Below are 144,179 nucleotides of genomic sequence, written 5' to 3' on the forward strand. Positions count from 1 at the left end.
CCCTTTCCAGTAAGTAACCCTACCCAAGGTACCCGCCTCAACACAAGGAGCTTTAAAAGAAAATCTCGCTCCTTACACACCACAGAAAACATGCTCGTTTGGGCCGCCATTCTCTCATCCAATAACCATCACACCTGTTAACCATTCATGGTGCATGGAATTCTTCAAGACACCAGTCCAAAGCTGAACTCGTCACCTTCCCCTTAGCCCTCTCTGATTCCAGCTCATATTTTCATATCTCCTTACCTAGATTGATTTCCTTGATATCCAAGATTTAAAAAAAAAAAAAAAAAAAAAAGCCTGTTGGTTGAAGAGGAAAAAAAAAATCTCATTTTGTGAGCAACTTTAGGGTCTTCTGAAGTTCAAAGACAGGAGAAGTTATGACTTTACAGTTAAGTTCCCCCAAGGCTCATGTTTGAACACTTCGTGTTCAAGGACTGATAGATTTGGATTTTATTGCGGAGATCTTGGCTAGTACTTGGCAGATGATGAATATCTAGGAAGGCCAGGGTAGAAGTCCACAGATACACTAACTTCTGAATTTTCCAGTGTAATGTTGGTTGTCCTGTGGATGACAATGCTCATCGAAGCAAAAGTTTCTGCTGGATGTTCTAAGAACCTGATGTGATTCTGCCTACCATTTTGTTTGTTTGTTTGACTTTGGCTGGTTATATACTTAATAAATTCACTCATTCAAAATCAAAAGTCCATATGGCTACTGTACATCCTTCTCCAGAGCATACAGAACAAATGTCTCCCATGTGTCCTCAGCTGGCGGCACCGTTTCTGGAAGGCTGTTGAACATTTAAGAGCTGGAGCCTTACTGGAGGAAGTGGATTACTGAGTGAGCCCCGCCCTATTTCCTACCCATGTTCTTCATCCTGCTCCATCGAGATGTAAGGAATCGAGGTGTTCAGCTGCACACGCTTGCCATCATGGAGTCATGTGTTGTGGCGATCGACCACCGCCCTTTAAGCCTCAGGCCAAAACAAATCATTCCTCATTTAAATGCTTCTTTTCAGCCAGGCGGTGGTGGCACACGCCTTTAATCCCAGCACTTGGAAGGGAGAGGCAGGTTGTATCTGTGAGTTCGAGGCCAGCCTGGTCTACAGAGCAAGATCCAGGACAGGCACCAAAACTACATGGAGAAACCCTGTCTCAAAAAACCGAATATATATATCCACAAATTTATCTTACACTTTGGCTGGAGTGTTGAAGGCAAAAGCCCAAGGAATACATATTACAGAAGGGGAAAGCAGGTAAAGGTAAATTTTACAGACGAATTGTGCAGATATCAGGGTGTTGCTCGAATCCTAAATGGTCTTATAACAAAAACCGGGCCCAGATATCAAGTGAAAGAAAGCTTAAAGATCAGAGAAACAGAACAAGTCACAGCCACCACCTCTTACCTCACCAACTCCGCAGCCTGAAAGAGCTTCTGTCTCCTCCTGCCTTATATTGCTTTCTCTGTCCAGCCATATCACTTCCTGTTTCAACCTTCCTAGTGCTGGGATTAAAGATATGTGATCCCAAGAGCTGGAATTAAAGGTGTGTGCCACCACTGCCTGGCCTCTGTTTAATTTAGCAGCTTGTTCTTTCCCCTGATCTTCAGGCAAATTTTATTCAAAATATTATCACATCAGGGGAAGCTAGGATAAGGGAAAAGTTTGTATGAAAGTGAGAGAAGTGTGCTCACTTGTTTGCTAAAGCAAAAACAAAATAGATCCTGTATGAGTCCTTTCTTGTTCTTTTAATTTTTTTAATTATTAATCTCTGTGTGTGTGTGTGTGTACAGGCACACTCACGCCACAGCAAATAGAGGAGGGCAGTTGCCACAGTCAGCTCCCTCCTCCTGGGGAGTGAATCAAGAGGACATTAAAGCAGTGTCATCTGCCAGTCTTTTCCTGCACACGATCTCCATCTCCTGCACTCCACGCTGGCCTCACCTTGATACGTAGTTGTCTGATCCTCCTCCCTCCACCTCCCACCTGCAACCAGCATATGTGCTTTTAGTTCATTTCTTGTTGCTGTGACCAAATCTTTGACAAGGAACAACATTTCTTATTTATTTATTTTTTGTTTGCTCTGGTTTGGTTTTTCAAGACGGGATCTCTGTGTATCCTTAACTGCCTTGGAACTTGCTCTGTAGACCACACTGGCCTCGAACTCACAGAGATCCGCCTGGCTCTGCCTCCCGAGTGCTGGGATTAAAGGTGTATGCCACTGTTGCCTGGCAATTTGTGAATATTTTAAACCAACATTCTCAGCACTTTCCAGTGATTTAATTTTTAATTGATGTGTAATAATTAGACATATTTACTGGGTACAGTGAGGAACAGAAGGTGCACGTATACAGAGTAATGGTTAGCTCAGGGTAAACAGCACAGCCATTAAAGCAGACTTATTATTATTATTTTGGTTTTTCTTTTTTGAGGGAGACAAGGTTTCTTTTCTTTGTGTAGCCTTGGCTGTCCTGGAACTAGCTCTAAAGACTAGGCTGGCCTTGAAATCACTCACAGAAATCTGCCTGCCTCCTGAGTGCTGGAATTAAAGGTGTGTGTCACCACCACCAGACAACCAGGCTTTACTTTGGTTTTTCAAGACAGGGTTTCTCTGTGTAGAATATGCTGGCCTCAAATTTACAAAAAAAATCCACCTGCCTCTGCCTCCAGAACACTTGGATTAAAGGCATGTGCCACCATTTTACTTCTTTGTGTGGGGGATATATTCAGAATCCTCTTTAATGGCTCTTTTGTTAAATACAACTATCCTCCTGAGGTATTGTCCAACTCTTGCCCTGCTGGACTAGAACCTTCCTCCCTGGCTAGGGCTGATCACTCTCCAGAGGTGTTTTTTTTTTTTTTTCCTCCCAACCTCTTGTTCTTAAACACCTGGGCTCCTTGTCTGTCCGCCCTGTCAGCTGCCTCCAGCTGTGCAGTACAGCTGCTTCCAGCTGTGCAGTATTGACTCCCAGATCTCAACCTCCTCAGCTATTTTTCCTGACTCTCCACTATATCCGAGAAACCCTCACTCACTATCTCAGGGGCAACTCAAATGGCACGAGCCCCCAAAAGAAAAATCGTCCAGCTGTGTGACCTTGGGCATGTCGGTGTGGCCGGTAACCGAACTGGGCCTCGCTCTCTCAATTGTAAGATGAGTGTGCTGCTGATAGGCACTGGCACAGAACCTTGGCACGGAGATTAAATAACAGCCTCGCATGTCTTGTAGACCCTGGCACATGGAAAGTTAATCATCACTCCTTCAAGCTCATTCCCTTCTGTAACTACCAAGTTGACCCAAACCCACCACCCATGCATGCCCTTCAAGGACCATTGTGCATCCTCCTTGATACCATCCCTCCTGAACACCATTCTGGCCCCGCCCCCACTTCCTAAGTATGTCCTTCCCCCACTGCCTGAGACCTTCAACCTCATCATCCCCAGGGCCTGAAGCCATGCTGCCCCTGACCCCACTCTTTCACGCCCTTCTGAGCGCATACTTTGCACGCTGCCAACCTCCTCTTAAAAGACTCATTAGGGACAAAATCCTAACTCTGTTAGGACCGAGTCTGAGTAGCGCCGGCAGCTTTCCCTAAGTTCCTGTAGGTGTTCCTCCAGGGAGAAGTGAACAGCGCAATGCGCGTGGCCCAGAGGGTCCCTTCTTTCTCTAATCCTTCTTTTAGCTTGATCGTCATTTTCTCCGGGAAGTCTTCCAGAACTTCCAGTCCGACGACTCAGGTCCTCTTACTGTTACCATCAGGCGCTCAAGTGCTTGCCCTCTCCACTCAAGAAAGTGAGGTCTCTGCAGCAGAAAAAAACTTTCATTTTTCACACACGCTGCCAACAACGGCAGTAGCAGCGTGCGGCAGGTAGTGAGAACTCTAGGAAAGTGGACCAGAGCGGCGCTTCCACCGAGAACGAAAACAACCGGGTTTAGGAACATTAGCGTCAGGGTTCGGAAGCCCAGTCCTCGGAGGCTGCTCAGGGCTCCTCCAGGTCCGCATGGGTGTCCTTGCCGGCGTACAGGCGTAACCCATGCAGTTGGGCGGGCGCAGGTCCGCCTGCGGTGGGGGGGGGGGGTGAGGTCGCAGCAGGGAGCTTAGGCGCCTGCACGCGCTCGCTCGCCCGACTCCGCGCTTTGTTTGCCGTAGCAGTGGGGGGCGAAGTCCTGCCTGGGGCACGATGGCAGCACAACGCACCCCGGGAGTCCGCGTCGTCTGGACCGTGCACCCTCGAGACCGGCGGCTCCACCACCACCGGCGGCGGCGGCGGCGGGAAAGCTCCCGGCGTAGCCCCGTCGCACGCGGCGTGGGCGGGGCTCGGGGGCGGGGCCGAGCGCGCGCGGGGGGCGGGGCCGGGCGCAGGAAGCGCTCGGAGGCCCGAGCTGTCCCAGGGTGCCCCGCGCGGCGTGCACTCCGGTCGCTGCCGCCATCCTGCTGGCGAAGGAGAGGCGAGCGACAGAGAGGCCCGCCCGCTAGCCGGCCCGGCCAGTGCGGGCCAGTGCGTGAGGGCGCGGGGGCCGTGTCAGCGCGACGCAGAGCGCAGCCGCCACCGCCAAACGGACATGTTGGAGCCCCGCGCCGCCGCCGCCGCCGCCCGTCCCTCCGCCAGCGCACGGGACTGAGCCGGGGGCCCCGCCGCCTCTCGACTGCGCTCGACCGGCCCAGCCGCGCCGCCGCCTCGGCCGCAGCCCCTTCCTGCTCGGCCCCGGCCTCCGCCGCTCGTTCGCCTCCCGTCTTCCTTCTCTTCCCTCACCCCCCACCCACCCCCACCCCACGCCCCAGGCCCTGCCGGTTCCCGGCCCTGCTCCGCCGCGGCGCGAGGTCTATGTGACCGGCGGGCCCGGAGCAGCCGCCGCCGCCGCCGCAACGCGAACATGGACGCCGTCAACGCCTTCAACCAGGAGGTGAGGGGTGCTCGGGGCAGGGCTTTGCCGCGGGGCCAGCCGGGCCGCTTCTCCCCGCGGGCCCGAGGGCTTTTCGGGCACCGAGTCGGGGCGGGGACGCTTCCTGTCCCGGGTTCCGGGGCGGCGGGCCTGAAGCCGGGGAGAGGTCGCGGCCACCGCCGGGGGGGGGGGCTGACCCCCTCGCCCCTCCCCCGCCGTGCCCCCTTCGCCCCCTTCCGGCCTGCGCCGGCTCCGGCTCCTCCAACGTGGCCCTTGTGCTCCCCGGGCCGTTTATCGGCTTGGCGGGGCCCGAGATCCCGCCAGGGGTTGCAGCGGAGCGCGGGCGGGCGGGCGGGCGGGCGGACTGACTTAGGGGCGGGAGTTCCCGCGGGTCGGGGGGCCGGCGCGGCCGCCGCCTGGGCTCTCCTGTTGCTCAGGCCGGCGGCGTGTCGGCCGCTGGACTCTGATCCCGGTTGGCGGAGAGTTAGGTAGAGAGGGTGTCTGCCCTCCTCCTGCCTCCTGGATTGACACGCTCACGCGTAAACACAGAGAAGTAGTTCCTTGGCCTTTCGAGTGTGGAACGTACCCTTTCCTAACAACGTGACACCTAAAAAGTTGAATGGGAGAGCAGAGTATTTGCCCCGCCTTAGTCTGATAGAAAGACTGCGAGAGTCTCCACTTGCTCACTCTCCCCGCACCCTCCTCCCCGAGTACTTAGTTAATCCTCAGCTCCCTTCCTCAGGAGCATTTACATGTGAAAACCTCCCCAAACCGGGAACAAAGCTGCCTGCCGCCTTAAAGCTCTCTAGTTGTATCTCTGATCGTTCCAGGTGCTGCTTTTGGAGCATAAAGTCCATACCATCTTATTTATCTGAATGGATTTGGGAGGAGGAGACGACCATTGATGCTTTAAAACGCAGTTACAGACTGGAAGTTATTGTGGATTGAGTTGGATTATGTTTCCCCTTTTAAATATTAAAGATAAACCAGCACTGAAGAAATCTGATGTCATAGTTTGACATGTGTTGATGTGGTGTCAGAACTTGCTCCATCTCACGATAAGATTTCTGTGGCTCAACTTGCAGTAGGATTAGGGTGTTACTACCCTTTCTATTTGTAGTGCCATGATAGGGGACCCTCCAGTTCATCCTGCAGTTGAGACTATTTATTGCTGTACAGACCACCCTTCCCCTTCCCGCAGTACTTCAGCTGATCAGTACATGTCTTCACAGACTGCCAGTTGTACCTGTAGTAGAAAGTGAAGTGAAAAAGTTCACTAGGGGTGATTTTCAAAATAGGAAAACAATATTCCAGAATTTGGGCTCCCAGAAAATTGGTAATAATGCTCCAGATATTCCTTCCAGAGTTCAACGTTGATTTTGTAGAATTGCCTGAGATGTTTGACTCTTGGAGGGCAGCGTTTGGGTCTTTTCCCTAGCCCCTCCCCCATCGTAGCAGGTGCCTGGCAAAGCGTTCTTGAATAGATGGAGCTTACACAAATGTCACAGTCGTTAAGATTTCAGGCACACCTCTCAAGATGGAAACTAACTTGGGTGTTCTTAATGGACAAGGAGGATCTTTAGTGTACTTTTGAAGGCCAGGAATATTTAACCTGATTTAAGTTATTGTGGAAGGTGATATCAAGGACTTTGTTAACGTATTCAGTATTAACCTCTCCACTTAGTTAGGCTTTGTAAGGCCACCAAACATTGTAAGGATAATAGAATTTGAAGCTTAGAATGGATAAGGAAATAGTCTGATACTGCAATCAGTCATTGCTTTGAAATACCAAACTTAGGGATGCTTAACTCTTTGAGAAGGGGAAATAGTATTCTGACCTTTTAAATGGCACAGTGAGCATTTTCTCATGTTCATTTTCCTTTTATTCCTTGTCTTTATGAACTTGAAGTTAAATTTGTTAGGCGAATGTTTCCATTGCCAACTCTTTCTGCTAAATTGCAAATTAAAGCCTATGTTCTTGTGCCTTCTTGATTGTGGTGCTTATTCTCTTATTTCTCCCTCTTCAGGAAACATTGCCGTTAGGTCCTTGGAACATTGGAGTGCCCAAATCTAGTGTTGTTATAAAAATACTTGACTGTTCGGGTGTTCAGCTGTGTCCTTAATCCTGGGGAAAACCTTTGTCACTTAGGGGTCTATCTGTTAGAACTTCAACCAATGGGAAAAAACCTTTTCCTTTGAACTCTGTGTGTTTGGTGCCCATGAGGTGTCACTTTGGATTTCAGAGAAGGTAAGAGATGGTAGTTGGAGAGGCAGCAGGATGAGAAGTGAATAGTGGTTTGACTCTGGGAGCTGTTGGGAAGTGAGGACGGTAGTTTGGAGGCTGGTGTTTCATGTGTAATGTATTTGAATTTCATTTTTAGGCTGGGGGAAACATTGAAGGCTTTAAGCAAGTAGTACAATAGCAAGATTGTGTTTAGCTTGTTGTGGTGTGGTCTGGGAGAGGCAGGTAGAGTTCAGGAGAGGCATGGAAGGATGTGGGCAAAGGAATTCATGGACCTTGGTGTCTGGTAGTTCTATAAACACCTTTTGACATTGTATTCTGTAGGCCAAGATAGTGATGGTGCTGTCAATACAAGTCAGTCTTCAAAAGTATGTTTAGTGGAGTAGAAAATGTATTTGGTTTTGAAATAGGTTAAGTTGCTGTTGTGTGGAATAGTCATGTGGATATTTTTGGCAAGCAATCGGGCATGTAGTATCTAGAAGTAGCCAAAACAGGGACAGAGTCACTCTCATATGGGTGCTGGTGAAATTTCCAGGGTGCAGGGGAGAGAAAGAAAATACCTACTATAGCATATTTGGTTTGTCAGGCACTTTTTATATATGTCTAGTTTAACAGATACATATTCCTACAGACTTCCAGTTACATAGAAAGAGGCTGATTTTTTTTCTTCCTTCCTCCCTCCCTCCCTCCTTCCCTCCCTTCCTTCCTAATTTCTCTGTGTAATAGCCCTGAGTGTCCTAGAACTTGCTTTGTAGACCAGGCTGGCCTCAGAGCGGCTGATTTTCAAAGAATAATAATTGGCCCAAGGGCACATTTCTAAACTAATGGCAGAGCCAGGGCTTGAATGTAGATCTCGATGCTTAATTGATATGCTTTGTAGAATACCAAGGGAGTGGCCAACAGATTAAAAACTTATGGCTACTGAACCTTTTAAGGGTCATAGAATTTGAAGTTTAGGGTTGAATGGATAAGGAAATAAGAGATCAAATGTGGGCCAGGCGGTGGTGGCGCACGCGTTTAATCCCAGCACTCGGGAGGCAGAGCCAGGCGCATCTCTGTGAGTTCAAGGCCAGCCTGGGCTACCAAGTGAGTTCCAGGAAAGGCGCAAAGCTACACAGAGAAACCCTGTCTCGAAAAACCAAAAAAAAAAAAAAGAGATCAAATGTGATGCTTGGTTTGGTTTTGAGTGACTAGAGGGAACAGCTGCTTTGTGGGTGATGAGAAAGGAGAGAGGCTAACAGTGTACTAGAACTGCTGAATGGCAGGGTGTGTGTTTATGCATGCTACACCATAAGATTTTAGTCTTGGTAAGAGGTGGGCTCTGTCAGATGAGATTGGGCACTTGGAATAGTATGTCATAGACCCTAGTCTCTATTAGATAAAAGGAGGGCCTTCAGGGCTGGCTACTCTTCCGGAGGACCCTAGTTGGGTTCCCAGGACCCACTAGAGCCCAGTAACAGGGAATCTGATGCCCTCCTCTGGTGCCTGACAGACAGAGTGTCAATCAATATACATGAAGTCAACTTTAAAGGAGGATTGAGCCTATTCAGGGAAGGGCTAGGCAAGGGTGAGTTTAAGTAGCAAGGGAAGGAAGATGGGCAATGAAAGGAAAAGGACAGATTGAGAATGATGTTGGGAAGTCTCTCTTGACATGGAGGACGGTACAGAAGGAAAGTGAAGTTACTCAGGCACTCGTTAACTTGGGATTTTCGTGCTTTAGTCTCTTAAAGACGCACTGATAAGTCTTGAAACAGATGGAGTGAGGCAGGCCCCTATGTCCAGTACTTTGTGCTCTGCTATCTGGTTTTCCTCAGGGTGAAAATTAAAAAATGTTGCTGAAGTTTGTGGAATGAATAAAAGTTACAGAAATTTTAGCCAGGCGATGGTGGTGCACACCTTTGATCTCAACACTTGGGAAGTGGAAAGTTGCAAAATTTTTTATCCTTTAATTATATTCTTAGGGTTTAAAAGAACATATTCTGACCTTCCCATTTATCTATAGCTTTAAGATCTTTAAAGTATGAAAATAACTTAGAAAACAATTTTTAGCAGGGCAGTGGTGGCACATGCCTTTAATCCCAGCACTTGGGAGGCATATGCAGACAGATCTTTGTGAGTTCAAGGCCAACCTGGTCTACAGAGTGAGATCCAGGAAAGGTGCAAAGCTACACAGAGAAACCTTGTCTCGAAAAGCCAAAAAAAAGAAAAGAAAAAAAAAAGAAAGGAAACAGTTTGTAAATGAAAATACGAGTTATTTTTCATTTTAAAAAGTCCCTTTGTCTTCACCCAAGCTATTACTTCCAGCAAAGACATTCAAATGATGATGGAATCTGAGACCTGTAAACAATAAAGACGGAGTCTATGTTTGTATATAACATTGCTTATTGTGCATTTTGTTAACCATGCTCACAAATTCATTCTACAGAGAATTCATTTTTGCTGATAAACTGCAATAAACTTTGTCAAATGTGTTCCTGTGCACATCCACTCTGACAGCTGTGCTCACTTTTTGTTTTGACACCTTTAGCCTCATAAATGTTAAGGACACAGCAAACCATTTCTGTATGTATAGAAATTTAAACTGAAACTGTATTATGGAGGAAAACCTTTCATGCAGCAACAGCCTCTGGAAAGCACTGTTGGGTGCTTGTGAGTAATGGGTGAAAAGGAATGTGGGTTTGAACTCAGACCATGAAAAGGGCTTTCTGAGAGTTTTAGCACTGTATGCAGTGCTGCTCTGCAGTGAAGCGAAGATATGAATAGTTTAATACTCTTTAAAATGAGACGATTTCAGCTGCGACTGGTTGTCGTGAACTGATGTTCTATTGTCAGTCTTCACTAAGCACTTCCCTTTTGAAGTAGGGAGCTTGCTGCCCGCCTCTCCTCACCAGTCATGATTGGTCAGTGGAATTTAGATCTCAGACGAGGCTGTTCCTGTATTTTAACCTGCAGTGGTCATCATTTTTTGTTGTTGTTTTTTAAATCATTCTTTTCTGAGAGATCTGAGTGGAAAGGGGACTCAAACTGTTATTGTATGGAAGGGATACATGCTCTTCTGTTAGCGGTTTGTTATTGCACTTGACTGTGGGATGCTGTTATCCAGGAGGGTTTGGGTCCTATTAGTTACAGTCTTGTTCTCTCCCCAACTCTCATTCTCTTTATACAGTAACTGAAGGAAAGGTACTTTTCAGAGCATTCTGAAAGCACTTAACTCTAATGGTTTTGGTAAAAATACGTTACTCTTTAACATTTTTGTCAAGTATTTTGCTGTAGAAAAAGTTACCTACATAAGTAATAAATTAATTTAGAGATAAATTTAAGAGTAATAGAAATGTTTGGTTTCTAAAGATGAAACAGAATTGGGGATAATCTATATCTAATCATAGAAAGATGGCAAAATGGTGGTTTTGTTTGTTGAAAGCCAGAAACAAATTGTGGGTCTGTACACATCTAAATCTCAATCTTAAATATACCTTGATAACGGTTTATTATATGCCCTGACTGTGCTCGTTGTGTTCAACATTCATGTGGCTTGTCACATTACATTCCTTGCTTTATAGTTACAGCTCTTACTGGTATGTGTATTTACCTTACCATGTAGCACTAATTAATCTGAAAACCAGTGAAACTCAGGGAAGCAGTTAAGAATTAGAAACTAGGGTGTTTTTTTTTTTTTTTTTTTTTTAAAATCAGGGATGAGTAGACTCAATAAAAATGGACAGCCATCCAGTTAACCTGTCAAAAGTTCTCAATTGTGTTTGGATAATTGGAGTTATCATGGTAGAAATCCATGTGATCAGTAATCCCAACTGGAACAGACCCTAGATGGGAAGAATAGTTGACACTCAGTGCAGTTTTTTTCCCCATTTCCACAAAATCATTTTCAGACATAATAGATAATTGGGTAAAAAGGGCCAGAGAAGAAATTTGGCTGGGCAGTAGTGGCGCACGCCTGTAATTCCAGCACTTGGTCAGGAGGCAGAGGCAGGTGGATCTTGAGTCCGAGACCAGCCTGGTCTACAAAGTGAGTTCCAGGACAACTAGGGCTACACAGAGAAACCCTGTCTCGAAGAGAAAAAGAAATAAAATTTGGACTTTATACACATATATAGAATCATACCAGTTACAGGTAAGTATCAGTGGAAAGTGATTGGGTAGTGCCTAACAAGTCTTTTTAGAGTAGTAACACTTGGTGTGTTAATTGTCACAATGATAGATAATAGTTTAGTAGTATGCTAATCTCTTCAGTTGTAAGCTTGTTTTATCAGTGGCTACTAAACTTAAATCTTCACATATTCTTGTTCGGTAGACAAATGACTAGATTTACCTATACTCTTTTTTTTTTTTTTTAGAGATTTATTTATTTGTTATGTATACAACATTCTGCCTCCATGTATGTCTGCAGGCCAGAAGAGGGCACCAGATCTCATTATAGATGGCTATGAGCCATCATGTGGTTGCTGGGAATTGAACTCAGGACCTCTGGAAGAACAGCCAGTGTTCTTAACCTCTGAGCCATCTCTCCAGCCCCTACTCTTAATTAAAGAAAAAAATTGTTCCTTTTAATTACAAAGTTGTATGTGAAACACAGGAAGTCCTGGTTGTTTGGTAGAAATTTGTAAAAAGCCTACTTGACAATAAGATTGAATAGTTCTAACATGGTTTATGTGTGCAGCATTGATTTTAGTGTCAGTTGTCATCTTAGTCAAAAAGTGACCCTGACTGGCGTCTGTGGGATCGCCGATCAAGTGGAAGGACTTGCACTGAGTGTCTGGTCGCCTGGTTGAATTCCCAGAGCCTATGTAAAGGTGAAAAGAGTTTTTGTCTGGCCTCCACCTATGCTCCCACATATCATACACATTGATTTTCACCCCAAAAGCCGATGTCTGTTTCTACTGTGTTTATTAACCACTATAAACTTCTATATAAATTTCTGCTTACTGTTTGTCATTTAATAATGACATTCTGCATAATTTTTGTTCATGAGCCTTTAGTTTTAAAGCTTCATATTCACTCAATATACATTTGTTCAAAGCTAAATCTGGCTCTTTGAAAATATATTAGAAACATAATCTTGGCCGGGAGGAGACAGAACCGGCATAGTTTGAATATATTGTTCAAGTACATGAAAATACACAGGTGTATCACAAGACTAGAGACACTGAACCCGAGGAAACCTCAATTCTCTACCCTCTTACTTTGAACATGAGTGCATATATTCGAACTGGCAGCTTGAGGTGGGGAAGTGGGTATTTGCTGATGAATTTGCACTCAGTGGATTCTTACTGTAGGCATTGAAGTATTGGTTAATCTCAGCAGTAGCCACTGCACTAGTCTGTAAGATTTAGAAGTCTCCATGAACAAGATACTAGGGTGAGGGGGGGCGTATTTTATTCCTGATACTTATTATTGCAGTGCTTAATGGCACAAAAAGAACAAGCAAAGCTTTATTGTGTTTAGACCTGATCCAGTATATCCCTTCCTGTTCTATTGGTGTCTTTGCCCCTCTCTAAAGTATGCTATCGTGTTAGAGCAGGAATTGACGAACTTTGTAGTCTGTCCTCGCCCTCTGAAAGACAGACCTCAAGTGTCTTCCTGTGCTTTATCATGAGGTTTCTATTTTGTCTTTTTCTTGTTCTTGGTCAGCATTTTTAGCTGAAGCAAAATTATAAAATCCTACCTATATAGAGTATAGCTATATAATTACTGTAACATGTCTTTAAGGAAGGCTTTTGTAGATTTTATTTTATATGTATAAGTATTTGGCCTGCATGTATATATGTGCACCATGTGCACAGTACTGGCAGAGGCCTGAAAAGGATGTTAAATTTCCTAGACTTGGAGTTACGGATGGCTGTGAGCCGCCATGTACATACTGGGAACTGACCCTGGTTCCTCTTTATCATTTAGCCATACAACTCTTTAAAAAATTAGTGTCTGGGCTGAAGAGATGGCGGACTTGGTAAATTGTTTGCTAAATAAGCATAAGGACCTGAATGTGGATCCCAGGACCCATACAAAAAACTGGATTTGGCAGTACATGCCTGTAACCCTAACACTGCGGAGATGGGGGCATAAGGATTTCTGAAGTTTTCTAGATAGCTTGCCTTGCTGAATGGGTGTGCTCCAGGTTCAGTGAGAGGCACGGACAACGGTCTCCAGAAGTAAGGGGGAAGGCAATAGAGGAAGACAGGAAATGTTGACCTCTGACCTCCACATATATGCCCACCGTGCTTCATTTGTTGGTTGGTTGGTGTGAGTGATTGCCGGCTGCATGCAGTGCTGCAGCGTATGTGGAAGACCAAAGAAGTGTCAGATCCCCTGGGACTGGAGTTACAGACAGCGGGAGCCACCTTGTGGGCACTGAGAATTGAACTTGGGTCCTCTGCAAGAACAGCCAGTGCTCTGAACTGCTGAGCCATCTCTTCAGGCCATCCCACACACTTTTTAAAAGGTGTGTGTATGTCACCTGATTCCTAGGAGTTGCCAAGTAGTAGTGAGTCCACTTTAGAAATGATAGCTACGCTGTGGAAGTTTGTTGATATGCACACATCTTTTTCCCCTTTCCTGAGACAGGCTCTTTGCAGTTCTGGCTGGCATGTAACACTGTGGCCTAGACTGTTTCTGAGCTTGCAGCAATACAGGCTCTGCCCTGAAGTGCTGGGGAACCAGGAGTGCACCACCGTTGCGGCTGTCGAATTTGTAGAAGGGCCCACAGTTAGTTGTCCAGTATGCTAAACACCAGTGGATTGTACGTTTTTAGAATGCAGTTTTAGTCTATAAATTATATTTGAAAACTTTAAAAACTCAAAAGTATAACATTATAACATTCCATTTCACTGTTTTCTTGCTTGATCTGGTTTTCTGTCAGGTTGAAAACAGTATCAGTTAGCTGACCACAGGGCTTTGTAAATTATTTGTTGATTCTGAATCTAAAGTTTGTTCAAAAGGTGTCTTTTTTTTTTTTTTTTTTTTTTTTTTTTTTTTTTTTTTTGTGACAATTATAAGAAGTTACCGGAGGAGACAATTCAAGGAAAAACAGGAGTGTTTGCTCCTTAAATAACAGCCAGGTGCTATAGCCAGTGTTATATATCTGTCTGAATGCTTAAAAAAAAAAACTTAAAATTTTATTTTCTTCCAATAAAATGCTTTTATATCCTTGAACCAAGTTTTTTCTTTTCTCTATTGAAGTCTAGGAGGAAATATTTATTTTATGAAAATATTTCTTCGTAGGTAATTTCATTAAGATACTAATTTGAGTTCACTAGTGAAGCTAATAAAACTGATCTTGAAACATGGCTACGTGTTAGTGAAGTAGAGCAATGGCTAAAACATGGATATTCTAAGAAATTATTACTCTGTTGGTGGGTGTGCACAGGTATCACAGTGTTCATGTGGAGGCCAGAACACCTTTACCCACTTAACCAACCTGCCAGCCCCGTACATACTAGAATCACCTTCTGGCCCATTTCTTGAGCAAGTGAAAAGGAGTTTGGGGTTGGCTGCAGTTCGGTGAATCAAAATGGAGGTAAGGAATAGAAAAGGCCTGGTATTGGAAACTGGAGCTGATTGCTTAAAAGACCCTGGTGAGGGAAGTGGCCGTTGGTTCTGAAGTGAAAAAACTGAATGCGGGGTAGAATTTTGGAAATTGTAGGGTAGGTTCTCCAAAATGAAGCCTACTAAGTTGGGGTATAGTTTAGGACAAATCATCAGAAATTACTTTGAAAATTTCTTCTTTCAGCAGTAAGTAACGGAATTTTGAGTTGGTAATGATTTAGAGAGTAGGAATAAAGCAAATGAACATTGCTTGTTATATTACTATAATGTTAATGCATGTAGAAATACATGTAGTTAGGCTAAAATGGTTTTTAATATTAACTGATTGTTACATTTACATGAGTTTTTTTGTAAAATGTTTCTCTAAGGTCTGGAATTAGAAAATGTAAAACATTTGCGGGAAAATGTGATAAGTGGAAAGAAATTTAGGGAAGAGAGTTTCTTGACACTTGAATTTAAGAATATTATGTGTAACTTTGCTTGTAAAAGTACCTGGTTTGAAACTTGGAGAAATCTGAGGAGTAGGCTTTATGAAGAAGTAGGTGGGGAAATGTGCTGTTTACAGCACGCTGAGGAGCTTGTGTTGGGGGGGATCCCGCGTGAGAGCACTTGACAAACGTGGAGACCCAGCGTGGTCCCCAGTGCCAAGAATAGAGAGAAGGGAGGAAGAGAAGAACTCAGGACATTATGGCTCATGGAAACTATGAAGGAGCAGTTTAAACACTTACCCTTTTTGTAGTTTAACTGTTTTTCTGTTTATGATAGGCTTGTCTACATACCTTGTTCTAAGCAATTGGGAAAGGTTTGGTTTAAACATTTAGGCTTCAAAGTTTTTGACACCAGAAAATAGAATTTACGTGAAAATAAGTTATTAGTAATCAAAATAATCCTTCCTTTAATGGGCAGATGTCAATAAAAAAGACTATTTTATATCTACAAAGCCCTGGTGAAAATTCAAGAGGAACTTTTTTTGTAATTTAAATGTTTTATTAAAGATTTTTCAAGTATAGCTGGCGATATATACTAAGTTCAGTATCCCGGCACTACTACCTTCCAAAATTTGCAAGCAATATAGACTGTTAACTTCAATCAAATAAAGTTTATTCCATGGACAAGTCATACCCGATACTAATGACTCTCTATAGTTGGCCTTTGATTGGTTGATTGAGTTTAGTTTTTCAAGACAGGGTCTCTGTACATAGCCCTATTTGTCCTGGAACTCTTTATTTGTAGACTAGGCTGGCCTTGAATTCACAGAGATCAGCCTGCCTCTGCTGGGATTAAAGGTGTGCACCACCACACTCAGCTTACAGTTGGCTTTTTCTTATCATTTAATTACATTTATAATAATTTGAGAACAGACATGATGGCACATATCTTAACTCCAGCACTCAGACTGAAGCAGACAGAACTCCTGAGACTCTCTTCAAAGCGAAACCTTGTCTCAAAAAGAGAGAAGGGAAATAAAATAATTGCACTAAATGCTATACCTGTTCATTTTAAGTAAAGTGTTTTAGTATTTCTTTCCCTTCTGCGTACACTGGGATTTTTTCTGTTTGAAGACATGGTCTCACTGTTTCCCCATGTACCAGGAAATTATTTATTTTTCTGGATAGTAATTGTGAGGATTTTGACAGCATCCCATTATTGCCTTAGGGTAGAAGTTTTTGTTTTGTTGTTTAGTTGTTGCTATTATAACTTCCATTTCTCTGAGGAGTTGAAATGCATCAGCTGTGTCTCACCAGCTTTTGGCTTTATGCTGGACTCAGCACCGTGGATATATGAAGAAGTGTAGTTCATTTTAATTTAGACTTTGAGTTTTGCTTGGTAAAGTTGCTCATTGGTTTACTATTTATTGATATTTCCTTTGTTAATTGAGTTCACTGTAGTATTTCAATTTCACTGTCTCTTGGATTTTTTGAGTTGTATTTATGGAGAGAAGGGGCATTACCACTGCACATGTGGAGGCCAGAGGACGTCCCTGCAGGACCTAAGTTCCAGGCTTAACAGCAGGCACTGGGGAGCCATCTCACAGGGCCTCGCTTGCTGTCTGTACCTGCTCTTGATAGCTCTATACAGGATTGTCTTTCACCCAGAACAGCATGTCTTACTGTGCTTGCCTTCCCCAGTCTCTGGTCCCCCAGTATTAGGAAGAGCACTTTCTCAAACATAGCATTGGTGAATGACATACTTAAGCCCTAAGATGAAATGCTGTCTCAGAGGTACTCTACACTACCCTTCACCTAATTGTCCTAGCAATAAGTTTCAGGAAGTTCTCTTTGGGCTATAGTTAGCTGGATAAGCATTTTTTTTCCAGAAATGATTGTTATCTTTTGTTAAGAAATGTATGTGTCATTTTATGTTTACATTATTAAACATGACAGTTGTGTTGGCTTTAGCTTTTGATTTGGTATAAACTAATGATCTGATAGATGCAATCAAATGTACAAGAGGAGGAAGAGGGTAAATGATGCCTTGGATACCATGTCTCACTGGAAGACCAGCACTGTCACTGGCTGTTTCTATGACTGTCGCAAGCATTCTCCCCTTCCTTGTATCATGTGCACAGGTGGGGCTTAAAGGGCGCTTTCCAGGAGTGAGTTCTCCTCCACGTGGGTTCTGGGGATCCAACAGTCCTCCGTGACGCTTGCCTGGGTGGTGGTGGTTTGGGGGTGGAGCTTTTGTTTGCTTTCTTTAAACTTAGTACTTAAATAGAAATAACAGGACTTGAGGGGGAAAGTGCTTTGCCATCTTGAAGTTTATATAATAGCAAAGGAAAGAATGGTAGGTATACTTAAAATCCATTTGAAGTAAATTTGAGAAAAACAAAATTTTCAGGTTTAAGGGGAAGAAAGGTTGGGCCTCTTGAAAGAAACTCAGAAAGGAAAAAGTACTTAAGGAATTTAAGAATTAAGACATATTTAAGGTGCTGGGGAGATGGCCCAGTGCTTAAAGTGCTTGCTGTGGCAGCACATCCGGAAACCAGTGCTGGGAGGGTAGAGAAGTCCTAGTCAGCTGCTCCGGACAGTTGATGCCCTCCACATTCAGTGAAAGCCTGTTCCAAACAGGCAGGAGAGGACATTTGACTTTGACCTCTGGCCTCAGTGGCGTACACACACATACATAAACATGTACTGTACATACCTTTCTTTTTTGGTTTGTTTGTTTGTTTCTCTGTAGCTTTGGTGCCTGTCCTGAATCTCTGTAGCCCAGGCTGGCCTTGGACTCACAGAGATCCGCCTGGCTCTGTCTCCCAGTGCTGGGATTAGAGGCGTGTGTCACCACCACCCAGCACATACCTTTCTTTTAAAAATTAAGATGGGCTGGAGAGGTGGTTCAGTGGTTAAAAGCATTTATTCTTTCCAAGATCCTGGGTTAGAGTCACAGCACTCACGTGGTTGTTCACAGTTTTTCATAACTCTGGTTTTAGGACACACATGATACGTACAAATGATACTCCTAACATATAAATATTTTAAAAATTAAGACTGCTATGTGATTTCTTAATTATTTTCATTTCCTTAATAGTTTAATTTCAAGAATTTATAGAGTCTATACCAGTTCATTTTTATTTTTTCCAGTTCTGTTTCTCTTATGAATATCTAGCCATTGCTAGTTACCAACAGTCAGAACATTTTCACTAACCATTTATAACAGAGAAAAAATTGTTTTGTCAAGTGAAGACTACTTAAGAATTTTTTCAGAAAGATGTTGGCTGTGACTTCATCTGAATCAGTTAGAAAAATAGAGGTTAGATGAGAATATCAAGTTGTTTTAATAAATAGCATTAGGACTATCAGTTGAGTTCATCCTAGAAATAAGCCCCCCCCCTTTTTAATTCAAAACCACTGAATGACTTAGTTTAAGGCATCCAAAGTAAGTGTATAAAGTGAAATGAAAGTTGGTTTAAGTAAAGTGATTTCCAAACTACCTAAATAGATTGGAAATACTACTAAAAATCCAGCCTGTCACCGTGAAGATGGAGTTTTGTTAGAGGTGTCGGTGAAAAACAGAGTTGAAGTTGATCACAGATGTTAATAGAGTGAATGAGCACTGTTTACACCTCTCTTGCATGGGTATCAACAGTGTGATTCCTTAAACCTGAGACTGTTATCTTATGTACCAAAAAATTGGGGGTTTAATTGTCTCCATGTGGAGTGATTATCCTGGATTATCTGAGAAGACCCTGTATAATCACTAAGGGTCCTTATCCAAGAATGGCAGCAGACAGAAGGAAGACAAGGTAAGCAGAGGTCAGAGAGGGAGAGGCCATGTACCATAGGCATGTGGTCAGCCAGCAGAGCTGAAATAGCAAGAAATGGATTCTGCTCCAGAGTCCCCAGGAGTGCGGCCCTTCTACCGTGTTGATGTTGACTAATGAAAGTCTGCTCTTCAGAATACAGGGTGTGCTGCTTCAGGCCTTTGTAGGGTACATTGTAAACTTATTGCATCAGTAGAAAAGCAGTCAAGCTAATTCACTCTTAAAGGTATGTTAATTTGGGAATACATCTGAACTCTGGAATTTTAGGGTGTCACCCTTAAATAAGCTGGGAGATTTAGATCTCAGAATCATATCATTTGGCATTATTGTAGTTAAGGTAAGGGGAAGGCATGGTGGTCCACTTCAAATATTTTGTCTTGTGAGGGACCCCCTTGGGCTGAATTGTGGGTTAGTACAAGCAATGCTGGTGGAACCATTGGTACTGACTGACTGGGAGTTACTAAGGTCTTGGTACTCCTGGTTTTTCACCAGAAAGCTTTCTCCTAGTGTAGCATTTGCGCAGCACCACATCAGTATAAAAATAAAAGCACTTAGCTGTACAAGCTTGAGGACCATGTAAAAAACTGGTGGGGTTGTATGATTATGCTAGTAATGCTGTTGCTGTGGTGAGTGGAGACTGGAGCATCGCTGGATGCCAAAGTTCACTGAGGGATCCTGTTTCAGGGGAATAAGGTAGAGTGACAACAGTATTCTATGACCTTTGTGCTCTACACACACACACACACACACACACACACACACACACACACCACACACACACACACACACACACACACACACACACACACACACACACAAGTACACAGACTGGAGAGATGGCTCAGCGGTTAAGATCACTTGTTCTTCCAGAGGTCCCCAGTTTAATTCTGAGCAACCGCGTGATGACTCACAACCATCTGTAATGAGATCTGGTGCCCTCTTCTGGCGAGAAGAACACTGTATACATAATAAATCTTTATTTAAAAAAACAACCAAGATTCTCAGGGCATTATATTGCTCATTTACTGAGTGCTTATATGCCAGGTATTAGGCTTGAGATATATGTACGTTGCCTTATTTAATTTTAACAACCTTATGAAACAAGATAACTATTAACATGCTTTTTTCAAATTAAAAAAAAAAATCTTGTGGTTTGGAATGGTTAGCTAGAATGACATGTATGAATGATTAAGTTTGTGTATGGAATTGTGTTTATGCTGTTTGTGCAAGTGTGTTAGGAGATGAGACCCAATCAGAGATGGTTGGGTTACCAGGAAACTTATGCTGTCATCGTGAAAGCAGGTTATTAAGAATCGAGCTTGGGCCTTGTCTACAAAGTGAGTTCCAGGACAGCTAAGACTGGTAACACAGAGAAACCCTATCTCGAAGAATCAACAACAACAAAAAGAAGCAAGCTTGGTCCCTTGCTCTCTTCTCCTCTCCTGTGTTCTCTTACCATCTGTCCTTTGCCATGAGATGCCATGGTGACAAATGCTTTCACCAAAGAGGGGATACCTTGGACTGACCAGCTTCTGGAACTGTAAGGAATTTCCTGCGGCATGTGGGAGACTGCAACATGAGAATTGTCTTCAATTTGAGAGAGACTCTGCTTAAAAAAAAAATAAGTAAACATTCTTTAGAAATTGCATAGTGGGCTGAGAATGTAGTTGCCCAGCACACCTTTTAAAATTGTCTAGTGTGTAGTATTTCTTACAGTTACACAAAATTGAGACATTTGCCCAGGTTTGTGTAGTTAGTAAAATGCCATTTTGTCTGATTCCCAAATGTGAATGAATTCCAAAAGAACCACAGTCTAAATCATCATGTTCCGTGTCCTAGGTATGTTTACCGGAGGAAGGGATGATGACAAGGAGAGGCTCTTTGTGTTTAAAGTACTTGTCTCCGGCAAGCATGAAAGGACAATGTCACGGGAGACTTTCTTCAAAGTTGTCCTACTGATAGATCACAGAGCTCACTCGGGCTGGTTAGTGCAAATGGGTGTTAGAAAAAAGAGCCACTCCTCATCCTTGGGCTTTTGAGATGGGCTGTTTCTGAGGGCGAGGAGCTCATGGCTCCGCCCTCACACTGCTTCCTGATGGACTCTTCCCATTGACAAAGGAATGGAAATGCAGGCTGGTGGGGGTGGGGTGGGGCCGCAGCAAACCATACTTAGGAACACTCAGCGTCCACAGGTAGGTGGTAGGTAGTACAGACTGTGCAGGTGGGGGGCTGTGGCCTGGAAAGGCTAATCTGCCCAGATCTAGAGTCCAGTCTTCTAACTCTAAGTGCCTCAGTGTCTGGTGGGGTTCCATATTAGACGGTGTTGGAATAGCAGTTTCATGGTTTTCACACTTTGTGTTTAAATTGGTTCTTTTTTGTCTCTCCCTTGAGGTTTGTTGGCTGAGATTGGATGTTGGTTAGAAATAACCAATCTTGAGTTTCCTTTCTCCCCCTCCATTTTAGCTGTTCAGGCTTTATTTTTCTCATTTCTAAAATGACACCACCCCTCCCCCCAATCAGTGCTTTCCTATTTTCTAACCACAATCCACAGGAAGACTTATAATTTACACTTAAATTCAGGTACTTATGTGTTAAGTGCCCACAAACAAAACTTGAAAGTTTTGTGAAACAGTATAGTTGACCCAGTCCTACCCTCAAAGTCAACTAGTCTTGCCTTAAAAATATTGTGGTTAGCCAGGCGGTGGTGGCGCACGCCTTTAATCCCAGCACTCGGGAGGCAGAGCCAGGTGGATCTGTGAGTTCAAGGCCAGCCTGGGCTACCAAGTGAGTCCCAGGAAAGGCGCAAAGCTACACAGAGAAACCCTGTCTCGAAAAACCAAAAAAAAAAAAAAAAAAAAAAAATTGTGGTTAAAAACTGTAGAAAGTTCCAAAGGATAAGGCTTCAATTTGCAGTGTATAAGCAGTACTTGGAATCTTGTGAGTGATGATGTACAGACATACCCTGCTCAGGCTGCCCATTGGTTCAGAATCTCCTGTCCCACCGACACGTGCCTAACAATTATTGATCTCTTACCTCATTTGTAATGCAGGCTTTTTTTTCTTGTCATTATTCCCTAAGTAGTACATCATAACACTTATTTTTACATAGTACTTGCTATGTATTAGATAAGTAGTCTAGAGATGATTGAAATTATACCAGAGAATATGCATATTCTATGCCATTTTCTATAAGGGACATTAGTGGGGAGCCAGTGCCACAGGACAAGTAAATTAAAAGTCTCTTAGTTGTGACTTCAGCCTCTAGTTTGGAAAGCACTGCTTTGAACTGTTTCCAGGGTGTACCTGGAAACAAGCTGACCTCTTGAGCACCTACTCTCCGCTAGGTGCTGCATCAGTGCTTTGATATTTGTACTCCACGCTTAACTTTCTTAGGTAAGTAGAGTCTGGCATGGTTTGCATTCTCAGCATTAGCCAGTGGCAGAGCCAAACTTCGTGGACAGTTAGTTGATTATTGGGTTTGTGTTCTGACCAAGAATAACAAATTATGAAAACTCAGTAGCTGTAATCAAAGTCATGGATTGTCACAAAGCTGGCCTTTATAAATCTGAGAGATTCCTCAGGCAATACTGGTGACCTTGACAAATTTTTTTTGTTTACGATTATTAAATTGCAGCTTGACTCTTGAGGAGAAGGACTAAGTAGTAAGCTGTATACTTTAGATGTGATAAACTGCTTGTAAATAGAGACACGATCCTATAAATTGTCCAGGCTGGCAGTGAACTTGTAACCTCTGCCATAACTCCTCAAGTATCAGGTGTCATGAACTTTTGTGTTGGGCTTAACATAATTGATTTTAATTAAAACAAAATTGGGGTTGGTACATGTGAGGAAGGGTAGCCATAGATACCAGGAAAAGAAAACAGAAAACTATTAAGGACTGTTTCAGATAAGTCCATTTGAGAGATGAATTAATAATTCGTAAGACAGTAATACAGTGTTGTTTTTAAAGACCTGGGATCAAATTCAGAAGCAGTTGCTGTGGGGGCCTTGTCTTGCCTGGACGTGCTTGCATGAGTGTTTACAAAGTAGAATCTCACCGTACACAACAGAGCCTGCCTACTGATAGTTCTTCTATGCTCAAAGACACAGTTGAGATCTCAAAACCAGTGTTTGGTCATCCATCTTGTGACATTAAGCACAGTTCTGAATAGCCTTCTATTCTGATCACCTGAATGTGGGTAGGTTTCTGGGGTTTGTTTTTCTTTCTTTTTTAGTGTAGGAATCTAACCTAGGGCCTTGTACATGTGAACCAAACGCCCTAACTTTGAGCAGCATTCAGCCCCTCTGGATTGGCTTGTTTTCTTGTCACTGTGACAGAGTACTTGACAAGTGAAAGGAAGAAAGACTTGTCTGGGCTCAGATTTTAGAGGATTTTATTTAGTCCACAGAGGCAGCAAAGGCAGGAAGCCGTTTGTAGCAGCTGAGACATGTTACATCACAGTGGAGCAGGGGGTAATATCAGGTGCAAATTCCAACGGTTACAGCATTGGATACACCATTCAGAAGTGTCAACTTTGGAATAGGCTAGATTTGACATTTTTTAGTTCAGATTCATTTCTTGGGTGTCATGTAAAACGAGAACCTTTCTAAGAGTGACATGAAAACATCTGAGAGGCGATGAGGTCATGCTGCTACCTTATGCATGCAAGTTATGGAAGCAACTCCTTTCTTCTTTATGCGCCTCTTGTTACTCTTTTGCCCGAATATTGACTGTTGCTATATGATTGTGCTTTAATTTTTAGAATGACTGTGATGGTTTGTTTTTGCTTAGAAGCAGTGGCAGTCTTGTATGCTCATTGGACTTTAAAAATAAACAGTGACTTGCTTACTGTTGACATGACTTAATATGTGCAATCTGAGGAATAGTAAACGTGTGCTGTATGTTTATGAATCAGTTTTAGGGTTTTTAAGTTGAAATAGTTAAATTTGTCTTAGTTCACTGATTTGCATAGCTTTACCCATTACTATGTCCTTTCTACTTTTCCATTAGTGTTTTTTTCAAGGTGAACCTTTTTAAAGGGGGGGAGGGAGGGAGGGAAGGAGGGGGAGAGAGAGAGAGAGAGAGAGAGAGAGAGAGAGAGAGAGAGAGAGAGAGAGAGAGAGAGAGAGAGAGAATATGAATTTATTTGTATGTGCACATGAATGTAGGTGCCCAAAGAAGCCAGAAGAGGGGATTAGATCTCCTGGAGCTAGAGTTATAGACTGGTGAGCCACCCACCCTGGGTGCTGGGAACCAAACTCAGATCTCCTCTAAGAGCAATGTGCCTCTTACTGCTCGGGAAATAATAAAGAATTGGTGTCTTTTAGAATCTCCTCAGAAAATGAATTTGTTTATAATACCTTAAGTAGTTTCTCCAATTTTCTTAACATTTATAGACAATTTTGAGCTTTTTCTGCTTAGAGTATCTGGTTCCTACATTGTTGCACCCCCGCATCCCATGCCTTTTGTATGTGTAGATGCACACAGTCCCTAGTTCTAAAGAGCTATGAAATTGTAACTTTTTAGGCTATGCTGCCAGGTAGGGCTGCTTTCCCTAGGAAGAGACTCGTTTTTTTAGACATGCTGTATTATCTAGTCATGGTACACTTGAGAGACATTAGTTAGCTGGGAGGAAATGGAGATGGCTCAGAAACCCCTGAAATGTGCTTGACAGTTACTAGAGTTCTTCAGGTGAGCGTTGCCTAAAAGTTGAGTGCATTGTGCATGCATGAGCGTGCGTGTGTGTGTGCGCGCGCGCATGTGTGTAGAGAACAACCTGTGTGTGTGTGTGTGTGTGTGTGTGTGTGTGTGTGTGTGTGCGCGCGCACGCGTGTAGAGAACAACCTCAAGTGTCATGCACCTCTGGTCTGCCCGGCTTTTTCCAGCCTGAGGTTACAAGGACAAGCCACCCACCATACAGCACCTTCTGCCCTTGTGCTGACGAACCATCTCCCCAGGGACAGGGACCCTCCGTATCCCTGGCTGACCTGGAGCTCAGAAAGATCTGTCTGCCTCTGCCTTCGAAGTACCAGGGAGATTAAAGGTTCACTGTCACATCCAGTCCTAATCTCCTCAGTGCTTAATTTCAGGATTTTATATTTATAATCTTCTCGGCTCTGATTATTATCTTAGTTGGACTTATTTTTGAGGGAAAGAATATTGCGTGTTTTGGCATCAAGAGATTACCTGATTGCTTGCTGTAAAGATTCATTAAACTTAGGTCTGACTGTGAGTTGTGGGCTGGGTTTTAAATGAAGAAATTTTGAACATTAGCATCACAGATATTTGGATCTTTCTTCATAATGGCATTTTAAATCTGTTGCTTGACTTTTTTACATATTTATCTAAATGACCTTAAGGTTATTGAAAGTCCTTCAAAGCCTCAGTAAGATTTGGAACTGAAATTAAACATTGATAAAATCACACTATTGCCACAGTCCGTCCAGGAGGAGCTGTGTTGTTTCTCCTCACAGTTTTTAGTTTTGTGAAAGACTGATTTTGTTGGTTTTGTAACTTTTTAAATGTTTTTGCCTCTGTATTCATACTTTTTTCTTTTTAATGTGATCCTCTCAATTGATTTTTCTACGTGATGATATAGGTGTATAGAAAAGTTGATGTTGGATATGTAGCCAAATTGACAAATTTAGTTATAAAGATTTGTTGTTCTCTTGGCCAATGGATATAAATATCTTTGTAAAACAAGGAGAATTGACCCCTGAATTTACCTTTATTTCTTGTTTTGTTTTCTTAAGCTTTTTTCACTTATGGATATGAAACCTCCCATCTCTAGAGCCAAGATGATTCTGATTACTAAAGCTGCTATCAAAGCTATTAAGGTGAGAATAAATCTTTAACTATTATTGATGGGTGAGGGGTGTGCCATGTGGAGTCAGTTCTCGTCTTCACCTTGATGTGGGTTCTGTGGATCCAGTTCAGATGGCCAGGCTTCTGTAAGAAACACCTTAACCCACTCAGCCATCTTGCCAGCTCTGCTTTTGAATCATCTAAAATTTTATTTATTTATTTATTGTTTTTTTGTTTTTGTTTTTGTTTTGTTTTTTTTTTTTTTTTTGAGGCAGGGTTCTCCATGTAGTTTTGGTGCCTGTCCTGGATCTCTGTAGACCAGGCTGGCCTCGAACTCACAGGCCTGGCTATTTAAAATACTATTAACATCAGAATTTATCTTGTGAATTAAGTTTTGCTGAAGGTTTGTGACAATACTATGTCAATCCTTATAAACCAGCTGTGAGATATTGTCTTCTTATGAGAAAAAAAAAGTCAAAACTTGGGCTTGGAGAACTCAGCTGTGTTACCCAGGATCACATTGTAGTTAATGGCACAATTTAGGAATGTTATGACTTCGTTTTGGCTCTACCATGTCATGATAGCCTGATACCTTGTTTCATGAAGGTTGGTTAAGGAAGCACATTCTCCTTGGAAAGGAGTGTGCAGTTTTTGTTTTGATTAATCCCTTTCTCAAGATTTCTTTGCATTTGTTGATTTTGAACTGTTTCTTTCTGACTGCTCTTTGAGTTAATTGCCGGCTAAAACTGTCAAGGCTTTGAGTGCTTTCACTGATTGTAAGGAGTGTAGAAATGTATAAACTGGCTGTAACTTTCTGTTCTTTTTCAGCTCTATAAGCATGTTGTTCAGATTGTAGAGAAGTTCATCAAAAAGGTAACTGTTTCATTATTACTGTGTTTACTTATGCTATGTATTTACGTGTGTGAACTGGAATTGGGTCTATGCTTCTAAAAACGCTCTAGAAAAAAGTAGTTTCTGGGGTTGGAGCCATTGCTCAACAAGGTAAGAACACTGAAAGCTCTTCCAGAAGACCTAGGTTCACTCCCTAACACCCATGTGGTGCTCACACTCTTCCGAAACTCCAGTTTCAGGGAATCCTAGGCATTCTTTTGGCCTCTTTGGGTACCAGACATGCACATGGTACACATACAGACATGTAGCCAGATCACTCTTACACAAAAAAATAAAGGTTTTAAAAATCAGTTACTGACCTGGGTGGTGGTGGTGCACCCCTTTAATCCCAGCACTGGGGAGTCAGAGCCAGGCGGATCTCTGTGAGTTCGAGGCCAGCCTGGTCGACAGCGTGAGATCCAGAACAGGCTCCAAACCTACAGAGAAACCGTCTCTAAAGAAAAAAGTTACTGAGTTCTTTTAAACACGGAAGTTTTACAAGGTAACTTTTCATGTACTGCCATTCATTGAATATTGGCGGAAAGTTGGGCGCTCAGCTTCTGCCCTAGCTGACAACAGTTTGTTGTCTTTGTGTTGGACCTTTCCCCAAGCCTAAGGGCCTGCCTGGGCCATGCCCTTTGCCCCGTCCACTCTGTTGGCATTAGTTCTCCTGTGAGGTTTTCAGGTGAACTTACTGACTCTTCCCTGTTGCTGTCGTGAGCTGTTTTCAGGTGTACGGTGGTGTGTTGTCTTAACACGTGTAATTAGCATGCCTTTCTCACTAGAGAGCTGAGAGGGATCGGAGACATCTTAATCCACTGACTGCCTTTGGGCCAGGATGGAAGTCTGTAGTAGTTTTGTCAGTCAGAAGCTTCTTGTAGCAGCAGATCAAAAGGCAGAGAAGTCAATGGGGAGAACATGGAGTGTGTGTGTGCTTCTGCCTCCTGTTACCATGCATGTGCTCTGAATTTACTGAGGTTTCTTTTTTTTTTTTTTTTTGTTTTTGAGACAGGGTTTCTCTGTGTAGCTTTGCGCCTTTCCTGGGACTCACTTGGTAGCCCAGGCTGGCCTCGAACTCACAGAGATCCACCTGGCTCTGCCTCCTGAGTGCTGGGATTAAAGGCGTGCGCCACCACCGCCCGGCCTGAGGTTTCTTTCTAAGGAAAATGGACACAGTGCCTGTTGTTGGCTTGCCTTCCTACTGAATATATTACAAACATCTACAAAAGAACCCTTGGTGTGGTTGTTACTATGATTTCCTTAACCACTCTGTAGCTACTGCTCATTGAAGGTGCTAACCTTAAAGGAAAATGTCCATGAATATTGTTTTCCTTAGCATAAACTCTTAAGGTCAAAGAAGGCTTTGTTTTTGTTGCTGAATTGTCTTCTGTGAAGGGTTAGGCCTTTTCCTACAGAAATGCCTATTTCACTAGTGTTTTGTTTGTCCTTCGCCCAGTTTATAGACTCAGATGGCCTTTCCTCTTACACTTTATTTCTCTGGTAAAACCTAGCATGTTTAAAAGTATTTTTTAGTAATTTCAAAAGGTGGAAATGATTTAATCAGAGACTCATAACAACTGAATTTGTAGGAACGTGGGTTGGTAATGGCCTCTGGAAAGTTTCAGAGGAAGTCAAGGATCTGGGGGAAAGTCTTTGGAGACTGAGATATCAAAGAATGTAAGTGTTCACAGACTTGAGAAGTTTGACGGCCAGTTAGGTGGTGGTTTGTACAGAGTGGACAATGGCTGTGTAGAGCTGCATACTCATGAGGTAATGGGTGTCAGATTTACTTGGGATTTCCCGGTTGGGGGTCGGGAGCCTCAGCACTTTGTGGTGTAGCCCCGGATGGCCTGGAACTCACTCGACAGAGCAAACTGGGATTCACAGAGATCCACCTGTCTCTGCGGCCTCCGGGACGCTGGGTTAAAGGTGTGCACCACCACTCATGGGTTACTTTCCTTATATTAACAGTATGTCTTTACCCTTGCAGTGTAAACCAGAATACAAGGTTCCAGGATTATATGTCATCGATTCCATTGTGAGACAGTCTCGTCACCAGTTTGGAACTGATAAAGATGTTTTTGGGCCAAGATTCTCTAAAAATATAACTGCTACATTCCAATATTTGTATCTTTGTCCATCTGAAGATAAGGTATAGTTAATAACTTGTAAAGTTTTGTGGTCTTGTTGTGTGTGTATTTTTATGTGTTTAGATTCATGTTATTAAATCCTATCTTCATGTAGTAAGCTCTCTAGCCTTTAGATTCTCTGCAGTGGTCGCTTCTAGTCTGGCTTCCTTGTGAAATGCAGATTCACCTGGCGTCTGCACAAGGACTTTTCTAATGTTGGATTGTAGAAGGAACCAGAGTTACAGAATCTCAGCAGAGCAGTGAGTGCTGGGGAGGAGTGGGGTGTGAGGAGGTGCGTAGTGGTGGGTCCAAAGTTTCAGTTAGGCGAGGTCAAGTTCTGAGATCTGCCAATCATGGTACTTCAAATGAACAGCTCTGGTTTCTAGAGATTTCTAGAGAAGGTATGGTTCGTGTTAAATGTTCTTACCCCAGTTAAAAGAAGCCAAAGGGTTTGTAGAGGAGGCATTATTATCTTTAAAAAAATATATGAGTCGGTGGGCATGGTGGCCTCTCAGCACGGAGCGGTATCTGCAGGAAGATAGCTAGTGACAGCAAGCCTGAGCTACAAAGATGCACTTGGACGATGAGCAGCTCTGTGTAGAGAAAATACTGTCTCAGTTTGTTGCTTATTTTAGAAGGCCCAGAATTGTTCTTCCCACCATGCAGGAATGTAAGTGATACTAATCTGCAATAAGACTGCAACACACACACACACACACACACACACACACACACACACACACACACACACACACACACACACACACACGGTTTCACAGTGAACTGTAGAAAGAAAGGAGGAACCTGACAGTCACACATAGTACTCTCTCGGTAGGTGGGAACTGCACAGCAGTATTAATGAATGAATACTCACATCACCTGCTGCTTTGGTTTCCCTGGCTTCCTCAAGAAATGATGAAACAGAAGGAAACTTGGGTTTATTTGCAGTTTGACCGCATCAGAGAGAAAGGATGCTTATTTCTCCTCCCGTGTTGCTGTGTTAGAATTAAGATTCAAAGAAAACCCTAAGGTAAAGGCCAGCAGATATGTAGGTTTAGTTGTGGGACAGTTTACCAGCCCTTTCCAAGGTGTGAAGGGTTAAGTTGCCCCCTTTACAGTTTAGATGGTCTCTTCCATCTACTGTAACTCTGGCCCATTCTCTCGGCATGGACTCATGGATACAATACTCAGTAATGAGAATGGAGACAGTTGACATTCAGAGGAACGCTATGGCATTCCTGAGTCTGTGTATATATTCTTAGACTCTTGAAGCATAATTTTATAGAATAAAATCCCTGGACCCATGAATAACACAATTTTGTTTGGCTCTCCTTCATACTTACTTGGCCACAAAACATCTTTTTCCTGTTATCAGACAATTTCTTAAAAAAAACTGGTTTCTTTTCATTTGTATTTTGTGCTAGGGCCTCATATTTGCAGTCTTCCTTTTTTGAGTGCTGGTGTTACAAGCATGTGCCACCACATGCAGATAGTGGTTAACTGCCTTAATCATCCCGAAGAAATTCTTAATTAACTCTTCTAAGATAATTGAGTTTCGTCAGTGTTTTTCTTTGTAACTCTTAGTAAAGAACAGTGATAATCAAATAATAACTTTTTTTTATTTGCTAGGTATATAGTCTGTCTGTGTTCCTTTTATTAGATTATACCACTGAGGAAAGGTTAATTTGAGTTGTTAAACTAGGTAATGATTTTGATGGATTTTTTTCCCCCCGATGAAACAGTAATGGTTTCTCTTTAAAATCAGATATGATAAGCTATTTCTGTAAATATTTATTGTATGTTCATTTTCTTGCATATAACAGAGTAAAATAGTTCGTGTGCTAAATCTTTGGCAAAAAAATGGAGTATTCAAAATTGAAATTATTCAACCTCTTTTGGACATGGCAGCAGGAACCAGTAATGCTGTTCCAGTAGCAGAAAATGTCACCAACAATGAAGGTACAGTGGCATGTCTGATCACAAGACAGGTTCCTGAGAGCGCACTGGCGTCTCTGGCTCGCTCTTCTGTTTGTTTGTTTGTCCTGTTCTGGTTGGTTGGTTTTTGTCTTTATCATGTTCTATTTTTATTCTTTATATGCCTGTTTGTTTTCTAATGAGAGACAGAAAGAAAGGGTGTCGATTCAGAGAGGGGAGGGAGGGAGGGAGGGAGGACCTTGGAGGAGTTGGTAGGGAAACCATAGTCAGACTATATTGAATGAGAAAAACTTGATTTTCTTCCTCCCTCCCTCCCTCCTTCCCTCCTTCCCTCCTTCCTTCCAGAAAAGTTTAAAGAGAGTTGAGTTTGTCTACATGAAAGGTTTTGTTTCTGTGTTGGTAGAACTTTCCCATAGGAAGGAAACTTGAGTGTGCATTTGGAAGGCAGCTTTTCTTCCTGTGATTCTTACTTCAAATGGGAATGTGCCCTTTGTCACTTCCTATATAGTATATATCTTACAAGTTAAACTGGACAGAATTTTGTTTTAGCAGCAAAACTTGAAGGTGTTTTAAACGGGTGGGGGTCGGGGGGTATGTTGACTTTTTTTGAGGCCTAATGCCCTTTGCTTTTTAGGCTCACCTCCACCCCCAGTAAAAGCCTCTTCTGAACTTGCACAAGCTCCCACAAACTCCATGCCTACCATGCCACAGTTGCCCAGCTCTGACGCCTTTGCTGCTGTGGCTCAACTGTTTCAGACAACTCAAGGCCAACAGGTAAGCTGCTGAATGAGCAAATGGTTTGCAGAGCTAGGTTCTGTTGGTGTTGTTTCCCATTTCTTCTTCCTACGCTCCTTGATGGGAGAAAATGTCTTCTTTTCCACCAGAGTAGCCTTCACTAGGAAGCAAATGTAAGGAGTTAGAGCTAACGAGGGAAATGTGAATGTGGAAATAAGGCAATGATAAGGTGGCAGGCGTTGTTGCTCACATTTCTAGTAGTTCTGACTGACTCAGATTATATGGAGTGAAATGTTCTGTATTTCTAGAAAACTTGCTGTTACAATTCCATGTGTTTTCTCTTTTCTTTGAGCTTGTTTGTATCTTTGGGATTGTCAGCATACATTTTTAACTGTAATCGGTACACTGTAATGTTCATTCACAAATGTAGCCATGATGAAAGGTGGACTCTGACCAGTGTACTTTCTGCCTATGCTATTTCAGTCACTCTGAGATTCTTTTCTTTTTAGTAAAGTAACTTTGATGATGATGCTTTGTTGTGTGGTTTATCCGTTTTCCCATTCTTTAAGCTTCAGCAGATCCTTCAGACTTTTCAACAACCTCCAAAACCACAGTCTCCCGCACTTGACAATGCTGTGATGGCTCAGGTTCAGGCTATCACAGCTCAGTTAAAGACAGCTCCTACACAACCACCTGAGCAAAACGCTGCTTTCCCCCCACCTGAACAAAAAACTGCATTTGACAAGGTACGCTTCTCTCACATCGCCCCACTGTCTGTCTTTCCCATATGCATTGTGGGCTCTGCATCTGCAGCTTCTCTGATTGTTCATTTGTGGTTTGAGTTTTTCTCCTCAATGTCAAAATGTGTTTTTCCTGGTTATACGTGTCATGCAGACTTGCTATAAACAAGTTTACAGAATAAAGAAAAGTGAAGAGAAGGAAATTCTTCACTAGCCGACTCGTACCTAGCGAGGATGCTGTCGTGTTTTGGTGTATGTTTTCCAGAAGTAATATATTACGGGTCTGAGCTTTTGTTCTGATCTTTATTGTTAGGTCTGTGTCCATTCAGTGTGAATGGTTATTAAGATTCCAGTAGATGGAGACCTCAGGTTATCTATTTTGCTACTGATAGACATTTGCTGATGCTGTGATAACTGTAGTTATCATGTCTAGGACGGGAGTCCTGGGGTGACCCCAGCATCTCTCTGCTTACTCATTGGGCCTTGCCATCCTTAGGAGCTCTGTTTCTGTGTGGCTGTGACCAAATACCCAAGAGAACAATTGAAACAGGGAAGGTGAATTTTGGTTCCTGGTGTCTGAGAGTTGAATCCATGATTGCAGCACGACCACGTGGCAGATGAACCTCTACAGTTTAAAGTGGACAGGAAGCAAGGGGAGGGGAAAGACCCCTGGGAGCATCTCAGAGTGGAACTTAACAGGCATGGCTTAGATACTGCTACCAGGGTGTGGGTGTGCTGTGGGCTTCAACCCAGACAGCTCTACTTTGGTCTCTTGTGTTTTGTTAGGGTTAGGACTGTTTAAAATTTCCTTTTCCAGTTTTATAATTTAAAAAAAAAAAAGATTTTGATTCGTAGCATTAAATGACATGTTTGATATCATGATCTCTAAAATTTGATTCTAACGTAAGATATAAAAATTTTATCACCAATAATCAGTGTGGTAGGTAAATGCCAGTTTTCATTATTTTAGCTTAATGATTAATAAGTCGCTACTGATTTTAAGAAAGACTGGATTAGATTTTGAGTAAAAAAGGAATGAACAGGGCTGGAGAGATGGTGTAGTCAGTAAAGTGCTGGCTGTTCAGGAGCGATGAGCTGGGGTCACATCCCCGGCCGGGGCCATGGAAAGCTGCGTGGCGCGTGCCGGTCACCCAGCATACACACACACACACACACACACACACACACACACACACACACACACACACACACACACACAAGGAATATATATTTGTAGGGGAAAGAGAATACAGAGTTATAAGGCAAAAAGAAGCATTCCACAGTGCTTTGAAAAGAAGTGTTTGTATGTGTGCTTACAGGTCTATTTCCATGTACAAGTGAACATAAGTTCTTGTGTGCTTTTCATTTGGAAATCTCCCTGTTTTTTATTACCCACCTGCTCCCACCCCCACCCCCCAAAAAAGGCTCTGTATTCTTCAAATAGTTGTCTACTTCTGTGTCCAGTGTTCGTCTCTCTGGTCCTTCTGTTTTGGTTTTTAAGTGGGTTTTTGTTTGACATTGTCTTGTCACACCAATTTCTGCATCTTAACAGGTAAAGAGCTATATATCTGGTGCTAGGAATTGAACTCAGGGTCTTAGCCCATGCAAGTACCTGACCACCCATACATACTTTACTTCCAAATGTCCCTCTGCTTAATTCTTTCTCAGGCTTACTTGGGCTCCTCATGGTCTTATGTATAGGTTCTTCAGATAAGCCCTAAGTGGCATCTGTGATCAGTGGATGATTGGATGGGAAGATTTTTCTTAGATTTATTTTATGTGTATAAATGTTTTGCCTGAATGTATGATGTGAACCATGTGCATGTCTGATGCCTGTGGAGGTCAGAGAAGGCATCCAATTCCCTGGAACTGGAGTTACAGAGGGCTGTGAGCCAACATGTGATGTGGGTGCTGGGAACTGAACTGGGTCCTCTGGAAGAACAGCCAGTGCTCTCAACTGCTGAGCTAGCTGTCCCTGCAGCCATGTGGAGTTTTGCTTGAGTTAGTTTGTGTACTATAGAAAGTCAGCAAATTTTGAAGTTTTTTTCAGGCAGATGAGTAGACTGTAAATCCTTGTAAAAATTAACAATGTAGATCTGCCTGAGAATATTCCGAGGAGTAGTGTAGTAGAAATTCAGCTAGAGTTTCTATGCTGTGGCATCCCAGAAGCTTCTTCAGGACATCCCAGTTCTTGTTGGGAAGGTCGAGTCCAGACAGAGCCCACTTACTTGTCAAGGATGATAACCTGCTATACTCCAGGCCTGCTGATTAAGTGACAATGTGATAAATAATATTTCACCTTCACAGTAACATCCATACTACATTGGACCTTACAACTGGTCCCTATATTAGTTACCCAAGTTAACATACATTACCTATCAAAACATGCTTGTTGGGTGGACAGTAACCATAAATGCATCTTGGGTTTACTGCTACAGAATCTCCACAGTAAGCTAAAATGTTTTGGTGGTTTTCTTTTCTATAGGCCTTACATACTTCCTTGTTTCATTGATCCTTGGATTTTCCTAGTCTTTTTTAAAGTTTCTTAGCACTTTTGATTTGGTTGATAATGCCATGAAGAAAAGGCTGACATTTATCTCACATTGTAACTGGTTACAGTATTGGGGGCTCAGTTTTCTAGGTGGTTCTCTTGGGATTTCTAGGTAGTACTGAATGTGACACTCTTCAGCATCTGCACCTGTTACTTTTCTTCCTACCCCAGTGGTAGGAAACACTGAATGAAGACCGTAGCGGTGGGCATCCTTATCTTGCTGGTTACCGAAGTAGTTGTTAGTTCCATCAAGTTTGCAAAAGGAATTTTCTGCTGGGGGCTGGAGGTATGGGCGTGTGTGTGTGTGTGTGTGTGTGTGTGTGTGTGTGTGTGTGTGTTCTGTACTCTTTCATTTGACTAAAATCTGTCTTCAGCTAGGCACTGGGAGCACTTTTATTGAGATCTTCCTACATCTTCCTATTTCCTCTAAACCATCGAAAATTAATTTTTTTGATAAACTAGAGATCCTATAATTTATTCAAGTCTTTTTCCAGATCAATATGTATGAATATTAAAACTTAAATGTATCTTGTACTATAAGTTAGTATATGCCAAACTGTAAAGTACCTGAAGTATAGATTATGTTCAGAAAACACTTGTTCTTTTATAAAGAAATTTGCTATGTCCAATACTCTTCCCACTTGGGTTAGTTCTGTGTACCATGTTGTCTCAGGAAAGCCCTTACGTTCGTTCCTTAGAAGTCTGTTCATAAAATACACCAGTGTGTGGAGGCAGAACAGAACAGGAAACATGAGTTAGGAACCTGCGGAGACCGTGAGCACAGGAGGCAGAGCTGGAGAGAAACGTGTGCACATTGGAGGCTGAGCACAGGCATTTAAAGTACAAAAGACCAGTTTCCACCCATGATTCAGCGTTCACCAACTGTAGTTTGCTTTATGTTTCTTAACCTCCTTGAGCCTTGAGTTCCTTGTCTATATCAAAAAATAGATCTATATTGCAGGTTTTTTTATGATTACAAGATATAACTAACTGTTGAGTGTATTGCATTTCCTCTTTTTAATAAGGTTAATTTCTTTGTAAGTTACAGTGTGTGGGAGTGATGTATGTATGCCATGATATACATGTGGATGGAGGTCAGAGGACAGTTTCATGGAGTCCCCCCTCCCCCCACTTTGGGTGGGTTCCAAGGATGGCTCTCAAAGGTGTTGACAGGCCGTTTACCTGCCTGACCATCGCCCTGGCCTAATAAGGTTTATTTTAAATGTAAACTTAGTTTAATTTTACTGTTTTTAACTTTTTATCTTAAAATACTATTATTTTGGGCCGGGCGGTGGTGGCGCATGCCTTTAATCCCAGCACTCGGGAGGCAGAGCCAGGAGGATCTCTGTGAGTTCGAGGCCAGCCTGGGCTACCAAGTGAGTTCCAGGAAAGGCGCAAAGCTACACAGAGAAACCCTGTCTCGAAAAAACCAAAAAAAAAAAAAAAATACTATTATTTTTATTTTTTTAATTTTTATTCTAGAACTTGTAGATTATTTGGATATTTTATTTTTAAATTATTTATTTTTATTTTATGTGCATTGATGTTTTGCTTGCATGTATGTATGTCTGTGTGAGGGTGTCAGATCTTGGAGTAACAGACTCCATGTGGGTGCTGAGACTTGAACCTGGGCCTCTGGAAGAGCAGTCAGTAGTGCTCTTATCCACTGAGCCATCTCTCCAGCCTTTGTTTCTTGTTTTTAATGAAAGTTTCTGGTAATTGGTGTAAGCTGTGAAGTTTTGAGAAGGAAGCTACTCAAGTAAACAGCTGACGAAACTTCCCTTGTTCCTGTCCTGCCCCATATTTTTTTCTTTCATTATGTTAGCATATTCTTGGCCAGGCAGCCTATGGAGATACATGGCTAGCTGCCTGGAAGCACACACCTGTTTGCATGTACACAGAGCCCTAGAAGCTTCAGTCTAAGCAAGTGAATAGTTTAGATACATAAGTGTACTGCTAAATTTATGATGAAATAAGTAGATAATATTCAGAAAGAAAATACAGCTTTTGTAATTGAAGAAAGAAAGTAGAATTTAAAGTTGTGTCTTTTCTAACGTGGTATTTATGTCAAAATTGTCTATCTTTGGACCAAGCTCCCCAGGACATGCAGGAGGAAAAGAAAGGTGTGCACAACATGGTAGGGTTGTAGCTGATGTAATGTTTCTGGTTTGGTGAGTGTCTGTATTTAAGTGGAGCATTGCTGTACACGTTACAGAAGCTGCTCGATAGATTCGATTATGATGATGAGCCTGAAGCTTTGGAAGACGCAAAGAAAGAGGATGTGACTGTCACTGCTGCAGCCCCTGCTGCTGCCCCTCCTGCACCCGCTGTGGTGGCCGCACCTTCTGTTGCTCCTGCTGGGCCCGCACCCTCTGCCACCTCTCCCCCTCCTCCGCAGGTGCCATTGTGAGTTCCTTCTTCATTCACTCTTGGATAGTCGTAACAGTTACAGAGCATACCCTAAGCGACAATCAGGACTAAAACACATTGCTGTGTGGTCTTTCTTTTGTGAAATTATATTAAGAGAATTTGTATCCTTTTCAGAATTTAGAATTTTAAGTGTGGCTTTTATGTTGGATTAATATTTGTTAATTACCTGCCACTCCTGAGTGGCAATCTGCAATGTAAATGTGACTAAGAGTCTTAAGTGCTTTTGAATGAGTAATAAAAGTGCTCACCTTGTTTTAGTGGCTATCCTGGGGACAGCTTGCAGCAGCCAGCCTACACACAGCATCCAAATATGGATCAGTTTCCACCTCGGATGATGGGGATGCAGCAGGATACAGTGCACCATCAGGTACAGACATTTTTCTTGTCTTGCGTTTTGTGTTCTCAGAGACCTGTTTGTACCTCTGAGCACTGTCACTGTGTAATTTGCTAAGAGAACTGCAGCTCCAATGAGAGCTGTGGAATGACAACTGTTTTGAGTTGCTTTTTATCTTAATTACAAGTTTATAAATATAACATGTTCATCTAATAACAATAGATATTTTAGTGAGAATAGTTTAGTGATATTGCAGTTCTATTTATTTAAAGACACTCCTTAGTCATACAGCTATTTCCTCTGCTGGAAGGTCACTTTCCTGTGTGCTGTGATGATTGGCTGCTGTAAAGGGCTTTCAAGCTTGGTGTGGGTAATACAGATAGTTTGAATTGTGTGACAAAATATATACAGCATACTGGAGAGTTACAGAGAATAGGGGTTGGGCCATCAGGTTTACTTTGCTACATACTCTGAGCTCACTTTGCTGTGAGTCTAAATTAGGGGTGGGGGTGGGGCCTTTAAAGACACAGCCTGCGGCCTCCCCTCCCCCTACTATAATCATTCCAGATAATCTGTGGAGTTTTGTTTGATACACACACACACACACACACACACACACACACACACACACAAACACACACACACACACAGGGTTTCTCTGTGTAGCTTTCGCCTTTCCTGGAACTCATTTTGTAGACCAGGCTGGTTTTGAACTCAGAAATCCGCCTGCCTGTGCCTCCTGAGTGCTGGGATTAAAGGCATGCGCCACCACTGCCCGGCTTGTTTGATTTTTTAATACTACAATGATTTTCATATGTAACCAACCTTGGGAAACATTGCTTTATAGCCTATGAAAAGGGTGTCCAGATATATCCTTAGACTGCGAGTTTTTTGTCTGTATTATTTCCAGGTCATTCTTTCATTTGATGACATATAGTTGGTACTGTGATTTTAATGGCTTATTGAGGAGGCCTGTTTAAATAATGAAAACACATGAACATACCGCCAGATATTAGACATATATTACCACCAATTTCTTTTTGTTGGTTGGTTAATTTTTCGAGACAGTATTTCTTTGTGTAACATCCCTGACTGTCCTGCAATTCACTGTGTAGTCAAAGCTGGCCCCAGACAGAGATTTACCTGCCTCTGCCTCCCAAGTGCTGGGATTAAAGGCGTGCGCCACTATGGCCCAGCTCTACCGACAATTTCTAAATACTTACAGAAAGCTATTTTGGGACATGATTAGTTGTATTGGTGTTGGCATTGTACATGCAGAAATGGTAGATTGTGCTTTGCTCTTACATTGTGACTGTTATTTAGTTTTGTTTTGTTTTGTTTTTAAATTTCACACATAGTTAGGTATGGTGTTAACACACAGTCCCAGGATTGGAGGAACTGAGACAGGAGGATTGTGTGTTTCAGGCCAGCCTGGGTTATACTTAATTAAAAGACCATTTTAATTTTTGCTTGTTGTTTTGAGCTTGTTTCTGAGATAAGGTCTTACTGTGTATAGTTTTGTCTGTTCTAGAATTCCGTTTGTTTTCCAGAAATCTAGAAATGGCAGCCATTTTCCCTTTTGGTATAAAAGCTTAATTACTGTTAAAAAGTTGAAGGAAGATGATTTGTGATCAAGTACCTCTTTGGCTAAGGCTACACTGTCATATGCTACCTTGAGTACATAAAGCTGGGTCTTGAATCATTGTGGAAAACCGAATGAGTTGGTAAACCACCTGCCATCTGAGTCACACTTGAATATGTGATGATGATTTGGAGAAAAGTTACACATACAGAAATCAGTAGCTTTTCTTTCTTATATAAAATAACTTTTCAAAATTATTTTTGACTACTGTTTCTTAACATAGATTTAATTCTTCTTTAAAATGAAAGGTTCCACTTCCTCCTAATGGACAGATGCCAGGGTTTGGGCTTCTCTCTGCACCTCCATTTCCTCCCATGCCTCAACCTGGGATGGCCCAACCTGGGATGCCTCAGCCTGGAATGGCCCAACCTGGGATGCCTCAGCCTGGAATGGCTCAACCTGGGATGCCTCAGCCTGGAATGGCTCAACCTGGGATGCCTCAGCCTGTGATGGCCCAACCTGGGATGCCTCAGCCTGGAATGGCTCAACCTGGGATGCCTCAGCCTGGGATTCCTCCAACTCCACCAGTACAACCAACTTTCCAATCTACTTTTCAACCACAAAATGAGCCTCTTTCACAAAAGCCACATCAGCAGGTAATAGTTTCTTGGGTTGATTTGTATGCACATTCCTTCTTCTCTGCCTGCTATTTCAATTTTTCAATATGTTGAAGATCTTTGGGCACTCTTTAATTCTTTGTTCTAAGAATTGTGTGGATGGTCCATACAATACTATCAACTGTGAGGATTAAAGCTAGTGTGTATAGATTCAACCAGAGCCTATTTTACTGTGTTTTATGGTGCTTTGTTAAAAATGTAATTTATACAGAGTGACTTCCAGAAGTAGAACCCTTCCCCTGGGTTTGCATACCATATGAAAGATTTTATTTTTCTTCCAGTGGTGGCTAGTCATTGTTTGGTCCACCCAGAAAATCAGTATTTCTAAGATTTTGGCCTCTTGTCCTTATGATTTCCAGAGTCCTCGTTTTCTGATCTTTTTTTGTTTATTTATTTTTCTTTTTTTAAGGAAATGGAAGTAGAACAACAGCCTTGTATCCCAGAGGTTAAGCGGCATGCGCCTGAGAGCAGAAAGTCAAGATCTAGGTCAGCATCCAGGTAACTTACAGGAAGGCTGCAGCGCTGTGTCTGAGGAAGACAGAAGGGTCGATTGCTCTGGTTTTGTTTTTTGTTTTGAGATAGAGTCTCACTGTGTAGCCCTGACTGGCATGGAACTTGGTATGTAGACCAGGCTGGCCTTGAACTCAGAACAGTCCACCTGCCCCTGCCTTCTGGGTCCTGGGATTAAAGATATGTCCACCACACCCAGCTTTAGGTTTTTCTGATATTCGCAGTGTTAACAATAACACTTGGTACATGAGGAGAAGGCATCAAAAGTAATGTTTTTTAGTCCCGTCTGGTGCTGTAGTTAGTTGGTAGAGTGCTTGCCTAGTGTGCCTAAAGCCCTGGGCTCAGTCATTAAGTACTGCATGGTCTGGCGATGTGTGCCAGACCCCAGTGTTCGGGTATCAGAAGTTTGACGCCAGCTTGGGATACATGAGACTCTGTCTTAAAAAAGACTCAAAAAAGTAAAAATGTTTTCAATTCCAAAGCACCTTCCCTGCATTTCATGTGAGTTGGGTTAGTACCTGTGAGTATGTGGTTTTGTGGGAGTTGTGTGTTGAGCATTTCCGACAGACGTGGAGGTATCATAGCTGTGTCACAGTTCAGGTGTGTGTTCTTCATTGCCGAAGAGGACTTTCTTAGGAGAAGGTAGAGTAGCAACCGTATTTCCAGCCCTGAGGACCAGCTGCTTAACCACGCAGATGGAATTGTTGGGGGTAGTGTTAGAGATGTTAAACAGAGTGTACAGTTGTAAGTGGTCCAGCCATATTATTTTGTTTAAATTATATCCATGCATTCCCTGTTACTGAGTTCTTACAGATCCAAACATTCATTCGCCTGGTTATGTTTCTTTTTTTCAACTTACTGTGTGCATCTTTCCCTTTTTTCTTTGTACTACCCATCTCCTTAATGAAAATTTATTAGGTCACCAAAAAGGAGAAGATCTAGATCTGGCTCTAGGTCTCGGAGATCCCGCCACAGACGTTCTCGGTCCCGATCCAGGGACAGGCGCCGACACTCACCTCGGTCTCGATCTCAAGAAAGACGAGATCGAGAAAAAGAGAGGGAACGGCGACAAAAAGGCCTCCCTCAGATGAAGGCAGAAACGGCAAGTGGTAAGTAGTGAGCCTTTCTTCACACCTGTTTACTGCATTTTCATGTTGTGGGCTTAAGATGTTGTATGACTGTTAGCAAAGCCATAAGTGAAACACTGTTGTCATGGTTATGTTTTATTCTGAATAGTGATGCACAGACTTGGTGCTTCTCTATACGAGAAGGTGTCTTTCCGTCGGCATAACTATGTCCCTCTGACAGAGATTTAGCAGTTTATAGACTAGGTTAGCTTGTGTTACCTCTGGATTTTCATCATTTTTAGAACATGTATAGTAGAAATATTCTTGTAAATCAGTAACTATTACAATTTAATTCATAATAGTGACCAGGATGTATTTAAAATGAGGCTCATACATAGGAGACACCATAAAGAAAGTCGAGTTAGAAGTGGGTGGCTGAGCAGATTAAAGGCTGGGTTGGTTGGTAACAGAGACTTCGGTTCAAGTCCTTGTTCTGTGCTTTGCCAGCAGATAGTGATAGGCAAGACACTGCTGTGGGGGCCTGGGTGTTCGTGGGCATTTTTAGGTCTAGTCACAAAGACCATTGTTTTTTCAATTTCTGTGTCCTAGTTTAATTTCTAAATACCTAATTTTCTATGTAATTTATAAATAGAATTTCCTATTTAAACTTTGGGCATTGTAATGTCATGCAGTAATGACTTGTCATTATGTCTTGTGCTACTATGGTTGAAATGAGTGTTTTCATCACTGATTTGTTTTCAGTTTGTAGTACCACACTGTGGGTGGGACAGCTAGACAAAAGGACTACCCAGCAGGATGTTGCCAGTCTCTTAGAGGAGTTTGGTCCAATTGAATCAATTAATGTGAGTACTTATTCCCCTAAGGGTGCTGCTGAGCTAGATGTGCCCAGTCATTTTTGAGAGGCAGAATGTACATGGGTGTGTGGAAGGCAGTTCCAGGCTGTGCTGCTCCCGGTCACCTTAACATTCTCTAGTTGACGTTTCTTGAACAGCCATGTTTAAGTTAAAATATCTTTCTAGAAAAGTCTGTAGCAAAATTTGCACAACTTAATCAAAACCAAACTTGAATGCCAACTTCAGTGAGTTTAATCCTACAGGTCTGTCTTTTCGGTAGTAGTGTTGGGGGCCAAAGCTTTGTGCATGCTTGGCAAGTGCTCGGCCGCTTGCTGGGCTCTAAAGCACTGATGAGAAGGGGCTCCAGCTGCTGCTGAAATCTGTATTGTCTTCTTTGTTATTGTCATTGCCTTTTGTAACACGGAAATATTTTGGACAGATGATTCCTCCCAGAGGTTGTGCCTATATTGTTATGGTTCATAGGCAAGATGCATACCGTGCCCTGCAGAAACTGAGCCGGGGAAACTATAAAGTGAACCAGAAATCCATAAAGGTACATTTTTACCATTTATAAAAGGGTTTAATGTAGTGTTATATTTATAAAAGGGTTTAATGTGGAATTACATCGGGGTTTTGTTTTGTCTTTGTTTTTGTTTTAACTATAATTTTGCTGTTTGGGAATAGCTTGAGACATAAAAGCCTCCTGAAAAACAATCACATGTTATGTGACAATTTCCTTAGTGTCTTTTTAATTAAGAAAGTTTTTCATGCAGTGTATTCTGATCAATCTTTCCTCCTCCGAGACCCTACCCCACCATCAATTCCATATCCTCTGTCTCTCTTTCAAAAATAAGCAACAACCCAAAGGGGGAAGCATAGAAAATATCGCACACTCCACAGATGCAGAAACCAAAACACACAAGCAAAAGATCAGTGAGACAGAAATGGCCAACAAAGACCAAGTCTGTCCCACCACCCCCAAAAAAAGAAAGAAAGAAAAATAAACTTGAGTCTAATGTGTACAACGTCCACTGGCATGGGGCCTACCTGGAAATTACTGTCCCCAGGAAGGCTCTCCTGGAAAAGGATTTTCCTTTGTAAGACGATGTCAATTACAGATGAGTTCTTGGTTAGAGGTGGAAGCCAATGTCCACTTCCCACCCTCAGTGCTGGCACCCTATCTGGCTTGAACCGGTGCAAACCCTGTACACGCCCCCACGTCTCTGATTTTATATGTGCACCAGTCCTGTTGCCTTGGAGTTATCCATCCCCTCTGGCTCTTACAGTCTTCCACATAGTTCCCTGAACCCCGAGGGGCGTCTGATGACTGTTCCCATTTAGGACTCTGGGTCTCTGTTATCTATCTCCCATCAGTTGCAAGAAACAGCTTCTCTGGTGGTGGCTAAGCAAGGTACCGATCTGTGGATATAGCAGAATCAAGCTAATGTAAAATTCTTAATGATAAGATTTTTTTTTAATAAAGTGCTGAATTTAACCAGGCTAGGTAAGCACTCTGTCACTTAGCCATGCCTCTAGCCAGCTTATTTATTTACTTAAACATTTGTTTAGAAATAGGTCTCAATAAACCAGGCTGGCTTGAACTCCTGATCCTCCTCCATCCACCTTCTAAGTACTGGGGTTATAGCATGCAATACCACATCTATCTAGCTTTAACTGGAGCTTTAAAGATAATGTTTTCTAGTAAAATACTTTCTTATATAAGATATCTTCAACTTATTCCTCAACTTAAGGGTTGCTATCTCTTCTTAGATTTAACTGGTAAAACTATCAACAGACATAAAGAAAAATAGGAGCACACAGACAACCATCCTTTGAGGAGTCCAACTCAGTGTTACCCTGCACTAGCACCTTGTTCTGCCCTGATGTGTGCTGTAAAACGATGTTGCCATATCTGTAAACTCTGAAAAGTGGGACCCAGTGTGCCTGGCTTCTCTCTCAGTGAACCTGTTCTGTTCTATCTCTGGCTGTGGAGAGGTTTGCCTCAGATTTCTGTCTTGAGGCAAAGTGGGAAGACAGGATAACCACTAATCAATCCCATGTCGAGGAGAGTCTTAACTATCCAGGTTGCTCCCTGGCAGCCTTGTCCTGATGAATAGAGTGATGGGAAATGGTGAGCTCTGAAGATTTATGACCCACTTTTCCTTTCTTTGTGTGGTTTTCACTGGTTATAGATTGCCTGGGCCTTAAACAAAGGAATAAAGGCAGATTATAAACAGTATTGGGATGTTGAACTGGGTGTTACTTATGTTCCGTGGGACAAAGTCAAACCCGAGGAGCTGGAAAGTTTCTGTGAAGGAGGAATGTTGGACAGTGACACACTTAACCCAGGTAACACAGTGTTTAACTTCTTTCACAGTTGGTAGTTATGTGACAAATCAATGTAAGTTTCTTCTTTGCACTGGGAAGAACTTTGGGGTGATCTTAAAGTTGTAAATTGAAGTTACAACATGGTTCGAGGGAGAAATACAGACACTAGTAAATCACTGATTCAGACTCTTCATTAGTTAGAACTTGGCACTGGAAACAGACTACTTAGTCTCCAGTTGCCTGTCATTGGTACAGACCAAGCATCAGGAAATGCCCCAAATCCAGAACACTTTCAGCACCAGGAGCATCTCAGGGTTTGGGCTCTTTGATTATAGATGCTGTACCAGTAATATATGAGTGTTTAAAGCCTCACTTTGTGGTGATATTCAACTCTGTATTATGTTTTAATTCATGCTTCATAATAATTTCTTTTGAGAAATTTAAACATCCAGAGAAGACACATACACATGCATTAGGAAGTTGAGCTGTTTGTGGATACGAATATTGTGAGTGTCGAGTTGTGGTAGGAATAAAGGATGTTTAAGAAGTGTTGACTTGGGCTGGAGAGATGGCTCAGTGGTTAAGAGCACTGGCTGCTCTTCCAGAGGAAGAGGGTTCAGTTCCCAGCACCCACATGGCAGCTCACAACTGTCTGTAACTCCAATTCCAGGAGATCTGACACCTTCACACCAATGCACATAAAATAAAGTTAAATAAATTACTAAAAAGGAAAATGTTGACTTGACAACCAAAAGAGGGAAAGTGATGTGGTGCTGCTGAGGTGCCCCACCCCCTTGTATAGTGCATGTTTTCACAGAGAGCTGGGTTTCACTTCAGGCAGGTGAGCCTCCCAAGCCCAGGTGTGCACCAGGGTAAGAAGAAGGTGGGATCCTGGAAGTGTAGAGGTCCTAGGAGGTTTCATGGATGAGACAGAAAGTTACTAATCAGTTAAGCCCAAGATTCCAAAATGGTTTGACTTGCCTTGAAGATACTAAAGAGGTGGAAGGGTATCTACATTACTTTCAAGTGTTAGGGAGGGGCTGAGCATATAGGTGTCAGAGCTGGACATGTCTGGTTGGAACCATCCATTCTGCTCACGGATTTCTGTTGTTATTTGTTAATTTAAACAGTTGCTAAAAATTAGCATAGAAGTTTCTTTAATGAAGCTAATATTTCCTAATCTTCAATTTTCATTGCTGTATTTAAAGTTGAAGTTGAAAATAGTAGTAAACATTTCTTGTTGTGTTTCTGTAATTCATAGATTGGAAAGGAATCACCAAGAAGCCTGAAAATGAAGTTGCCCAAAATGGAGGTGCAGAAGCCTCCCACACAGAACCAGTGTCACCCGTACCTAAGCCTTTGCCTGTACCCGTCCCTCCTATTCCTGTTCCTGCGCCCATAACAGTGCCACCTCCACAGGTAGGAATATCGAGGGCATGATTGAAACCTTTAAGGGTCTGAAAGATTGCTTTTTAAATCTTCCTGTTCTGTCTAAAATATGAATCAGAGGCCGTACTAATTTTTCATATTTTGGTATATTGCATCTATTTTTGAACTCCCAGTTTTTTTCATAAATGTTAATAAAACCAGAATAAATTTAGATTGTTTCACAAGTATGTGAATTACTCAGTGCCCTGACTTATAATGTCTTTGATATGAAATCTAAAACCACAAGTAATTTATGTTATTTTTGCTTCTGATTAGGCTTTCTTCAGGGAGTTATTATGTTCTGAACTCAGATACACATACCCGAGTCCCAGCTGCTTTGTGAAAAAGGAATCATTTCTTTTTTTTCTTTTTTTCTGTTTGTTTGTTGTTGTTGTTGATTAGTTGGTTGCTTGGTTTTTCAAGACATTGTCTTGCCATGTAGCCCAGGCTGCCCTCAAACTTGCATTGCTTTGCCTCAGTTTCCCAAGTGCTAGGGCTACATGAGCCACTGTACCTGGCTTACTGATAATTTTTAAACTACAGTTCACATTTGTTAGGTGTTCAGTAAGTGTCATTGAATGTGTATTAACTCATTCAACCTCATACTTAGTTTAAGTTGTTGTATTACCACCTTCGAAAGCCTAAATAGCCAGTACAGACAATTTGACTGGAGGATTGTTGATCTTAGCCTACTACATAAATTGCCAGCTATCCTTTCTTAGACCTGTATCTCCCCATTTTTCAAAAATTCAGTCTTGGATTTTTTTTTTTTTTTTTTTTTTTTTCAAGACAGAGTTTCTCTGTGTAGCTTTGTGCCTTTTTCCTGGAACTCACTTGGTAGCCCAGGCTGGCCTCGAACTCACAGAGATCCGCCTGCCTCTGCCTCCCGAATGCTGGGATTAAAGACGTGCGCCACTGCCACCCGGCTAGTCTTGGAATATTTTTAAATATTTCATGCTGTCAGAACACCAATGGGTGCCAGTGAAATAGAGTGTGAATGGCCATCTTACAGGAGAAAGCAGAGCTTAGATTTATAGCATTTAGGTAGTCACAGGTTACCTACCATCTTTTTAATCTAATAAACGTAGTGGTATAATAAAATTTTCAAAGCGCCTGCTTTTATTTTCTTGATGTACTACACTGTAGTTGAGGGCTGCTAGATGTGTCTTGTGTTTGTCTTTCCAGGTCCCACCTCATCAGCCGGGTCCTCCTGTAGTTGGTGCTCTCCAGCCACCTGCTTTCACACCTCCCCTAGGGATCCCCCCTCCAGGCTTTGGCCCTGGTGTTCCTCCTCCTCCTCCTCCACCACCGTTTCTGCGCCCAGGATTCAACCCAATGCATTTACCACCAGGTACACGAACTCAGTGAGAATACTGTTTTAGGCTCTGAGATGAAATGATACAGCAGGAGTTGACCTGGTCTTTCTTGTTCTAGGTTTTCTTCCTCCCGGACCCCCACCTCCTATAACTCCACCAGTATCCATTCCTCCTCCTCACACTCCACCAATAAGCATCCCAAACTGTAAGCATGTCTTTCCTGTATGTTGGCTTGATGTCTTGGAGTTGGGGTAGGAGGGAAGTGAGCACATGGTAGGGTCTGTAGTCTGGTTAAAGATGGTTGACCGGGAGCATAACTAATTACTCAGCTTTACATGTCAATGTAATTATATTCCTTAGCTACTATCGCTGGTATAAGTGAAGACACTACAAAAGACTTATCTATTGGAAATCCCATTCCAACAGTGGTGTCTGGGGCTAGAGGAAACGCCGAGTCTGGTGACAGTGCGAAAATGTATGGCTCTGCTGTGCCACCTGCTGCACCCACGAATCTGCCCACCCCTCCTGTAACCCAGCCCGTTTCGCTTCTTGGTAAGTTCATTTTTTTTTTATTGTTGGTTTTTTTTTCCCCTTCAAGTTTGGCTTTTTAAAAATAATGTGAATTTTTGCAAAGGAATCCCCAAGGCAATGTTCCTTTGATCTTAAATGGTTTGTGCAGTTGCTGTTTACCAGGAGACATCTTTATAGATGGCATTATGGCCTAGTTGTCTTCAGTAAAACATTTCCATCTGCACATGTTAATTGGATATAGAAATTTGATTAGAGTAATTTCTATGAAAGGAATTGTTACATGTTCTTAACATGATTCCAGACTTCCAGCTGTAGCAACTGGTTCCTCATAGATGTTTCTCTGTCTTTATCCATCTGAAACTCCTGGACTTTGAAAGCTTTTTTTAGTATGTAGACTGTCAAGTACATCATCTCTGATGATCCTAACAGAATGGCATTGTTTCCTGTGTGAGGAGGGTTGTACAGTTGAGGTATAGCTGAGCCCATTCTCACCGGCTCCTGGGTTTTCTTCTACTGGAGCCGCTCCTGCCCACAGCCTCATCGCTGCAGTCAAGGGAGGTGCAGCCTAGAGGCTTCTTCGCAGCCCTCCTTAGGAGGGTGTCCTCTAGTGGGCTTCAGTCGCCTTGAGTACCTCACATCATTTTTATAATAGCCTGTCTTTTAATTACAAAGTCATATTGGATTGATATCACCAAGAATAACTAATATTTGATTCTCCTGATGGGAAGTGAGTATGAGTCCATTTTGTTTTCAGAGGTATGTGTGTATGTACATTTGCTTTCAGAATCTTACTACTTCAGGAAAGAATCTGTTGCTGACATGAGATGTAGAATTGTGGGACACTGGTTTCAGGTAGAACACTTTACACCAAAATCTTCTGGATTGAAGTTTTTTACTTTGTGTGTATGTGCCCCATAAATAGTAAAAATGCCAGTCTCTTTAAAGGTGAAGTTAGGGCTACACCTTAGTGAATATAATGAATTTACTTTAAATTTCCTTAGTACACAGAGGAAGGACTATTTGTTAGAGGAAGATCTGGGGAGATGATTTATTAAACGAAGGGTTGCTTCAACAGTTACACGGGATGGGATGGCATGGGAGCACCTTTGGACTGGGAAACAAGGCCACCAATCAATGTGCCAGACCTCACTAGGCTGTAGCTTCTTGTGTATGTCTAATGTAGCTGCACAAGAATCTGAGAATCTGAATCAGATGCAGCTTTCTAATCAGCCCATTCCTCCGCATCCTTTTCACTTGTGCACAGCTCTGGCTTGGAACAAAATCTTATCTCTAAGGTCCATAGTTATTAGGCTACCTGAAACTTACAAAATTGTGTGCATTTGCCATTTTCTTTGGACTTCATAACTTCACTGAGTGAGTAGAAAGATTTTGTGATCTCCAAGAGTTTGCTAGCCATTGGAGTGAGTACCTGCCTCTACTTACCCCAGAAGGTCCTGCCCTTTATTTCTTAACATCACCAGACAATTTAACCTATGCAATCAACATGAAACAAATGAAACAAATCAAAAGTTGATAAACTTAAAAAAGTGATTTGGCATGCACAGCACTGTTGAACACCGACTCTTACTCCAACATACTCATTATCTTATACACCTTTCCGTGTGTCCTTCCTGTCACAGGATGGAAGGTCAGGAGAGGTCATTGGTTCCAGTGAGGTGGGATGGGTAAAGGAGTGACTTAATGCTGGGCTCTTCGCTCTTGGTTATCTGTCTATACCTTTTAAAGCAAAATTTGAAGATGGAAGGTTCTTCAAATCCTGGAAGTTTTACAGTTTGATATAAGATAAAAATGGAAGCTATTTTATTAAAATAAATACTTTAAACTAACATGGAATAGTCTAGTTCCAGTTGACAGAAGGAAAATCTTGGGTGTGACTTCAGTCAGACATCGGGAGACATGCTGGCTTGTGGCACTGTATTCTCAGAACTCGGGAGGCTGAGGTCCAGGAGCTGGAGTTGGAAGCCAGCCTGAGCTACGTAGCAAGCCCCTGTCTCTAAGAAAGAAATCTTGAAAAAAGATGGTCACATAAATCTTGACCTTTCAGAGAAATGAGTTTTGGTTTTATTATTTTTACAACAATATTATGAAAATATTCTTGACCTGATTTTTGCATTGTAGTAAAGCAAGCCCTCTGAGGAGGTGGATGGGTTTCTCCCCTGAAGTGCCATTGTGCTCATTCCAAGGCTTCTGGCATGGTGGTACTATTCCCTCCCATCCCCACATTCCAGCATTCTTCTCTTGCCCTTAGTTACCATCTCACACTGCCACCTGTCACACAGAATTCAAAAGGAGTCCAATCTCTGCAGGATTCCTTGGACATAGCTGTAACCAGTAAAATCAGTAAGTGCTCACCCATACTTCTGTCTGCCTGAGAGGGGTGAGCTTTTTTGAAGTGAGGTGTTTTCTTTTTTGTTGTTGTTGTTGTTTTGTTTGTGTGTATGTGCAAATAAAGGAGAATTTATTTAAAAGAATCACAGTTCCACCACTTTGATTGAGGAACGCAAGAATCCCACTACCGTATCGCAGTGGACCCGGAGCCGGGGTTGTTAGTCTTCCTGTGGGAGCACGGAGGCTAGGTGCTCCCTCTCCTCTTGGTGCTCTCATGTTTTCTATGAGTCTGTAGAAGGAGATGCTGTGTTGACCAGAACACCTTAAACCTAGAGGCTAATGCTGAAGTCCCATTTCTTCATCTGTAAGGGGACGCAGATGGCATCGACCCGCCAGGGTGTGGTGGTGCTCAGTGGCTAACATACAGAACTGCCACGTGGGAGGCCTTTAGTGAACAGTGGGTGCTGTCACAGGTAAGAAGTGCCATGGATGTGCTTAGGACATCTAGAAAAGCCTGTTTGTACTCCATGGTCTGTGCTGACACTGCTGGGCTCTGACTCATTGTAAGCTTTTGTTTGCCCTCAAGGAGAAAGCAAGTTTTTTGGAACAACTGTCTTTGTATAGTTGCTTGTGCATTTTAAGGAGGGTGAGACCAGATCACAAGCAATCAAGTTCCATTATTTGACTTACTCAGAAAATAATGTTAAATCATAACAGCATTTTACTTGGTATTGAAGATCTTTCCATAGTAGATACTGAATAATTTTCTTGGAATGTATCATTGCCGCATTATTTCCAATGTGCACCCATATTTTGAAGCAGCAGAAGCCTGTCACATGTTAACAGATCAAAATTTCACATTGAGCACTAATTGTAATGGGAAAGGCAGTGGGGTGCCTTGGTGCTACTGACGTTTTTCTGTCATCAGACTGGAGTTTGGGTGTTAGTTTGTAGGTAACTTCCTGTTTCTAGAGCTGAGCTGTGGTGCCCCCCCTACACACACACACACACACACACACACACACACACACACACACACACACACAACCAACTGATTTTGGAAGGACATAAGCTTCCATCATATTTTTAAAAATATTTTGATTCTTTCAATAATACTGATCATTTGAAAATATAAATGACTAGACATACAACAATTACTCATTATTACTTGATTTTAAAGAACACTGTTTAGCATCTCATGGGCCAAAGTAGCTGAAACCTATAGTGGTTTTGTCAAAGCTAAAGATGACATCTACAATTGTCAGTCCTCTAGGCGAGAAGATGGTGACAATCCAGTTCATCCTTTTGATTGTATGAGCATTTATGTTTCCTTTCAAATCCGTTGTATGATATGTATTGCTAATACTATGTACAGCGTATTGATTAAAAAAAGTTAATTGTAAATGTAAAGTTTGGGTTACTTTGGTGTTCCAAACAATAAAAAAGTACACAAAACCTGTTTGTTTGTGTTACCTATCTGTCCTATGTTACAAGGATATCCAGAGTACGTTTCAGGTACAAACTGCCAGGTGGAATGAATTCCTCTGTGGGAGGTGAAGCCGCTCCCTGACACATGCACTTACTTGTTAATTATTGATACCAAGAGGTTGTCACCTTCTCACCTTCCTGCCTTTGTCACACTACTGCAGATGGTAAAGCTTATAAATAAAATTTTATTTCTGAGAATACTCTGACAAGTGGAAGGTTACCCTTTTTTTTTTTGCTGTAAGTCACAGGTGGTTTTAAAGACTCACACCTTGCTGTGGCCTATTAGTGGAGTTGCTGGTCCATGGGTTGGTGGTACACTTTAGTCTACATAGCTGCAGCAGGCATTTGAGTTCATCTCTGACTAGGGCACCTCAAGAACAACTGAAGACACAATTGCTTTGTAAATTATATTAAAGTGCCTTTGAGTTTATATTATTATTATTGTTGTTGTTATTATTATTATTATTATTAAGTTAGGAGCCCAGAAACGTGCCTAGAAGATAAATAATCTTACCTACATTCCGGCAGTTGTTTCAACATGGGTATTTGATTTCCGATGGTTTAGCTTTGAATTTTTCTGCTCAATCTCTGTCTTGAACTTTGTAATTTTTATAGCTAGTAATTTAAACAGCATTTAAGTTACAACATTAGAGCACCAATCTGCTAGTTGCATACTAGTCATGATATTAAATCTCAGAGAAAATTAGAGGGTTTTTTTTTTTTTTTAAGTGTAGTGCCTAGTTTTTAAAAACAGTGCATTTTAATACTTTTATACTGAACTTTAGTATGGTTATGTTAAATTACAAGTAGAAGGTTATACGGAAAGCCTCTTGACATTGTCATATAAGAGTTCTTTTGAAAGTTTTAAAAGTACCTAAATTGGTTGCAATGTTGTTCCACTAGTCACTAGTGTCTCATCGAAATGGCTTTGCAATATTCCTTACAGTGCCTTCTGCTTAAGAGATACAATGTTGTTCCGTGGTTGGAGTGGAAGGCCCAAAGGAATGGTTCATTGTTGGTGGGTGGAGTGGATAGTGCAAAAGAATGGTTAACCTGAGCAGATTTGCCTAGGATAAGAATTGATCCTGAGTGCAATATGTTAATCACTTCCAATGGGACCTGAGGGAATACTAAGTGGAACATCCAAGTGCTTGCACATTGTCCCCATGTACCGAGGCTGTCCCTAGGTGGTGTTCACTAGCCTGCAGAGAGTCTTTTAGCTTGTGTCTGAGGGACATCTTGAGTAGAGTCGGAGGGCAGAAACGTGGGATTCTAGATAGGTTTTGGTAGACACAGATAATGCTGTGAAGAATTTCAGGTAAGGCTCTTATAGCTAACACTAAAAATGAAACTGTCTACAGAAAATTACGGTGAATAATAGAAGTTAGCTGTGTGTTGTATCAAGTTTACTAGCCAGTACTAGAACTCTCCATTCTAAGTCATAGTTGTGTCTCTTGATTACCATAAAGTACTTAGCAAGTAACACACAAATGATTTTCAAAAGTAGTTATAAATGGTGTAGGCTTGCCGGGCAGCGGCAGCGCACGCCTTTAATCCCAGCACTCGGGAGGCAGAGCCAGGCGGATCTCTGTGAGTTCGAGGCCAGCCTGGGCTACCAAGTGAGTTCCAGGAAAGGCGCAAAGCTACACAGAGAAACTCTGTCTCGAAAAACCAAAAAAAAAAAAAAAAAAAGTGTAGGCTAATTAGCTATATAAAGTATTATATATTATTTTGTTAAAAAAATTCCAAGGCATCTTTAAAAGATGGCTGATGATCAGATTTTATTAAAATTCTTGAATCAGTATATGGTATGCCTTTTGCTAAAAGCAGATGAGCCATCTCAGAATATATACCCTCTTCCTTAGATACTATTAAAGACCAGTTTCTCTGAAAGATTCCATGGTGACGTGTAAGGTTCTGTTTGTAACAGTGAATGAATGGAATGTGCTTTCTCTCACTCTTGACAATGAGCTCCTTGAGTTTTCACCAGCTTCCAACATAGTTCATTGTGAGCATTGCCTGGGAGTGTTTTCAAAGTAAATGTTCATAAATATTATGAATTGGTGAATGTAGGGGCAGGAAATCCAAATGTTGATTGTATTGTGTCAGTTTTCTGAAGGTAGTATATCAAAAACAGAAAATGCCTTTTGTTGATTGATTAAATACATATTTGTGTATTTGCCCGCAGATCAGAAGGCACTGGTTGAGAAGTTAAGGGTTGTTGGTAGTGGGCTGGAGGGGATGTAGTTCAATACACTTGACTTGTGTGTACTAGTTCCTTGGTTGGATTCCCAGCAGTACAAATAAAGAAGAAATGAGTGGCTGATAGATATTTTCCTCGTGTATAAGAATCTCCTCCCCATGGAAAATACTACTGTGACCATTCTGTTGACTATTTCAATTAAGAAAAAGAAATTAAAAAAAAAAATGCAGTGGTTTTTCAAAGTTCAGGATCTCCCAGGTTTATACTGAAAAGATTCTCACCACTTTGGGACCCATAGCCTCTGCTGTCATCGGAGGAGATGCCTTCTTGATGAGATTGCTCATCGCCTCTGCGAGCACCATTCAGTGTCAGTGTTCCTCATGGGCCCATGTCTACTGAGAACCACTCTGTACCAAGTATCCTTTTAGGTACTAAAGGTAGCAGCATGAACAAAGTGCGAGCTGTCTCTATGGTGTCTGTTCCTGTGGTAATAAGTAAGCTAATATATCGCATGGAGCCCTTCCGATGAAGAGAAGACAGTAGAGGTGCATGGGAGGTGAAGACACTCAAGATACTGAATGTGCCGTTCACTATCAATAAGATGACCAGGGTAGGTGTTGGGAGGAAGTAGCAGGAGACAGGAAAATACGCCACGTAAGTACTGAGGTTTGGCGTTTCAGACATGCCAACAAGAGAACCTGGACTAAGAAGCAACTTTACCTTGAGGAACCACAAGAGACTGGTAGAGCTGGAGCAGAGCAATCTCAAAGAGACTGATGGATGAATGTAGAGGAAATTATGGAAGTCGGGGGGTACGCAGAGGGAAGTAGTGCTAGGTTTTAAAACAGGCTCTTTTCTAAGGAAGAGACTGAGAGCTGGTAAGAGAACAGCAGCCCCATTTGGATGGTACAGCAGTTTGAGATCTGAATGCATTTGAAGGTAGGCCCTTGAGGACTGCCCCACTCTTAAGTATGTGCGATGAAAAGCATCAGATGTATACATTTGTCACATACATGAGCAGTTGGCGCAGTGACTTAGTCATTCCTGAGATGTACAAATCTTCAGGGGTGCTGGCCATTGTGGAGTGTGGTGGCCACATTTAAGTGCTCAGTATTTTAATTTTGATGTCCAGGTGCAAATGCCAAGTACACTGGATAAATTCTAGAGAGATACACTCAATATGCCATTAGATAAGGATAACATGTAATGTCATAGAGGCCTGTAGAGTTACAGAAACGAGAGTTGGTAAATGGGCATAGCCCTAGAATCCTTAAAACATTTCACAGTTGAGAATAAGATGCTCACTGCTAAAGGACATGTGTTTGTATCTGGCAGGATCTCTAAGCAGTTGGTGTACATTAATCAGTTGCTGGAGAAACTGAAACAAAGGAAGATGTAAGCTCCCATGGTCTCATGGCTACAATCGATAGGGTTAAAGTCAGAGTAACCTTGCTTGGGAGCCTAGCATTTAGCCACTCATGTACTATTCTGCCAGGCAGAGGGTAGAGAAAAGATGTAGCCAGTGGACTAGAACACGGGGAGATACAGTGGAGGCCATGCAAGGGCAAAGGGGGAAGAGATGAACTCTGAAATGCCCTAGTTGGCTCAAAACTCCTAAGTCTTGGTATGGTGGTTCATGACTGGAATCCCCAAACACGGGAAGTAGAAGAAGAAAGGATCCTAAATTGGAGTAAAACCTGGAGTGTGGAACGTGATGCTGTCTCGGAAACTAAGTGCTTGTTTGGGATCCTGGTGTAGGGACAGGAGAAAATGGGGGTAAAGAAATGGATATAGATGTGATTTTTTTTTTCCCTTAAATCCCTGGGGAGAGTTGCTTCATGGAGACACATGGGGGTGGATACTGGAAGAAGATGGCAGAGAAAGGGAGTTGCTTTGTTTTTATGCCTAAATAGTAGGTGATTCTGGAAAACCTAATGCAAGAAAGAAGGGGAGGATAGTGTATAGTAGCTTAATAGAAAGGGAAGAGCAGGTCCAGCATAGGGGCTTTGATATGGCCACAGACGCAGAAAACCAACACAGCTGCAAGTATCTTCTAAAGGTTGGGGGGTTGCGTGGGAAAGTAACAGAAGGTGGTTTTGCAAAGAAAAAAAAGATACAATAAAACAGAAAATGGCGTGTTCGTGTAATGGAAGATTATTTGATAATAAGTACTTGTTCATGCTACACGACTTGGATGAGCCTTGGAAAAATGCCAAGTGGAAGGAGCCACTCACAGGACTACGTATTGTATGATTCTTTTCTTTTTTCTTTTTTTTTAAATGTTGGTAAACAGGCAAGTTCACAGAAATAAAAAAATAGCTGGGTGGGCTGGACTGGGAGGGAGGGAGCTGATTAATAGAACAGACTTTCTTCTAAGGATAATGAAGGTATTCTGAATGTGCAAGAACCATTGGCTTGAAATTTCTATATGAGCACATTATAGGATATGGGAACGTTATCATAAAGCAAACCAGCTATAAGTAAGCTGAGGAGGGACATTAACCCATGAAATAGATACCCTTGATGTGGAGTGGGAATCGACTGGGAAAATGGGGGGTTAATGGTCAGAGGGAAACGTGTTCTGTAGTTAAGAAATTTCTTAAGGGGTTTGGGCTTGGAGGGACTGGCAGCCATGCTTAGACCCAGATTTCAAATGGATACTGGGGTGAAGGTGTAGCTCAGTGTAAGGCCCTGTGATCAATCCCGAGTGCCACATGTTTGATATTTTAAAAATATCAAACCGGTGTTGGGACTTTTCCATGACTCTGATGAGAGAAAATCGGGGACTAAGAGGAAGGAGCTTGTTGAGGACTTCTCCGAGAGGAGCATGGGCAGGCTAGTTGGGATTTGAATTGAGGGGAAGTTACTAGTGATAAAGCCTCCGTTTCCCACTAGAGGCGAGGCAGTGGCTGCGGCAGAGTGGACAGAAGGCCAGGCGGGCCAGGGACAGACAGAGGGACAGAGTCTTTGCCTTCTGCTCTTGTGCTTCTGGCCCTCGCCTCTCTCGCACACAGGAGATCCCTGCTGTTCTTTAAAGATCCATTTATGTTTCATGCCCTCAGTGGGCCTCAGCTGAAAGCCCTTGTGTTTATATGTATCCTCTTCACATTGGTGTCAGAGCAACCTCCTGACATCCCCCCTTACCCTTCTCATAGATCTGTTCTGCCATGGCGGTGTCTCTTTGTAATTTAATTGTGAAGCAGCCATTTTGGGGATCATTGGGAAATGGGCCAATTTGGTTTTTTTTTTAGTTAAACTTAAGTGTAACTGTTTTGTTTTGTTGTCTCCCTCACCGCCACCTCACCCTGGACTTGCTCTAGAACCCTGGCTAGCCTGGTACCCATCATCCTTCTGCCTCCACATTCAGAGTTCTGGGGTTACAGGCAGGCATTGGATTTTTTTCCCCCCAGCCTGCTTTTCCTAGAAATTCTTAAGTATATGTGATATGTTAGTTCCCCGGGTCTGAGCTCTTTGTGTTTAGTATTGGCCAGTATTAGTGCTGTGACTCTGCTCTGCTGAGCATTGTGTGTGTACATGACCTGCTGCTTACACACATCTAGCAAGGCTGTCCAAGAGCTCTGTTAAAAAAGGACAAATCTCATTCATCTCCTAAAATAGTTACTGTTGCAGTCTTGATCTTGCATTGACCCCTTCATCCAGACAGTGATCTGAGTTTCTAAATCCCAGAACTCAGTCCTGCCCACTGGCTGTCCTCAGTCTCTCCTACACTAGTTCCTGTCTTAAAGAGTTCACCCTTCTGTTGATTCTTGGGGGTAAGAACCTAACAGTCCAACCCTCTTTGCTTTCTGTACACCACTTAGCAGAAAGTTCTTTCAAAACAAACAGGATCATTCATCTGCTCAGGATCCCACTCTGGTTTCCTCCATTAATTAGGGAAAGACCAGATTCTTTATCATGGCATTCAAGACCCCTGTATTGCCTTGGCCCTCCTCCTCAGCTTCAGAAGTCTTGTCTGTAGCTAGGGTCTCCTCTTTGCATTCCAGGTCGTCCTACTGCAGTTCACTTGAATGGTACACCCACTGCCTCACTGAAGTACTAAGCTGTTTTTAAATCTCCCAACCCCCCTCCCTCCATCACACCTTTCCCTACTCATGCTGGTTTGTATTTCTCTGATTGCTGTTGAGGTCCACACATTCTGTCAGTCTAACCCTCTTCCTGTTACCTGGCTGCACCATCTGTAGCATTTGAAATTGAAAGGAAAACTTTTTTTTTTAATCCTCAAATGAGTTAATAGTAAAGTTTTGGTGTGTTAGTTTTTTGGGTTTAATTATAATTACAAAACTTAGCTTACTCTAGATAAACCTAATTGTGGCCAGCACATCTTTTTTACTTCATGTATCTTTTCTGTATCCCACTGCTGTGTAATGCCAACCTAAAGATTCCCTAGCAAAAGTTAACATCACCTCTGTTGCCTATTACAGGATTCACCATATACATTTTAGTTACATCCTTTATTACAGAGGTAGTGTATTTTTACTGCAAAAATAGCAAAAGGAGCTGCAGTTATCCATTGTCTGAGGGCCGCAGTATATGTGATCTATAAATGTTACTGCTTCTCCACACTCCAAGAGGACATCCCATCTGACACATCTTCCCAGTTGACAATATGAGAAGGATTTGGTCTGATATTTAGAGCAAATGCCAAATAGAAACATCCATATGTATAAAGTAGATTGGGCAGGTGTGTGTGTGTGTGTGTGTGTGTGTGTGTGTGTGTGTGTGTGTGTTTGTGTTTAAATTGTACTTTATGGGAGGTTTATATACATGATTATTGACCCAGTTTATCCCTGTACATCTTCATATCCACTCTGTTAAGGATTAATAAGTCCTAGGGACTGTGGAGTATGTTTAATAAAGATTCTCATTTTATCCTCTGTGATGTGGATTTGGCCTTGCATCTTCCATCCGTAGTCAGTTTGGCTGTTAAGGACTCCCCGTTGCCTGGCATGAGGCTGACTTTTGATTTCTCAGGCTTGTATGAGTTCTTAGAGTGTTTTGAGATGGTTCCTATGAGCCTATAGATGAGCACTGGAAGATGCCACGCCCACCTAACAGTACACATCAGTTCTCTTAGTCCTGAGAACAAACTTCCTAGTAACTTGGTGCACAAAAGGCACTTGCTGGGTTTGCTGCTTGAGTATTTTGGTCTTGGTCTAGCTGATAGTCTGTTGTGTTTTTGTTGTCTAGGATTTTCTGGTCATATTCGGAAAGTCCTTGCCACATTTACCCATTTCATAGGGCTTCTCAACTTACAACCTTACATTGGGAGTTTCATTGGCTTTAAATTTTCAGCTACTGAGGTTGATTTTAAAGCATAATTGATAATGGAAGAACATGAATTTAAAATGTTCTGCTTAGTCCTAGAATATCACCTTACTAAACAAAATGTGTGGAATAATGGTGTCCGAGTTACCTCAGTAGGCACTGAACTCTGTCATATTTTAAGTGACAGGTACTACTGTCCCCGTTTTGGAACACTTAAGTGTGTATCAAAAGTAATTCCAGGCAGTGGTGGTGGCACACCTTTAATCCCAACACTTGGGAGGCAGAGGCAGGTGGATCTCTGAGTGAGGACAGCCAGGGCTACACAGAGAAACCCTGTCTTGAAACACACACACACCCTAAAATTAAAAGTAACTCCTGACTAATGTTCATCTTTGTGTACTTGGAGGACTTTCTCAAAGATTTTTATTTTGGTTTTTTTTTTTGTTGTTGTTGTTTTGTTTTTGTTTTTGTTTTTCTCGAGACAGGGCTTCTCTGTGTAGCTTTGCGCCTTCCCTGGGACTCACTTGGTAGCCCAGGCTGGCCTCGAACTCACAGAGATCTGCCTGCCTCTGCCTCCCGAGTGCTGGGATTAAAGGCGTGCGCCACCACCGCCCGTTCTCAAAGATTTTTATGTGGTACATGGGCAAACGATGTGACTTATTACCCACTACTGTATTTCCTGTTACTACCTGGAGCGTTTTCTGTTATCAGAATAGCTTTTTTATCATAGTGACTTTTGCTCTTTGTATTTGGAAAGAAATAGATGTGATACCTGTTTTTCAGGACTAAAACAAATCCTTATTTTTCCCTACTGCTGTACATGCTGGGTTGAACTTACATGATTCTTGGGCCAGAATGAGCAGGCTCTCCTACACATCAGAAACAGGCAATGAGCAGGACTTTACAGAGCTCCAGCTTTGCCAGTCTTACTGCCTGTGGGAGAAGAGTAGAAGGTGTGTAGTTGAGGATACCACAGGATCCAGCCCTCAGGTTGACCTAACAGATGACACTTTGAACAATGCTTAGAAAAAATGAAAAAGAAGCTGTGTGTGTGTGTGTGTGTGTGTGTGTGTGGTGTCTTCATCGTAGATCCTAGACCGATGATGAACACTGTATAATAGCTACAGGAAGTAGTAGAACATGAAATCTTGACTAGATGCTTGAAGCCCTTGGCCTCTCCAGAGTGGGCACATTAGGACATGGGATCTGATTGTAAACTTTGAGAACACATCCTGCTGTCTTGACGAGCCGACAGTGAATACATACATGCCTTTATGTCCTGAGTGTTAGTAGGAGACTGAGAACTGCAGTGTACAGTTCCTCTTGCAGCGTTGTTTGGCCTCTGCCTGTATTGGGTAACTAAACAATGAGTCTACCATTGCTTACCTGGGTTGTCACTGGCTAACGTGGCCTTAGTTCAGTATGAATTCAGAGTGAAACTGATTTAGAGACAACTGAAAATAGACATTTACATTTTCCTTTGTGTTATCTTTCAGGTACTCAAGGAGTTGCACCTGGTCCCGTAATTGGGCTCCAGGCACCATCTACTGGTCTTCTTGGTGCCAGACCTGGCCTGATCCCACTCCAGCGCCCCCCAGGGATGCCTCCACCTCACTTGCAGCGGTTTCCTATGATGCCACCTCGCCCCATGCCACCTCACATGATGCACAGAGGTCCGCCTCCAGGACCAGGGGGCTTTGCTATGCCCCCACCTCATGGAATGAAAGGGCCCTTTCCACCACATGGCCCCTTCGTTAGGCCTGGTGGAATGCCAGGGCTTGGGGGCCCAGGGCCAGGCCCAGGAGGACCAGAAGACAGAGATGGAAGGCAGCAACAACCACAGCAGCAGCAGCAGCAGCCGCAGCCACCACCACAACAGTCACAGCCACAGCAGCCACCACCATCCCAGCAGCCAGCGCCAGCTCAGCAGCAGCAGCCACAGCAGTTTAGAAATGATAGCAGGCAGCAGTTCAATTCAGGTAGAGACCAAGAAAGGTTTGGAAGAAGATCTTTTGGAAATAGGGTGGAAAATGACCGGGAACGGTATGGGAACCGTAATGATGATAGAGATAATAATAGTAACCGTGAAAGGAGAGAGTGGGGGAGGAGGAGCCCTGACCGGGACAGACACAGAGACTTGGAAGAGAGAAATAGACGCTCTGGTGGGCATCGGGACAGAGACAGGGATTCCAGAGATAGAGAGTCCCGTAGAGAGAAGGAAGAGAATCGGAAGGAGAAGCACGAGCTCCCAGACGGGGCAGGTGGTAGCAAAGCCAGTGAACCTCCCCTTAGCCAAGTGGGAAACGTAGACACTGTTTCTGAACTTGATCAGGGGGAGGCCGTGGCCACAGTGGTAAAACCTCAAGAGTCACCTGCTGAGGCTACCTCATCCGTTGAACCTGAGAAGGATTCTGGCTCAGCAGCAGAGGCTCCTCGCTAGAGACTGGATTTGACAGACTCTGACAGGACACTTGGGTCGTAGAGCTGAGGTGTACAGATGCTGTATAATATTTGCTCCTGCTACATCACCTCACAGTAGTTGGTGGGGTCTGTAAGCAATTTGATTGCTTCCCTTCTATTTAAAAATAGCCACAAAATAACAAAAAATACTGAAGATATATTGCCCTTTTTTGCTGTAACTTTTTAAAAGTTTTGACTTTTAAAAGTTTACAAATCCTAATTAGAAGTGCTCTCTATTTTTTTTTTTTTTAATTTAAGACAAGGTAACGGTGAAAGCTCCTCAAAAAATAGGGATGTTTTTAATAAACTCTATTTTCGTAACAAACTTTAATGTGTGCTATTCTTCATACACTGCATTAAGGTGGAAAAAGATGTTAACCATTGAAATTTGAGCTGTTGATGTATTAGTCTAAGTTAGACTTCTTTGATAAGAAAGAAGACGTAGTATTTGCCAACATGAGTTTTATTCTTCTGACTTTTAATATTTTGATCATAAGGTAAAGATTAGTGGTCTTATTGTTAAACTAAGATCTTTTTCCCCATTGGGTTTGTGGTAATGTTGCCGTAATTAATTTGTAAAGAGATTTGCTAGGGTAAATAATTGGATTCTCAATATTATACTACAAATTACCTGATTGCCTGGGCATTACTTATTTAGAACGTTGAGTATGTTGTTTATAGTCATCCCATTAAAATTTCCAAGATGTAAAGTGAGGTCAAGGTTAATGTATGGAACCAGAAAGCTTTTTATAGACTAGGTACAGTGTAACATTTCTTGTAAGCTTTGCCTGTTTCCTGTACCATCTCCAATAGCCCAAGAGGTACACTGAACTTTTTGCTACATCTGAAGCCAAACTAAGGCTATAATAGTGAAAAGCACTGGCATACAAGTGAGTTGTCAGGAATTTATTTATTTACAGCAGCAGCTCTCAACCTTCCTCATGCTGTGCTGACCCCCAACCATGAAACTGTTTCATTGCTACTTCATAGCTGTAACTTGGCTGTTAGGAATCATAAATATCTGATAAGGGACCGACCCCCAAGGGGATTGTGATCCACAGGTTGAGAACCACTGATTTAGTATGAAAGTTATTTTTTCCTAAAATTACATGAAGAGCAAGCAAGATGACTCAGCCAGTAAAGACACTCTCTGCCAACCTTGATGGCCTCGGTTTGATTCCTGGGACCCAAGTGGTGGAAGAACTCCTTTTCCTCTCATGCACATAACCCTAAACATAAGTAAATGTGATTTTAAAACCACAAGATGCTAAGTTAAGCAAAAAAATTTCCTAAACTGGCTTAGCGTTAGGGTACTTGGAAGTTCCTTTTTGTGTGGTCTCACTGGAGTTTTAAATGCAAGGTCTTTGTGGTGATGGGGAAACCTGTCTGTAGCTGTTGCACGTTTGAGTTTTATGCTGACCCTACTTAAATTTTTAAGTTCTTGCTCTAGTATACTTCCGGGAAGGAAAAAAACACACCTGATTATTCCAGTGCCCAGATTTCAAGGACAGATTTAAATCTCCAACTAAAACTATTGAGAAATGAACCACTAAACACAGCTGGTTTGTGATTACACCAGATGTTTCGTCTCTGCATTTGAATCATCCCACACATCAAAGAAAATCTGTGACGTATTATTTACCTCAAACTCCAACATAACCACTTAAGAACACATCCCATGAGCAGCTTTTAAAAATGGAAACACCAAAAAATTATCCTTTTCCAATTTAGCAGTCTCCCAGTGACCTGTGTTTGAAAAATCATGATTATGAATGAACAGCACTATGGCTTACACCTGATTTGTCAGAAATATTTCAGTTGAATTAACTATTCCAGAGTCACAAGCCAGTCAGGTTAGTGTTTCCTTTAAAAGGGAGTTTTTCTTAGGTACATATTAAGAGACACTCAATTTGGTTAACTTGTGTTGTAAAAGTCAGGATTTAGTCAGAACCTCCAGTCCAATTTGGTTTCATCTCTCCCCACCCCCACATGCTGTCATGTTTTCAGAGCACCAACACAGACGGTGCCAGCTTTCCTTGGAGAGTAGGTACTAAATTAACTTTGGCTAGCTGAGGCCAATGCAAGTGACTGAAGGGCTTTTTCTTAAATTATGACATCTAAGTGTAATATTTTTATTTTAAAATAGTTAGGTACTCTGAATCTAAAAGGAGAGCTTTAGGTAATTTCTCTGAAGCTACTAAAAGAAGGCAGCAAGTTTTCGAAGATCAAATTCAGTTTGGGCTACCAGACCAGACATACATTTTGACAGTATCACATAAAACACTTTCAAAACCCAGTACTATGAAAATTAGCATCACTGAGTCTGCTGCTGATGCTTAATGTAAGGGCTGACTTTGAATTTTTACTTGTATACATTAATAGGCTCAAAATAAGTGTCACACGTTTACTCACATGCTTGAATGAGAATTTGAGTTTAATATCCATGTGTAATTAAGTCTGGCAAAACACAGAGACACATGGAAACCAGTTTTAGTTTAGTGAGTTATAAAACTACACATCTTCTGAACATTATCAGTTCTCATTTCAAGTCCTTAAAGCAATCAAAGAGGAGTCACACAGTTACATTTTTAATATTACAGTTTAATGGTTTTCTCTCTAGTTTGGCAGGATGGCAGATGATCTGAGACCCGGCCACACAGGGAATGTTTACTGGGCAATCCCAATCACGCCACAAGCCAAGCGGCTCCCGGCGTTCCCAGTCTTTGTGCTTTCATCATTTCCACCTTTGCCCAGGTCATCTTCTTTCTCGTGGACCTTTGAAAAAAGAATTAACATTTAGCTTTGGGCAATCAAGTAATTAGTACCTCTTCCTGGCAATACCACAAAGATTTAAAAGGACCATTACAAAATGTTCCAATCTATTAGTAAATAAATAAGCTAGCATTTAAGAGCAGACAACTGAGCTTTTCCTTGCTAGTAGCAAAGACACATTACCGTTAAAAGCTAGGTAAATGTTGCTGTTTCTAAATGAAATATTAAGGACCCAAGTGACTGTAATGGGCCACATGCTAACTTTAGCCTCACACATACACACCCCAAATTTTTTTGCTATTAAAAATCTCACGTCAGTGACCTATATATAGGCCTACAAATAAGAGGCAATTCTAAATATCTTTATTTAGCAACAAGACTTTAAATTTATTTTTAAAACATTTATAAATGACTGTTCTGCTTCACCAATAGGGCTGAAGAAAATTCTAAGGATAAAGGGTCAACTGAAAGGAAGTGCCTACTGAAAAGGTAGCTGCCCGAGGTGGGCAAGAGCCTTTACTACTTGTTCTGCATGAACCAGATTCAGCTCCCGAGGGTAACTTGGGAAGACGGCTCCCATATGGTAACCAAGCGATGATAACCTACAGACTTGAATACTGACATCCATCGCAGATTTTACACTCAACGAAATGTTTAACTGTAAGGGGGGCAATCATGGCAAGAAAATCTGGCTGTTTTAAACTAAAGACTACTGTTTCTTCTACATAGACCCAGTCTGATCAAATGTAACCTTCTTTCTACTGCATCTCAGCAGAACAGTGTTCTTAACTGACCTAGGCAAATTAATTCTTCACTATCATAACCAATAAAACCTTTTTTCCTATTCTGAACTCTTACAGTTTATGTGATTCTTTAGAAACTAGTTTGACAATCATCAAGTCATGGAAAGGTATATAACCATGTTAGAAGACATCCTATGTATGTATGTTCTCATATGAAAACTTACCACCATTGTTCGGCCAATGATGGAACGCTCTCCTGTGAGTGAGATCATAGGATCTTCAATGGCCACATTGGCCACACCATCCTTTCCAGCAGTCACATTGCCCAGGTCTCCAACATGCCTAACATTAGAACAGCATCAAGTGGATAACACTGATGTCTACTTCATTCACATCAGTGGAGTTCAAGAGCTACATTAATATCTTGACTAAGGCACATACCTGTCAGTGGGTTAATAGGTGCACATATCAAATCTGACCACTTCTCCAGACTGACAAAGATCTGGAAACATTTTACAACAGGTAGCTAGGATACCCTGAACCCACAGTTCAAAAGTCACGGTCTGTCTGGGATACATTTTCATTTCCGGGACTGTGGCAAAGGATGAACTCGGCTCCTGAGTTAGCATACTTATTAGCCAAGTTTTGCTCCCAGGCCTCCAGTATAAAATCAAGCCAGTCTTTTACATTTCGGACTTCCCTGAGATTGAACATATACATGGGGTCTCAACTAGCCTTCATTATCTACATTAGTGTCTTGTTACACAATGACTTACTTTGCTAGTGACTAACAACAGTACTGTTATCCTTGACATTTTCTGTATTGATTCCTTTGGGCACTTGTATTAGTTCATCTTCAATAAATGCTACAAAACTAAATCACATTAAGAGTCCCCATTTGTCAACTCCTTTACCCAAAATAAACCATTCCAGCACTTGTGGATAGGGAAGCTGTGAAGTGAAAGAAAATACAAAAGCAGGGAGACCACTGGGTTCTGTCTCACAGGTGGCCTCTCCACCATCATGCATATGGAGCATGCTGCTCACCTCTCTTGATCCGCTGGTCCACCATGTTTCTTGGAGTGAGGATTGAAATGAGGACCTGCACTGGTACAGCCTATCCACCAGAAACCAGCAGTTAGATTACAAAGCAAACGCCTGTATGTAACAACACGAGCATTCTCACAACTTCCAACACAGCAAACACTGGCCTAGTGTGTGCTGGGGTGGCAGAAACAAGAAGGAACATGTGGTATAAAGAGCAGGGGTGTATAGCCTTACATTCTCAAGCTACCTTCTTTCTCTAGGCTGTCACTTTTCCTTTAGTTTTTTAAAAAAGTCTCACTATTACAGCTCAGGATACCTGCAACTTGTGATCCTCCTGCCTCAGCCTTCCAAGTGCTAGAAACATGGAGTGTCATACCATGCTGGCTCTGACTCCTTCCTTTAAAGTGGAGCAGATGTGATCTTCAATGGCTCTTCTGATGTCCCTCATTTAAAAATCTTGACTTTACAGAAACTGGCATACCTTTATGACAAAAACACTTGTCTTTCAAGACCATGTGCCATCAAGCCTTGACTTGGGGCAAGCAGATTGTTAAATGGAACCTTATGCCTAAGGGCCAAGGCTGCTGCCCTACACAACTCAAGGGGTGTAACCAGTATTACAGGTACTCTTGTGGGCCAACACAACCATAACAGTGCAGGAAGTCCTTTCATGCAGGGCTTTCCTTTGTTTACAGCCTCTACCCAGGCCCAGAGAATAAGTACAGGGCATTCAGAAAGGAGTTTAGCAAATCAAAGCTATCAGCAGAGGCAAAGCAACTTGGGGGAATTTTAGTTAATTATCAGAATGGATCAAACTTGATCATAAGTAACTGTGGACCAAACTGTGCCACATTACACACAGGTTCTAATAGTACATGCCATAACCCAGCACACACAAGACTTAAAGGACAAGTTCAGAGACTGGTCTGGAATACACCACAAGTTCCAGACCAGCCTGGGCTGTGTGGAGAAGGGAGGCAAGAGAGGAGAGGCCAGGGGAAAGGAGGAAAAGCTCTCTCATGAATGGGGCTCTTCTTACAAGTGTGAACAAAATTCAGATCATTACTCCCATGTGGCAAAAGATCACTAAATGCAATTTGACCCACCACTTTTTGCTGACTTGATTCTACCCCCAAATTGAGAAAACACACCTCATTCTAAGCACCTATGTTGTATCTTCAGTTCTCATCACTTCTGTCCCATAATGCCCCTCATGCCAAGGCTTGGGGCTGTTCCCAGACACTGTGCCTAAAACACCTCGAAGAATTACCCAAAGTAAGCAGGAGCCTGATTTTTTTTTTGTTTTTTTTTGTTTCTGTGTTTTAAACTCAAGCCAGGACAATTAAAAAAAAAAAAAATCAACTCCTTCACCTTCCTTCCTTCACACCTAAGGATTCAAACACATTTTTTTTTTTTAAAGATTTACTTATTTATTATGTATACAGTGTTCTGCCTGCATTTATGCTTGCAGGCCAGAAGAGGGTACCAGATCTCATTACAGATGGTTGTGAGCCACCATGTGGTTGCTGGGAATTGAACTCAGGACCTCTGGAAGAACAGCCAGTGCTCTTAACCACTGAGCCATCTCTCCAGCCCCTCAAACACACTTTTTATGGCTACTTTCCTCAAGGTTGACCTAAGTGGTTATTTTAACTTAAATCTTTAAAAAGAAAGAAAATTTTATTCTTTTTTAATCATTAACAGTTGAGTCTCCGCTCAGTCCCATTTGTTTTACTAGTCAGACAGGTATAGACGGTCACTAGCCAGCATAAGACCTACCTTGTGTATTATCCCCAAACTGATGAACATGGAACCCATGTTGGCCTTCAGTCAATCCTGTAATTTGTCCTGACACCACAACTGGTTCACCACTTGCCTTTATTTAAAAATAAATAAAATTAAGGCATTAAGTTTGAGTACAAATGCTTCTGAACAAAGGAAATTGCTAGTTCACACCTTTACCCTTCACAGTAAAAGGCACAAAAGCTTCCCCCTCAAAAAAAAAAAAAAAAAAAAACAAGCAAAAAACTGTCCAAATTCTAGTCACCACTCCCCACAGGGGGACTAGCAGCTTAGCTCCAGGCCTCCTTCCCTATCAATCTTCTCATAACACTTGCTGCCAGAGGTCATGCTGGCAGGCTCCTGGACTGAAGAGCATTTAAAAAGCACCTAACAGAACAGAATTAAGAGGGCTACTAGGTGTCAGACCTAGGGAACAGATGGGCACTGCACTCACTGTGTCTGGCTTGACTCTTACAGAAATGCACACTGGACCCTGGTTCTCCACTCAGCACCCAGGGATGCTCCCTTATTTTTATTTAGTAGCCAGAAAATATCATGTCCTACTGCCTGAGGGGGTCCACCTGGGTCTAACCAGAACTACTTAACTCATTAGGCATTCAAATCTAGAGAACTTCCCACTTGTCAAAAAGAAAGGACAATAACAATACTACAGAGTAAAGAGACCCCGGCAGTATCATCACCACCATCCCAGCAGCATGCCGTCATGTCACATCCAAAACTCAAATTAGTATAGCTCCAGATTGTAACAACAGAGAGAAAATGCAAGAAGCGACTGCAACCATCAGAACACACACGCCGAGGCCTTTCTTTTTAGCGTGTTTTTAAATCTCCAACTCCTTCAACAAAAGAAGGAACCCTGGGCAGAAATTTTTGATTCTGCAAAGTTGGCAACAGGTTAAGTCAAACAGCGCTGATAGCCAGGTTATTACACGTGACGATCTGGAATGTTGAACTATCCAAGGGTCTTTATCGGGTACAAAGGGCACCAGCAACACGAAGCTCCGGGCTTCACAGAAGAATCCTGCGAGCTGCTCTGGGAAGGCAGATGATAGGAACCTGGACGCAGGGGGGGACCCCCGGCTGATATTCACCTTTCTCACGGTGTGGAAAGAAGACCTTCCTTACAGTGGTGAATTTACGTGTGAAAAAGGGGTGTGGGGGGGGGAGGACAAAAACAAAAAACTTACACAGAAAAAGAGCCAAGTGCCTTCAAATGCCAAAGAAGCTGCCGAATCCGAGACAGGTTAAGAAAAACTAAACTCACGTTACCGGCTCTCCCTCGCATAGAGGAGACACGTGCATTCGCTCCGCTGTGTCTTCTCCCGTTTATGTTAAAACATTCTAGAGCGCAGATCCACACTCCACTTCTCACATATCCCCTCGGGATGAAGCTAACTAGAACAGAACCTTCCTGCAGATGGTAACCTCCCTAGGGCTCTGGACCCGCTCTCACCACAATCATCTTCCCTGTGACGCATGTGTCTCTGCAGTATTACTGACTATATATATATATATATATATTTTCGAAAACCTACTTCTCCATGAGCTTCAAAATGGGCTCAGACACTCGCGGCCCTAGAAAACACCCGCGGTCGGGTGGGTGTCTTTCCGGAGCTTGGAGAGAAGAAAAAAGCAACGGCTTTTCTTTTTCACCCTTGCGGGCCCGACCCTGACCTAGTACAGAGCAGCCCGGGAGGTTGTTTTCCCCAAAAAAAACAAAAAAAAAAAAAAAAAAAAACCGCCCCAAACGCGTCCGGCTGCCCGAGTCCGGTTCGTCACCAGCACAGGCCAATCTTTTGAAAAGATACTCAGCCGGTGGCCTCGGGGCGCTGAGCCTGTGGGACGGCGACACCGGACAAGCGGCGATCCCAGAGGGACAGCGGATGCCGAGAGGGCTCGCTCGGGCCGGGCCGGGCCGCTCGGGGGCGCGGAAAGTGACCGGCCCGGGAGGCCCCGCGGCGGCGCCCCGGCCTCCCTCCCTCCGTCCCCCGCGCCCAGCCCCTGCCCGAGGCCGCGGTGACTCAGCACCTAGCGGGGCGCAGGCCGCGGCGGGGCGGGGCGTGGCGGGCTCCGGTACAGGTGCGCGGCCTGCGCCCCGGTCCCCGATCCCCGCGCTCCCGGGTCCCCGCACCCCCCCTCCGGGCCTTGCCTTCTGCTCGAAGTGGATGGTGCCCTTCACCGGCCTTCGCCCTTCAGCACGCACACGGCCTTCATCGCCATGCTTCGCGAGGAGACGCGCGGCGGCCTCGGGAACCTGCAGAGGGCGAGAAGGGAACACAAAACCCGGGAACCGCGGAAGATGCCGCAGGAAACGCCGGCGCAAGCCCAGGCCTCGTCGCCGCCGCCGACCTTTTATAGCCCCGGGCCTGGCCACGCCCACCCTGGCACGGAACCAATCGTCACCCGAGGGCTCCGCCCACCCTCCGTGGAGCGCCTCGGCCGCGGGGCGCGCGGCGGGGCGGGGCCGAGGGCGGGGGGGGGGGGGAGCGCGGGAGCGCGGGAGCGCGGCGGCCGGGAAGAAAGTTCCAGAGAGGAGGCGGCGCGGGAGCGGCAGCCGCTATTGTCTCGTGAAGGTGACCGCCGCGGAGTCGCCCTGGAAACCGAGGAGGCGAGGCCCGGCCTGCGTGGCGCGCCTCGGAGGTCGGAAGCCGCCCGGCTGGGAAGGGCCGCGTGCGAGCGCCTTTTGGGTGCGCGCGCCCCCGCTGCGCTGAGAAAGGTGGGGTGCGCCAGGATGGGTGCTGCGCGGAGCTCTCCCCGGGTCCCGGGCTCTGGCTTTATCTCCGCGTGAGGTTTACCTGTGCAGAGCCCGTGCCCTGTCTCCAGACGGCGCCTTTCTCCCTCGTCCAGTCTTCTAAGCCCTTGGCTGGAATCGCATGGCTGCTTTTGTTTTGGTTTCCGGTCCCAGGCCAGGGGGTTGGACCGACCTCCCACGTGAGTCACAAGCGCTCTACCGCCTTAGCCACATCCTTCTTTGTATTCTTTGTTTTTGTTGTTTTCCAGACGGGAGTTTCTCTGTGTAACCGTCTTGGCTGCCCTGGAACTCTCTTCGCAGACCAGGCTGGCCTCGAACTCACGGAGATCTGCCTGCCTCTGCCTCCCAAGTGCTGGGAGTAAAGGCATGCGCCCGGCTGCTTTTTTTTTTTTTTAAGACAGGATCTCACTATGTAAACCCTGGCTAAACCGGTTGTGGTGGTGCACACGTTTAATCCCAGCGCCTGGGAGGCAGAGGCAGGTGAATCTCTGAGTTCGAGGCCAGCCTGGTCTACATAGTAAACCCTGGCTGCCCTGGAACTCACTCTGTAGACCAGGCTAGCTTTGAACTCACAGAGATCCACCTGCCTCTGCCTCCCGAGCGCTGGGAGTAACGGCGTGCGCCACCACCGCCCGGTGTCTTTTTGAGATAAGGATTGAACTTGAATTTGAGATCCTGCTGCCTCAGTATCCCCAATAACTAGGATTACTTGTCTGCCCCACCATTCCCAGCTAAATTCTGTATTCTCCTGCCCGTCTGACGGGTCTCTACTTCAGACACCAAAATGGCCACCGAGTGGCTCTCTGGCTTTAAGCCATGCACTGGAGGACAGATGCCTCATGAAGTCATTTTCGATACCTCCATACAACAGGTGAAACATAGTGTTTCAAGGAAAATGTTCCTGAAATGTCATGGAATGAGCAAAGGACTTTTGAAATGTCTAGAAAGGCATACAGGAGTCCCTGTAGCTAAGAAGGGACCTCAATAAGAGAGATGGGATTCTTACCTAGAGTTCATTTCTTTTTAAGATTGCAACCTCTCTGGTCTCCCAAGAGCTCATACAAACATCTACGCTTCCTGCTACACTCAGGAGTCAGGATTTAGTTCTGAGGATGGCAAAATACCACAACCTTAAAAAAAATAAAAATAAAAATAAACACCACAACCTTACTCCAGGCCAGGGTAAAACAGAGAGGCTTATTTGGCTACATTGGGATCCACCTATCTATGGAGACCCTTGGGCTCCACTGTGTGACTTTTCCCAGGGAGTCTTATTACTATTTCCACAGAGTACTAACAAACCAAAGAAATGATAATTGCGCCCAAACCCAATATGGTGAACAAACGAGTTTATTGGGGTTCCTTACCAGAGCGTAGGTGACCCAGACAACTACACCACAGAAGATCCTCCCTCTTCCAGCGGTTACCAACTGCTCACCTACCTTCAGACAGGGTGGGGCCTCGAGAACCTCCACTCCTTCCACAAGTAAATATTAACTGGTCGGATCTCCTGAGACCGTGACCGTCACATTCAACTCAGAGGAAACAGGCACACAGCAGGCCCTGATGCGTCCTCTATTGAGATTCCCTGCTCACATTCCCTCTTGAGGCACTCCATGAATGCTTTGTCATCCTTCATCAACACATCCTGCCCCATAGGGGTCATGCTTAAAACTGCCTTAAAACCATTGTTGAATGAGTCTGTGTAAGATGAAAGGATGGTATACATATCTGTGATTTCGATTGTTATTCCTATTCTCCAGATAACTTGCTTGTCTACTGAAGAGTTAGTTACATAAGCACAAATCCCAGCCAAAGGGCCTTTGCCCAAAGCCAGACTTTCTCTGGGTTCCAGGAAGTTAGAATTGGATTTCAGGTCATTGTAAACTTGCCCAGAAAGCAGACCACAGGTACAAAGGGCCTCCCTCAAACAATGATTATCACTCTTGAAATACTCAGATGAGGCTCGAGTGGTCTCTTGTTTGGTTCCTGGGAAGCCAGGCGAGGGCTTCCTGTTCCACAGGATTAGAGGAGTTGAACTGCCTTCCCAGGACCTGCACAAAGAGGTCCCCAGCAGAGGTAGAGAGTGAAAAGTTTCTGCACCTCCCCATAAGCCTCTCCGCCAATGAAGCAATCCAAATCAGACCGAATTAGAAAAAGCCCCGATTTAATGGGTAAAGTGTTCCTGGGTGATTCTCCACCACCACCACCCCGAGAAGAGACAGGGACAAGAGACCAAAAAAATCACATGTCTGATTTCTGGGGGGCAGTTTAAATACCCTGTGGGAGTGGTCTTTAGCATCCCTGGAGGAGGAGCCATGGACTTTCTGAGGGGCAGGGCCTGGGCAGACAGGTGGGGTTTCCACCAGAACATCCCAGACTCCTTGGGTGTATGGGTGCCAGGGTGCCAGGGACTGAGGCGGACCTTCCACCAGAATATCCCAGACTCCTTGGGTGTATGGGTGCCAGGGGCTGAGGCGGACCTTCCACCAGAATATCCCAGACTCCTTGGGTGTATGGGTGCCAGGGGCTGAGGTGGACCTTTCACCAGAACATCCCAGACTCTTTGGATGTATGGGTGCCAGGGTGCCAGGGGCTGAGGCGGACCTTCCACCAGAATATCCCAGACTCTTTGGATGTATGGGTGCCAGGGTGCCAGGGGCTGAGGCGGACCTTCCACCAGAATATCCCAGACTCTTTGGGTGTATGGGTGCCAGGGGCTGAGGCGGACCTTCCACCAGAATATCCCAGACTTTTGGGTGTATGGGTGCCAGGGGCTGAGGCGGACCTTCCACCAGAATATCCCAGACTCTTGGGTGTATGGGTGCCAGGGCTGAGGCGGACCTTCCACCAGAATATCCAGACTCTTTGGATGTATGGGTGCCAGGGGCTGAGGCGGACCTTCCACCAGAATATCCCAGATTCTTTGGGTGTATGGGTGCCAGGGGCTGAGGCGGACCTTCCACCAGAATATCCAGACTCTTTGGGTGTATGGGTGCCAGGGCTGAGGCGGACCTTCCACCAGAATATCCCAGACTCTTTGGGTGTATGGGTGCCAGGGGCTGAGGCGGACCTTCCACCAGAATATCCCAGACTCTTTGGGTGTATGGGTGCCAGGGTGCCAGGGGCTGAGGCGGACCTTCCACCAGAATATCCCAGACTCCTTGGGTGTATGGGTGCCAGGGTGCCAGGGGCTGAGGTGGACATTTCACCAGAACATCCCAGACTCTTGGATGTATGGGTGCAGGGTGCCAGGGGCTGAGGCGGACCTTCCACCAGAATATCCCAGACTCTTTGGATGTATGGGTGCCAGGGTGCCAGGGGCTGAGGCGGACCTTCCACCAGAATATCCCAGACTCTTTGGATGTATGGGTGCCAGGGGCTGAGGCGGACCTTCCACCAGAATATCCCAGACTCTTTGGGTGTATGGGTGCCAGGGCTGAGGCGGACCTTCCACCAGAATATCCCAGACTCTTTGGGTGTATGGGTGCCAGGGGCTGAGGCGGACCTTCCACCAGAATATCCCAGACTTTTGGAGTGTATGGTGCCAGGGCTGAGGCGGACCTTCCACCAGAATATCCCAGACTCTTTGGGTGTATGGGTGCCAGGGGCTGAGGCGGACCTTCCACCAGAATATCCCAGACTCTTTGGGTGTATGGGTGCCAGGGGCTGAGGCGGACCTTCCACCAGAATATCCCAGACTCTTTGGGTGTATGGGTGCCAGGGTGCCAGGGGCTGAGGCGGACCTTCCACCAGAACATCCCAGACTCCTTGGGTGTATGGGTGCCAGGGTGCCAGGGGCTGAGGTGGACCTTTCACCAGAACATCCCAGACTCCTTGGGTATAGGGGCACTGTTCAAGACTGGCTACTTCCTGCAGGCATGGGCCACGTGGGGAAGGAGAGAGTCGGGATTTGGTGGGCTCACATTCAGCAGGAGGTGTGAGTGAAGGAGCATCCGGTTAATTGTCATCCTGGAGACCTCAGGCATCTGTTTCTGATTACTAGACTTCAATACTTCGAAAGCTGGACCTTAGTAGTCAGCCTCAGGAGAAGGATGAGGTCTATAATGGAACAGGCCTTGGGGGCTAGCTTCAGGAATGTAATCTAACGGTTTTTAGCAAGGCAGAGGGGATGGGGAGAAGGGCCAGGTCTACCAGAGCCATGCCTGCCACACTCAAGCTGGCCAGAGTCCCATCTCTCAGATCTAGAGCACAAACTACACAGTCAAACGTGGCATTAGTCCTACCTGCATACATTTAAATGTAAATAATTGTTAAACAAACAAACCTAAGCAACTAAAAATAAGCATAAACTCTAAGATTAGACCAGAGGCTTGATGTATCTGAGACATTTTTGAAAGTTGGCAATGGGGAAAATAAAATGAACTTACATTGTTAAGCAGGAATAAACAGCCTGAGTTAGCAGTTTACAAATGAATTGAGAGATAGATGGGTAGTTAGGCATCTTGGCAGTAAAGCATATTGAAAGCTCTCTGTTCCGATGGCCCAGTTTGGTTTCAGGTTCTCAGGAGCCCCTGCATCATCCTGGATCAAGTGTTAGTCAGAAGCACCAGGGTGGAGCCGTGGGTCAGCCTGACTGTACAGCAGAGTCACCATAGGAGCTTAGGCCTCACTAAATGAAAAGTTGGTTCTGTGTATTTGTGTTATCGGTGTGCGTGGCATTGCTGTAAGGTAGATCAGAAAATGTCACTGGAAACAGAAACAGCGAAAGGAAGTTACCAATGATCATCACTAGAGACGGGCTGCCACTCCTGGCACCTTCTTTGCCTGTGTATGTGTATAGGATGCACACATGCCACATCTCGGGTGTGGAAGACACAGGACAGCTTTGTGGAGTGGGTTCTCTTCTACCTTTACATGGGTCGCAGAGGATAGAACTCAGGTCAACAAGCATTGCTCATCACACATGAAAAACTTTTATGTGATTAGGCAAACATAAAGCAATTTCAGTCACAAGTGCCTGAAGACAGTTTCTTATTGACAGAGGTAAAGCCACCATAGGCAGTTAGCAGGGACAGTGTGCTTATGTTTACCTGTGAGGACAATGACTCCATATATCATGTGTGGGTAGAAAGAGGTGGGGTGAGGCTGGCAGCAGAGAACCCTTTGGGGAGACATGATAAGTTCGGGCCTTGTCCTAAAACCGTTACTGGGAGAAAGGCAGAGATAATGCCACTGGAGCCTCGTGCCAACAACCTGTGGATATGCCGGGTGAGGGGGCGGGCTATTTACTAAGGAGAATGGATTTAGGATAGAGGTTTAATTGATAATATACACATATGGTATGTAAGATACCTAAAATCACCAAGCTAGCAGAGTCCATCTGGACCCTTGTCTGAGCCCCACATCATTTCTAAGCCTGGGCAATCTATCAGACATACCAAGTCTGCCATTCCCTTTGGGGGACATACTTTGCTTCCTCATCTACCACATCAGTATTAGGAACCAACTGAATGCCAATTGTGTCACTTTGTTTTTTATAGTTTAAGTGGTCTCTCTCTCTAGAGCAGTGATTCACCAACTTTAATGTAAATCAGAGTACAGGTGGGAAGCCGGTGAGGTGGCTCAGTGGGTAGAGGCGCTTGCAGTCAAGCCTGACAGCCCGAGTTCAATCCCCAGAACTCATATGATGGAATGCAAGTTGTCCTCTGACCCTCACACACGTGCGCTGGCATATGTGCCCACACACATACACACATGGAGCGAGTCTTCCTCTGTACCTCCAGCTCCCAAACAAGGACACAGAGACTTACTATTAATGATGAAAGCTCAGCCTAGCTTAGGCTTGTTCCTAACCTGGTACTTACAACTTAAATTAACCCACATTTTTAATTCTATGTTCTTCCACGAGGCTGTTTCTTCATTTTCATGCTGTTCATCCTGCTCCCTCTGCATCTGGCTCATAACTCGGCCTTTCTTCTTCCCAGAGTTCTCTATCTGGAAGTCCCGCCTATACTCTCCTATCTAGCTATTGGCTGCTCAGCTTTTTATTACACCAATCACAACATTACATCTTCACACAGTGTACAAATATCCCACAACACACACACACACACACACACTAATTTTGTTTTTTTGTTTGTTTGTTTGTTTTTTTAAAGATTTATTTATTTATTATGTACATAGAAGAGGGAGCCAGATCTCATTACAGATGGTTCTGAGCCACCATGTGGTGCTGGAATTGACTCAGGACTCTGAAGAACAGTCGGTGCTCTTAACCTCTGAGCCATCTCTCCAGCCCATTTTTTGTTTTTTGAGACAGGGTTTCTCTGTGTAGCTTTGGAGCCTGTCCTGGATCTCACTCTGTAGACCAGGCTGGCCTCGAACTCACAGAGATCTGCCTGGCTGGGATTAAAGGCATGCACCACCGCCTGCACACTGCTAATTTTTTAAAAGAGCCTAGATGGAAGGCTTGTGAAAACATAAATTGCATGATCAGTAATCATCAGGGAATACAAATCAATCTACAATGAGTGATTCCCTCATACCTGTTAGGATGGTTATTCTCAAAGGGCCAAGAACTTTCCTACATTGTTGGTGGGAATGATTATAGAAAACAGTATTAATTCTCTGAGTCTGAGGCTGGCCTGGTCTATAGACCAAGTTCTGGGAAAGCCAGAGCTACACAGAGAAACCCTGTCTCAAAACACCAAAAAGAAAGAAAACAGTATTTGCAGCATTACCATATAGCCCAGCAATCCGCTGCTGTAGTCAGAAGTTTTCCTGTGTCCTGCCCAGTCCTGCAGCTGCTCTGTCCCAAGAAAACACACAGAGGCTTATATTAATTACAAACTGTATGGCCTATGGCTTCAGCTTCTTGCTAGCTAGCTCTTTCATCTTAAATTAACCCATTCCTATTAATCTATATGTTGCCACATGGCCATGGCATTACCAGTCTGCTGGCATTTTGTTGCTCCTTTGGCAGCAGGCTGGCATCTCTCCTGACTCCACCCTTCTTCATCTCTGTCTTCAGTTTGAATGTACCACATAACCTTGTTCTACCTTGCCATTGGCCAAACAGCTTTATCTATCAACCAATGAGAGCAACACCTATTCACAGCATACAGAAAGACATCCCATAGTACTTCCCCATTTCTGTCAGAAAGGAAGTTTTTAACTTTAACTTGGCAAAGTTATATATAACAAAATAGTTATCAAGTAAGAATTACAGTTACAATATCTAGACTATTTGTATTTGGTAAAATTAAAGAAAATATCATTTATCCTATATTTGTGAGTCTGAAGTTTTATATCTTACTTACCTTTTATCATAACTAAGGAAAATTATAATTATCTAGTCTTCAACTCCATCAAAGACCTGAGAAGGAAAATAATATTATCTGAGAAAACAGAAAGTGCAAACAAGCAATATCTGAAAAATTGTGAGAATAGACAGAAACATCTGGCAGCCTGGACAGTCACCTAAATAGTCTCAGCACCATTGGGGCATCTGTTTTGGCTACAGGCCTAGAATACCTGACAAACCATTTTTAGAAGTAGGAATTTTGAAAGACCATCTTACCCTGTCTTGGCAGAGTTCTGTAGTTGCTTTTCCTTGTGTCCCGCTTGTCCAGAAAGGACAGCACTTGTATTGTCAGCAGTCGAGGCAAGGGCAGCTCTTTGCCCAGCAAGCCAGTTTGTGCCAAGAAGAAGACAAACTTCAATATGTAGTGTCTTTGAAGCCTAACATTCTCTCTGGAATAGATTGGTGCTGCCAGGAGCAATCATGTCTCATGTCAACAGAACTCTAAGTTATCAAAACATTTAAATGCCATATTCTCTAGATCTATGAAGTGTTTGAATATTACCTGTCTAGCTGACATGTGTTTCTGTAAATCTGGAAAACAACTAGTATAACTTAGATATGACAATCATGGGTGATTATTAATCTATAACTCTTATCTACATAAATAACCTAAGGACTCAGGCTTCACATATCAAGGTAGACAGTCTATAAACAGATGCATAGAATAAGGACAATGACCTCAAAATTGTGACTGTATACAAAATATCTGAAACAGAGGTAGAAATGTATAATGCAATATGACTATAGTATCCTAAATATGTATCAATATACAAAATATCCTAAGCAGAGGTAGAACATATAGACAATATGACAAATGTAATTTTACATTTGTATCAATATACAAAATATTTCAGATAGGAGTAGGAACATGTGTACAATATGACAGTTATAGTTTTGAATTTGTATCAATGTACAAATTATCTTAAATAGGAGTAGAAAAATAGTTTACATTTGTATCAATATACAAGAATCCATATCAGTGTAAATTATCTAAGTCTGATAGTTTGCTAAATTAGTTTACTAGTATATACAAAAATCTACCTTAATATGCTATACCTATCTATTTCCCTTTTTTCTTTTCCAAAAAAGAATCCTGAGTCTATGGTGATATTTTATTTGTGCTGAAATGTGATTTTATTTGTATGTTAATAAATAAAGTTGCCTGGGGATCAGAGCTAAAGCAAGCCATTTAGCAGAAGTCTGGCAGGTGATGGCACATGCCCTTAATCCAATTACATGGCAGGCAGAATCTCTGTGTGTTCAAGGACACAGCCAAGCAGGTCACCCGAACCTTTAATCTCAGTACGAACCATAGAGACCTGGAGGTCTGTATAGACAGGCAGTGATGAGGAAGTCATGTGGTTGGCTTTAGAACCAATGAGAAGGCAGAACAGAAAGACAATAAAAAGAAAGGACACAGGAAGAAGGTCTCTCAGGGGAAGCGACGGCAGTGAGTGGTAAGATAAGGTGGCCTTAGCTCTTGGCTACTGCTCTGATCTCTGGGCTTTTAACGCTTTATTTGGCTCTGTGTTTCTTATTTAATAAGACCATTTAGAATTATATCTACATGAGTCTAAGTTTTATTGTCTACCCCCAACCCTATAACAACCTAAGAATTATTAAGTTACACACCTTTATTATTAGGTACACACCTGTATTAGTACACACCTTAATCCTAGCATTCCGGAGGCAGAGCCAGGCAGATCTCTGTGAGTTCAAGTCCAGCCTGGTCTACAGAGTAAGATCTAGGACAGGCACCAAAGCTACACAGAGAAACCCTGTCTTGAAAAAAAAAAAAAAAGAATTATGGGTTAATTTAAGTGTAAGAGCTAATTAGTAATAAGCCCAGCTAGCTCAGTCTGTAGAGCATGAGACTCTTAATCTCAGTGTTCTGGGTTCGTGTCCCATGTTGGGCACCAGTTGTAGCTGGAGAAGGTACCACCTGTCCCCACAGTCCTGCATCCGCTTATAAAATAATCACTCAGAGGCTTAATAGTAATTGCAAACTGTATGGTCTATGGCTCAAGCTTCTTGCTAGCTAGCCCTTACAACTTAGCTCAATCCATTTCTATTAATCTATGTCTTGTCACATAGCTTTGTGGCTTACTAGTACTTTCACATCTTGCTTCTTCTGGTGGTGACTCATAGCATCCCCCTCACTCTCCTTTCTTCTCCTGTATCTTCAGTGCGAATGTAACACCTAACCTTATTCTGCCTCACCATTGGCCGAACAGCTTTATTTATCGACCAATCAGAGCAACACATAATCACAGCGTACAGAAAGACATCCCACTGCACTCTGCTGTTATGTTCTCCGTGGAAATTAACTTAGTTTGTCATGGAGATATCTTTGCTCCCAGGTTTGATGCACAATAGCAAAGATACTGAAAAAAACCTGCATGTCCACTGGGGGATGGTTGAAGGGATAAAGAACCTCTGGTAGCGATCTCCCTCTCCCTCCCCCCTCACCTAGAATGCTGCTCAGTTATAGGAATGAAAATACTGCAGTACTAGACAGTGCAGTCAGCCTGCAGGACACTGTGCTAAGTGCAAGTGGCCACACAATGAAAGAAGAATAAGTTCATGGTCTGCCTTAGTGTTCTTCTTTCTGTGAAGAGGCACCATGACCACAGCAACTCTTATAAAGGAAAGCATTTAATTGGGGTTGATTTATAGTCTCAGAGGTTCAGTCCATTATCATCACGGCAGGAAGCATGGCTGCGTGCAGGCAGACATGGTGCTGGAGCAGGAGCTGAGAGTTCTACATCTTATCCATAGGCAGCAGAAGGAGAAAGTATGTGCCCACTAGGTGTAGCTTGAGCATATATGAGACCTCAAAACCCGCCCCTTAGTAACACACTTCCTCCAAGTCCACACCTACTTCACCAAGGCCACACCTCCTAATAGTGCCACTCCCTGTGGGCCAAGGATTCAAACACATGAGACTGTGGGGGCTGTACCTATTTAAACCACCACATGGTCTTAGTCATATGTGCAACCTAAAAGTCATTATAAGCATGGTGGTGTTTATTTGTAATACCAACACTCAAGAGACTGAGGCAGGAGGATTGGATTCTAGGCTGGCCTTGACCACAGAGTAAGTCTGTCTTAAGAAAACAATAAAAGAAAATGTTAATAAATAAGTACTCAAACAGATAGAAAAATAGTAAAACAGTGGTTGCCAGATGCGGCCAGCATTCCAGCTTCCCTGCCCCGCTCCAACAACATGCTCCTAATGTCAGCAGGAAGTAGTCATAGAGAAGATTACATTGCTCCTTATCATTTATTGTCAACAAAAAGGCTGGGATGTTAAGTTTCAAACCCAGAGACATGTTAAATGGCTGAGGTGCCTATTTAACATACCTGGCCGCTAGGTTTCCCTGCAATCCCTCAGTCCTCAGTCCTTACCTCCTGGCTGGCACCCCGCCCCCTCCCCTAAACTTCTCCAGCCCAGGGGTTGGGCTGCCCTCCTGCAGCTGCTCTTCCCTATATACTAACCATTTGATTACCTGGTTCCTTTCATCTCACCTTGGGGCCACCTGGCTGCTACACTTGGTTTCCCTCTCCCTCCCCCTCAACCCCTCCCACCCCACCCCACCCCACCCCACCTCGTCTCCTCACCTGGTTCCAGGTCATGCCCACTCTGAACTCTCCCAGATGTCTCTGCCTCTGGCTATGCTCTCCCTTTTGTCTACAGGAAACCTGCACCCACCTAGGAGCAGTCATGTTCCTTTCCTTTTTCTTTTTTTCATTCAGTGGCGAGTCAGGGAAGAGAGGTGTGGGCTGAAGGGCGCATCTTGGACTTGCAGTCTGACAGGCCTGTCATTAAGATAAAACTGATGACAACCTAAGGACTGGGATTAAGGCTTTCAAAGTCTCACGGGGGACGACTTCACAAATTGGAAACTGCTGGTCAGGTTGAGACAAAGGGCACAGAAGGAAGCTGTGGTGATCTGAACAAGACGCACCGCGGGAGACTCGGGCATTTAAATCCTTGGTTCCCGGTTGGTGGTACTGTTGGGGGAGACTTAGGTGGTGCAGCCTTGTGGGGCAGTTACAACCCCCCGGGTGGGCTTTGAGATTGCATGGCCTTGTCCTGTTTCTAGTTAGTGCTCTCTGCTTGTACTCCTGCAGCCATGCCTGCTGCCTGCTGCCAAGCCTCCCCAGCACCATGGACTCTTTCTTATCCCTCTAGAACCATAGGCCAAGATAAATTCTCTCTCAAAGTTGTCTTTGGCCATGGTATTTTATCGTGGCAACAGAAGAGTAGCTAATACAGACACATTCTGTTTGATATCATTGCGTTACCCCGAGGTTAATCAGGCCACATGCTTTTTCAAATACGGTGGCTCCCTCTTACCCACTAGAGCTACACCCCAAGCCTCTCAGTGGATGGATGCTTGGGGTTATGGGTAATACCAACCCCTATACACTATTTTATCCTATGCATGCATATAATAAGATGTAGCTTATAAATTAGGCACAGAAAGAGCTTAACAATTACTAATAACAAATTAAATTATAATAAGTGTTATGTGAATAAGATTTCTTCTTTCTCAGAATATCTTGCACTTTATTCTTTTTGCCTAAGAATCACTTTGTGGCTTCTTCTGTTTACTTTTTTCCCTCCAGGGCTTGGGCTCAAACCCTGGCCTTGCATATCCTTGGCCTCTACACTGATCCACACCCCAATACGATTTGTGCCTTCTGATCCACACCCCAATACGCTTTGTGCCTTCTCTTCACATTCAGGTTTCTGGCTTCACTTTCTCACAGTTTGAGTCCAGGTCAGTAATGACTGAGTGAAAACAGTCGCTAGGAGAACTTGGCCATGAATCTGTTAGCAGTGACAGCCGCTAAGTGACTGCACCACAGACACAACACGCATGGGCTGGACCAAGGGACGATTCGTGTCCCTGGGGGGCCGAATGAGCCCTGTCCTTCCATGCTAAAGAATGGTTACTCCTGCAATTTTCTATTTGGTATTTTAGACTTCACTTGACCAACAGTAACTGGAACCTTGGGAAGCAAAACTGCAAATCGGGGCGACTGATCTAGTCAGATCCTCTGTCACAGGATCACACTGCTGGCTGGTGGGGGCGCCCAGGGGTGGAACACACGCTTAGCGAGAGGGAGGCCCTGAGTTCTATTCCTAACACAAAAATAGTCTAATATAAAGCACTTCTTCATAAGAAAGGTAAGTCTGTGTGATTGAACAGTGTAACCAGATTTCCATTACATGTGGTCAGGAGTAATTTCTCAGTAACTGAGAGGACAAGCCACCAAAGGAATTTTAGCAGGGAAGTGCATGATGATAATTGCTTTTCTGTTTAGAGAGAAAGATATTGTTGATTACACACACACACACACACACACACACACACACACACACACACACATAATCACCCAGGGGTGTGTGTGTGTGTGTGTGTGTCTCCACCCCCAGAGGGTTATTCATGTTTTAGAAATTTTGTTAACATATAATTTACTTATCATAAAATTCACCATTGTAAGTGTAGGCATTTTGTTTGTTTGTTTTGTTTTTGTTTTTTAGTAAATTCATATGGCTGTCTTCTACTAAAAAGGTACTTTTAAAACATTTCACCAGCACAAGTTTCTTCATGTTTAATCCGTTCTCCCTTCCCAAGCCCCAGGCAACTCATGATCTGCCCCTTCAAAAGATCCTCCAGCTTTGTCTTGTCCTGGCGAATTCCCCACCCTATGGCTGGAGGAAGGTGGAAATGTTACCAGCAAGAACCTCAGAGACCTTGTCTGGAATGTGGTTATTTGGTTTTAGAAACAGGGTCTCTCTACGTAGCCCTGGCTGTCCTGGATCTCACTCTGTAGACCAGGCTGACCTCACAGAGATCCACCTGCCTCTGCCTCCTGAGTGCCAGGGTTAAAGCCTTGTGCCACTATGCCTGGCATGTGTGTGTGTGTGTGTGTGTGTGTGTGTGTGTGTGTGTGTGTGTGTGGTGTTGTTGTTGTTGTTGGCTTTTATTTTAGTATATTTGTTTTGTTTTCTTTCTTTTTTTAATTAATGAATTTTTTTAATATTTCACTGTAACTTGTTTAAATGGCCTTTTGAAGATGGCTGACTGAGCCTGGCCAAACCTGGCTTTTTAGGGTTTCCAGGATGCAGGCTCTGATCTTAACAACACCAGTAACAAGGAGGTCTAGGCACCCCAGGGTCTCCTAGTCCCCTCCCATCCTCTCTGCCTTCCAGACACCTCTGTCCTCAGTGGACAGTCCTCTACCCCAGACACCGCTGTCCTCAGTGGACAGTCCTCTACCCCAGACACCTCTGTCCTCAGTGGACAGTCCTCTACCCTAGACACCTCTGTCCTCAGTGGACAGTCCTCTACCCCAGACACCTCTGTCCTCAGTGGACAGTCCTCTACCCTAGACACCTCTGTCCTCAGTGGACAGTCCTCTACCCCAGACACCTCTGTCCTCAGTGGACAGTCCTCTGCCTCCCAGACACCTCTGTCCTCAGTGGACAGTCCTCTGCCTCCCAGACACCTCTGTCCTCAGTGGACAGTCCTCTACCCCAGACACCTCTGTCCTCAGTGGACAGTCCTCTACACCAGACACCTCTGTCCTCAGTGGACAGTCCTCTGCCTCCCAGACATCTCTGTCCTCAGTGGACAGTCCTCTGCCCCAGACACCTCTGTCCTCAGTGGACAGTCCTCTACCCCAGACACCTCTGTCCTCAGTGGACAGTCCTCTACACCAGACACCTCTGTCCTCAGTGGACAGTCCTCTGCCTCCCAGACACCTCTGTCTTCAGTGGACAGTCCTCTGCCTCCCAGACACCTCTGTCCTCAGTGGACAGTCCTCTACCCCAGACACCTCTGTCCTCAGTGGACAGTCCTCTACCCCATCTACCTCTGTCCTCAGTGGACAGTCCTCTGCCTCCCAGCTGCCTGCTGCTTTCTCCTGTCCCACTGCTGCAGAGGCGAGGCCCAGAGGGGGAAGCCCTGTCCTAAGCACGTGGTGCTGTCACAGTCGTCGTGAAGGTTCTGCAGAGGAGCCGCTGGCCCCGCCCTCGTCTGCAGCAGTGTGGGCTCCATGGGACGGCCCCTACATCTGTCACTCACCTGAGGTTCTGACCATTTGCCTCCCATCACCAGGTCCCACCTCTTTGCCCCACCCCCAGCCTTTGGCTAGTCAACAGAGCACTTTCATGTCCTCACAGGGTCCCTCAAGATGTTAGGTTGGGGGGCACAGGCCAGGTGCCACTCCCAGACCTGCTTGTCTTCACACCTCCCTGCACTCACACCTGCCCTGTCACCGGTTACCAGGGTGAACCATGTCCGAGTGGAGCTGCCCAGACCTTTGCTTCCTTCCCACCTCTGCTGTGTACTGTATTCCGCGAGGGCCCCTGAAGTTCTCGAGATCCTCTGGTACTGTGTCTCTCGCTCCCAGAACTCCACCAAGAGAGGAAGGGAGGGTCCACGCGGCTCGGCCACATGCATCCTCCACGGCTGTCTTCTTTAGGGCGTTGCACCTTTCTATCCGGAGGACGTCAAAGTTACCAGCTTCCCAATGCACAGCAGGTGACTGGGCCGTCACCCCAGCTTCTGACTGGGTGGCTCCGGGGGTGAGAGACTAGAATCCGCGGGTTTCTAGTGAGTTTCCACGATCTGCTGCTGTGGGGACCACTCTTTTTTTTTTTTTAAAATAATTTATTTAACTTTTATTTTATGTGAGTTGGTGTGAGGGTGTCAGATGCCCTAGAACTGGAGTTACAGACAGTTGCAAGCTGCCATGTGGGTGCTGGGAATTGAACCCAGGTCCTCTGGAAGAGCAGCCAGTGCTCTTAACCGCTAAGCCATCTCTCCAGCCCATGAGGCCCCTCTTAAAGAGATCGTGCTTTACCGTCCGCCCTGACTTCTTTTTTATCTTGTAATTTTTTTTCACTCTGACAATTTGATAGCCCTGGTTTATAGTAAAATTCATTGTTTTCTTTCCCTTTCATTTCCCCCTTTTTCACTGTTGAGGTTAAGCTGGGAGCTTCATGCATTCCAAGTCTTTACTCTTCCACTGAGCAATATCCCCAGCCCCACGGTGAAATTTAATGATCCTTTTAAAAAGAAAGCTAACTCTGGATTTTGAATCCTAAAGGAATTTAGAAAATATTTGATCAATAAAAGATAGGTTGTGGTGGTTTGAATGAGGAATGCTCCTCATAGACCCAGATATTTGAACACTTGCTCCCCGGCTGGGGTGCTGTTTGGAGAGCTTTAAGTGATGCCCCATGGAGAAAGTATGTCATGGGGGTGGGGTGGGGGGGTGTTGAGATTATCTAGTCCTTTGCTTTGACCTCCTCCTGCTGCCATGCCTCTACCTCACCATGATGGACTCTTACCTCTGGAACCATAAGCCAAAATAAACTCCTTGTTATAGAAGTCGCCTTGCTCATGGGGTTTTATCACTACAGCAGAGAAGTAGCTACTACTAAGGTAGGGTGACTCTACAGTCCATTGTTCAAACTGCGACTTTTGAGGGTCAAACAAGTTCCTATTGATGATAATTCATGTTCATTCCAAGTGTGGATGGCACCATCCCAAGGTAAAGCAAGCTGTCTGGTCACCCCATGTGAAGGCCTAAGAAAATCATGTTTGGCACTCAAGAGTAGTTAGCATTCTGTTCTGGGAGTGAGTACTCGTTTTTTTGGAACACAAATTAAACTTGGAAGTGGAAGCCGGGCTGTGGTAGCACACCCCTTTAATCCCAGCACTTGGGAGGCAGAGGTAGGTGGATCTCTGTGAGTTCCATGGCATCCTGGTCTACAGAGTGGGCTCCAGGACAGCCAGGACTCTTACACAGAAACCTTGTCTGAAAAATAAAATAAAACAAAACAAAGCAAAAACTTTGAAGTGGAAAGGTACCAGAGAGTATGACATAAAAAAAAAAGCACAAAAATTAAATAGTTGTATAACATCATTCTCCTTGTACACATTTGGAGTTATCCACCTATTGCCCAGAGACTCTAACACCAGGAAACACTGAGTAAAGCCACTCTGCGTTCTTCTAACATAAGCCCCCACCATCTCTGCTGGAAATCAGCCTGTGCTGCATCCCCTGGTGTCTTTGGATGGGCATGCCCACAGCAGCTATTCTCATGTGAAATGTCAGCTGCAGCCGCACAGGGCATCTGTGTTGTCCTTTCTGTCTTGTTCATTCACATCGGTCTAGCTCATTGTTCCATCCATCATCCACAGAGCTGCATGAAGTTCATTCCTTGCCCTTGTCCATCATGAGGACAGCCAATCCCATGCCAAAAGGTGTAGCAGGGATCTTAGAAGTTCTTATTAATAAAATCAAACCTGAGCCAGGTATTGGGGTGAACTGGAAGATCAGAGAGACAGAACAAGCCACAGCTACCTCACCCTGCCGGCTCCTCAGCTGGTCTTGTTTCCTCAGACTGGAGGCTTCTGAGTCCTCATCCAGAATGAATCTCAGTTGAACTGTGCTGCTCAAAACCTAAAAGCTTGCCGGGCGGTGGTGGCGCACGCCTTTAATCCCAGCATCGGGAGGCAGAGCAGGCGATCTCTGTGAGTTCGAGCCAGCCTGGCTACAAGTGAGTTCCAGAAAGCGCAAAGCTACACAGAGAAACCCTGTCTCGAAAAACCAAAAAAAAAAAAAAAAAAAACCTAAAAGCTTAACCAGCCAAATGCTTAACCAGGTCAAATGCTTCTAGTTTCTGGTCTCCACGCCTTATATACCTTTCTGTTTTTGCCATCACTCCTGGATTAAGGCTCACTTTCTGGGATTAAAGGCGTGAGTCCCCATGCCTGGCTGTTTTCAATGTGGCCTTGAACTCACAGAGATCCAGAAGGATTTCTGTCTCTGGAATGCTAGGATTAAAGGTGTGAGTGCCACTATTTTCTAGCCTTTGTATCTAGTGGCTGTTCTGTCTCTGACCCCAGATAAGTTTATTAGGGTGCGCAATATTTTGGGGAACACAATACCACCACAATAAGGCTGCTTCCAGATGCTCTGCACCCCTCTGCTACTGGAACATGGCTGGTTTTATGCATTGGCCAGCCGTCTTCTCGGCAGCTTGACACACAGGCTCCTGGGCTCTAATCTGGGTGTATTTAAAGGGAACATGGACAGGGTTGACTAGTTGATTAGGATGTAGGGTTCGAGAAGAAAGGAGTCCGTAATGACTCCAGAATGTTGGCACAGGAGAAGAGGTTGTTAGTAATTAGGGTGACTGAGAAAATGTGGGGAGAACAAGTGTCAGGAAAGGACGAGTTTCATTTGGGAGAGAGTGAAGTTTGTAGTGTCTCTACTAAGGCCATGATGGGCCTTCCCATTTAACGTAAGCACGTTTCCCACAGACACTTGAAGTATAAAGGGTCGTTCCCATTCCAGCAGGCACCGTTGTTTACTTCTCTGGCATCCCTTCCTGTTTGTTCCGCATTGGCAGAGCTTGGGTTTTGTCCTCTTGTCTGCCCTCCTCTCCGTGACTGAAGGTCTTGTCCCTCTGAACCCACCACCCTAATCCTGCTCTGATCACCAGCAAAGAGCTTAGCTGTGACCTTGTGACCCGCCACACTCTGTCTCAAGACAGAAAGAGAACCATTTGGAAGCTTCTAGGAAATGTTCTTTTTCTTAAATGAATATAAGCAAAATGTAGTAAAATGGCTTCTCCTCATGCCCTAGGGCAATGTTCTTACAGACACGATAGAAATTAACTTGAGTAAAATGAGCCAAGGATGTTGCAGCTGAAAGACACGATCTTTCCAGCCCATTAATTAGCTGAGGTGAAGCCAGCCCTTCTATGGATGCTTTCAGGAGATAACACAGCCTACATCAGATAAGCCACTTGGAGATAAGGTTCCTTCACTTGCTTGTGAGAGCATCCCAGTTAGTACATAAAGTAAGAGGGAGGAATAATCAAGGTTTGTCTGTTCCTGAATATTATAACTAGATGAACTGAAGAGGGGATCACAAATCACAGACTGGGCGGTGGACTAAGATACCCAGTGTCTGACTGGCCGGGGATGAGAAGGATGCTTCCGGGAATAAGGTCCTGACTTGGTGTGAGGACCTGCATCTGAAACTGCTTGTTTGGGACAGAGGTCTTTCATTTTGCTTCGCCAGAGAAGACGGGCATGTCACACTGTGCTGGCAAGCATCCCGATGTCTCCTTTCTGCTACTGTCTCTGTCACATACCTGGCTTTTCCTTGACTCCCAGCCCATGCATTGTCTTCACGTTATCCCATTGTACACTGGGAATCTAAAATGACTCACGAAAGTAATGAAAACCTAGAAATGGGTAGTGACCACGCCTGAGGCAGGTTTCCCGAGCTCGGGGGCCGATGCTCTTTAAAGTGATTGATGAGGTTTGTTTCAGTCCAGAATCATCTCTAGTCACTGTTCTGACTTGATTACTCTTCCTTTGCATAGGTCTGAATAAATGAAATGAACATCGCGTCTTTCCAAGGGTCTTGGTTCAACAGGAAGCCATGCTGTTACCATAAGTCTGTAGGGTATGTCAGCTTTCTTAGGTTAACCAAAACAATGTTTCTCCCCATGCCACTTGGTTGGGGCTGTCTTTTCCCTTCCAGTTTTCTTCCATGGTCTTTCCGTTAGTCTGCTGCTGGATTATAGCATAGGCTGCCCCCTCGTTAGCTCACACCAATTGTGAGACAGTTACGGTGACCCTCTGACATTTGCATTAACAGTTCATGGAACAGAATGAGCGACAGCTTTGTCTTTGCGGGAAAATTCCTTATTTTCTTTATTACTGTGGGAATAAAAACTAGGAATGAGTCTGAAGTGAGAGCCCCAGTTCAGTTTTACCACAGAAGACAAGTCTGACCAGTCTGACAAGGTGAGAAAGTGGGTCTTAATGAGCGGTTTCAAGAGCAAATATAGAGTAGTGCCTTGTTTAGTTCTCAAAGTGAGAAATGCTCCAGAAATGTTGGTAATAAGCTGCTGGGTTTTGTTGTTGTTAAGAGTAGAACACATTTTAAGTGTGCCAAGAGTCTTGACGATAACAAATGTCTTTGAGGGAGAACGCAATTTATCTTCTAATTCTTCGTGTACACGGTTAAGAATAACTAGAAAGCGTTGTGATTGGCCAGGAGCTTGCTGTGACCCAGCATCCAATCTCCACTTTCAGATGCTCTTAGCCTTCAGTGTTTCCCTCTTTCAGAGGATAAATTAACTTGGTGTTTGGGCTTCCTAGTCCTGTCCTGAGAAATGACCACGCACTGTGCAGTGAGATAGCTCATGAGAAATGGCCACGCACTGTGCAGTGAGATAGCTCAGCTGGTAAAGGCACTTGCCGCCAAGCCTCGTGACCTCAGTTTACCCTGGGTCCCATATGCTGAGAGAGTGAACTGACTCCCAAGGTTTTCTATGAGCTCCCCCCAAGCACTGTGGCATGTGCACGCGCGCGCGCGCGCGCGCACACACACACACACACACACACACACTCTCTCTCTCTCTCTCGCACGCGCACACACACAGAGAGAAAGAAAGAGAGAGCAAGAGAGAATAAATGTATGTAAACAAATGCTTTTTTAAACTAGAAAATACCATCCTGAGTGAGGTAACCCAAACCCAGAAGGACAAACATGGTCTGTACTCACTCATAAGTGGATATAGATATAAAGCAAAGAACAATCAGACTGCAACCCTCAGAACCAGGGAGGCTATATAGCAGGGGGGACCCTAGGATGACTGTGGCTCATAATAAGTTTTGGTTTTACTCAATCACTGGGCAAGCCTCAGTGAAACATTTCACTATTAGGATAAGAATTTGTATCAAGCTGATAATAGGAAAATAAAATTAAATTAAATTAAAAAAACAAAACAGAAAAAAAGTTCACACACATGGAGGTTTGAAGCAGTGTAAGCCTAGTCTCTCATGCGTCTGGAGGTCCGGGATCTAATACAGACCTCCCTAAAGTCAAGGCCCATGTTCCTTGTGAAGTCTCAGGAGAGTCTGTTTCTTTTCCTTCTCCGGTTTTGTGGCTTTGCTGCGTCTTCAAGGCCAAAGCCAGTGCAGCTGACTCTTTTTCTCACGGAGTTACTCTCAACTGATTCTCCTGGCTCCTCCTCTGCGCCTCCTTCTTTGGTCGGAAGGTTGAGCTCGGCCTTTACCCATGGCAGGCAGGTGCTCCACTGCTGACCAGCATCCCTGGTCCTTCCCTTCCCACTTTCTGTTTAAGGCATGCGCGTGTGCACACACAGGTTCATGCACTCGCGTGTGGAGGCCGGAGAACAGCCTTGGGTATCGTATTTAGAAATGCCATCCACCTCCTTGGAGACAGGGTTTCTTCAGGCCTGGAGCTTACCTACTGGTCTAGACTGGCCAGCCAGAAAACCCGGGGATCTTCCTGTCCACCTCCCCAATGTGGGGATAACAAGGGCGCACCACCAGGTCTGCCATTTTTACGTGGGTGCTTGGGACCAAAGTCAGGTCCTCATCTGTGAGGCAGGCACTTGGCAGCACACCTCCCCTACTTTTTATGAACATTGGGGCCACATGAGTACCCAAGGAGCAATGTTTAAAGCCGTCTGATCAGCAACCATCTTCAGCTCTGATCTCCCTTTGTCACATACTGTGCTGGTTTGAGAGAAAACGGCCCCCCAAAGGGAGTGGCACTGTTAGGAGGTGTAGCCTTGTCGAGGAAGTGTGTCACTGTGGGGTCAGGCTTTGAGGTCTCCTTTGCTCAAGCTACCCTCAATGTGACAGTCAGTGGACTTCCTGTGGCCTCTGAGTCAAGATGTAGGACTCAGCTCCAGCACCACGTCTGCCTGCACACTGCCGTGATGATAATGGACTGACCCTCGGAAACTGTAAGCCAGCCCCCTCAATTCAATGTTTTCGTTTACAAGAGCTACTGTGGTCATGGTGTCTCTTCACAGCAATGAAAACATAACTTAGACACATATCCTAACAAACTCACGGAGCCTGGGAAATAAGTTGTGGGCATAGTTGGGGTGCACTATTTTGTGTGTCAGACGAGGTAATTTCTTCCAATGTAAGTATTACGATAAACAATAGAATGCTTTTTTTATTTTTATTTATTTTTTGACATTTGAAAAGTATTTCGGCCGGGCGGTGGTGACGCACGCCTTTAATCCCAGCACTCGGGAGGCAGAGCCAGGCGGATCTCTGTGAGTTCGAGGCCAGCCTGGGCTACCAAGTGAGCTCCAGGAAAGGCGCAAAGCTACACAGAGAAACCCTGTCTCGAAAAACCAAATAAATAAATAAATAAATAAAAATAAAAAATATTTCATAATCTTTCAAATGAGGGGGCTGGTTGTGTCGGCTCCCGAGTTGAAGAAAACGGAGGCGCTCAAAGGAACCGAGCAGGAAGTGATTGCCAGTGCAGGATGCCGATGCGGGTCCTGGACCTCCGCCCAGGGATGCCTGTTCGCATTTCCATAGCGCAGGCCGCATTTCCATAGCGCAGGCCGCCGCAGGACCCCGCCCGACCTTGAAGGGCCGTTCGACCTTGAGGTCCACTTTTGCCTCAGTTACTCCCTCTGTGCAATGGGAAGATGTGCATCATCACAGGGAAGGGCGGGAGGCCAGATTGCATGGTCACCCTCCCCAACTGCCCTCCGACTCTTCCCCCACCGAACGCGCTGCAACCACTCTGGAATGCTTTTTTTTTTTAAGATTTATTTATTTATTATGTACACAGAAGAGGGCGCCAGATCTCATTACAGATGGTTGTGAGCCACCATGTGGTTGCTGGGAATTGAACTCAGGACCTCTGGAAGAGCAGTCGGTGCTCTTAACCTCTGAGCCATCTCTCCAGGCCCTCTAGAATGCTTTTTTAAATTGTGGTTTTGAAGTGTAAAAAATAATGTCCATGCAGCTAAATTATAAGAAAATAAATGGAGTGCTGTTTTACTTACGGCTATTTTGTGAAAAGAACTGTATGCACATAGTTTAAAAACCAGAAGGTAGAAGGGAAGAGGTGGAGACCTGGCTCCCATCTCCTGCTGTGTGTGTTGCATTCTGTAACTGTCCCCTCGTGTTATTTTTCCATAATACGTTCCCATAATAAATTACAACACAGCAAAAGTGTGTTCTCTCGTGATTTTATGTCAACAGGCTGATTTGCCCTCTGCAGGCTGGAGGAAAGAGCCCTTCCTTGATTCTTCCCGAGTCTTGGGGCTCTAGTTGTCTCTTGGCTCCTGTCCCTGTTGCTCCACACTAGTAAATTGCTTTTCTATAGGTCTCCGTCTCCCTTCCTGTGTGTCCTCTCTGCCACTCGTACGGATAGCAGTCATTAAATCCTACAGACGACCTCACCTGAACTAATTGCATCTTCTCATTCCTTACTCCCAAGTAGGGTCACCTTCGCAGCACAATTCAGTTGTGACACCTGTTGTTGGGGACGTGGCTGGTTTCAGTTGTTCGATGCTGGGACAGAGCTACATGTTTTCTCTGGATCTGTGCGTGTATTCTTCTGCACTGTGCACTTCATATTTTCTTCCTGTGAAATGCAAGCTTAGCCTGGCGGTGGTGGCACTCGGGAGGCAGAGGCAGGAGGATCTCTGTGAGTTCAAGTCTAACCTGGTATACAGAGTGAGTTCCAGGACAGGCTCCAAAGCTGGGATTAAAGGCGTGCGCCACTGCCACCCAGCTCAGTCCTCTCTTAATTCCTGTTTCTTTACCAGTGCTCTTAACCCCTAAGTCATCTCTCCAGCCCCACAAACTGAACTCTTGAATACAGTGAGTCTACAATTCAGAAGGGAAGTTTAAAAATACCTTGAGATTAGTGACGATGAAAACACCACACACCAGAATTTATGGGATGAATCAAAAGGCATCCTTCTACGTGATTTGTACATACACAGCAAATGCCTGTATTAAAAAAATAAGGCTGTCCAGGCTCAATGGTTCAGAGCACTGGCTGTTCTTACAGAGGGCTGGAGTTCCATTCCCAGCACACACACAGTGGCACATGACCATATGTAACTCCAGTTCCAGGGTAAGACACCCTCTTCTGGCCTCTGGGCACCAGACACACAAGGTGATAAACAGACTTACAGTCGGGCAAAAAACACATACACATAAAATAAGAATTTTAAAAAACTAAAAAGGAAAAACTTGTATAGATGTAACCAACTGTCTTATTAAATAAGAAACACAGAACCAATGCAAAGAAGAAAGCCAAGAGATCAGAGCTAAGAGCCTTACCCACCTGCTGCAGCTAGCCTCTTCAGCCAAGAGACCTCTCCGAAAGAGAGCTACTTCCAGTCTGTTTGTCTTTATATAGACTTTCTGTTGTGCCTTCTCATTGGTTATAAACCCAACCACATGACCGCCTCATTACTGTCTGTCTGTATAGACCTCCAGGTCTTCTATGGTTGGTATTGAGATTAAAGGCATGTGTCTCCAATGCTGTCTGTATCCTTGAACACACAGAGATCTACCTAGCTCTGCCTACCAAATGCTGGGATTAAAGGCGTGTGCCACGACCGCCCAGCTCTGCTATGGCTCTAATAGCTCTGACCCCTGGGCAACTTTATTTATTAACATACAATTAAAATCACATTTCACTACAAATAAAATACCACCATAAACTTGCAAATAATTTCTCTAAATTTACACCCAGAAAAAGGAGAAAGTGTCCAGAGTTGACAGAAGAAAGAAAAATAATCATTAAAGTTGAAATAAAAAGACTTACAAATTTAAGAGTTGATTCCTGAAAAGATAAAGTTAACAGAACTTTAGGTTTACTGAGGGAAAAGAGAAGATTTAGATAAAATGAGAAATGAAGGAACAGACATTACCGCTGACGTCACGGAAATAAAAAGGCTGACACTAGGTGTGCTGGCGGACCCCTGGAGTCCACAGGCGGGTCAGGACTGCTGGGTCATGACTGGCTGCACAGTGACAGAACGAATTCAAGAACAGATTTTCAAGGTCTAAAAAAATTGACACCATATCCTTCAAGGATGCCAGTGTATAAATTTCCTTTTCTTCAAATGTCTTTGTCTGATTTTGGTTCTGGGTAATCTTGGCCTCGTGAAATGAATTTGAAAGTTTTTTTTTATTTTCTTTGTGTTTCTGGAAGAGGTTAAGAAGGGTTAGCATTAGTAATTTTTTAAATATTTGGGAGCGTTCACCAGTGACATCATCTGGCTCTGATTACTAATCTTATTAACCCAATAGTTGTATTAGTTACAGCTGTTCAGATTTCCTTTTCTTTTCCTCTTTTTTTCTCTTTCTTTCTTTCTTTCTTTCTTTCTTTCTTTCTTTCTTTCTTTCTTTCTTTCTTTCTTTCTTTCTTTCTTTCTTTTGTAATTTTGGCAAAATACAGAAAAAGTGCCTGGTTTAATCCTTTAAAAAAATCATCCGCAAAGGAGTCCCAAACCGAAAACAACTGCACGTAAGGAGTCACACCCCATAACCAAGAAGAACTTCTCCCTGGGGTATCAGGGTGGCTCAACATATGAAAAATATGATAAAGAACATATATGACAAATTAACATATAATAAAGGACGAAATACCATGATCATACCAATGCGTGCAGGAAAAGCATTTGACAAAACCGGTTTTTCAAGAAGAAAAGCTTTCAAGAGGTTAAGACAATGCGGAAGTCCCAGCCCATACAGTCCACTCAGCCGTGAAAACCAGACAGGGAGCAAGGCAGGTACCACCTCGAGTTGCTCCGGTTCTAGCCTACACTGTACTGGAAGCCATTTGCTTTATTTAAGACAAGGTCACACCATACAGCCCAGGCTGACCTTGAACTTGGATATTCCTGCCTCATCCTCCTGAGTGCTAGGATTACAGACCTGGGCCACCACGGAAACTAGAACATTTTAGAGCCGTCCACACTCTGTTTGTGGCAGTATTTCTCACAGTAACCAGCACATTAAGTCTATCAGAAGACAAGGGTGTGTGATGAACACATGAAGTGGGATGTCACTCAGCCACTGAAAGAATTGGGGACCAGTGAGGTGGCTTGGAGGGTAAAGGCACCTGTCTTAGTGCCTGACAACCTGGCTCCTTACCTAGATCCCACAAGGTGGCAGGAGAGAATGGACTCCAAGGGGGTGTCTTCTGTTTCTACACATGTGCCGGCGCGCGCACGCACACACACACGTGCATGTGCATGCACACACACAAATACATTTTTTAAAAAGTTAAAACTACAATATGCAGCAACATAAATGCATCTTGTGGACCCTGCGCCAAGTGAACCAAGTCTGTCACAGAGGGTACTGTGACTCCGTTTATAAGTCTGTGAAACAGACAGATGCACTGAATCAGAGGTGCAGAGGGCTTTGTCCTCTTCTAGGGATGGTGTCTAGAGGCATGAGATGTATTCCAGTGTTCTGACAGCCATGGCTTTCCCTGCAGTACAATCTCCAACAAAACAAGGCAGTTCTAATCCCTATTAAACAAAACGAGGCAGTTCTAATCCCTGGTAGACATACAGAACTGTGGTGGTGTTGGCCTGCAATCCCAGCACCCGGGAGACGGAGTTTAGGGTGTCTAAAGAAACGCTGTTCCCCCAAAACACAGCAGAAAACCACGCTTACCTTCCTGCCAAGTTAACTCTGAATGTGTATTGTGGTGATGTATTGTGTCCCCCAATAAACTGTGTCCCCCCATAAAACTTGCCTGGAGATCAGAGGAAAAAGCCAGCCACTATATAGAAGTCAGGCAATGGTAGCACATGCCTTTAACCCTATCACTTGGGAGGCACAGATTCGTCTGGATCTCTGTGAGTTCAAGGCCACACTGGGAACAGAGCCAAGCATGGTGACACATGCCTTTAATCCCAGCACTAACCATAGAGGTCTGGAGGTCTGTACAGACAGACAGGAAGCGACAGAGCTGGGCAGGAAGAGGAAGTGATGTAGCTGGACTGAGTGAGAGAGCTAATGAGAGAACAGAACAGAAAGGCCTATAGGCGTGGGCATACAAGAAATGGATCTCTTTAGAGACTTAGGTGTCGGTGAGGTGAGGTTAGCTTGTGGCTTTCCCTATTTCCCTGGTCTCTCAGGTTTTCACCCCTATGTCTAGCTCCGTGTTTTTTATTTAATAAGACCATTTAGCAATTCGTCTACAGTGTATCACTCTTGTAAGTTTTTAGTGCCTCGCTGTGTTTATGTTAAATGTGTTTAAATACTGCTTTGGCCCCTAATTTAGGAAGGAAAGGAGAGATGTCGTCAATACTTCTCAAACCTGCATGCATAGAGTCACCCGGAGCTTGGTCAACAGTTGGCCGCAGCACACGTGGACTGTGCCAGCCGGTAGGAGAACGCTCCTCCAGCAAGCTCCAGGGATGGTGATGCCGGGCCAGGGCAGACTGTGAGCAGAGGGAGCCAAGTGAGAGGCCAGTGGCTTCCCTGCGAACAACAGCAGAATCTCAGCCCTCAAGTGGAATCCGCTTCCTCTAAGTGGTTATGTAACCTGTTGCATAACGGCTGCTGAGACCTGCCATTTGCCCCTTGCCACCAGAGAGGGTTGGAAAAGAGCCCTCCAGGCTTTCCTCCTCCCTTCCTGGGGCCACCACAGGCATGCTATGCGGAGAGGCTGCCTCGCATTTCGCCCAGCAGCTCTCTCGTGCTGGGACCCTTTGTGCTTGGCTCTAAGCCACACTCTGCATTTAACCCTCAGTATCCCCTGAAAGGCCGTTTTTTGTTTTTGTTTTTTAAGGTTTTTATTTATCATCATTATTATTATTATAACTACTCTGTGTGTGTGTATGTGTGTGTGTGTGGTGTGTAGGCCAGAGGTTGATGTCACGTATCTTCCTTAATCATTTTCTACCTTTTTTGGGGAGTGGGCAAGCACACAGAGTCTCTCAAAGAATCTAGAGCTTGCTGATTCAATTAGACTGGCCGGCCAATGAGTTCCAGGGATTTGCCTGTCTCCACATCCCCAGCTGTGGGGTTACAAGCATGCACCATCACACCCAACTTTTACATGGTGCTGGAGACCCAAACTGATGTCCTCAAGCCATAGCAAGTACTTTACCAACTGAGCCAGCTTCTCAGCCTGAGGATCACAGCTTACTTAAGTTTTGTGCGGCTGAAATTAATCTCTATATCAAATATTCATTCTTCTGGGTGTAAAACGGCATCTCGAGCAACACAGACAATCTCCCTTGACTCTACATCATCTGGGGCAGGTCACGGCTTCCTCAGTCCGTTCAAACCCAGTCTTCGCTCCTTGGGGCACATCTGTCTCCCAGCTATCTGCCTAAAGGACTGACAGTTGCAAACGTGTCTTCTGAAGCATCTCTCAAGGGCCTGAGAGCCGTTCTTAGGAAAGAAGGCCTCAGTCTCCAGGACCCTGAGAGCTCTGAGTTCTAACTTTGATAATTACTCAGCAAACAGAGCTCGCCGCCCTCTCCTTTCTTTAATTACTTATTTAAAAATTTCCGCTCTCTCTACTTCCATGTCACACATTTCACTGTTTCCTCTCCTCAGTCCTCACCTCTCACCCCATAACTTATGGCCCCTTCCTTCCTTCCTGGCCTCCACGGACATCCCATCAACTTAAACACAAAAATCTAAAAACTTGAATCTATGATCTACAATCGAGAGAGAGAGAACATACAACATTTGTCTTTTGTGCCTAGGTTACCGCACTCAGTATAATATGTCCAGTTCTGTCCATTTTCCCCGCAAATTTTATAATTTTCTTTACAGATGAATAAACCTCGGTTGTGCGTATTACCATATTTTCATTATCCATTCACCAACTGGTGAGTATCTAGGCTGATTCTGTTTCCTAGATATGGTGGGCGGCAGGAATGAACACGGTTGTGCAGGCATCTCTGTCACGGGATATGGCTTCCTTTTGGCGCATGCCCAGGAATGGTATAGCTGGGTCATGCCGTAGTTTGGGTTTTAGCTTTTTGAGCACCCTCCACACTGATTTTTCCAGGGACTGAGTCAGTTATACATCACTGACAGTGAACTCGGGTTCTCTTCCCCCGTCCTCACCCGCATCGTTGTCTGTGGTTTTCTTTATTGCTGTTCTTACTAGTGTGAGATGGAATCTCAGTGGTTTGGGTTTGTAGTCACCGGATGCTAAACACTTAAAAAAAAAAAAAAAATTAGTCATTTGTATTTCTTTTGAGGACTCCCTGTTCAAGTCCAAACAAATTGAGTTGTTTTCTTGCTATTCAGTTTTTTGTTTTGTTTGTTTTCTTTTGTTTTTTAGTTCTTTGTATATTCTAAGTATTTGTGTATCAGGTGTATGGCTGGCGAAGATTTTCTCCCATTCGGTAGGCTATCTTTTCACCTGATTGACACTTCCTTTGCCATGCAAAACCTTTTTCATTTTGTAGCCTGGACCTCGTGATCCTCCTGCGGGTGCTTCCAAAGTATTGAAAGCCCGGGCATGCCCCGCCATGCCCAGCCCAGGAGGCCGGTCTTCTTCCTGTTTGCCAGCCCTCTGTTGTGCGTGGGGCTTAAGTGTGCCGGGGGAAAAAATGCTCTGCCGCCGAGCCACATCCCAGCTGGTCTTTGGACTTCTTCCTGTTTTGACTCGGAACCCCGTGGCCCCGGCCCTGGTCACTTGCTTTTCATTGGCTTGAAAAGTCACTCATGCTGGAGTGGCGTGCTCACGTTTTCTGAGTTGCCCACTAGCTTAGCTGTAGGTGGGATCTCTGACGCGTGGTTTAGGATGGCAGTGAGGCCTGAGTGCCCTTTCAGGAACTGGAAGGACCTTTTATCGGAACTGTTGGCTTTCTTGTGTGTCTGTTCAACTACCTAATGGGTGACCTTTTGATGACAGAGACTGAAAATTCTCTCCTCAGGTTATGGTGATACTGTGACTTTCTCCTCACCCTCCCCTTTCCTTCCCACCCTTTCTTTTCTTCTTTATTTTTTAGAAATAATATTGTCTCGTGTACCCCAGGCTGGCCTCAAACTGCTGATCTTCTTGTCTCCACTTTCCCAAGGGCTGGCATGGCTGATGTGTGCCATCATGTTTGGCCCTTTTCCTGTTCCGCACCTCATGACAACCACAAAGCTCAATTACAGAATCACAGACCACTGCCCAACTCACCTTCAGGCACCTACTCCCATACCTTAAGTTGACATGCTGCTTTGCTCTGGAATATTCTAAGCTCTACCGTGAAAGCTGAAGTGAGTCTCCCTTCTAAATTTTCTACCACCTCCCAACAGCACCACCCTCTGGAGACCAGGAGTCAACACAGGAGCCTTTGTGGAGGGGCGGGGGCAGTCCAGATCCCAACTATTTTCCTTGGAAAAGTGGAGGAGAACTGAAATCCTAAAAGGGGCGGAGAGTCGGCTTAGACTTAGAGAGAAGAGAAACGTGCCGGGTCCTCCTTGGAGTCAGCCCAGCTTGTGGCAAAAGCGCACTGTAGGGTAAAGTGAGAAACACCCCCCCCACACACACACACACACACCCCCCCCGCGCTTCCTCCAGCTCTCACACTGCCCCCAGCAGTTCCTCCACTCTCGACCCCTCCTGCAAACTCTTCTCCCCTCTCCCTTTCCCAGGCTTCTGCCTGAAGTCCTGGCCTTCTGGAGGAATATACCATGTCTCTCCTGAGCTGGCAGCACTCCATATCTGCCTTCCTGCCCCGCTTCATCTCTAAGTGATGTGCCTTGGCTTCCTTCCTATTGAACTTTGTCCTAATGGTGGTGGAGTCCCTTTCTCAACTGCCAATAGCAAAGATAAAAAAGTGAGCACAGAGGTGAACCTACCCCGATCGCACAAGTTGCGAGCCAACCATGGTTGTGACATTACCTCACTGGGGATGCAGCTTGAGAGAAGAGGGTTTGGTTGGCTTTTCAGAGTCCTCACCCCCCAGCTGAACTTGCAGGTGTCCTCGGTGCAGTCAACTGGAGGACAGGACTTCAGCCAGCAACACACGGGCTTCAGCTAGCCCTCTCCTTCTGCGCTTGAAGCGTCGAGAAAAACACCGTGGGACTTCTCTATACTTTAAACTTCCTGTGATTTTTCTACACAAAGTTCACCTATGTGTTTCCCTGTGCCTCTCCTTCCCCCCCTGGCATGCTCAGTTTCTATTTCCCACTCATGTTTTGCAGTCAAACTGGATCTTCCTTTCTTAGAGTTATGTGATATAGAAACTCACGTAAATTTAATGTGATGGTCCACAGGGCATCCATCGTATCGGTGGATTGCAGAGAAAACAGATTGTGCACTAAAGGACTTTAAACCTTTGTCCTCAGCTCCTGGGAGGCCATCTCTAAACTCTTGGGACGATGGCCTGTCGGATAAGCGTGCTGTTGGCTTGAAAGGACTTGGGTAATGTCAGGTAATCTAACTCATGTTGGGAGAGTTGGACACACAGTCTCAGCTTGACCCCTGAAGTGATCACGGACTGAGGTCACCATCCGAGGAGCCAGACATTTTCACAAGACTTGTGAAAACACGAGACACTCCCTGCCTTGTGATGCATCACACTGTCACACAGTATTTCAAAAACGTATTCAGTGTCATCCAAGACTTAGCTGACAAAGGATGCCAGGAAGGTTTGCATGTGGAACTGTGTGCTTCTTCTCTTTGGATGCTGCCAGTTTTGTCCCTTTGTTGAAAAAAAAAGAAAAGGAAGGAAGGAAGGAAGGAAGGAAGGAGGGAAGGAAGGGAGGGAGGAAGAAAGGAAGGAAGGAAAATTATAAACTAATAGCTGCCATCTAGTGGACTGTTCACCTTGGAAGTATGTGAGCTGCTCTGAACTGTTAGGAGACGTGAAAGTGGTCTTGGGAGCCTTTCCCACTGAACACGTGGTCTTCGTCTTGACCCCACTCTCTGGGGAAATCTCCTGCTATCTTTGAATCTCCTTATTTCTTCCACAGTGGGGAGGCATCATCTGTGCGCCCACTGGAGAAGGGGAGCGGGGGCTGAGTCAGAAGTGGTCCTGCTCCACGCACAAGCACACTGCCTACCCTTTCATGTAGAGGCACATTTGATGACCATGACCACGAAGAGCCCATTCATAAACTTGACTGACCATTTCTCCTGTCTGGGGGGAAGAAAAGGGGGCTGAACCTGAAGAATAATCTTAAAGTCCAATAGAAAGCCAGTTCTCTGAACTAAGGCCTATAAAGACATTTTCATGGTGAATGCAAGCTCTCCACACATGATTTTAAAAAAAAATACAAACTTCAAGCCAGGCAGTATTGGCTCACACCTTTAATCCCAGCACTGGGGAGGCAGAGCCAGGCAGATCTCTGAGTTCGAGGCCAGCCTGGTCTACAGAGTTAGTTCTAGTATAGCCATGGCTACACAGAGAAACCCTGTCTTAAAATGTCTCTCAGCATTCTTTCATTGCCTGGAGTTCTCTGTCTGTGGTCAGGGCTCAGGGACATTCCCCCTCCTGTGTTAACGCGTCTGCTGGTGTCATCCTTGCTCAGGTCTTGTTTGGGCCGCCTTGTTAGTGAGACTTCGCTGGTGTAGCTTCTCTGACTTCTCTAGGAGATGAAATCTCACAGCAAAAATCCTAGTCCTCCGGCTCTTACGATCCTTCTGACCCCCCTTCCGCGATGTTCCCTGAACCTTCGGTGTAGGAGTCGTGTGGTAAATGCATTCTTTGGGGCTGAGCACCACGTGACTACTTGTTCTCTGCATTGTGATTGGTTGTGTTTTTCTGAAAGGGTCTCCCTCTGCTGCAAAGAGAAGCTGCTCCTTTTGAGGAGGCAGAACTACAGGTGTGCAGGTATAAGAATAAATATTTAGAGTGCAGTTAGGGATGGATGACGCCGGTGTAGTAAAATGTGGCTTGCAGGGCTCCTTCAGTCATGACCTCACTGGCCTCGCATGGTTGGTTAAGCTTTCAGCACGGGGCGTGATTTCCCTCATGTCCAGCAGACTTTAAGCTCAATTAACAAACTGTTGGTTACCACCAAGATCCGAGTACCATTCCTGTGCCCTTAAGGTTATCATGCCATGCTGGTCTTTGTTATAGTTTATAGGTGGTATAGCTGGGCAGGACTACTGTCGTTTCCCTTGGAAGCCTGCATGGCCCCTTCTGGTACCAGGCAAGCTAGTCCTCAAGAAGGAGGTCTTCACAGTCAGAGTCAGCTGGAATCCTTCGGGTCCTGTGCGGGGCGTTTACCCACCAACCCCACAGCTCCCCAGAGTTTTCTTGAGTGTGAGCAGCAGGAAATATTAGATAGAAGGATTTATAGCAGAGAATCTTGTGGAGATAAACAGATAGAAAATAAAGGATAGCCTCGAGAGGGCCTGGAACCTATTCCAACGGGCCCGGACTGTCTCTGGTCCAGGGTTTTTATAGAGACACCAAGGGGTGGAGCAAAAGACCTCCTCCCCCAGCACAGCCAAGTGCAGACCATCTCAGACACCTGCACTCAGGCCCGTGGTCCTGATCGTCCTCTATTCGGACCTGCTGGGTAAAGCCACGAGAAACCTGAAAATGGGCTCCCACAGGTCCCCCCTTCTTAATATATAAAAAATAACTCATTAATGGCTTACAGCAATCTCCATAGCTGTTACACCTCCCAGTATGGGAGTAGAGGATGATATAGATGGCATTTCTCTTATATCAGTCCCTTATTGCAAGCTAGCTTTTGGACTTCATTTCCCATAGTTATTTTTGGTTTTGAGAGTCAACTTCTAAGGTCTTTTTTTTTTTTTTACCAGACTTGCTTACAAATTCTTGCCCGGGAGGTTTGAACAAAGTTTTTTGCTTTTGCAATGGGAGATTTGAACAAGCATTTTACATTTTCAACTATGGGACATTGGAAGATTTCTATTCTCCCCTCACTGGCTTTAACAGGTGTTTCTTCTTCATTTGACACTGGCCCTGGATCAGAACCAGAAGTGCCTCATTAGCCAGCATTGAGGCTGGCATTTCTGATAGCAACTTTCCTCGGGGCTTGTGTTTGCCTTAGCTAGTCAGTGAAAAACAAGATCATTTACAACAGCTTTTCCATAGCTCCTTCAGAGAGATTTTCTCCCACTGATCTATCTCATTTTGCTTGTTCATTCCTTCCCCCCTAGATACAGAGCTTCAGGTATCTGTCTGCGGCTCTGTACCTCTGCTAGCTGCTTTTGGAGGTAGAGGTTTCTTTTTCTCCTCCCGAATCTGCCTCAAATTCTAGCAGCTTTTTCAAGTCATATATTTTCTGGGGAGGATTATGTCCCTTCTCTGTTTCTTCAGAGTCTTTCTCCCAGACAGTTCCCAGTTTGGTCTCAGTTTATCCCCTCTACCCCAGAAACGTTTCCCAATGCCACAGTGACAGTTTTGCTTCTGAAGATAGGGGCTTTAGTCGTTTTCTGTTTTCAGGGTCTGTGTGGTTTGCACACAGACTGAAAATCTAACAAGGGAGGTTTTTGCCATTTCTAAACTCCCATTAGGACAGGTGCTTTGCCTCATCAGGCCTTCACCTGGCCCAGTCCCCCAGAGGGTTGTGTTTGCTTGTCTGGGTGCTCAGGACAGAGCTTATGCCAGAGGCAATCACCCCTCAGGGCTACACTCCCTCATCTCAGGGAGTCAGTTGAAACAAAGCTTTTCTCAAAGAGGTGCTTTCTCTGACAGAAAAGAAAGCTTTACTCCTGGATAGTCCGGTCTTGCCCTGGCTGGGCTCTTTCCCCAGACAGCGTTCTGACTCAGCAGCACGACTGCTTCATGCACAGTTCAGCTTTACTGTTTTCCCAGAAAGGTCCTTACTCTGATAGGAAAGCTTTTCTCAGATTTCTTTTTGCAGCTGTGGACCTATCAACCCGGGACTTGTAGGAAAGCAGACAACTGTGCCGTTCCCACCGGCTTTAGCTTTGTTCATTAGCAATCTTCCCCTGGGTCTTCAACCTTTCTGCCTCAGCTCTGTGCTCAGGAAGTTTACCACTGCAGGAAACCCTAGTATCCCTGAAATGCACTCCAACTCAGAGACGCTGGCCAGTCGCCTCTGGGTTTTTGGTCAGAAGCGAGGATACAATGCTAACAGTTTGCATTGCTTCAGGGGATCTTTGCATTAGGATGGTTAGGAGCACCTTTTCATTCTGAAACCCTCACTTAGAAACAAAACCCTTGATGCCTCAGCTCGGCTGTAACTGAAAAGCTTGGATTTTTCTGCTTTTCTCAGGTAAAGTTTCCTGCCCTTTGGGGCTCTCTATAGCTCTTCACCCACACTCTCCCAAGCGTTTCCCTCAGGGTTCTCTGACCCACTGTCTTTTACTAGCTTGAAGAGACAGAGCTTAGAAGAGGTTTTTAGAACTTGTCCCTGCCTCCTTAATTGCAGGGGGCACTTTTAAAGCTTGAAATTCTGAGAGAGAATTCTGAAAGGCTTTAGTTTAAGTTTTTTTTTTTTAATTTATTTATTTATTATGTATACAGTGTTCTACCTGCACATATTCCTGCAGGCCAGAAGAGGGCACCAGATCTCATTACAGGTGGTTGTGAGCCACCATGTGGTTGCTGGGAATTGAACTCAGGACCTTTGGAAGAGCAAGCAGTGCTCTTAACCTCTGAGCCATCTCTCCAGCCCTAGTTTTTAAGTTTTTTAAGAGCTTTTGAGAAAGATTAAAGCTTTTTAGAGAGATTTTTCCCCCAAATTTTCCAAGAAAAGCTTTTTAGTTTAAGAGAAAGATTTTTCCCCCAAGAGAGAAAGACCAACTTTCCCCCAAACTTCTGAACTTTAAACTTTGACTTCTTACACCCCCGTTTTTGCCTTAGAGAGAAAACACTTTCTCCTGCCACTTGGATTTGGCATTTCAGCTATCCCCAGGTCAAAAGCTTCCATAGGAAACTTTTTCTTCCCCATAAGCTCAAAGAAGAGCTTTTTTACTACCCGTAAAGTCCAAAGAAAGATTTCCCCCCCTCAGTTTGCATTCATAGCCCCCAAAGTTAGAAAATTGAAGAGTTTTTCTGTCTAGTTGCCTTATTTTTTTCTACACAATCTTACACTTCTAAGTTTTTCCTACACTATATTACTACCCTATACCTTGTACTTATTTTTCAAAGATAGAAATTGAGAAAGGGATTGAAGATAGAAAATTTTGACAGAAGAGAATTTTGCGTTGCAGCATCAGACATCCTTCCAGTCCACTTTTCTTTTCTCTCGAGGATAAAACCCCTGCCCCTAAAATTTTCCATAACACTGGCATGCCTTTCCACTGGCAGGGCTGACCCACACTTTCGCCAAAAACTGTTAATAAAACTATTATTTTCCTTTATCTTTAGTTCCTATTACTTTGGCTTTAGTCCCTGTTCATTTGTCTTTAGTCCCCCCTTTTTTTCTTTAGTCCCTGTTCATGGCGCCATTCTGTGGGGCGTTTACCCACCAATCTCACAGCTCCCCAGAGTTTTCTTGAGTGTGAGCAGCAGGAAATATTAGATAAAAAGATTTATATTGAGGAGAATCTTGCGGAGATAAACAGATAGAAAATAAAGGATAGCCTCGAGAGGGCCTGGAACCTTTTCCAAAGGCCCCAACTGTCTCTGGCCCAGGGTTTTTATAGAGACGCCAAGGGGTGGAGCAAAAGACCTCCTCCCCCAGCACAGCCAAGTGCAGACCATCTCAGACACCTGCACTCAGGCCCGTGGTCCTAATCATCCGCTATGTGGACCTGCTGGGTAAAGCCACGAGGAACCCGAGAACGGGTTCCCACAGTCCTGTGTCCAAAGTGCATGGTGTCTTCCACAATCGGGGCTTATCTTCAACTCCTTGGAGGTAACCCATGGCAGCAGCAGTAGCCTATGTTTTGAGAGTCTCTTGAGTTTTCCTGACTGACAACAGGTAAGGGTAATCCTCATGCCTGGTTTGGGGTTTTAGAAAGGCTCATGGTTCTTGCAGAGAGCATTGCCAATCCAGGTGGAAAATTTTTGTTTAAACTATATATGTATATGTATACTTATATGTATTGTATTTAATTTTAGGTGAATAGATAATAATATGATTTCTTATGACTTTTTCAGACATTCTTATTGTTATTTTACTTTTGGTTTTTTGAGACAGGCTTTCTCTGTGTAACAGCTCTGGCTTTCCTGGAACTCACTTTGTAGACTAGGCTGACCTTGAACTCACAGAGATCTACCTGCCTCTGCCTCCTATATGCTGGGATTAAAGGCGTGCGCCACCACTGCTGGCCCTGTTATTTTACCCTCCCATCTCACTCTCCTTCTGTGGTGACTGTTTTTTTTTTCTTCCACTTTCTCCATTCCCCCCCCCTTCACATTTCTTTTACCCTGCTGTTCTCCTGCCTCCTCCACCCACCCCACTACCGTCTTTTTGACTTTCTTGGCTTCCAAGGTTGGTCCAGGTTATACACTCACATCTGAAGATTTGGAACTCGGAACCGTAGATGAGAGAGAACGTGAGACACTTGGCTTTTTGGTTGTCTTGCCTTCTCAAGATCATTCATTACCTCAGTCACTTCCTCCAAAGGCGTGGCCATCTTTCTCTCTCAAGGAAGACTGGATTCCTTATAGGTAGGAATGGAGTTTAGGCACTCTCAGGTGGATTTGTGTATCTCCTGAACTCTGCTCCTCAAAGACAGCAACCACCTGCTAATTACCTTTGGTAGCAGAGGAGGTTTGAATAGACGCACCTCCCTTCCGACTTATGAAGGTGCCCATTCATGACCTTGAGCTGATGAATGCTTCGTGACTGTTTGTCATTGCCAAGCTCAATGGAAATATAACTGCACTTAATTCATTTAAAGATACATTTATTTTATGTGTATGAGCATTTTCCCTGCATGGATGTCTGTATACCACAGGTGTTCCTTGTGCCCACAGAGGTCAGAACGGGGGTCAGATCCCCTGGAACTGGAGTTAGGGATGGTTGTGAACCACCATGTGGGTGCTGAGAATTGAACCCAGGTCCTCTGCAATAGCAACAAGTGCTCTTACCCTCTGAGCCGTCTCTCCAGCCCTAATTATACTTATTTTTAATATCTGGAAATGTACCTAGGCACTAAGAACCAAGAAGAAGAATATCAATGAAGAAAATGAGCCAATTGCAAACTTGGGCGGGTGTCAGGTCGCTTCTGTCATTCTGCTTCTGTAAGACTTCACTGTCACGATGGGTAATGTTTCTGTCTCAGACTCTGAAAACAGCCATTTTATACGTCATAACTTAAAATAGCCAGTGATCATGTTTCACGTGTCACGATTTACACGGTTCAAGAATTCTGGAGTGGGGTGGGGACCCGTGCTGTCTCGGTGTCTGTAAATGCGGACTGTGGTCGTCTCCCATCAGCTGAAGGCTCACCTGTGCCTGGAGAGCCATCTTCATAGGGCTGACCTGATGGAACTGACTGCTGGTGGGAGGTCTCCCCAGCGGGCTGCCTGTGTCCCCAAGAACCTTAGCAGTGGCTTTCCTTAGAGTGGTCCAGGAGTGCAAGGCAGAGAATGTTGAATGTCCTTTATAACCTAGTCTTGGCAACCACACACCATCACTTCTTCCACAGGCTTCTGCTGTCCACAAAGATCAGCACTAGTTTGAGTGGAAAGGGACCACACAAAGGTGGGAATGCCATGAGCTGAAGCTCATCAGAAGCCATTCCAGCAGCCAGCTGCCACAGTTCCAAGTTCATACACAAGGGCCACCAAAATTAGCTCAACCTTGATGGACCCAAAAGTACTGGAAAAACAGATTAAGGAGGCTTAAGCATGATCATTGTGGCACACACCTGAAATCCCAGCTTGAGGGAAGCTGAGGAAGAAAGGTGGAGAATTCTGGCCAGCCTTGGCTACATTGTCTCAAAAGAAAAAAACAAACAACAAAAAATCCACCATGGAAACAAAGAATAGAGGTAACAGGGCTCGTCAGGATTTCCTATTCTTTGGTGTGCACAGCCTACACTGGAAATTTTCTTTAACTTCAGAAATCAAGGCGAGGAAGAGTGAAGCTGTTTCTTGCCAGTGAATACTCACGATGAATTCTGTGCGTGATTACCTCATGCAGCAAAACATGGGGAGATGGCTGGGCTGGCAAAGGCTGCCTTTGCCAAGCCCGATGACCCGAGTTTGATCCCCAGATCCTTCCTACATGGCAGAAGGAGAGAACTGACTCCTGCAAGTTGTCCCTTGACCACCACATTGTGGTGATATATTATGCACCCCAATAAAGCTTGCCTGGGGATCAGAGGACAAAATCAGCTACCATATTAAATATAGAGGTCAGGGAGTGGTAGCACATGCCTTTAATCCTAACATTCGGGAGACAGAGATCCATCTGGATCTCTGTGAGTTCAAGGCCACAGTGGGAAGAGAGCCAGGCATGGTGGCACATGCCTTTAATCCCAGCACTAGGAAGGAAGGAAGATGGCAGGACAGAGAAAGGCATATAAGGTGTGAGTAAACAGGAAGTCTCTCTCTTGAGGCTGAGGATTTCGTAAAGGTAAGAACGTGGCTGACTTGTTCTGTTTCTCTGATCTTTTGAGCTTTCACCCCAGTATCTGGCTCCGAGTTTTTGATTGTTTGTTTGTGTTTTTGTTTTTTATTAATAAGATCTTTTGCCAGGTGGTAGTAGCACATGCCTTTAATCTCAGCACTCAGGAGGCAGAGCCAGGTGGATCTCAGATCTCTGTGAGTTCCAGGCCAGCCTGGTCTACAGAGCGAGATCCAGGACAGGCACCAAAACTACACTGAGAGAGCCTGTCTCAAAAAAAAAAAAAAAAAAAAATCTTTTAAGATTCGTGTTACATCCACATGTGCACTGTGGCTTGCATATGCCATTGTACATACACACAAATAAATAAAACAATTTTTTTTAAAGCATTGCTACATTTGTGATGTAAAATTAGTCGGTGTTATGATCTAGTGATGCAAAGGCAAGCCATTTGAACAGCACACATAGTCCCTGGAAATGTGTCTAGTCCCATCATGTTCTTCACCAGGCCGTTGCTCTGATTCGCAACTCACACCAAATCAACTACTTGTGTGTTGAGAAAGGGGCCAGAGGGAGAGAAAGAAAGACTGAACCAGAGATGCAAAGAAACAAGTTTATGCAAACGCCATGTTTTCTCTTATCCAGACTCTAGATTTAAAGGTGTGTGTGTTACACCTGCATGCAAGTATGTACGTTTCTCCTGCCTGCTACATGTGGTCTGCCACAAGCTACATCTCTGGCCTGCTGTATTTTCTCTAAAATGACTTTTCAGGCTCTCTCTCTCCATGGACAATAGCTGCCACTTTAGGACCGGAAGCTAACGTGAGGTTTGAAGACCAGGTCCCTGTGTGTCTTGATTCCCTGATGGGTCTCTGAGTTAGGGTTTCTATTGCTGTGAAGAGACACCGTGACCACGGCAGCTCTTACAAAGGAAAACATTCAATGGAGGCTGGCTTACAGTTCAGAGACTTAGTTTAGTATCATCATGGTGGGGGACATGGCGGTATGCAGGCAGACACGGTGCTGGAGAGGAGCTGAGAGTCTCCCATCTTGAGCCTCGGGCAGCAGGAGCCTGCCACAGTGGGCACAGCTTGAGCAGAGGAGACCTCAAAGGCCGTCCCCACCCACAGGGAGACACTTCCTCCAGCAAGGCCACCTCTCCTCACAGCGCCACTCCCTACGGGCCCAGCGCTCACACACGTGAGTCTATGTGGGCCATTCCTAGTCAGACCAGCACACCAGGGGAAATGCTAAGCCCCCAGAGCAGGGGCAGGGGACGGGGCAAGCCCTTCCCCCACGGCAGCTCCTGACCCAGGAGGAAAGCAAAAGCCTGTCCAGAGGCTGCAGAAGTGAGGGAACTCCGAGAGGATGCTTCCGGAGTCACACTCCCTGGAGTCATCCGAGCAGAGGAAAGAGGAAGAACATGTCTGTGAGGACCTCGGGCCCCTTCCACACCCACGTTTCGTTGTGGTAAAATTTGCTCACACGGACGATATTGACAAATAATCAAAGACAGAGAAATTGGAGCACAAGTCTGAGGCCCTTTCTAGTCCTTGTCCATGGTCAGAACTTCCCTTGTGTGACCATGGTTTTGGTTTCTCTACAGGAAAGAGTGTCCAAGGAAGACAGTGGAGGTGGCATCAGGCCGAATTAACAAAGAATTTATAATCTGGGTAGGGCTGAGTTCTACAACTAAGGACATCGAGGCCTCTAGAGACCATAACGACCAAGGAGGAAGGTGTGTGACCTGCCTGCTGAAACCAGGAGAAAGAGCCAGGGCCACAGTCAGGGCCACAGTCAGACCACAGTCAGGACCACAGTCAGGCCACAGTCAGACCACAGTCAGACCACAGTCAGACCACAGTCAGACCACAGCCAGACCACAGTCAGGACCACAGTCAGACCACAGTCAGACCACAGTCAGGGCCACAGTCAGACCACAGTCAGGACCACAGTCAGACCACAGTCACAGTCAGGACCACAGTCAGACCACAGCCAGGACCACAGTCAGACCACAGTCAGAACACACAGTCAGACCACAGTCAGACCACAGTCAGAGCAACCACAGTCAGACCACAGTCAGACCACAGTCAGGACCACAGTCAGACCACAGTCAGGACCACAGTCAGACCACAGTCAGACCACAGTCAGGACCACAGTCAGGACCAGAGTCAGGACCACAGTCAGGACCACAGTCAGACCACAGTCAGACCACAGTCAGGACCACAGTCAGACCACAGTCAGGACCACAGTCAGACCACAGTCAGACCACAGTCAGACCACAGTCAGGACCACAGTCAGGACCACAGTCAGACCACAAGTCAGACCACAGTCAGACCACAGTCAGACCATCAGCCAGGGACCACAGTCAGACCACAGTCAGGACCACAGTCAGGACCACAGTCAGGACCACAGTCAGGGCCACAGTCAGGACCACAGTCAGACCACAGTCAGGACCACAGTCAGACCACAGTCAGGACCACAGTCAGACCACAGTCAGACCACAGTCAGGACCACAGTCAGACCACAGTCAGACCACAGTCAGGACCACAGTCAGACCACAGTCAGGACCACAGTCAGGACCACAGTCAGACAACAGTCAGGACACACACAGTCAGGACCACAGAAAGTCAGGACCACAAAGTCAGTCGACCACAGTACACAGTCAGGACCAACAGTCAGACCACAGTCAGGACCACAGTCAGGACCACAGTCCAGAGACCACAGTCAGACCACAGTCAGACCACAGTCAGGACCACAGTCAGGACCACAGTCAGACCACAGTCAGGACCACAGTCAGACCACAGTCAGACCACAGTCAGACCACAGTCAGACCACAGTCAGACCACAGTCAGACAACAGGCCACAGTCAGGACCACAGTCAGACCACAGTCAGGACCACACAGTCAGGACCACAGTTCAGACCACAGTCAGGACCACAGTCAGACCACAGTCAGGACCACAGTCAGACCACAGTCAGACCACAGTCAGACCACAGTCAGACCACAGTCAGGACCACAGTCAGACCACAGTCAGGACCACAGTCAGGACCACAGTCAGACCACAGTCAGACCACAGTCAGGACCACAGTCAGGACCACAGTCAGGACCACAGTCAGACCACAGTCAGGACCACAGTCAGACCACAGTCAGACCACAGTCAGACCACAGTCAGGACCACAGTCAGACCACAGTCAGGACCACAGTCAGAACCACAGTCAGGACCACAGTCAGGACCACCACAGTCAGACCACAGTCAGACCACAGTCAGGACCAGCAGTCAGACCACAGTCAGACCCAGTCAGACCACAGTCAGGACCACAGTCAGGACCACAGTCAGGGCCACAGTCAGACCACAGTCAGACCACAGTCAGGACCACAGTCAGACCACAGTCAGACCACAGTCAGACCACAGTCAGACCACATCAGCCACGCGACCACAGTCAGGACCACAGTCAGACCACAGTCAGACCACAGCCAGACCACAGTCAGGACCACAGTCAGACCACAGTCAGACCACAGTCAGGGCCACAGTCAGACCACAGTCAGGACCACAGTCAGACCACAGTCAGGACCCACAGTCAGACCACATCAGCCAGGACCACAGTCAGACCACAGTCAGAACCACAGTCAGACCACAGTCCAGCAGACCACAGTCAGGACCACAGTCAGACCACAGTCAGACCACAGTCAGGACCACAGTCAGACCACAGTCAGGACCACAGTCAGACCACAGTCAGACCACAGTCAGGACCACAGTCAGGACCAGAGTCAGGACCACAGTCAGGACCACAGTCAGACCACAGTCAGGACCACAGTCAGAACCACAGTCAGGCAACCACAGTCAGACCACAGTCAGGACCACAGTCAGACCACAGTCAGACCACAGTCAGACCACAGTCAGGACCACAGTCAGGACCACAGTCAGACCACAGTCAGACCACAGTCAGACCACAGTCAGGGCCACAGTCAGACCACAGTCAGACCACATTCAGGACCACAGTCAGGACCACAGTCAGACCACAGTCAGGACCACAGTCAGGACCACAGTCAGGACCACAGTCAGGACCACAGTCAGGGTCACAGTCAGGACCACAGTCAGGACCACAGTCAGACCACAGTCAGACCACAGTCAGGACCACAGTCAGGGCACAGTCAGCCAGGACCACAGTCAGGACACAGTCAGGACCACAGTCAGACCACAGTCAGGACCACAGTCAGACCACAGTCAGACCACAGTCAGGCCACAGTCAGACCACAGTCAGGGCCACAGTCAGACCACAGTCAGACCACAGTCAGACCACAGTCAGGACCACAGTCAGACCACAGTCAGACCACACAGACCAAGTCAGACCACAGTCAGGACCACAGTCAGACCACAGTCAGAACCACAGTCAGGACCAACAGTCAGACCACAGTCAGGGACCACAAGTCAGTCAGGACCACAGTCAGGACCACAGTCAGAACCACAGTCAGGACCGACAAGTCACAGTCAGACCAACAGTCAGGACCACAGTCAGACCACAGTCAGGACCACAGTCAGGACCACAGTCAGGACCACAGTCAGGACCACAGTCAGGACCACAGTCAGACCACAGTCAGGCACCACAGTCAGACCACAGTCAGACCACAGTCAGGACCACAGTCAGAACCACAGTCAGACCACAGTCACGGACCACAGTCAGGACCACAGTAGACCACAGTCAGACCACAGTCAGGACCACAGTCAGACCACAACACAGCATCAGGACCACAGTCAGACCACAGTCAGACCACAGTCAGGGGACCACAGTCAGACCACAGTCAGACACAGTCAGACCACACAGTCAGGACCACAGTCAGACCACAGTCAGACCAGTCAGACCACAGTCAGACCACAGTCAGGGACCACATCAGCACAGTCAGACCACAGTCAGACCACAGTCAGGACCACAGTCAGACCACACAGTCAGGACCCCACAGTCAGACCACAGTTCAGACCACAGTCAGGACCACAGTCAGACCCACAGTCAGACCACAGTCAGGACCCACAGTCAGACCACAGTCAGGACCACAGTTCAGAACCACAGTCAGCCACAGTCAACCACAGTCAACCACAGTCAGACCACAGTCAGACCACAGTCAGGACCACAGTCAGACCACAGTCAGGACCACAGTCAGACCACAGTCAGACCACAGTCAGGCCACACGACCACAGTCAGCCACATCGACCACAGTCAGCCCAGTCAGACCACAGTCAGACCACAGTCAGACCACAGTCAGACCACAGTCAGACCACAGTCAGGACCACAGTCAGACCACAGTCAGACCACAGTCAGACCACAGTCAGGACCACAGTCAGAGCCACAGTCAGGACCACAGTCAGACCACAGTCAGGACCAACAGTCAGGACCACAGTCAGACACAGCGAACCACAGTCAGACCACAGTCAGACCACATCAGACCACAGTCAGACCACAGTCAGGACCACAGTCAGACCACAGTCAGGACCACAGTCAGGACCACAGTCAGACACTCACCAGTCAGGACCACAGTCAGGACCACAGTCAGGACCACAGTCAGGACCACAGTCAGGACCACAGTCAGACCACAGTCAGACCACAGTCAGGACCACAGTCAGACCACAGTCAGACCACAGTCAGACCACAGTCAGGACCACAGTCAGACCACAGTCAGACCACAGTCAGATCAAAAGACCACAGTTCAGGACCACAGTCAGACCACTAGCAGGGCCACAGTCAGACCACAGTCAGGACCACAGTCAGACCACAGTCAGGACCACAGTCAGGACCACAGTCAGAACCACAGTCAGACCACAGTCAGGACCACAGTCAGGACCACAGTCAGACCACAGTCAGGACCACAGTCAGACCACAGTCAGACCACAGTCAGACCACAGTCAGACCACAGTCAGGACCACAGTCAGACCACAGTCAGACCACAGTCAGACCACAGTCAGACCACAGTCAGCGGACCACAGTCAGACCACAGTCAGACAGTCAGTCAGGACCACAGTCAGACCACAGTCAGGACCCACAGTCAGACCACAGTCAGACCACAGTCAGACCACAGTCAACGAGACCACAGTCAGGACCACAGTCAGACCACAGTCAGGACCACAGTCAGGACCACAGTCAGGACCACAGTCAGGACCACAGTCAGGACCACAGTCAGGACCACAGTCAGGACCACAGTCAGACCACAGTCAGGACCACAGTCAGGACCACAGTCAGACCACAGTCAGGACCACAGTCAGACCACAGTCAGGACCACAGTCAGGACCACAGTCAGACCACAGTCAGGACCACAGTCAGGACCACAGTCAGACCACAGTCAGGGACCACAGTCAGACCACAGCAGTCAGACCACAGTCAGGAACCACACAGTCAGACCACAGTCAGGACCACAGTCAGACCACAGTCAGACCACAGTCAGACCACAGTCAGACCACAGTCAGGACCACAGTCAGACCACAGTCAGGACCACAGTCAGACCACAGTCAGGACCACAGTCAGACCACAGTCAGGACCACAGTCAGGACCACAGTCAGAACCACAGTCAGACCACAGTCAGACCACAGCGCACAGTCAGACCACAGTCAGGACCACAGTCAGGACCACAGTCAGACCACAGTCAGGACCACAGTCAGACCACAGTCAGACCACAGTCAGGACACAGTCAGGACCACAGTCAGACCACAGTCAGGGCCACAGTCAGGACCACAGTCAGGACCACAGTCAGGACCACAGTCAGGACCACAGTCAGGACCACAGTCAGACCACAGTCAGACCACAGTCAGACCACCAGTCAGGACCACAGTCAGACCACAGTCAGACCACAGTCAGGACCACAGTCAGGACCACAGTCAGACCACAGTCAGGACCACAGTCAGGACCACAGTCAGACCACAGTCAGACCACAGTCAGACCACAGTCAGACCACAGTCAGGACCACAGTCAGGACCACAGTCAGACCACAGTCAGGACCACAGTCAGGACCACAGTCAGAAGGACCACAGTCAGGACCACAGTCAGACCACAGTCAGGACCCACAGTCAGGACCACAGTCAGACCACAGTCAGACCACAGTCAGGACCACAGTCAGGACCACAGTCAGACCACAGTCAGGACCACAGTCAGGGCCACAGTCAGACCACAGTCAGGACCACAGTCAGACCACAGTCAGACCACAGTCAGGACCACAGTCAGAACCACAGTCAGACCACAGTCAGACCACAGTCAGGACCACAGTCAGGGCCACAGTCAGGGCCACAGCTGGGGTCACAGTCAGGGCCACAGTCAGACCACAGTCAGACCACAGTCAGGACCACAGTCAGACCACAGTCAGACCACAGTCAGACCACAGTCAGGCTACTGGAAGGAAACACTGACCTCTGTCCTCCCCATGTAGGAGCATCTTCTCACTGCTCTCACTGGCCAAACCCTGAGAAGCTACAGGAAAGGACCTCACTCCCAAGGCTGGAGTCAGCCCAGAACGGCAGGTGGGCACAGACTGAGTGGAGAGAACAGTCTGTGACCTCTGAACCCGTGACCCTTGCTCTATTTCCTCTTACTGCAGTCAGGAGGGTGCAGCTTTACATGACATCGAGCTCATAGGTCCCTCTGTCTTTTTTCTCAATAAAATCATTGCATGGGTTCATCTCTGTGTTGCTCAAATCCTAAATGGTCTTTAATAAATAAATAAATAAATAAATAAAAAACCGGAGCCAGATATTGAGGTAAATGCTGAAAAATCAGAGAAACAGAGGAACAAGCCATTGCCATGTTTCGCCTTGGGAATTCCCAAAATCCTCTGACTGAAGGCCTCTGAGTCCTCAGCCAAAAGGAGTCCAGCTGAAACGCCTCCGGCCAAAAAAGGGTTTCAACTGAAAAGGCTTTAGCTGAGCAAGCTTCAGCTGATAAAGTCATCCTCAGCTAAAAGAGAGCTGTCAAAAGAGAGCTAGACCGGACCGTGGTGGTGCACGCTTTTAATCCCAGCACTCGGGAGGCAGAGCCAGACAGACCTCTGTGAGTTCGAGGCCAGCCTGGGCTACAGAGTGAGTTCCAGGAAAGGCACAAAGCTACACAGAGAAACCTTGTCTCAAAGAAAAAGAGAGAGAGAGAGAGAGAGGGGTGGGGAGGGAGGGAGAGAGAGAGGGAGAGGGAGAGGGAGAGTTCAGGGTGGCTTTGAACTCACAGAGAACCGGAGGGATCTCTGCCTCCTGAGTGCTGGAATTAAAGGTGTGTGCCACCACTGCCTGGCCTCTGTGTTTAGTCTGGTGACTTGTTCTGTCCTCTGATCTTCAGGCAAAGTTCATTAGCGTACACAGTATATCACCACATTTCTATGTTTTGCATTCTATTTATTTTCATGTTTAGACGTATTGCCTTGCAGGCAAGCTTGGCTATTAGTGATTTGCTACTCTAAACTTGTAATTTGGGATTATCTTAGCAGAGTTTGAGGGGAAATGGCTAAACTAGGAGACATTAGCAGGGTAAGTGTTTTCTGTTCATCTTGTAGCTAGACTCCAGACGGCCTAAGGCACCTTTGGAATTGAACCATCAGATTTCAGTTCATACACTTGACAAGTGTAACTTTTACAAATTAGTGTTCTTAAAGGGATAGCTTGTGGGTTCAGGGGAGAGAAACTTAGTCTCTCTCTCTCTCTCTCTCTCTCTCTCTCTCTCTCTCACACACACACACACACACACACACACACACACACACACACACACACACACTCGTGGTGAACAGGGGTGACTCCCACCCTGAGGTGTGGCTGAGATGAGCGGACCACACGCAAAGGGCCTGTGGGACCTGTCAGGAACTAACTCCGTAGCTCCTCAGCAGTGCCTTTGAGTGCCTGAGGACCCAGTGTGGCTGGCAAGGGTGATGGATGACGCTGCTTTGTCCTCCTGGGATGCCCGGGAGTTGAGGCCAGCTGCATGGGCAGGGGACAGAGTTAACTTAGCAAGTACCTCCCTTCTGTTTGAAAGGTCTCGGTTGGGGGTTCAAGCGAGTCACTGAGATGGATTGTTGGGGGTATGGAGTTTCTCAGAAGAGTTATTAGTGGACAGATAGAAAGACAGTGTGGGGGAGGAGGGACTGGAAAGCAGTGGGACACCTCACTATAGACAGGTTTTTAAAGGGGAGCCAGTGGAGGTTGGGGGTGTGCTGTCTTCCTCTTACGCTGTCCATGTGCCTTTAAACACTTTGGAAAGTCTTCAAGACACTCTCCATGGTGAGCGCCTATGGTGTCTGAGGACCTAGTGAGCTGCTGTTTTAGAGCAGAGAAAAGCGAGGCTGAGAACAACGAAGTCATTGGCCAAGGCCACCCAGTCGGTGACTGTGCTGGGATTAGAACTCTGGGACACACTGGAGCACCCACTTTCTTCAACCCCTGTCTTCTTTTTTTTTTTTTCCCCCACTTAAAACTTCTTTTGAACATTTATTTATTTGTGTGTGGGGGGGGGGTGGAGAAGAGCAAACCTGTAGTTGACTCTCTCGATCTACTCTGTGTGCCCTGAGGATTGAACCCAGGTCCTCAAGCCTGGCAGCAAGCACTTCCATCACTTAGCCCTCCTGCTGGCCCAATAAATCTTTTTTTTTTCCTTTTATTTTATTTTACAATACCATTCAGTTCTGCATATCAGCCACGGGTTCCCCTGTTCTCCCCCCTCCCACCCCCTCCCTTACCCCCAGCTCACGCCCCATTCCCACCTCCTCCAGGGCAAAGCCTCCCCCTGCCCCCCCAGGACTGGGGTCAACCTGGTAGACTCAGTCCAGTCAGGTCCAGTTCAACCGCTGTCTTCTGAACGCAAGGTTTTGTTGGGTTTTCCTCGGGCCACTATGGACCAGATGTAAAATCACCGATTTGACATAAGGAATCGCCCATGTTTATTGACAGCTGCCAATAATGCTCAGATAACCGGCTGAGCATAGAAGAAAAGATCCGTCATCCAAAAACACCAGGAAAGCTAGCTCCGAGCCTCAAACGTCGCGGAACGACGGCCCAGTGGCCAGCAGGGGGCAGCAAGCCTTCACCGAGGCGGAACGACGGCCCAGTGGCCAGCAGGGGGCAGCAAGCCTTCACCGCTGGGGAGCTGTTCTTAAGGACGGAGTAAGGTGAAATGGAGCCAGCCTACTTCGCTCCGCCTCTCCCACTCCAGCCCTCTCGTCCTGTGGTCTCGGAAGTGAGGAGCCTTGATAGCTGCCTCTAAAGGTGTGGTGTCCTTGAATTTTAGATCTTTAACGCCAAAAAAAAAAATTTAGCTGTTGCTGGCTGTGGTGGCACGTGCTTTTAATATCAGCACTCAAGAGACAGCAGCAGGCAGATCTCTGAGTTCAAGGCCAGCCTTGACTACATAGTGAGTTCCAGGACAGCCAGACTCTGTAGAGAGACTCTGTCTCAAAAGCAAAGTATGTGTGTATGTGTGTGTGTGTGTGTGTGTGTGTGTGTGTGTGTGTGTCTGGATTCTGTTGTATTGTTTTTTCTTCAGTTATTGCCCAGCAAATTTCTGGGATGTTAGTGATAGATACCATTCAAGATTTTTTTTTTTTTCGGTTTTTTTTTTTTTTTTTTTTTTTTTCGAGACAGGGTTTCTCTGTGTAGCTTTGCCTTTCCTGAGTCACTTGTACCAGCTGGCCTGAACTCACGAGATCGCTGCTCTGCTCCTATGCTGGATTAGCGTGCACCACGCCGTTTTTTTTCGGTTTTTTGAGACAGGGTTTCTCTGTGTAGCTTTGTGCCTTTCCTGGATCTTGCTCTGTAGACCAGGCTAGCCTCGAACTCACAGAGATCCGCCTGCCTCTGCCTCCCAAGTGCTGGGATTAAAGGTATGCGCCACCACTGCCTGGCCCATTCAAGATTTTTTATCAGGAGCTTATTAGTGACAAAATTTTAATGGGGAAATGTAGTCTATTCTGGGTGATTAATAAAATGTGACCAACTGCAACTGATTGAGATATACACTGGACATTGTAATATATGCCTAGTATACTCAGGCATGAGTTTTGTGTCTATTATATATGTATACGTCTTGTCAGGGTGAGAGGTTTTGGCAAAACAATAGGTACCCATCCTCACCCAGTCATCTGGTCCTACACCCCCCTGCAGGCTTTAAGGAGGGGATACTTTCTCCCGTAGCACTGTGTGGTAAGAAAGGTTCCCAGGGGTGCTGGCATGGAACTCAAGGTCTCATGCATGACGGCAAGCATTACACCAACTGAACTACATCCGCAGCCCTGCCGTGATGCTTTGATTTTAATGCTGTGGTGCTTTTGATTTCCGATTTTGGCTACCCTAAGTGTCTTCCAGATAAGCTTTCTTTTGTACACTCTTGATTTCAGTTTTGCTCACAGAGACATCTTGTCTCATACTTTGTGTAACCCATGGTCTGCTAGGCTAGTAATTCTGTCAAATCAGAAATCAGATCTTTTTAAATGACAGTTCCTTACATGTATGCAGTGTATTGTGAGCTCACCCTTTACCCTCTCCTGTCCCACCGCCTGCTCTGGTAGGTCCCTGTCATCTTCCCACTTTGTCTCTCTCCTGCTTTCGTGTCTTTTTTGTACAGATCTTGTGCAAGGAGCCGTTGATGCTGCTGCGTGTCCATGACTACGTTGTCCATGTCACGACTAGAAGACTGCATTTCGCAGGACTCCTCCCCATCCTCCAACCCTGTCTTTCTGTGATGTCCCTGGGTCTTAGAGGGAGTCACAGAGCGGTCCTCACTAGGGTTACCACTCATCAGTCATTTGTCAGCCTTTTAACCAGCTGTGAGCCTTTCTATTGTGATAGTGTGCTTGGAAACTTCTCTAGTCCTGTGCCTGGCTGCACTGGTTTCGGAAATCAAATCTTTCTGGATCATGTTCTAAGTGAGGCTGTGCTAACCTCCCGAGTTATGGCTTTATTTGTAATGCTTGGACTTTGGTCAGTCTTTTTTTAAAGATTTATTTTATTATGTATACAATGTTCTGCCTACATGCCAGAAGAGGGCGCCAGATCTCATTACAGATGGTTGTGAGCCACCATGTGGGTGCTGGGAATTGAACTCAGGACCTCTGCAAGAGCAGCCAGTGCTCTTAACCTCTGAGCCATCTCTCCAGCCCCCGGAATGTCAGTTTTTTAAGATCCTAGGCTTCTTTCTCAATCATAATTCAGGTTTATAATTTCTGGAAGCCTCCATGTTTCTTTCTGGAAAATTAACACAAACTGATTATGTATATTACTTTAACTGTGTACTATAGTATACAGGCAAATGTGAAAAATATGTGCTGATAGCTGTGAGTGAGACTTCTCCGGAATTCTCTCACAATTAGTAACTTGAGCGTGGTGAGTATTCCAGAAGTCCATGGTCCCTTCCTCAGATCAGCGCGCCTCTCCCTATAGTCAGTCTGTCCCTTGACTTTTAGTGTTGTGCTAGTCAGTTTTCGGTTTTCCGGTCCCTGTGTGGAAATGTCTGAGATGGATCACCACCAGGAAGACAGGTTCAGTTTGCTCATGCTTTCCAAGTTTTCCGTCGTGGTCCGCGGCCTCCATTGCTGGGGAGGCTGGGGAGAGGAGGAAAGCTGCTTACCTCACGGCAGCCAGGGAGAAGGGAGAGGGGAGCAAACCGCGCTTTGATGTGCCAGTCACTGGCGCCCTTTCTGCTGGGGACCATCTTCCAACAAGCCCGGCCCTGAATTTCCCACATGAGCTCTTAGGGAATGTTCCAGAGCCGAGCCACAGCAGTGGTGTTTGTGACGCTCCTTTTCCTCGCATTTAAGGTCGTTTTGTGTGCAAACCCAAGTCACGTGGTTAACTGAACTTTTAGACTGGAAAGTACTGCGTGTGAAATTGGGATGAACTGCCTGACTCCGACCTTTGAGTGTGGCTTGCCCTCTCTACAGTTTCCCAGAGATTTAACAAGATGGATTCATGGTCATACCTGCAAAATCTCCCAGACAATTTTAGGCCCCAACCGCCTCAATCTTTCATTGTAGCATCGAGAGATCTCATCTGTCTTAGTCAAAATGTTATGCTTTCAGGGAATGGAAAATTGAAAGTTTAAATGTGGTTCTTATTGAACCGGACGTGGAGCTTCTTAAGTCACCTATCCAATCTAGTCTGAGAAAATGAAACAGTTGTGAACGTCATGGTCTGTGTAAACGATCATAAACAGATAAGGTGCGTGTGAAGCCCTGTTATCCACAGGGCAGGCAAAACAGTTTCCCTTCCGTCCAAGCTGTGTCTGACCCTCTACTTCTTACCCATGTCTTTGCACTTTGCAGGGAGGTTTGGTGTGTTGGAGGGCGCGTGCTTCTTAAATTGAACCATGGAGGGGTTGTGACCTCCTGACCTCTTCTGCCCATGCTGGTTCGCACTTAAGTCTCAGCTTTTCTTGCCCCCCATGTGAAGTGATGTCCCTTTCCTCCCTCCTTATGAAGATTTTCTCTTTGTTTTTTTTTTTTTGGTTTTTTGAGACAGGTTTTCTCTGTGTAGCTTTGTGCCTTTCCTGGGACTCACTTGGTAGCCCAGGCTGGCCTCGAACTCACAGGGATCCGCCTGCCTCTGCCTCCCGAGTGCTGGGATTAAAGGCGTGCGCCACCACCGCCCGGCTAGATTTTCTCTCTTTTTTTTTTTTTTTCTTCTTTGTTTAAGGCAGAGTCGCATGTGTCCCAGGTCGCCCTCAGGTTTGCTACCTGGATGAGGATGACGGTGAACTTCTGATCCTCCTGTCTCCACACCTCGAGTGGTGCTGGGGTTATAGGTGTGCACTACCACACTTAGTGTATGGGATCCCGAGAATCAAAGCTCAACATTTCCTGAGAGGTAGGTTAGCACTCTGTCAACTGAGAAAAATCCCCAGCTCTGCTTTCCTGGGTCTTTAGGTGCTGCCCTACATGGCTGGGGTAGGCAAAAGAGAGGATGAGATGCCAGCCTTGAAGGAATATTCCAGGTGGTTGAGTGGATGGAGAGTTCTGGATGGATGGTGAATTTCCACCACATTGTATGCAGTAGCCTTAAAAACAAGACAAACAAACAAAAGGAGGTATCTGTAGTCCAGACTGGCCTTGAACTTCCTATGTACCTTGAACTCCTGCTCTTCTTAAGTGTTGGGATTATAGGTCTATCACCAACCCTCTTTATGCAGTGCCGGGATTGGAGTCAGGGCTTCATTTGTGCTAGGTAAACACTCTATCAACTGATCTTCACCCCTGCTGTATGCAGGAATTTAGAGAGGGATGATCGATATTCCTTTTTTTTTTTTCTGAGACAGGTTTTCTCTGTGTAGCTTTGCACCTTTCCTGGATCTCATTCTGTAGACCGGCTGGCCTCGAACTCACAAAAATCCACCTGCCTCTGCTTCCCGAGTGTTGGGATTAAAGGCGCCCAGCAATATTCCTTTCTTGTTTCTTCGTGTGTGTGTGTGTGTGTGTGTGTGTGTGTGTGTGTGTGTGTTCATATATGAGCATGTGGAAGTCTGAGGTTGATGTCAGGTGTCCTCAATGGGCCTCCTACGTTACTTGTAAGGTCTCAGTGGAACCCAGAGCTTGCTTATATGGCGAGCATGCTAGTGTGCTTGGTTGGGAACACTGGCTGTCCGTACTGAGGCCCAAACTCTGGTCGTCACACTCGGATGGCAGGTACCGTAACTACCAAGGCTCTCCCGGCCTCTGATACTCTTTCTTTACTACAAGGCAAGACAAACTTGGTGTCTTCCCCGTTTGTTTATTCTCCGAAGCACCCGACACAGGGCCTTGTATGAAGCAGCCTGGGCTCTGATTCTAGGGTCTATGCAAATGGAAGGACTTCCTTTTTCATGTACCGGCCGCAGCAAGGCAGTGCCTGGCACCTGGAGCGTGCACAGGAGAGAGTCTGTGGAGAGCCAGTGATTGGAAGGCCTTATTCTCTATTGGGCAGAAGAAGCTGAGCACTGATTTTGTCCCTGAAAGCTTCCGTTTTTCTGTCTACAAATCCCGGAGCATCCACCTATCCCAGTGGTTGTTAGAGGGACAGAGAGGATGGTGAGCAGAGTGTGCGGCACAGGCAAGCATTTCCTAAGTACTGTCTGTGGTCAGTCAGGACCGTGTGTCGACTTGCATCACAACCGTGTGCCATTCCGGAAATGTGCTATTTACCTTTCAACCCTTTAATGAGTAAGGAGGAACCCTGGGCAGTGCCTGGAGTTTTCCTTGGCGAATTCAGTGAACATACTTGCCCAATCATGACAGACGTCTGACACTTTCTCAGGTGGCTGCCCATGTCACCGTCAGAGGAAGCTTTCTTGGCTCCTAGTCTAGGTTCAGTGGCCATGAACTGCAGTGATTCCTTTCCAGGGTTACACTTCGCTGTGGCGTCTTTTACCTTAGGTTTGGCCTTCTCGGTGACTTCCCTTGACAATTCGGTTTAGAGAGGATGAAAATCTGCACCAGACAGAGCTGTTTTACAGGTGACGCCTCATTCCAGAGACGACGTGGAAGGCAGGGAGAGGCCCTGTTACCTAATACCTGCAGGAAGGGTGGAGGACCTCTTCCTGCACCTGGAGCATGTCAGAACCCAGGGGAATGACGTCTCTGGGCAGTTGGTGGCAGGTTCCCACTGGCATGGTAAACTAAAAAGAAAAGGAGTTGCCTAGGTAAGGTATTTACACAACCAACTGAGTGTGCCAGCTTTTCCCCTTGCCTCAATCCATGGGCAGACTCTACCCGGGTTAACAGAGAGCCCGCAGAAGAATTCTAAGGTGAGCCCTAGATCAAAGTGACCGGTCTTTCAAAGTCAAGAAAATAAAGATGTGAACGAACGAACGGTCCATGGTGCCAAGCAATGGGGTGGGACTTGGCCAGGGAGCCAAGAGGGCTTGATATAACATAAAAGTGTCTTTGAGTGTGGCCTGCACACACACCCTGTACTAACCCCCACCTGCCTCTAGATGAAGGAAATGGGTGGAGCGCATGTGAGCAGAGGTTTCTTACAGTGGGGTGACTGTGGTGTCCTGAAGGGCTAGGGACAGTGGGAAGAGAGTGGAGATCATCGGGCCAAGACTAATAAGCTGGCCAATTATGATCCTTTCATTTTCATTGAAACTGTGATAGTTATTATTATTATTATTATTATTTTTGTTGTGGGAGAAACGGGGGCTTTGGTAGAATTCGTCATCTCGCCAATAAAAGAATTTAAAGACAGACTCAAAAGAAAGGCTGAGGACAATTTTATTAGAGTTTCAAAGAAAAGCTTCAGAGTAGCAAGCTATCAATCTAAACAGATGCACAGAGGAAAAAGAAAAAGTCACAGAAGTCCTGTCGTTTGAGTGAAGCTGGCTTGGGGGTCAACCACGGACAGGGTGGACCGGACGGGGTGGACAGGCAGCCCCACGTCATCGGGGAGGGATGCCTCAGAGAGAGTCCGAATGCAGGCAGGGTCTGGAGCAGCTGCCCCGAGGGCAGAGATTCCAGGAAGGAGAAGTCCACCTCCTTAAAGGGACAATTAGCCCTTATCTCTTTAGCATAGCTTGAAGTGAACTCCCCCTGCTTGAGAGGTACCTTGGCCAGGTGACGGCCAGCCCAGCTGGATTACCTCATGCTTTGGCAGTTTGCAACACTAGGTCTCCATCCAGGCCAGAGAAAGAGTTTACCCTGCTGGTCTCCACGGAGCCCTGGTCAAGGCTACCGTAACAACCTCTGAGATTTTGCTGACGGTTAAGCATCAGATTTGGTGGTTCCCTATGTCTCATCTCTGCTCCTTACACCTCTTAGAGTAGGTTTTTTTTTTTTTAATTGTATTTACCAATTTATCTATGGTTGTATAATTACCCAAACAGTAAGGCTATAAAATCACAGGGACCTTATTATGTTTGCAAATTCCCCAAGTTTGGAAGGGGCTGGTCTCCGCTCCATGATTTCTGGAGCTGTCCCTGGAGAGCCAGAATGCTGGAGAGGCCCAAGTCAGAGAGCAGAGGCCGGGCTCAGCCTCCTCCTTCTGGCAATGAAGGCCGGGTGGCTCTGGGCCCTCATCTGGGGTCATCAGAGGGCACACCTACCTGAAGCTTTTCTTGGTCGGAACTTCCTGCACGGCAAGTTCCTAGGTTCCTAGGGGTGTGGCCTAGCAACGCATGCCTTTTATGGACATGGAAGTCTGGGAGGGTCTCTCGCAAGGCAGACAAACGTATGTCCTTTTGCAAAGCTCCTCCGTTTTGGTTGAAGAAATGTCAATTCCTGAAACTAAAGTAATTTGGTTCCCAGAACTCAAGTAAATTGTTTCTCTAGATTCTTGCTCCCCATCTCCCCCCAACCCCAGTAGTGGCTGGCCTGGACAGATGTTGATCAGCCATCTGACATTCTTTTACCTACCACTCACCTCATTTCCTAAACTGCCCCTAACAACAGCCAACCACAGGCCCAAAAGGAAAATTTTAGTCCCCTCCCCTGCTTCCTTTGTTGGCCCCTTAACTACCCCAGCCTGTAAGTAGATGGCAGCTTGCTAGTTTCTTCAACTAGAGAGCGCCCCTCGGCAGCCCATCCCCCTCCCGAGTTCAGCAAGGTGCTGTCCCGGTTGCCCATTTCCTCCTCTGACTTCACAGGCCTCACTTGGAGCCTCAGATCCAGGCCCTAATGCAGGAGGGTTAATGTTTCACTGTAAGATGCATGCGCGGAGTGGAGATATTGCTAAGGTCATTTTGGGAAGATCCCTGTGCCTCAGAACTTGTCCAAATAGAACTGTCAGATTTGAGAAGGTTCATCGAGCGACTCCACAGCTTCCGCCACCTCCGTCCAAGCCTGAGCCTCTGGACTCCTCTCTCTGCACACGGCTCCACCTTGGCCCTAAGTCTCTAACGCTTTCGTTCTGACATACCCCCTTCCTCTCCCGTGGAACCGCTCTGTTATCTGACTTTTCCGGATCCCCTTGATGATCTTTGCCTCTCATTTTTACTCTACCTTCTAAACCATTTGCTCTCACACCTTACATCTGCGGAGAAACAGTGGACGTATGTGATACACTCCCTGTCCCTTCCAGGTTCCAGATTACCGTGATCACAGAATGGGGGGACTTGGGGTGTAAAATGGAGCCGTTGTTTATGCTACCCTTTTCTCTCCAACTTCCCAGAGCCCCGAAGGAACGAAAGTGGGGAGAAAAAAAAAACCATTATTGAAATAACACTTCCGTCCACGATTTTTTTTTTTTTTTTTTTTTTTTATCAAGAGCACCAGTCCCATGGCAGGGGGCAGGAGGGAGGGCAGAGAGGAGGAGGATAAATTAGAACAGAGAATAATGATGCCTACATAGAAAATAAAGAAGAAACCCATCACTTTGGGACTGGGGAAATGGCTCAGTGGGAGAATTTGTGCAAGCCTGAGGACCCAGGTCTAGATCCTGCACCCTGGTAAAAGCTTGGCATGTGCTGGTGTGTGTCTGCAGCCGCACTGCACTGTGAGGAGGGGGGGGGGGGGCACAGGTGGAGCTCCTGGACTTTCTGGCCAGCTCATACATATAGCTAAAAACAATGAGCTTTAGGCTCAGAAAGAGACCTTATCTCAAAAACCAAGGTGGACGGCTGTTATAGGTGCTCTGGCTTTTGTACCGTAAGTCAAGGTGGATTGTTATTGGAGGTGCTCTGGCTTATGTACGGTAACTAGCTGGTAAGACCTCGTTGCTGAAGGAGCCGCTCAGTTTGGTTGCAGGACGTAAAGAAATCAACCTGGAACTAACTGTGAAGCTTCCTGCAAGCTGGCTAGTCTTCATGGTGCCAAAAGGTGTTATGTGGGCTGTTGGGGAGAAAAGACATTAACGATCTTACACATGGACCCTACCTGCTCCCTTAGTGACCCGTGTAGGAATTTCCCATGGATGCAACAGTGTCAGGACTGTTATGGGGGTAACCGACTGTTTTCTGCTTAGATTTGAGGGAATTTGTGCCTTATACTGCAACCTAATCAAAAGCCGGGAAGGTCATAGACCCGTAGGGGAACCAACTACTCTTGTTTTGCTAAATGTTCATATTGTCAAACTGCCTTCTAAATATTTGTTTTATTTATTTATTTATTTATTTATTTATTTATTTATTTATTTATTTATTTTTTCTGGAGCTGAGGACCGAACCCAGGGCCTTGTGCTTGCTAAGCAAGCGCTCTACCATTGAGCTAAATCCCCAACCCCTTTGTTTTTTTTTTTTTAACATGTTGTTTTTATTGATTCTTCGGGAATTTCACATCTTGCATCCCAAACCCACTCATTTTCCAGTTCTTTTATGTCCACCCCCACCCTTGTAACCCACACACAAATAAAATAAAGTTAACAACTACAAAAAGCATCTCACCAAACCCTCTGGGCAACCACCTGCTCCTGTGTCAACCACAGCCTTCTCTCACGCCGCAGGTCACAGCTGGTTTGTTCCAGTTCCATGGCGCGTGCACCGCTCCTCCGTCTTTCCTGTCTCTCCATCTCATATCTGTTGGTCACAGTGACCTTGGAAGCTGCGGTGTGTCATGCAGTACACCCTTTTGTCCAAACAGCTTTTCTTTGGATTGTTCGTTGCAATGAGTCATTAGTCTAGTTCAAGTCCCCTAGCCTCTGCTACACCATCCGTACAGGACCCTCGCTGAGACGCCTCTTGGATATCCTGCTGCTGCCCAGAGTCAGGGAGACCCTGTGTCTATGGGTCCAGAGGACCAGTCCCTTCACACACTCTAGCAGGTCACAGATGGGGTAGATGTTGGGGTGGACCAACTCGAAGCCCAGGATCTGGGTCTGGGTGGTAGCAGCTGAGTCAGTCAGCCTGGGCCTCTGCTGGGACCCACACCGCTGCTTTCCAGCATCCAGCAGCTGGTGAGGGGAAGGGCTAGCTCTCCTGCGCCCACGCTAGGCATGGCCCTCAGACATCAACATGGCTTCAGGGCGGCAGCCCAGACCACAGACATGGCCTTCAGTGGTAACACAGGCCACAGATATCAGCACAGCCTCTGGTCATCTCTGGACCACTGACCCACGCATGGTCCTCAGCAGCTGCGTGGAGCTTGGGCCTCATTATGGCATGTCACTCACATCAGCATGCCCCACCCCCAGGCTGCAAAGTCCAAGGGCATCACCAGATCATCAGGCATCTGCACAGACAACTTACATCCACATGGAAGAGGGGACATCAAGAATGTAAGAGTTGGGGGATGGGCAGGGGTGCTGTGGAACCCCGTCTTCTGGACATGCCACGGCTGTTATGCTCCGGGATATTACTGCAGCTGTGCTTGCCTGCACATGATCAAGCCAGTCACTATTACAGTGTGGATCTGGGGGGCTCATGCAGCCCCAGCCCAACTGAGGATACTGGCGGTTGGTGGAGAGTTAGTTTTCTTCTGGGATGAAGCTGCTGGTAGGTTGCCCATGCTTCAGGAGGAATCCTACAACCGTGTGCATTTGGGCAGCACCAGCTGGACTCAGTGGTGTGTATCTGGTTGTGGTGGTGCACGCTTTTAATTCCAGTATGAGGAGGCAGAGGCAGGTGGGTCTCTGTGAATTTAAGACTAGCCTGGGGAGTCTGAAGCCAGCCAGGGATACGTAGTGAGACCCTGTCTCAAAAAAAAAAAAAAAGGTGGGGTTTAGAGATAGCTTATGGGATAAGAGCATTGACTGCTCTTCCAGAGGACCCCGGTTCAATTCCCACACGGTGGCTCATAACTGTAACTCCAGTTCCAGGGGAATCTGACCCCTTCTTCTGGCCTCCAGAGGCATTGCATACATGTGGTACACAGACATACACGTGCAGGCAAAATACCCATGTGCAAAAAAATAAATAAGAGAGCAAAGGACATGAACTTAAGAGAGGGTGTGTTGAGTGAGCGAGGGGAGTGGGAGGGGAAATGGACATGATCAAGAGCTCCTCTGTTTTCCTGGCCGTCATGAGTCCACAGCTTTGCCACTGTGGACAAATGGTGTTTTGACACTTGGGTGTGGCAGACCCACCAAGTCAACAGGGAAGTTCTCTTCTGTTCACTCCCACTGAAAACCGTCCTCTTGGTCGCTCTGTTGTTCGCCCAGCGCTCACATTTTCCTCCCTAGGAACTAAGGTCCTCTCATGTCGCGTGTCTCTAACCTCGCCCTATCGCCCATTGTAGACCAGCATTTAGCCCTCTGCCAGCAGCGAGGAGCCTGAAGTCTCTGCAGCTTCCTGGAATCAGGGAGTCTTCACTGCTTGTCTGAATCCCCCAAGGCTAAAAGCTTCTTCAGCAAGCTGTTGATGTTCTCAGGGGTAGTGGGGAGGCGGTGGCACACACCTTTAATTCCAGCACTCGGGAAGCAGAGGCGGTCTGATCTCTGAGTTCAAGGCCAGCCTAGTTTACATAGTGAGTTCCAGGATAGCCTGGCTATAAAAAGAGTTACATGTGGTTGTGAGTCACCAGATGTGGATGGTGGGAATCAAACTGGAGTCCTTTGCAACAGTAGCAAGTGCTCTTAACTGCCCCCACCCAACACATCTGGCTTTAAAATTTTTGTTTATATGTGGCACTAGGGATTGAACTCAGGGACACTGAGCTTTAGTTACAGTCTTATGTCTTAATTTCTTTTCTTTTTTTTTTTTTTTGGTTTTTCGAGACAGGGTTTCTCTGTGTAGCTTTGCGCTTTCTGGAGCTCACTGTAGCCAGGCTGGCCTCGACTCACAGAGATCCGCCTGGCTCTGCCTTCCGAGTGCTGGGATTAAAGGCGTGGGCCACAACGCCCGGCTTATGTCTTAATTTCTACAGTGCATGTCTCAAGTGCTCTCTGGCTACACATGGCCATAGCTAGCATATTGGCTTGCATACTGCAGGCTAAAGTTTCAAACATTCATTCTCCTTTCTCTGGGTATTTGCCAGGACTTGCAAGCACCATACAGAGAGGATATTTTTAGCAGCCGTTAGCAGATGAGGCTGGCTCCGTGAGGCTGAGCTGTACCGCCCCATCCCTTGACAGGAGCCTCCTTTTTCTAAGGTGTTCTAGCACTTCATTTAGCTTCTCACTTGAGGGCGGATAGCGAAAGGCTGTTTTGTTCCATCCCTCTTTTGAATTCGTGTTGCCCGTGGCAACAGGGAGGTTCCTGAAGCTAACTTTGTGCGCGCAGTTCTGCTGAGTTGAAAAGCAGGAGGAGAAGTGGGGTGTCTGTAGTGTGGAGAATGACAGCGGGGTCGCGAGGCGATTGTGCTTCGACACACACACAGAGCTTTTGGCAGGGAGACCAAGTCCCTAGCACAGAGCCGCCCGGTGCTGTACAGGAGGCATGTAGCTGTGAGCGGATAAATTCCCAGCTTACCTTACCCAGCCGGGTCCCTCTCAAAAACAGTCCTCACAATACGCACGGGGAGTGGCTTGAATGTTAGTTCTGGACAGAGACCGCTCTGTGATTCTTGGAGACACAAGATGAGACCGTTGCATCTTGGCACATGGATGTGAGAATCCTCTAAATGACACAGTGTCAGAGTCCAAACAGTTCTCCCGAGAACTGTTTTTTTTTTTTAATATGAGACCTTGGTCCTCTTGGTTTTTGTTTTGTTTTCTATGGCTTCAGTTATCTATCATCACCCACAGTCTGCAAATATTAAGTGGAAAATTCCATACATAATTCATAACAAACCCCTAATTGCACACTGTGCTGAGTAGCTTTAAGAAGTCTAGCATCACTCAGCTCTGTCCTGCTGGAATGGGAAACATCCTTTTGTGCGGCACACCTGTCTCCTCCTCGAGGCCATTTTGGTTAGTGTACTGACTTCTGTGGTACTGTGGTGTTGTGTTCACGTAAGCTTTATTTTATTCAGTAATGACCCTGCATCGGTTCCTTTTCTTATTTCTGTGACCCAATAGTTAAGGAGAAGGTTTATTTGGGCCCACAGTTGGAGCCAATCTGCCACGGTGGAGAGCCTAGGACAGCAAGAGGAGGATGTAGTGTGTCCACAGTCAGGAGGCAGGAAGAGATGCATGTCAGCACTCTGCTGGTTCTCTCCTTTTTCTTCATGCAGTCTGGAGTTCCCAATGCATGGGTGGTGTCACCCACATTCGGGGTGAGTCTTCCCTCCCAGAGAAGTGAAGCTTCCCTGGGAACATCCTCACAGACATGCCCAGGGTTTTGACTTCCAGATGATTCCAAACCCTGTCAAGGTGGCATTGAACTGTCTCTAGCTCCAGAGTGCACGGTCAGTGATGCTGACGAATTCCTGGCATGCACATCATGGATTTTGGTCATACTCCTGGCAATTTGGATATGCCGAAGAGAAGCTGTAAAATTCTTCCTCTACGTGAAAAGGACAAGTGTTTGTCACAGGCGTGTATGGGGGAAACAGTGTTTGCAGAGTGGGATATTGTCCACTGTCACTCAGCTACAGGGGCACTGTTATGAGGTGGGACTCTGTATCAGTACTCAAATGCTTGTTCAACACATGGTGACATTTATGTGCTAACATTCAATGAACAAGTATATATGTATTTTTTTTTTTTTTTTTTTTTTGAGAAGGGATCTCTCTGTGTAGTTTTGGAGCCTGTCCTGGATCTCACTCTGTAGACCAGGTTGGCCTCGAACTCACAGAGATCCGCCTGGCTCTGCTTCCCGAGTGCTGGGATTAAAGGCGTGTGCCACCGCCGCCCAGCTTTTTCAGTCTTTTATTTTAAGATTTATTTTATTCTTAATTATATGTATGTGTGGGTGTGGACACCTGGGTGGGGGTTCAGAGGAAAGCTATGGATCCCCTAGAGTCTGTGACAGGCACCATGGCAGCGGTTCTGGGAGCAGAACCCTGCTCTTTTTGGAGACTAGCGCTCACCTTACGCCCGAGCCATCTCTCCAGCCCCCCCTCTGAGGTCTTAATGAGCTCAGAGACAAATTCCTCAGATCATAGATGTAGCCACATGTGGGAAACGGTGAAGCTACATGTCAGTCTGGATTCTAATGACCCTGTGGGACAGCCAAGCCACCTCTGGATGGTTTCCTGAAGATAGAAGCAAATCTTTCTCACATTAGACTCCTGTATGGTGGAGTTTTGTCATTATATATCCAAACTGGTACCCATAGGCTAGGGATGTGGCCCAGTTGACAGAGTGCGTGCCTAGCACACGGGAAGGCCTGGGTGTGATCCCCAGCACCACATGCTCAACCCTAGCAGCCCACGGACACCTGTAATCCAGCACGTAGGAGGTGGTAGGAGAAGCTCACACAGGAGAAGCCCACGCAGTGAGCTTGAAGCTATCCTGGGCTACTTAGGAGAGCCTGACTCAAGAGACAAAATGAAAAGTGCGCCCTTGGTTTCCCATGCTAATTCTCACTAAACGTTCCAAGTGAGCTCTAAAACTCCACTGGACAGTGCCTTCCATACGAACGACTACACTGACTCGGTTATCGGTGTCCCTGTTTTCCTACTCTGTGGGGGTGGTTACTCCTTGGGCACCTGCACAAATACCTGCCACCCCTGGACTTCCCACTCCGAACCTCAGGCTTCCTCTATCCTGGTTCTTTCTGTTCCCTCCAGGATTTCACTTTGCTTTTGTCGAGGAGGAACTTAGAAAATGAAGCGCACAGGGCCGTTTAAACGCACAGCTTGCCAGTTTAACATTCACAGGTGAGTGGTAGCCAGCCAGGCCAAGATTCTGGACAAGTGCCCTCGCAGACACCATGGAGGGCATGTGTCACATGAGAAGTAGCAGTGCTCCCAGGGTGTGTCCAGTATGTGGCTACAGGAGGCCACAGGTAACTGTGAGTGTGGCGAACATAAAGTTGCAGGGTTGGTTAAAATGCAATGAGGTGTTGTTTCTTCTTTCTTGTCTGTCTTTCTTCCTCCTCTTTCTTCTTTTTGTTTTGTTTTGTTTGGGTTTTGTTTTTTTTTTTTTAAACAATTCAACCGCACAATTCTCAGACATGTGTTTCTCAATCTGGGTTCTGAGTCCACAGTTACGTTCAAGCTCTACATTTAGATGTGAGCATGATTCTGTGCATGGGGTATACTTTAATAGCTGGTATTTGAGACTTTCTGAGGCCACTAGTGCTGAATGAAATGGCTTTACTACACCTCATATTATGGTGACCCCCAACCATAAGATTATTTCATTGCTACTTCAAAACTGTAATTTTGCTACTGTTATGAATTGTAAGTATTTTTTGAAGATAGAGGTTTACCAAAGGGGTCATGACCCCCAGGTTGAGAACTACCTCTATAGGCACAGATTGAGGCTGTGGTAAACTGAACTTCTAGCTCCTTTTCACAAGACCGGCTGCTTGTGTGCCCTTGATATCCGGAAGCTGTAGATCAAATTTCAAATATTAGATTTTGCCCACTCTTCTCATGTGACAAGATCCATCCAGTCTTAGTTCAATCGCCCAGGAAAGCATTAGTTCCTCTAAGCTTCCTGACACTCAGTGAGGACAGTGACAGCTGGAAACAGACAGTGATTCAGCTGATGCGTGCATCAGCTTGAAACACCTAAGGATGAAAGGAAGGTTCCAGATGTGAGAGCCAAGTGCCAGGATCCATCCTTCCTACTCTTCTGGCTTCTGACTCAAGGATCCATTTCCTGAACCTGCTTCCCAGAGTCCATGGTCAGAAGCTGGGAATCCAGAGCAAAGCTTCAAATTCAAGTTTCTGAGGGTCCCACATAAAGTCAGCACAGCAGGAGTGTCTCCACAGACACTTGAACTCCTCTTTCTACCTACAGTGTCCACAAAGGAGACTGGATGAGTAACCTTGATTGTCGATATGATGGCATTTAGAATCACCATGGAGACACCTCTGAGCACATCTGTGAAGGAGTTTCTAGACTAGGTTAATTGAGATGGTGATAACCCACCCTAAATATGGGCAGCACCACTCCAGGGGTTGGTTGTAGAAGCATCACCCCTAGTGAGGTAGCAGGTAACCATTACATCTGCCTATGACCTTGAGGACTTGCCCCTGGGGCGTGGCCACTTGGGACCCTTAAGACCTGGGATGCACATACAGTGCTCTTCACTTCCTCATGGTTCTGGATGTTGGAACTGACCAGGCAGATCTTGGAAGAAGATCAGCGTGGGACATAGCTCGGCTTTCCCGGACCCTACAATAAATACCCATGTTATAATGAGTCATCCCCTAATAAATTCCCTTGCTCATTAAATAGACTCCGTGAATTTCTTGCATTCGGCTGGGGCACCTAACTCAATGTAAAGGAAAAAGCGAGCTGAGTACCAGCATTCATTGTACCCGGCTTACTGACTGTGGGTACAAAGTCACCAGCTGCCTCAGGCTCCGACTGCCATGACTTCCTGGCCATGAGATCCTGTACCCCAAACTGTGAACTGAAGTAAATGCTTCCTTCCTTAAATGGCTTTTATCGGCTATTTTATTGCAGTAACAAGAAAAGTAATGAATCCAAAAGATAACCAAGAAAGCAAATGAACTTCCAGGCTTACTTGGTTCTGGAACTAGGGAACAAAGCCAATGCCAGGACGAGGAGCTCCAGTTCCTTTGCCTTCCGGTGAGTGATCTCAGCCAGATGACGTCATACGTACCTGTCACCACTTCCCAAGAGACTGTGTGGCTCCAGAGTTTGGGAGAAAATGTTTGCTTCTCCTTCTCCATTCTCCCTTCTTCCTTCTCCCTCCTCCTCCTTCTCCTTCTCCTCTTCCTCTTCTTCCTCCTCATCCTCTTCTTCCTCCTGCTGCTCCTCCTCCTTTTTATTTATTTTTATTTTTTTGTTTTTCCAGACAGGGTTTCTCTGCGTAACAGTCTTGGCTGTCCTGGAACTCACTCTGTAGACCAGAGTTGGTCCTGAACTCACAGAGATCCGCCTGCCTCTGCCTCCCAAGGGGATTTGGCATTAATCTGCTGGGATTAAAGGCATGCACTACCACCTTCCAGCAGCTTCTTATGTAAAAATATGTATCTTGGTGGGGCATCAAGATGGCACTTGAGACCAAGGATGATGATGTGAGTTCACTTTCTAGAACCAACTCTAATAGGAGAGAACCAAATCCCACCTGCTGTAAATAGATAGATAAATATTTCTTAAAGAAAATTCAAATAAAAGTATACAAAGGCGCCGGGCGTTGGTGGCGCACGCCTTTAATCCCAGCACTTGGGAGGCAGAGCCAGGCGGATCTCTGTGAGTTCGAGGCCAGCCTGGGCTACCAAGTGAGCTCCAGGAAAGGCGCAAAGCTACACAGAGAAACCCTGTCTCGAAAAACCAAAAAAAAAAAAAGTATACAAAGGCAAGTTACAGCTTAGAAGGCAAAATCCACTGTGATTTTAGAGCTGAAACAGGAGTCCAAGAAATGAATAGTTACTAAGTACTTGGGCAGTTTGAATCAGATTCCCCAAGCCCTGGTACTGAATATCGGCTTTCAGTTTACAGAAGAGTTTGGGGCAGAGAGATAAGCTTTCCAACAGGCCTGGTGAGTGTGCCAGCGCTGTGCTGGTGTGTCTGTGGGAGGTTGGGGAAGAACCGTCCTTGCTTCCTCCATGCTGTTAGGAGCATGAGCTGTAATTTGTAGGTGTGATCAGTACACAGATGTAAGAAAGCAGCCCCAAGAGGCTGCTGTGGGTGCCCCCATGTAATCCTCAAGCCCTGGCTTCATTCACCTAACTCCCAAGGACACCTGCAAGTCCTTGCAGTCAGATCGCCTGGTTGAAGGGCATTCCTCCTGGCTGTGGACCAACGTTATCAGCCGTCGTTAGTGGGAAGTGACTTACTCTATCACGGTCTCTTTTTGTAGGCATGCATGGATCTCTAACCAAAGGACATCCTGACGCTCTGAGCATTGTTCAGCCAAATGTTGCTATGAGACAGCGGCTATTAATTCCTCCACAATGTTTTTCTAAAGACGTACGGAGCTCTGGTGACAGCGTTTCCCCCGGCTGCACTGACTCTCTTCTTACCTCGTAGCTTAGGAAGAAGAAAATGCCCAGGGCCCTCACTCATTGTGCATGGTCGCCAGTGCACACACTAAAATACCACATGGGGAAGGAGATGCCAGAGGCCTCTGGAGGGTGGAGGTCCTTTCAACTGTGCGATTGCCGTTTTAATCTGATGCTGTGTACAGAGAACCAGAGACTGCCAAGGTCTCTCTGACTAGTGGCCAGTCAGATGCCACGTGAAAACATTTGCCTCTCGGAATAATAAAGACACGGGTGTAGAGTAAACGCGTTCTCGGCGTCCTCATCTGTCAATGCTGTTTGATGCGTGTTCCCTCCCAATGCAGGGATGTGCAGAGGACAGCGGTTGGTTTCGCCTGCTGCCATGCTTCGGATGTGAAATGCCCCCCACAAGCTCTTGTGCTTGAACATTTGGGGCTCAGTTAGCAGAGGCAGGGCCATAAGGTCATAGGATCAGGCCTACGTTTCTCTGTGTCTCCTGATCACTGATGTGTGAGCAAGCAGGCTCACACTGCACTCCCATGGCCTAGCCACACAGCTGCTGCCTCTTTCCTGACATGATGGTCCTTTCAAGCCACAGCCAGAGTAATCTTTCTTCCCCTGGCATTATTTCTTGCCCATAATCGATACCCTTGCCTCTTATTTTTCTTCATTTTAGTTGTGGCAGATCTGTTTTCTTTGGAGATGCAGTTGTCTCCAGAGAGAAGAGCTGAAATCTGAATCAACTGGAAGGAGCTGGAAACTCCTCCTGACCAATCAGACGGACGCTCATGGCAGTGTGCACACACCCGGCCTTCCTCCTGACCAATCAGACGGACGCTCGTGGCAGTGTGCACACACCCGGCCTTCTTCCTGACCAATCAGACGGACGCTCGTGGCAGTGTGCACACACCCGGCCTTCCTCCTGACCAATCAGACAGACGCTCGTGGCAGTGTGCACACACCCGGGCCTTCCACAACACGTATCCCTTCTGATGAAACTTGAACAAAATCCTGCCCTTCTTTACACAGAGGCCAAGTATACTCAGGCTGAGCCAAATAGATAATTTGTATATTGATTGGTCATCCATGAAGGGCTAAAAATTCTTGTCCTAACAGTGTTGTCCCGGAAACACCGGTTCTTGGATACCCGCTGAGCCTTGCTTCCTGTTCAGTTGGAGACCTTGTGGTGCATCTTGTATTTTCAGTCTGTAATGTGCCACCGTAGCCAATTGATTTCATCTGTGTAATGCTTTGCTTAAATAACCCACAATTCATTGCTGTTTGAAGAAAGGGATGCTGGGATCCTGCTTTAGAGAAGAAAATACGAAGGTAAAGTCTCCGTGATGGGGAAGGCTGCTTTCTCACCGTTTCCTTATGGGCTTGTAACATTTTCCTGTGAGAGGGAAAATGTGGTCAGTAGAGTAAGTAGGAAATAGGATTTCAACAAAGAACTGCTGTGTATGTGTGTGTGTGGGGGGTCACTGTGCACCATGTCAGTATGTACGAAAGGCCTGGGTCAGCTACAGTAGAGGTGCCCAGCTGTTGAGATGACTTGTGTGTGTGTGTGTGTGTGTGTGTGTGTGGGTCACTGTCCACCAGGTCAGTGTGTACGAAAGGCTTTCTTTTTTTTTTTTTTTTTGGTCAGTACAGAGGTGCCCAGCTGTTGAGATGACTTCGGCTCATTTATGTAATCACCTGCTTCCCTGGAGTCTTCCTTAAACACCTAGACACTAAATTTTGTAGTCCAGACATACCTTTCTTTCTTTTTTTTAAACATAGGTGTCATGTAGCCCAGGCTGGCCTTAGGGTTGCTATGTAGCTGAGGTTGGCCTTGAATGTCCAACTCTTCCTCCTCCTACGTCACCATTTCCAGCTAGAATTTTTCTTTTCTTTCCTTCTTAAAATTTGATTTTAATTTTGAGGCCATGTATCCATATGGTTCCTTGACTGGCCTTGAACTTGACCTCTGCTTACCAAGTGCTGGGATGACAGGTACATGCCATTGTACCCAGCTTAAACCCTAGTACATGGAGTTACAGGGAAGGTCTCATTAGAATTCAGAGTCTAGCCGACTAGAGCTGATGCACACCTTTAATCCCAATACTTGAGAGGCAGAGGCATGCAGATCTCTCTTTCTGTGAGTTCAAGGCCACCCTGGTCTGCAGAATGAGTTCAAGGACAGCCAAGGCTACACAGTGAAACACTGTCTCAAAAAAAAACAAACAAACAAACAAACAAACAAAAAAGAATTCATAGTCTAAATCTTCATTTATGTAAGATCCCAGTGGTGGTCAAGCTACTGGTCCTGAGGAGCACAAAGAGCAGGAAAACCAGGCCAAGATTTCTCAGTTTTCCATCCTGAGAGTCAAGTGCAACATCCATGTAATACCACTCCCTGCCAGCAGGTGGAAGCAGCGCACTCTGAGAGGCACATTAGGCGCTGTTCTTTTAGGACGCTGGATGTGTTTCTAAGGCGTTCATGTGGTCAGTCTCTTGAGTAGCGTTTGGTTGTTTTCTGAACCTCTGTGAGCAGAGACCACCAAGGAGCACTCCCGCCGAGTATTTTCATAGCCTTTGTCCTTTCTGATTTTAAAATCATCTGTTCACATCTTGCTGGAAATGCGGCTCTTCAGGGTTCTGTTGTTGTTCATTTGGTTTGCCCTTTTAGGCCAGGTTTCAGGCAGCCCAGGCTGGCCTTACGTCTGTTCTATAGCTGAGGATTGCCTTGAACTCCTGAGTTCTCCTGCTTCCACTTCTCACACACTGGGATTACAGGTGGGTGTCACCAAGCCAGGCCAGCGAAAGAGGCGCTCAGCACTGTCAGCCACGGTTCAGTTTTCAGATGGCATTTTCATGCACTTCCTTTTTTTGATTTTTCTTTCAGGATTTATTTGTGTGTGTGTGTGTGTGTGTGTGTGTGTGTGTGTGTGTGTGTGTGTGTGTGTGTACACACACGTGTGCACAGGCAAACATGCTTCCGCCCTCATGCACACACTTACGTTCTGATGACTGAGGAGGCCAGAGCGGAAGTTATCGGTGGGTGCCGGGGACCTAACTCAGGTCCTCTGCAAGAGCAGTAAACACTTTGAACTGCTAACCCATCTCGCCGGCCCCTCAGGCATTTTGTTACTTCCAGAGGAATCTTTATTGTTGCCATCCCTCCCATTTTACAGATGAGAAAAATAAAGATACAGACAAAGAATGTGGCGGTTTGTCTGGTACAGCAAAGCCAGTGGAGGAGAGAGAGGAGAGTCGAACTTGGGTGTTTATGCAGAAGGCCTCACTCTTTACCCATCTATAAAGAAAGAGAAACACTGCTCCAGAATTTTCCTTTGAATTAAACTTTGTTGCTATTAGCAAGACTGAAAGCTACATAAGCAGGCTGGAAACCCGGGGTTTCTGATTAAACTGCTACATAAGGCTGGTTGTGACTGGACTCCTCTGGGATACACTGTCCATCTTAGATGCAATCATTGAGAGTCAAGTGCTCTACAGACACCGTGTTTAGTTATTGTAACTAAGGAGTCTCTGTCCAGCACATGGCACCAAAGCCCTCTCGGAAAACTTCCTGGACCTGTTAGACATTGGTGAGGAGGACAACACTTTGAGTGTCCTTATGTTACACAAAGGCTTGTCTGTGCCTGGCTGTAGGGCGTCTGGGGGGCTTGATGTCCCATCTTCTAGATCCTCTCAGTTTGTGCAGCCACAGACATCTCCTGCCCCTCCCAGTTCGCCACCTCCATCAAATCTGGCACAGAGAGGCCAGTGTCACTGCGGAGACCAAACGGAGTAGACTGCTGAGCATCGGACCTCAGCGGAGGGAGGGCCGTGAATGATGGCTACTGCCTCTTCCAGCTCCAGGAATCTCAAAACCCGATGCTTGGAGTGCTTCCCACAAAGGTCCTGTGAAGTGTTAGTGTGGAGAATTAGCTAAGAAAATAGTTCTGGGGCCAAATGAATTTGAGAAAGGCTGGTTCTAACGAGGCACCACAGGTTCTCCCATTCCAGCAGGGCATCTGGGCCGTGAGTCTGCAAGGGCAGGATGGGAGCAAACTGTGTCGTCCCGTCCCGTATGAGATGAAATAACCTCCGTGCTTGGACACCTGACACAGAACACTGGAAAGTTCCGCTCAGTTTGTCTTTCCCTGCGGACTGGACAAGCTTCGGGAGCACGTGACCTGAGCTGGTGAGTTGCACAGGGTTCCACAGCCACACCCTTGGTTGAATACTAGACTGCTGCCACCCTGGATTTTTGTGTTATGGTTTGTTTTGTTGGGAGGCGGTCTCGCTATGTAGCCTACTGTGGCCTCAAACTCACAGTCTTCCTGCACTAGCCGGCATGGTGCTGGATCACAGGTGTCTGCCACTCTGCTCTAGCTGCCCACTAGAAATCTATGAAGTGTGCATGTGGGGACAGATGTTTTGTTCTGTTTTCTTGTTGTTTTGTTGTGTTTTGTTTTTGTTTTTTTGAGACAGGATTTCTGTGTGTAGCTTTGGAGCCTGTTCTGGATCTCGCTCTGTAGACCAGGCTGGCCTTGAACTAATGAGATCCACCTGCCTCCACCTCCCGAGTGCTGGGATTAAAGGTGTGTACCACCACCACCCGGCCTGAACACACGTTTTGATTCTTTTGATTCTCTACGGGTCACTGGATTTATGTAGCAGGTCCTGTCTACTGATGCTACGGAAGAACAGATGGAAGCCTAGAGGAGGGAGGGGTCCCTGGTTGTTCCTCCTTTTTCCTCAGTATCCTCTTTCCAGCTCATTCTCTCCTTTTCTGACGGTGCTTTGCTCCACTGTACCCTCTATTTTTCCTATTTCCTCCCTTCTTACCCCATCATCTCCATGTGGACATACAATCCCAGAAAGGATCGACTTGTCTATCTAAAGCAAATGTCATGGCCTAGCCTGGCCTCAGAGTTCCCAGCCACCACCCATCCTGCCTGCCCTGCTCCAGTTTTCTAAAGCACCTTCCATTTTTTTCTTAAGAGTTTGTGTGTGGGGCTGGGGAGATGGCTCAGAGGCTAAGAACACTGGCTTTTCTTCCAGAGGTCCTGAGTTCAATTCCCAGTACCCACATGGTGGCTCACAACCATCCGTAATGACATCTGACTCCCTCTTCTGGCCTGCAAGGATACATGCAAACAGAGCACTTTATACATAATAAATAAATAAATCTAAAAAAAAAAAGAGTTTGTGTGTGTGTGTGTGTGTGTGCAGTATCAGAGGCATCGGATCTCCTCTGGAGTTGTAGTTACAGGAGATTGTAAGCCACCCAGTGTGGATCCTGTGCAAGAGCACTCTATGCTCTTAAGGGCCAAGCTGTCTCTACGGCCCACCCTGTCTTTGTTAAGGGTCTTGTCCAACAACATAAATGCACTTCACACCACTGTATGGGATGTATTGATTCTTTGTAACTGGGCTGCCATAAGGATGGGTGGGAACAGTTGCAGGTAGAGCTGGATTCAGGGGTCCAAGTGATGCTTTTGGGCCTCTTTCCTCTGTGATCCCCGTTTGTCTCTGGGAAATATTATCTGGCCCGATCTTTTCACTGGAAGGCTAAGACTGTGCTATTCCTTACACAGCAAAACTGGAGGGAAAGTTCAGAATGGCCAGTTTATGTACTAACGCCTCACTCCGAGTGCCCTGGAGTGGGTCATGTGCCAGGCCATGCAGTCCAGTGATGACAGGTGGTGAGGACTCCAGCAAGATCATTTAGGTGAGCAACAGGGCTTCTAGAACTAGCACAGGCAGAATGGTCGGCCTGTGTCCTCCAGAGGAGAGCGAAGGCCCGTCCTCTTCCAAGCCGGACCCCCTTCCACACACGTGCTGTGCCATGGTCATCGATGGCCTGTGTGCGCTCTGATCACCTCCTTCTTTCCCAGGTGCACCTGGACCCTCAAGCTGAGCCCAGAGCGAATGCTCAGAGAGTCCTTAGTTTTTTTTTTTTCCCTAGACTTTCCTGAGTACTGTATTTACATAGCATCTACCCTTCTCCCCCTCTTGAAGTCATGACTTATTCTATAATTATTGTTGGTTTTTTTTCCCTCCAACACACCTGAGTTCATTCAGTGTTGTTCTTCTGGTTGAGTGTCTACAGTTGATCTCCCGGAAGTAGGTAACTTCTCAGAGGACCCACTCCTGTAGAAGACTGAGAGAAGACTCTCTCTCTCAGCAGCCATTAACTGCCTGTAGCTCTCCATCTGTGGGGGACGCTTTGTGAGATTTCCCACATCCACGTCGCAGGGCGGCTGGCATGATCTCCATGCAGGTGTTATTTAGGTGACCGTATTGTTGAGATTCCACAGGCACCGCTCTCTTGTCATACAGAGAAGACACGGCCTCCAATCTGACTTCCCGGTCCTCTGGCTCTCACAGTCTTTCTGCTCCCTCTTCCATGATACTGCCCGAGCGAGCCTGAGCAGTGGGGGCTTGCTGTAGATGTGTCCACAGATGACGATGGGTGGCCTGTGATCATTCTGACCAGTCATGGATCTCTGTAGTGGCCTCCATCTCCTGCAAAAAGAAGCTTCTTTGATGAGGGATGAGGGCTACACTTCACCGGGTGATTCCCACTCCTGCGGAAGCCAGGACGGCTCCAAGGACTTGTGGAGTCTTTCAGGGCCGATGGACACTGAAGAGGTTTTCTGAGAAAGGCAGGTCTTCTGTTGAGCTAAAGTGAGCCAGTGCTAGTCCAGCCTTTGTTTGTACAACTTTTATGGGAGACTTTGCTGGCCGAGGTCTGTTAGTTGAAAGAATCAGACAGGCACTTGAAAGGTGTTGACTGAAATGGTTCAAGGTTGTCACATGGAACCCGAGCAGCTGGGGGCCTCAGGAGAATCTGGAAGAAACCCAGATCCGAGGTGTTTTTCTGTCCTCTCTGTCTGCATGGTTTTCCTGCTTCCCACAAAGGCAGCTGTTGTCTGATTACTCATTGCTGTGTTCTGTGGGAAGCTGCTGGGCTGGCCTGGTGATGTCACCCCCTAGTTTGGGGGCCCATCACTAGGTGACATGTTCTTGGGTGTAGCACAAATTGT

At 45.5% G+C, this 144,179-nt stretch overlaps 2 protein-coding genes and 1 long non-coding RNA gene across 8 annotated transcripts; 1 reads left to right on the forward strand and 2 right to left on the reverse strand.

Annotated features, from left to right (window-relative positions):
* Positions 1 to 4,421: 4,421 nt before the first annotated feature.
* Positions 4,422 to 61,898, forward strand: Scaf4 (SR-related CTD associated factor 4). 6 transcript variants are annotated; one of them, XM_037209649.1, is made up of 20 exons: positions 4,422 to 4,905; positions 25,698 to 25,781; positions 26,578 to 26,622; positions 28,631 to 28,792; positions 30,593 to 30,728; positions 31,339 to 31,478; positions 32,009 to 32,185; positions 36,946 to 37,136; positions 37,419 to 37,527; positions 39,385 to 39,732; positions 40,163 to 40,251; positions 41,182 to 41,372; positions 42,093 to 42,193; positions 42,624 to 42,737; positions 44,377 to 44,533; positions 45,774 to 45,931; positions 47,126 to 47,291; positions 47,375 to 47,461; positions 47,617 to 47,808; positions 50,506 to 51,824. In XM_037209649.1, the coding sequence occupies exons 1-20, from the start codon at positions 4,876 to 4,878 to the stop codon at positions 50,691 to 50,693; spliced, it is 2,865 nt and encodes a 954-aa protein (XP_037065544.1). In that variant the 5' UTR covers positions 4,422 to 4,875; the 3' UTR covers positions 50,694 to 51,824. The 6 variants fall into 6 exon arrangements, with proteins under 6 accessions (XP_037065544.1, XP_037065543.1, XP_028732977.1 ...); XM_028877144.2 differs by lacking the exon at positions 50,506 to 51,824 and adding an exon at positions 60,610 to 61,898 and having other exon boundaries at positions 4,424 to 4,905; XM_028877146.2 differs by lacking the exon at positions 50,506 to 51,824 and adding an exon at positions 60,610 to 61,898 and having other exon boundaries at positions 4,424 to 4,905; positions 47,683 to 47,808.
* On the reverse strand, positions 17,424 to 20,550 carry LOC119088781. The gene is made up of 2 exons (XR_005092508.1): positions 20,401 to 20,550; positions 17,424 to 17,738 (listed from the first exon to the last, which is right to left on the reverse strand). It is a non-coding gene; the product is annotated as an uncharacterized LOC119088781 (long non-coding RNA).
* A 2,255-nt stretch (positions 61,899 to 64,153) lies between the features above and the next one.
* On the reverse strand, positions 64,154 to 70,249 carry Sod1 (superoxide dismutase 1). The gene is given in 6 exon segments (XM_028877148.2): positions 64,154 to 64,348; positions 65,313 to 65,430; positions 66,136 to 66,205; positions 67,915 to 68,011; positions 70,088 to 70,122; positions 70,125 to 70,249. Coding segments are annotated over 6 exon segments (462 nt in total). The 5' UTR covers positions 70,159 to 70,249; the 3' UTR covers positions 64,154 to 64,240.
* Between the last annotated feature and the right edge of the window lie 73,930 nt (positions 70,250 to 144,179).

Source organism: Peromyscus leucopus, chromosome 12, assembly GCF_004664715.2.
Source record: "Peromyscus leucopus breed LL Stock chromosome 12, UCI_PerLeu_2.1, whole genome shotgun sequence".
NCBI lineage: Eukaryota > Metazoa > Chordata > Mammalia > Rodentia > Cricetidae > Peromyscus > Peromyscus leucopus.

Coding starts and splice junctions, on each gene's coding strand:
- Scaf4 (XM_028877144.2), top strand. CDS start 4,876: ATGGACGCCGTCAACGCCTTCAACCAGGAG. Junction 31,479..32,008: donor AGACAACTCAAGGCCAACAG/GTAAGCTGCTGA, acceptor CCATTCTTTAAG/CTTCAGCAGATCCTTCAGAC. Junction 39,733..40,162: donor CACAAAAGCCACATCAGCAG/GTAATAGTTTCT, acceptor TCTTTTTTTAAG/GAAATGGAAGTAGAACAACA.